The sequence below is a fragment of the Melospiza georgiana genome, chromosome 1, assembly GCF_028018845.1.
Source record: "Melospiza georgiana isolate bMelGeo1 chromosome 1, bMelGeo1.pri, whole genome shotgun sequence".
NCBI classification, from domain to species: Eukaryota; Metazoa; Chordata; class Aves; order Passeriformes; family Passerellidae; genus Melospiza; species Melospiza georgiana.
Genome location: NC_080430.1, coordinates 85,400,583 through 85,537,720, shown reverse-complemented (window position 1 = coordinate 85,537,720; position 137,138 = coordinate 85,400,583). Strand labels below are relative to the sequence as shown.

The 137,138-nt window shown below is 39.3% G+C and overlaps 1 protein-coding gene across 2 annotated transcripts; it reads right to left on the bottom strand.

Annotated features, from left to right (window-relative positions):
* Window positions 1-33,078: 33,078 nt before the first annotated feature.
* VWC2 (von Willebrand factor C domain containing 2) lies at window positions 33,079-89,099 on the bottom strand. 2 transcript variants are annotated; one of them, XM_058025689.1, is made up of 4 exons: window positions 89,030-89,099; window positions 87,132-87,913; window positions 80,276-80,405; window positions 33,079-34,547 (listed from the first exon to the last, which is right to left on the bottom strand). In XM_058025689.1, exons 2-4 carry the CDS (start codon window positions 87,843-87,845, stop codon window positions 34,396-34,398), a joined length of 996 nt encoding a protein of 331 aa, XP_057881672.1. In that variant the 5' UTR covers window positions 87,846-87,913; window positions 89,030-89,099; the 3' UTR covers window positions 33,079-34,395. The 2 variants fall into 2 exon arrangements, with proteins under 2 accessions (XP_057881672.1, XP_057881681.1); XM_058025698.1 differs by lacking the exon at window positions 89,030-89,099 and adding an exon at window positions 88,692-88,792.
* Window positions 89,100-137,138: the final 48,039 nt, after the last annotated feature.

Below are 137,138 nucleotides of genomic sequence, written 5' to 3'. Positions count from 1 at the left end.
AGAACTCTGTCTGATACATCCCATGTCCACTTTCCATCATAATTCTACATTTACCTGAGTGAAAAAAAAAACTTCCAAAATTTGACTTCTACTAGTAACAAGCCTTTAAATGCCATACTGGTGTCTATATTTACTGACTCTTAGCAATTTCCATATCAAATATTATTAGTTTCACACTAAAAATTACATTCAGTGGTGCAGATTGATTTTATCTTCCCCATCTTCTTACTTCCTCCTGGAAAGCTTTAGAAAGAGACAGCAGAAGAGGTAAAGACATCGGACCTAGGTAAGGCACAGAATGGTAGACATCACAAGGATGGCTCTTGTTTTGTTGCATTCATCTTGTAGAATGAAATGCAATTTAAGCTGTCTTGGATTTTATTGACAGGGATTCTATCCTATTTATCCTGGTAAGGGAATTTGCCAAGGAAGGCTGAATTACCTCTATTGTCAACATTGTGAAGTGATCCATGCCTAAAGAAGCACATGGATGAACTGGTTTTGTGTCCAAGGTAGTCCTCTCTGCTACATCTGCCTTTTACTTTGCTTCAGGATTCCTGTGGATTATTCTTGATTCTTTGATATAAAGAACTGCTTTCATTCTCTGGAAAAGTAACAATATACCAAATCTTCCACTAAAATGACATTTTTCTGTCAGACATTATTTGCTCCCCACAGAATTCCTTGTGTCTCTCCCCTCTTTTCCTTGCCTCCATCTTTCATAAAATTCCTTCTCTCCTGCAGCACAGATTCTAAACACGCAAATGCCACAGGAGAATGCAAATGCCCTTGGATTCCAGACATTTTAACTGTCTTTTTGTAGCAGTGCAATGAAGACAGAGCAGCAGAGCTATGGATGCCAACAACAATGTCTAGTTTAGCACTCTAGTTCTTTAGCTCTGCAGCCAGGACTTCCCTGTGTCCTAGGGAGACATTTGATGTTTGTATCCCCATTCATGTGTGTTCTGTTTATGCTGGATATTATGTTCTGTGCCTTCCAGACGGTCTCTGAGGAGTCAAAGTTTTGGTTTTTTATCAGCTGCTCTCCCACGGCTGGTGGGACACGCAGACGGGGCAGTACATAGTGCTACTTTTGCTTTTTGCTTTGCTCTTGCTCTTGCTTCTGCTTTGCTTCTGGTCATTAGTTAGTTTAGCTAAGCAGTCCAAATTTTTCCTGGACTGTTTCTCCTTTCCCTTTTTTGGACCTACTAGAACCTGCTCTGGACTGGTACCTGGGAACACCGAGGGTTTGCACCCTGTGGCTGCAGCAGCTGCCCCAGCGCCGGAGGGACTGAGAACAGAGTGACCACCCCCAAGAGAGACTTTCTGAATTTGTCATCTTTTTCAGAGCAGTGAAAGAGTGGTGTCATCTGGTATTGTTCATTTTGTGTGCTGGGGGGTGCTGTGCCTGTTAAATAAACAGGTTCCACTTCTCTCCAAGGAATCCTTCCCGAACTGGTTAGGGAGAGGGGCCGTGTGGGTTTGCTTTCTGAAGGGGCCCTCTTTTGGAGGTTTTCTCCCAAATTTGCCCTAAACCAGGACACCCTGGTTTATATTATTTTAAGAAAGAGCTGCCGGGAGCGCAGTTCCCCGTGCCCCTGGCCGGGAGCAGCCCGCGCCGCCGCAATCCTGGCTGCTCTAGAGGAGCTGTCCCTGGAGCGGGGACGGCTTGGGACAAGTTAACCAAACCCAGCTGCGGGACGATTTCGGATGGCACCGCGGCAGCAGCAGCAGATGTTTCCCTGGGCTTTGAGGATGTGAAAGCCTCTGCTCCGCTCCCCTCCCTTCCCTGCTTTCGCCAGAGGCGAGGGCAGAGCTGGCGCTGCGGCCGGGAAAGCCCGAGGGCCGCCCCCGCCCGGCCCTGCAGGGTAGGGAAGGACGGTGGGCCTGGCCTGAGGGGCCGGCCGGGGCGCGGGGCCGCCTCCGGCCCACCCCTGCTCCTTCACCTCCTCCTTCTCTTCCTCCTGCCCACCCTCCTGCCGGCAACCCACGCAACCTGTTCCAGCACCTGACGGCCCTTTCAGTGAAGGCATTTTTCCTGTCATCCCATCTGAACCTCCTCTGGTGCAGCTTGAGGCCATTTCCTCTGCTCCTGTCGCTGTTCCTTGGGAGCACCCCTTGGTAGCCTTGCAGTTTAAAGGCTTTACCCATCTACGCTCACGCAGGGGGTTTGAACTTCCTTTTCCTGTATGAATTTGCAGATGGATGCAGGTGTAGCCGTGATATTTTCTGAAAAATCCTTTCCTTAGGATTTTTTTCTCCTGAGAAGCTTAGAGGCCTCAGGAACAAAATGTAAACAATGGTTATCTGCTGCTGTGGGATGCAACAGGTGCATCTGAGATTGGTCTCATGTGGTTGTTTCTAATTAATGGCCAATCACAGTCAGCTGGCTCAGACTGTCTCGGTCAGTCACAAGCCTTTGTTATCATTTCTTTTTCTATTCTTAGCTAGCCTTCTGATGAAATCCTTGCTTCTATTCTTTTAGTATAGTTTTAGTATAATATATATAATAAAATAATAAATCAAGCCTTCTGAAACATGGAGTCAGATCCGCATCTCTTCCCTCATCCTCGGACCCCTGTGAACACTGTCATGTGCAGGAAAGCTAAAGGATTATTTAATTTGATTCCTTTCCCCTGCAAAAGTGAGCAAAGAGTGCTGGAGAGAGGGGTATTTCACCTTCCCATGTGCCAAAGAAGTTGCATGCCCGGGTGGGGGTAACAGTCTCTGCTTCCTAGTGAGGTTTGGAAATTCAAACACAGTAAATTGCTTAAGCTTTCTGGTAGTATTAAACTAGGTTATTTAGTTGGTGTACATATGTGCTGGATCTTATTCTATAGTCTGGTTGTGATCAAAGATGAAATTCAATGTTCTGCTTTCTGACAATAAAGGGAAACCCACAAGCAGCATTTTAGTACATAGTCACTAAAACATCAGAGGATTTATACTGTCTTTGGTTTGAGTAGGCATGAAAGACATTGACTGCTCCAGAAAAGACATTTCCATATTATTGCACCAAAGTGTTATTAGTACAATCTGAGTTTCAGACTAATGTAAAGAACATGAGACTTTTAATTTTAGTTTGTTTATTTGTTGGGGTTTTTGTTTGATTTTTTTGTTTGGTTTGTTTTGTTTTCCCCTATGGTTTTTTGTTTGTTTGTTTTGGGTTTTTTTTGTTGTTGTTTTGGTTTTTTTTTGGGGGGGGTTTTGGTTTTTTTTAACTTACTAATGTTGACAGTTTTGGCATTATATTTTACCCTAACAGAATAATTAAACTTCTTGAGGACAATGTAGAGTGTGTTTCTTCAAGTGTATTAATTACATTTGAGTTTTCTGAGACATCTAAAGGAAGTTTTGGTTTTACTGAACAGATTCTGCATTTTTAACTTTGGCATGCTATATGATAAAGAAGTTTCTTTTTGAACTTAGGAAACACATGAGTGGTGTATTTGTCAGAAGGAAAATATAGAGATCCACTTGCAAAATATAAAACAGCTTATATCTTGTAGGCTTTTTGTCTAAAGGGTTACACTTAGATGAGACCGATTAGAAACTGAAATTATTTCTCCTGTATGAGTTTAAAATGACAAGTAATAGTAATGGTAATATTTCTGCACAGCACTTAGCATGAATAGGCAATTTAGAAATGCCAGCTGTCATTAAAATACTTGGATCTAGAAAACCAATCTTGACTATTAGCATGATTGAGAAAAAGAATTTAAGTAAATAGAATTGTTATTAATACAATCTTTTGGTACAGAGATCTCTTTACTAAAACTATCTCAAAATATAATTACTTTAAAAAAAAAACTTTTGGCAGTTACCATGACTTAAATATTTTTCTATTACTTTATAGAATGTTAATTTATGAATACATGAATTAAAACAATGCCAGTTGAACACTATAATATAATAATACATGAATTTATTAATCAATAAATTGACTGTTTAATTATTTAAGTCTCATTCTAAACTGTTTCCTGCCAATGAAGGTTCAGATTAAATTTAATTTTCTGATAAATTATTGTGAATATACTTGATTTTGCAACTCTAATGCTGATTATAAGGTGGAAAGATTCAGAAAAAATATTTTATGTAATATTAGGCATAGGAATGATGTTAATTTGGTCTAATATATCCTGGTTCCTCCTTTGGACAAGAAGTAGGATGTACTTGATGTGAAACTCTAAGGGGGTGAATGGCATTTCCTTTCAACTCAATGGGCGTAGGAATAATGTTAATTTGGTCTAATATATCCTAATTCCTCCTTTGGACAAGAATTGGGAAGAGAGCCTTGTTTACCTGAAGCTGTTGTAACTTATTCCTCAGGGTGGAGCAGGAAGGTTTGTTTTCCTGTGTGGGAACAATCCACATACTATTTCTTATCTTGGATTGCGACTCCTCCAACATGCAAAACCCCTTAGAAATACAAGAGCTCAATTTCTCTGTTTCAGTAGTGTCTGTACTGCTGCCCAAGTAGATTTAAAATGCATTGAACAGGATGTTAGCATTTTTCACTTGAATTTAACTCACTGCAGGCTCTTTTGGCCTGTTTCCATGTCATAAATTGGTAGCAAAGCTGTTGAATTAACTCAGTCTGATTTTAAAGCTGAGCAAGGAATCCTCAAACAACAGGTACTTTATATGTCAAAAGTACCTTTTGAGGGCATGGTCATATAAATCTGGGAGGTTTGAACTGCCCTGGACTTGGGGTGAATTGCCCCAAACTTCTATGTGTCTGATCACTATGTAAACTGTTTTTCTTCATATATGTTCTTCTGCAAAAGGAACTGCTGTTCATACTTTCTATAATGCCCATAAAAAGCACAAGCCATTGAGGAATCAGACCCTATATATTTCTAGTGTATTTGGCTGATTAAAACACTTAATTAAGGAGTTAATTCAGAAATTCATTTGTTTTTTTTTATCGGAGAATACTGAAACAGAAGATTTTTCCTGCTGCTTGCTAAGGATGGGTTCAGACAGAAGAGATGGAATAATATATTTAATTACTTTAAAATGGGGTTAAAGCAGTTCCCTTGTGCTTCATTTTCTGTGGCTCTTCCTGTGGGACTTACTGAGTTCTTGATACTTTATTTTTTCCCTATGGAATGGGAGTCTTTAACCTGGGCATGTTCACTCTTTAAACAGAGAGAAGGAATGGGAAAATCATTTGTGCTAGACACTGCTGCAGCAAGTGCCATTTCAATTCCAAAGGAATTCCAGTAAGAAATCTAAATAAAAGTTTTTAAAAAAAATTTGAAAGACTGTCTCAAATGTGAGGAAAGGAGTGTTTGAGAGTTGGAATTCATTTGTGGACAGGAAGATTTGCAGAGTGAAATGACTGCTATGCGAGTGAAATGTGTGTGCACATGAAAGAGAATTTAAGCTGATTTTCTCACAATATAGCATGCAATGCCATTGAAGATGCAATCCAGAAGTTCTACAGTGTCTTCCTTGGGTAACTATATTGCTTTCACTTTTTCTGGTCCTTTTTAAATAAACAGTTCAAGAGCTCCATCTTTGGGTTTAAGGTGTTACTGTAAAAAAAGATTTCTTTTTGTATTAATTACTACCTAAACCTCCTACAAGTTATGTAATGTACATCTTCACATATCTTGTCAGTTTGCAGTGCTTAACATTTCTAGATACATTTATTCCATTGCAATTTGATAAACTTTGAACACTCTCTTTTTAACATTATTGTTTTCAGTTTTTCTTTCATTAACTCACTTGGTTTTGGTGGACTATTTTTTCCTTTTCAATTATGATACATAAATCAATTTGACATTTCATAAAATATTTATGGACCATGACAGAAAATAGTGGCAGATGGAATTTTAAAACAGGCTGTTTTTCAGGTAGGCTTTGTTATTTGTTAGGAATTAGTATGCTTTTATTAAAATGAGAACATATGCTGATTTTTGTCAATGAGGAATATGTTCAAGTTCTTTTGGGAGCAGAATTTTAATGAAACAATAATTTTGTTTCTGCCAGTGCAGTAGGGTTCTAAAAGACTTAAATATTACAGTGAAAAAAAATTTAATCAACTTTATTTTTCAATAAAAAGCCTCTAATATTCAATGAGGTCTTTGGGGAAAATCAAATTATTAGAAAATTAGAATTTTGCTCCTCAAACAAAGTTGTGAGACTGGTACAAAACAAAAACATATTGTGAAGTAAATTAAACTGTTAATCACAGAAATCCACCACCTGTGAGATACTCTTATCAGTATCTTCTGTCTTTTTTTTTTCCCTCTCAAGTGAAGATTTATTTCTTCCTACTTTCTAGCTATCTTCAGTGGCATACTTTGCTAACATTCTGACATGACAACTACAGGTAGTTCTTTTAACTTACCCTGTTTGTTTCATCCTTAGAGCCAGAGAATTTGCCTTGCTTCTGTTTTCCATAACAACACTATAGAGAAGTACAATTGCAATTTTTGTAATAGAAGGGGTGACTTGATGGTTACCCATTATTGCTTAAATTATTGTTTAAATCAAGATAAATCAAACCCAAGTTGTGATTTGACCTCATATTTCTTCTTGTCCCCAGCAAATATCTCAATCTATAACCAGTTCATGTGACTATTTATTGTTGCTATTAGTTTTTGACTACTGAATCTAAGTTAACAACAAGCACCAATCTGGTGTCACATAACTATTTACCCGCCTTCTTAAAATAATGGCAAATTTGTTCAGTATTTTATTGTTGCCTTTTATATTTGAGAGGTTCTCCTCCATTGTTATTTATTTTCTTTTCCAGATTTTTCCAAATGAATTAAAAATCACAATGCCTGAACTCCCTGTCACTGACATTCTTTCCAAGCAGAAGGTGGAGACAAAGAACACAAAATGCTGAGAGGCTGAAAGCTGTCCTTATCTTCCTGCTGGCTCCAGTTCTGTCCCTCAGAAAACTCTGTCAGAGAACCTCAGATCTGACCTGTACTGGAATGCTGCCTGAACAAAATGTCAGTTTTCTTCCAGAAACCTTGAGCATCTTGCAAATCCCTGCAATCTTTATGAACGTTTTTAATTCTATTTAAAATAAATGCAAATTTCGGCAGAAATAAAATACCTTATGTTTCATCTCCTGAAGAAATGAAGAAGGTCACAGTCATGACAGAACCCAAGTTGATTGCTTCATTGAGGGGTGGTGTATAAATGGATTGACTTGCTGCCGGAGGGTATTGGAACAAGGCAGCTGAATTTTATCCATGTTTTGGACAGTGCTTTTTCCCCTTTTCCTCATTATGAACAGTCTTAATTTAAAATGTGACAGGTCTTTCTTAAAACATGAATATATTTAAAACAAAATTTAATCTTAAGTGTTATTTAGAATAAGGGTGATTTTTTGATATTAGGCCTTTGGCATTGTTTTTTGTTGCTGCAATGAGCAAAATGGTTGCAAAGGTACTAAGCAGACATTACCTGAATTGAAGAAAACAACTATTAAAGAGTTTAGATTAACCTAAAGTATGCTGATCATTTTTTCTTATAAATTAGGTAGTTATATTATTGTCATTGTTCTCTCTTCCAAGTTCAACTCTTAAAGAGTTTCTAAGTGTGGCACCAAGACAAAACAGCTTAAAAATAGTGGGATAGGTTTTATTTCCACTGTTTTTCTTTAAATATAAAGTAACAAATTCAGTAAGAATATTTTTAAAAGAAAAGGCTCTTCTTTATCAAATCCCTTTTTACTGAGTGGTTTTAAATTATTTTAAGTGTTTTGATTAATTGCAATTCTGAACTGACTGATGTATGCTTATTAGGTCGTCCAACAGAATATAGCTATTTTTAAATATTTCTTTGGATTCATGCTCATAATTTTAATGAAACCAAGATAATTATTTTCTGTGATTGTTGTAACACTAACAACCTTCTCTCCACTCTTCCACTTGTCTGTAGGACTGCTTCAAAATACTGCTTTTTTCCTACAGTAGGTATTCTGACTTCATCTAACTTGTGATGTTCACAGAACCTGAAGCCTGAAGTTTATGTTATATTCTAAAATAAAAAAAAGGAAGAGTTAGGAATGTTTTGCTTTCTAAGTTGCATGTATCTAACTTCAGAATACAAAGTTACCACTTTATTTTTTCATTAAACAAAACAATTACTGGAAAATCTGACAGTTAATTTTTTCTTTAAAGGTGAAACAATTCTGGGAAATAACTTAAAGATTTCTTTTATTAATTTGTAATATTATTTAATGTTCAATAATGACTCTTAGTGGTGTAAAGGTTTGCCCTATTAGTGTATTTTTTGTCTCTTCTGACTTTAATACCTGTAAACATGACTACTACTTGAATGGCTCAGTGAAATTTGGAAGTTAAAAGGTAAGATGTAAATGTTTTATACCAACTCTGTTTCTAAACAATTTAGTATTAAGAAAGAATATTTTCACTATATCTGGAACGGACCATTGTGAGTATTCTAGGCTTGGCTCCAGTGTTCTTTTGAGATCCAGGGCAGCATCTTTATTTTACAGTGTTTTTTTCTTTTTCCCCCCCAAAATTTGGTTAAATACAATGCTGTGCTTTTTAAGTCCTCTAATTTAAAAATACCTGACATCAATGGTTTTTGTTTGGAACACTGTCTAATCTAAGATAAATATTTTTATTATGAAGAATATATGAATAAGTAAGAAAAATAGAAAAGAACTTTTAATTAAAGAGTAAGACTTTATTTTGAAAGGAAAAATAAAAGGTTGCAGTTATTTCTTTCAGCCTTCATTTTCTATCAGATGCCCTTCTGTATCCTATGAAACATGCTTACAAAACTGTCTTGGAAATTTACAGTGATGATAATGACATGATAATTTTGTTACTTATGGATACGTAGGGCTTTTTTCCCATTGCTCCAAGAGAGAACAAAGTGACTTTGAGGAAATAAAAAAATGTGAAGAGGGAAACGTGCAACATATAAAATTTTGCGCCAATAAACTAATAATAAACCTGCTGGTTGGTAAACTTTGAGAAAAAGTATTAATGATTTTTGCATTGGAAAATGACTAATCAGATTGGCAAATGCATTAACATGTGGAATTCCTAGTAGTTTTCATGCCTCAAGGTTAAAAATGGACATCTGTAAATGGCAGGTTTTTTCCATGATAAGGTATTGCACAGTTGGAAATGTATAGTATGCTGTTTTCTGCATTATAAGGAACAGTAAAAAATCTGAGTATTAGCTAGGATGGCCTCCTGATCTTAAGAATATCAAAATTCTTTTTCAGAAAGATGCCTCTAATGATGTCATTGTCTGAATAATCTAGTATGGCATGACAACCCCATGTCATTGTTTCTACATGGAATATGTTGGGTTACTTGACTATTTGTGGTATTTCTCAAAAAATAAGGAGATTGCTTAGAGATCATCACTGGCTCATCAACAATATCTTTTGAAGTCTGAGCAGGGAACCCAAGTTCTGCTTTTTTTTTTTTTTCCTTCTATGCATGTCTCAATTACCCTTTAGTGTAATTTCATTTCTTACAAAGAATAAGAAGAATGTTATGATTAAATTATAAGCCTGTTTAATCTCTTATTAATTTTACAATTTAGAATGTGAACCATTAATCCTTTTACAAGGCAAATCCTATCCTATTTGCTTTCCTCTTAGTCTATACTAGCATCTATCAGAACTCTGTCCTTGGTCTGATATTTTCCTATTACACAATCTGAAAAACCATCTATATCATAGTTGTTATTCATTCTTAATCCTCTACATGATGACCTCCATGGTAGAGCATCTCTCATTTACGTAATTTTTATCTAATACTGCGCTGTGTTTTTGCTCTCAATCTGATGATGGACTTTGTCTTCTGAATTTTTAGCATTCTTTCCTCAAAATGGTTTTGTTTATATTTAAGGCTGTGGGCAATGTCCTTGTAGTTGAAGCTGCCAATCTCCCTTTGGATGCACACACTCTGGTTTTCTGAGTGCCCTGCGCTGTGACTGAGATATTTTGATGCCCAGGCTGCGGTGCATGACAGACACAGCCAGGAGTGTTGTCATGTGTCTAAGTACTGAACCTTATCTGATCTGACAGAAGAAAACCTCTGATTCACAATTAACAAAAATTGCCCATTTCACTCCTCTGCCTTCTGTTTACTCAAACTGCAGTTTCATCTGTGTAGAACAGAAAACCATGGAGACCTCAGACTTCTTCCAGTTGACAGGGTTAAATCCCTTAGGGCAGATTGCTTGAGTAGTATCCCAAGTTGCTATGCCAACCTTTTTTTGCCAACCAGCAAAAAAAAACCTATGGTGGCAGGGATTCTTGGCTTTGTGGCAACTTCAGGTGTACTGCAGTCAGCAGCAGGAGGGCAAAAACCACTTCAGTAAGAGAAGAAAACTTATGATTCCCTGATTTAACTTTGCATGGGGATGAGTTAGGTTTGGGAAAAAGTATTTTTTAAAAATGCTAATCAAAGGACTTCATCTTCAGCCACCACGGCTTGGTAAATACCATGTAGACACTCCTTACTTTGGAGCTCTGATAGATTTTTTTTTTTAACTATTCAAAGAAAATATAAACAGACAAAAATATATTTAAACTTTCTAGGTCATTAAATGTTTGCTATGTAAAAAGAAGAATTTGATCATTTGGCCTCCTTTAACAATGGGTGTAATCCTCTACATAGTAAAAAGTATCTGGGTTTTTGTGTGACTGCTGAGACTTCTAATACCTGTCATAGCAAGTCTCCATTACAGTAAGAAATTAGGATTCATAAACTTTGCTTGATACATAATTTTATTTTCAGTGTGGTTGTAGGAAAGGAAAAATGGAAATGATGAATTATGAATCAAGTTTTAGGAAAGAGTAATAAAATACCTCTTCTTGGGATGCTTTAAAATAAATAAATGCAATTGTTTAAGCATAACATCAGCAGGAAGAGAGCCTATCCTTCCTTGCACTGTCAGAGTTAGAAAAATCAGCTTCTCTTTCACACACATTAGCTCTTGAAACATACACTCCCTAAGAAGGTGTTTTTTGCCCTAAAAGTCTGTCCAGCTACATGCATTCTAACATCATGACTACAACAAAAGCCCACAAAGTGCAATAAACACTTTCCTTTCAATAGCATTAAAACCCAGTTGTTTTTTGAACAAGCAGCTTTGTTCACATATTGTTCCAATCCTTGTATAGAGTTATGAAAAATTAAATACTGCAAGAAATTTAATTTAAAATCACTAAAACTTTAAAATTAGCAAGCCATTTTTCTTCAGCTGGCATAGTGGCTCTTTTGTACTGAGATTGGAAATTGTACTTTGAAGTTTTTGAGCAGCTGTTGGGCTTGCTGAGAATAAGAGGTTTTTAAAATATACTTTGAATGGAGGGAAAAAACTCTTCAAAATAATTGCTTCTTAAGTTCAGGATCTTAGAGTTTTACTGTATTAACCAGAATTTTTGATCTTCTAAGCAGCCCAAATAGAACAAAGAAAAAGATAATGTTTCAATTTTTTTTTCCAAATGCAAACATTGGAATAGGCCTGTTCCAATTGGGTGAAAATGAACATAGGAATTTAAATTTACAGGAAAGCGACTGCTTTTTATACACATCACCCCCTAATATATGCATGGAAGGAATATATGTGTGGCAAGATTGTGAATGTCCTTTCACACTGAAAAAAAAGAGCATCCTAGTATTTTTTTAAAACAAAGCAAATGAATAACTGAGAAATCAAACTCCTGCAGTCAGCCTCTCAAGTACAAGCTAAACCCCAGACATTCTAAAACCTTCTATTGCTAAACAAAACAGTTCTTCTGTAGATAGGATACAAAAGAGAATAAAAAAAAATATGAAACAGTTTACAGAAGATGGGTCTATCCTAATAAATTGTTCATGAGTTATTTCCTGATAAGACTGTCAGAGTCCTACAAAACAGAGTATTTCATCCCTAAGAAGCTTTTCAGTTAACTCAAGTTTATTATATATGTACACAAGTACATATATATATATATACACACACACACACACACATAAGTTTTATATATACATGTGTTACTATATATGCTACCTTTTGTTTCTGTACATGAATGATTAATCACTGAATTCAGACATCTTTATATATTATTTAAATTTGAGCATGCACAATAGTTTAATCTGAATTTATGGTTTGGATTGATAGCTGTTTCTAAATGTCTAAAAATTCTAATTCTGAAAAGCCCATCAGCGTGATTCTGTTGTCATTTAATTTTGTTCTTATTGTATAATTTCAAAATACAAAAGTTAATCTACCATAAAACTGGTCTGAATAAGAGATGGGGTGAAAAGATGGGGAGTAACTTCATTTTTTATCTGAAAGAACTGGAAGAAGAATCATTCTGTTGGCTTTAAATTGAGTAAACACACAAACTAAAAATAGGAACATTTTCTTCAAATAAAATTATACACATGAACCTTGCTTGATACATCATTCATACTTGTTCAGTGGGATTTAGAATCCATAACAGAGTTCTCACAGAAGCAGCTCTGCTTTGCATCCTTCTAATTCCAGAGGGTCCTGGGAAATGGTCTAGATCCCACTCTATCATTAATTTAAAAAAGAATTTCAGTTTTAAAACATGCCAATTTCCACCAGCTCCAGGGAATCTCTGAATTTGCATTTGGTCCATGGTGCATGTGAAAAGTGTCCTGTGTAGTACAGACATATTCACAGAATCACAGGGTCACAGAATCACCTCAGCTGGAAGGAAGCCACGAGGATCACTGAGTCCAGCTTCTGGCCCTGCACAGCACCATTCCCAGGAATGACACCATGTGCCTGAGAGCACTGTCCAAATATTTCCTGAGCTCTGTCATGCCTGATGCTGTGACCACTTCCCTGGGGAGCCTGTTCCAGTGCCTGACCATTCTCCAGGTAAAGAGCCTTTTCCTGACATCTACAGCAAATGAGAGGCTACATGTAATGCCAAAATCTGCAAGACAGTTTTACCTAAGAGAACTGCCAGAGGTCCATTTCTAGTTTTGTTTTTCTGTCTCTTACAGTGGCATATAAAGGATTGCTAGGGGGAAATGTAATAACAGACCAAAAATGAAATAAAATTTTCATGGTGTTGACTCTTGCTCTTGGCAGTCTGCAGTTTAGAGATACCCTGAACCAAAGTCAGTGACATTAGTTTCTGACATTACTTTTATAATTTTAACTGCTTTTAAAACAAAACTCCAACAAAAACAAAACCAAAAACCAACCAAACAAATCAACCTAATTATATAATAACAATAAAAAAAGAAACCAACAAAAGAAACTCCCTCACCATTCAAGTATGTATAATATTAAAAATCAGTGGGTTTGGTTTGCTTTAAACTTATTTTCAATGGGTACCCCTCTTTTCTGTACCACAACAGCACAAGTGCTGAAAAAATGTTTCCTTTACTCCCTTCCTCATTTAGTTTTACAGTTAACAGCATCACAGAATGAACTCAGTTGGAACTAACCCTCACGGGTCACCAAGTGCAACTCCTGGTTCTGCACAGCACCATCTCCAAGAGTCATGCCATGTTCCCAAGAGCATTGTCCAAACGCTTCTTGAACTCTCTCAGGCTGGGGCTGTGACCACTTCCCAACAGGGGAGCCTGTTCCAGTGCCCAACTATTCTCTGGGAGAAGAACTTTCCTCCAATATACAATCTAAACTTCCCCAGACTCAACCTCAGAACATTCCCTCAGGTCCTGTCACTGGTCACCACAATGCACTGCTGACTCATGTTCAACTTTAAATCAAACATATTGATCAATATTTAATCTATTTTCACATCACAAACCTGCTCATTTGTCCTACTGAACCTACTGCAGAGAAGTAACATGAAAAAAATGCTAAATTTTAGGGAAGGGTGGATACCTTAGTCACTTTAAAAAATTTGCTTTAAAAATAACTGAATGTGAACACAAATTCAGCAGAGTAGGCAGTATTCATTTAGATAATCCCATGGAATAAGGCATTTTTGATCTGGTTTCCTTTATAGAACTAGAGGGAAAAACCACATAAACCAACAATATAACAGGCTCATAATTACATGATACGAAAGGAGATCCCTTACACTCAGACATACCATTAAAATAATTAACGGTTCCCATGCAGAAATTCTATTTTTTTCTGTTATATGAAGCACTCGCTGTTCTAGGTAGGATAAAAATTCTACAATAAAGTCAGGGAATCAGTCCATCAGAAGAATAATTTACTTTTACATTGCTGCTGATGTGCATTGAAAAAATATTTCTGTTTTCTTCACTGGATTTCTAAGCTTTGTCTTTTGCAGACTTCTTGCCATTTCTGCAGTTCAGTGACATGTTATAAGTATAGCAAATCTGTCCTTGATACATCTTAAAGGTGTTCCAGCCATCAGTCAACTAACAGTATTCTTGCTTTTGGCCCACACAGGACAGTTGTGTATGTCAAAGATCAGAACTACATGTAGTTCTTAAATCTGCAGTTTTTCTGACAATGTGAATCTATCTCAGCTGTTGCAGCACACAAGAGAAAATGATGTCTAGCTCACAGGCTAAAAACCAAATCAGCATCCAAAAACTGAAGGACACTGCACCATTATTGTAAGAGCCTAGGCAAATATGGAATCCCAAACCATTCTTGCCAAATAACTTGCATTTTATTTTTAATAGTGCTCCTTTTTACTAACACTTCAATTTTTTTTTAAACACAGTCATATATATAAAAAAATAATTAAAAGCTTAGTTTCTTGTGGAACAAAATTGTTGTATATCCTCCTGCAAAGTACTTGAAGAGATGCATTCAATTGTGTTATTTTTATTCCTCAATATCTTTCTTAAAATCACAAACCAAGAGAACCAGCATGTGTCTACATGTTGTTTTGAATAGGAGTGTGACTTTGAAGTGAATTGCTTGATTGTACCCACTTACCACATTTTGTTTGGATCATTGTCTGGTTTCTTGAGTGCACAAACTGGAATCATTTAGGATGAAGCTTATTGAAAAGGTTTGCTTCAAAAATATGTGGTCAGCCGGTAAACCCAGATTAGGACTGGTCTGAAGTAAAAGCCCTAAGATATGTGTGATACACATATTTAATTGATTTTTTTTTCTCAGTCTAAAAATACACAGCTTTTGCACCACGCTAACTGTCTGAGCTTGTGTTGTCTACATAAAAGGTCTGAATTATTTAGATTGTTAAAACTCTTGGGAGGAGTTTGGTCTGAAAATGGAAACAAAATATTTTTTTCTCAAAATATTTTATGAAAGTGATAATTTTACCTTGAACTCTATTACAACTGAGTCCAATAAAATCTAATATAAGCTTTTTCAACAGCAAGATGGGCCGCATATCATTATTATTATACCTTTGTTACTGCCTGAAGACTTTTGAGGAAAGGATGCAACAAGTGTCATCAAGTGACCCACATGCACGGTCAGTGCTCAACCCAGACCTTTAACAGTGCTTCTCTTTCAAATTAAAAACTCAGTTAAGGAGCCATGCTCATGATCTGTCCTTTGAAGAAGAGCCTCTCTGCCTTGAGCTAGGGAGATGTGTTAAGACTTTGGCCTCCATGACAATGAATAGCTTTCCATTCAGAAGGATTATTTTACAATATTAAACACACTTCTTATTTTGGCATAGAAATACAATTTTTGAAAGTCCATTGTGCAGTATTTGCTAATATAAACTTCCTGTCTTCCTCACTTTGAGGTTTACTGCATGTTAAACACCAGCAGCTAGCTTGTAAAGCAGTTCTGAACACTGAAAGGTTGCTAGTCTGTTTTACTTTATGCTACAGATGTATAAAGGGATTATTTACACACTTTGTCCTTTATTCCAGTAATTTTTTTGAGTAGAGTCTGCATTTTTCCCATTATTTATAAACTGCAGTGAAACCTGATAGAACCCTCATAATAAACTACATGGCTTATATTGTGTTGTCAGTCTAGGTAAGTGGGATGGTCTTGCCTTGAAGAAGTTTTACTTTTTAAAATATGTCTTGCTAATTTAAAATAAATGGGCTTATTCAGAATTTAATATGCAGAGATAGGAACATTCTGTTTCTCTGGGAAATAGTTTTTAATATTAGTCACTACCAGGCAGTTCATTTAATGCCATTTACACAGCCTTAAGTGAAGCTCAGTGGCTGAGAAACTTATGATACAGCTCTTGACTAAAAAAAGAAAAAAACCCCATTAAATGTAACAAACTGAATAGGCAGTAATCCCTAATAACATTAAAATACCATAATTTTAACCAGTTACTCTTTAGGAGATTAATTTTAGCACAGCCACATGAATTCATTTCACACATGTTAATGCCTTGATTATTATCTGATTGTGTTTTTAAAGAACATATAATTTAATGATGTAATACTTGTAGCTTTTGTTTCCTGCTCTGATTAAATTTTCTTCTGTGGGCAGGTAAAAAAGTCTCTTATAAAATGAAATACTGTAAAGGCAACATGCTTTATTAATCACTAGCTCTTATTTTCCTCTTTAAAGGATATTGTATTCTTGGGGAGAGGTAGGGAAGAGCTCGTGTTGCCCTCAGCAGGAACTACATCTGTTCTTTAATTCACAATGCATACCAGTGCTCGTTTAGAAACACAGTACAGCCCAATAACTTCAGTTAACCTCTGAGGAAGTTTAAAATTTGGTCATGTAGCCTTCATTCAGAATAATCATGATTTTAGCATCTTGACAGAACAGGATAGGAAAAGGTTTATTTGAAGCAGTTTTGACAGAAATGTTACAGTTTACATATATACAAAAAAAATCTGAAATATGCAGCAGCATACTTCAGAGAGGGGTTCTAATAAGCTGCCTTAATTTGGTACTATGTTTTTAGTGTTCTGTTTCTCCTTTTAGCTGATTTGTTTTCTATTCCTTTTTTCCTTTACACCCCTTTTTATTTTTGTGACTGTATCCACACCATGGTACCTCTTCTTCATTTCCTTATTTCCTTATTTCTATTTAGCAATGTGTTGGTCTTCAGCTTTGGATAAGTAGAGTGGTTATAATGAAATAACTAGAAAAATGTACATGGTACATTGGATTATTTGTGAAAGATGCTCAGTATGCATTTAGCTTCACAGTAAATGTGAAATAGCCAATCAATCCATAAAAGCAAATTTCTTACCTATACAGAAACAGTTTCAGTTGCTCACAGAGAAGGAATTCCTGTTCATTTATTAGTTCATCTAGTAGTTAATCTTCTTGCTCTCTGGGAAAGAGGATTCAATTTTTGCACCTCTGAAAGTACTTTTGTGATAGTTGACTAAAAACATGTACTAAAACTGGCCAAAATATGTGAGATGAAATATTGTGCCACATACTAAAGTTTATTTTGCATGTTTCTTAACCTTAGAGTTCATATTCCTTATTCTCTTACTGTAATCTTCTGTTAGTTTAAAAACCATAAAAGAAAAATAACAATAATAAAGACTAAGACTTACTTATGGATGTAAACAAGAATGTTGAATTGTAAAAATCTCTTTAGCATTTCCAACTGGCCCAGCATATGCTATTTTATAATTTAAAATTCTGTATGTATTCAAAATAAGTTTAGTTTATACATTGAGGATTTAAACTGGAAATTTTATTTTCAAATATACAAATACTTTTCTTCTTTTGATTTTATATTTGTTCCTCATCATCTTCCACATATTTTCTTGAAGCTTATTCTGAGTCTAAAATTTACCATGAGTTCATAGCCTGGTATCAAACAGCCTTCTGCAGCAGTTCCCATAACACTTCTGAGGAAGTATTGCTTCTGATACTAAAGAAAGTAGTTTCTGAATGTTGTGAGTGGCCATTAATTAAAGTCAACTTGCCATCATATAAAAATGCAGAGAGGAGGTCTACAGCACCTTACATATTCAAGTCAAAATCTGCCTTACTTTAAAAACATGATTAGAATTATTAACAGTATTTACTGCTTACATGCAGAAAATACTGTGAAGATTTAATAATAAAGATATAACAAAAAAGTTTCTCGATTGTAAAAGTACATCCAAGTATTGAATGTGAAATTCATGTCAATTGCAAAAGGATAGTTGATCTAATCAAAAGTGCATATTTGACATTATTTCAAATAGCTTTAGAACTTCTTATAGCTGTGGATAGATGAAGATGTTTCTAATTTTGTATCATAGACCATTATAATGTCCCTTGTAACACAGGAAGGAAAGTGATACAGTGCATTCTTTAACTGCCCTGAGAGCCTTCATCCAGCCACGTACAGCAGGTGCATAAATCACTCCATGGATGCACCTTGGTCTTTATAAACAGCTTCCCAATGATAGACTAAGGCTGCATGTCTGATTTTCAAGAATTTAATTGACTTAAATGAACCTAAATAGTTTCCCCTCTTGAAGTGGCACCAGTCAAAGAGAGAGATGTTATAATTTTACATTTCTTTAAAACAAAGGGAGCTTAAAGAAGACTTGGATAAAACTGAGTTGTCAGAAATATTGAGTTGGCTTGATTTATGGCAAGTGATTAGGTGTCCTGGGAATATGTCCCCAAATTTCAGGATATTTAAGGATTCTTAATGAGTGTGATTGTGTATTCTAATAATTATAAAACTTTATATTTGATATCCAGGTATTTAGATGTTTGAGTTTATACATAAATGAAGACCCTTCAGTGTCTTAGTTATTAATTCGCCTTTGATAGTGTTGTTAAAAATACATTTTTGCTTCAACATGAATTTGCTTTTATAAAATACTTTCATTAACAGATTTTCACTGAAGGCTTTAAGTGTAGAAGTCAGAAATCTCAGTGCCATGTCAATCCAAAAGAGATTTTTTTCCCTGAGATTTTTTCTAAAACCCTTCATTCTAAACAATGAAGCCACATGAAAAAAAAAGAAAAAAGAAGTTTCATTTATGCTTTTAGTTCTGAAGGAACCTGTAACAGAGTTCCAATGTAAAATCAGTTCATTGAAGTGTTTGTTAGTAAAAGAGATATCTAAACCCCAGGGAGGTGCTACTTAAAATTGTTGAACTGAATGTACATTAGAACATCTGCAGTATTTTCTTGGACTTACTGTTTCTAATTATTTTGGTTCTAAAAAGGCCATTGTTTCCCTATATTGCATTAGATTAGTCACTATGTATCAAGGTTTGCAATTTGAAAAGATCTCTTTCTGAACAAAGTGCACCAATTATGCTTCACTTTTTTTTCATTAAAGCATTGAAATCTTTAGTCTGTTGTGTTTCTCTGAAAACTGTATTTGTAGTGATGTACTTGAAAAATCTGCTTCCTCTCATAGGTAGTTAGTTAATTCTAAGGCTTTTGAGACTACATAAATGAGATCTGGCCAATGTGCAGGCTTTACAGAATATTGGAATGTTAGTAGAAGAAAGTCTTCAGTGAGAGATTTTGATGAATGTGAACTTTGATATGAGCCAGTCATAAACCACATGGCCAGCTTCAAGTCTTAGGAAGTATTTCTTGATTTCTATTTAGCATTTGGTATTTCAGAATAACTTCTGTGACAGAGATAGGTAAAGCTTATAATACAGAGTTGAATTCAAATGCTAACAGTTTATCTCATTCTTAATATGGCAGCTTACTCTAATATCGGTCCTGGAGAGCAGTCCAGCAGCTTAGTTAATAATTCCCCAGGTCTTGACCACAACATGTTGGTACTAGCCAGCTGATAAGGAGTGTGGGGACATGAAATGGATTACTAAAATGTAATTATGCTTCTTCTTCAGTCTGTTCTTGAAATCTCCCTTTGTTCCTATGTGTCAGCGACATTCCAGGGAGAATATAAAGGGTTGAGTGCAGTAGGCTCAAGAACTGATATGTTTGTGTAGGGGGCTGGAGCAGTGAAAGTCTTTAAAAGCTCTAGATATTAACCTGATTGATTGCTCTTGAGGGAAAACTCGAGTCCATAACAGAAACAGCCAGGAGCTGGAACTGTTATGGTTCCTGTATGACTGCCTTATAGAGCTGAATCTTCATAAAACCACAACAGCAGGGAAGCTGAGAGGGAATAGTTTATTTTTTAAATCAATTCTGATTATATAAATCTGGGCAGAGGTCAAAATTATACAGTCCCTTGCCATTAGAATTTGCAAATAAATGACAGTTCCCATGAAATACTTAAGTATACTGAAAATTAGGTGTGGATGTGTGATATTTATTAGAGGGATAGATTTCCTAAATACTTGCATCAAAGCTGACTAGAATCTTAAACAAGTAAATAAAAAAAATTATTTCATTGACTTTGTTCTTCTATAATCAGATTATGTTTTGTTACAGTTGCCTCCTTAGACAGCGAAAAGAAATCAGCCTGTGTCAGCAGAGTGCTTGTGATGCACCTCAGAGACTAAGCAAGGTATTGTAGATGGAAGCATAAAACAGCACCTAACATAATAAGCCACTCTCACAATAAAGAAAAACAGCACTAAAAAAATGAAACTGCCTTTGTTTAGTAAATTAATAAATCGATAGAAAAGTCCTAGTGGATACAGAATTTTATCAGTTACAATTGCTAATATTCTATTGCCATTATGGGTAAGGCACATCACACTATCAATCTATATTAGGAGCATAAAAAGTGGCAAGCCAACCAGGAAACTTTGAACGTGGGCTACCTTATAAATAACCAACATGCTGTTCTGCAGTGGGAGTGTCTTTCCATCACTTCAAAGTGATTTTGTTATTGATTGGGCAGAATTTTAGCTGCTTGAGGGCATTTGGCTGTTACACTGAAGAAGCAGAAGCCAGAATCCTGCTTACCAAGTTAAGTGAAAATTCAAAGGTTCTTAAGAGGGGAAAGTACAAAGGGGAAGGGAAGTATGGGGGAATAGCAAGAAAGAAGTATACTTTTGTATACATATTGTGCTTTGGGATTCCAACAGAGGGGTGAGGGAGTCTAAAATAACATTGTAGGCATTAAGCAGCTTCCACCTTGCCCACTGAAAAAAGTCTAAAAAACTCTGGAAAGCTTGCGACCAAAGTGAAACTTTTCAATAAAAAGGGATGAAGTTAAGATAGCACGAATAAATTTGTGTTTGCCAATTTGTGTGTGTACTGAACCTTGTAAGCATTAAAAAGCTTTTTTTTTTTTTGCTTTTTCCTTTTAGCTTTCTCTCTACATAACTAGACGCTTTATACAAACAAAGCACTGTGTGGATTTGCAGCACCGACAAGTTTTAATGTCACTTTTTGTCATATTGATTTTTTTTTGTTCTGTATTCCATGTATTTTAGCCAGTTGGAAGTCATATCTTCAAATTTAACTGCTAGGACTTCAAACCTTTAATACTCAAATGTAAAATAGTGTATAAAAATAGTCCAAAATTCATAAGAAAGTAAAGCAATTTTAAAAACAAACATTGTTTTTGGCTAGGGAGATGGAATAGATGTGATGGAATAGAGCTCCTTTGCATTCTAACATTTATGTGATTCTGTGCTGCAGACCCTACTCTGGTTGAAATGAATGTTTTTCATATCTAGGATTGTATTTGTACAAATATTTTTTAATAAGAGCATTAGTCTTCCATGATTATATTTGATTAATTAATCTTTATCATCATCAACATCATCACCATCATCATCTTAATTTAACTTGGCTTCAAGAGACTTCTGGCATTTTTCTTTATTGAAAGAAATGTCTAATAAAGATGGAAAGTATTTCTGAAATATAAGTGGACATAAACAGTAGTATTTATGCAGATGGAAAGCTCCAAGTCTACCGAGGGTGGGCTCCAGCTCTCTAATATTGGCAAGGTTGCCTCAGATGAGCTTTGAAAGTTCTATTTGTATAATTCTGAACACTTTCAAAGACATTGAACTACTTGATCAAGGTTATCTAAATTAAACCAAACATATCCAAGAATATTACTTGTCCTGTTTCCATTTAGCCACAGCCCAAAGATTCAGTGGTAAATCCTTTACATCTTAATTCTAACTCATACCTAGATGGTTTTGTCTTTTCTTGTAAAGAAAATCAAAGATTTTAAAAAAGCAGTTTGCTTCAATTTAGGCAAAACACTGTACAGGGATGTTTTCATTGTGGAACTGCCTGAAGTCAGAAGAGAAATTCCTGATTTATTCCCTGCAATACACCACACTGAAGCTACCCTGCAAATGGCAGGAGTTGATTGCTACCCTCCCAGGAGTACCCAGGGGATATCCATGGAATGAATGTTTTAATACATCCATACTATTGTCTTAAGTGCCAAATTAATTTATCATTGGAAGTACTAAATGGTACAATGTTTTTTTTTTCCTCTGATTGGACTCAGTACTTTGATACTTAACTTCATAAGATTATTATGCCAGACTGTTTTGGGACAAGCCTGTCAAGGTAACAAGCGCTAGATCAGGTTAGAACTTAGCTAGAACTTTAATAAGACCTTGTTGATTTAGATTTCATGCCAGACCCTAAATTTCTATGTCCTGATTCTAATTAAAAGCAATCAGATTGAGTTCAGACCTCTAAGTAGCAATGATTTTTTTTTTTGTAATTAGGATATAAAATCTGTAATCTGAAAAGGTATGTTTCAAGGTCTCTTGTACAATGAGACAAGCAAGATAATTATTTTTGTTCTTGAATTTATAAAGGGGATCATGGTAATGCATTGCTTTCATCTAATTACAAATTCAAATGCCCCATCCCACATCTAAGTATAATAAGGATAATAGGTACCATAATTGCTCTGTATAAATTTGCAAAATAAATCTAAATTTGAAAATCAATCTTAGAAAAGCAGGGTTTTTTTAGGATCACTTGCTTTGCATGGACTGCACTGTTGTTTTGGGCTTTCCCTCAGAATATTTTACTCGAGACTAAGCTAATTTGCATTCTTTTTTTCTTCAAAACACAACTTTCATATTAGCTCTGGTGGCTGTTTAACATAAGTAGCAAAAAATAACACTGTTTTCTTAGCTTCCATGCTCCATTACCTCCTGCACTAGACAGAAACATCACACAGCCCTACCCCAGCATCACCCCAAGGAGCTGATTCCTGTTCAGCAGGGATTGCAGCAGACACAGCTTTGGCAGAGGTTTTGGCAAGCTTTCAGATTTGAAGAACCCTAGAATCTGAAACTGCCAGTCCTGAAACCTGAGTGCTGCTACTTCCTGTGGTTGACGATGTCCCATAGTCTGAGTGTCAGCATGCTCAAAAATACACCAGTTTCCTAGGCTGACGTCTTGGTAAAATCAGGAATTTCCTTCCCCAGAATCCAAATCACATTGCTTATCATCCTCTGCTTATCATTCTACCTCAAGACAAGATATGAGCTTCAGTTATATCTGAGAGATGTATCCTCCATAAGCTTTAAAAACCTCAGTAGGCTACACAGACTCCTAAGGAAAATAAAACTCTGTACTGCACATCCTCACCACTGGAAAGCAAACCTGTATCCTGCATGTCATGTTTGGTTTTAATATCCTCACACAGGGATCACTAGATTGTAACATGGTGTTTCATATGAGCTCTTACCAGTGCCTTTAGCATCATTAGTTCTTTTCTCTTGGTCTACGTGTCCCAGCACACACTTCCCCTTTCTATTGTGACTGTTTGTGCCCACAGTCCTCTTTAATCAAACAAATATACAGGCCACTCTCATTCTTCTGTTTCTTCCTGCCTATTTACACACTGTCTTTATTCATGGCTTCTCACACTTTTTTTGTCAGGACTGTCAATTGGGACTTTTTCTGATAATCGTGTTAGTGGAAATATTTAGTAAGCCTCTCTAAATGCAAGCTCCTGAGTAACCCATTTAGCAATTTCTCTCTCTCATTTCCCTTTTAGGATCATTCATTTTTAAAATTTCATTCTAAACATTGTCTTTTTTTGGTTAATTACATTTGCATGTGATGCCATATCAGGCGCCTTCAAATTAATTATACGTTTATCTTAATTTAAAAACCACATCAGATTGTATTTGCTTTACACTTACCTGCATGGTTTTCAGCAGTCATTCATGAAGTCTTTACATATTACATAGGTCTGATCAGCTGGTGTGTGATTTCGTATTTTCTTATTTTTCCCTATAATGAAACTTTTATAGTACATTTCTTATCAGTCATAGGCTATCACCACAGACACACTGAAAACCTCATATTATTATCTGTGGGTCAGTCCCACTTTGGAATATGCAAACAGATGTCACTCAAGAATTTCTGAAGTACCCTAAAGTTTGAGTAGAGCATCTTTTTCTAGTCTCCATGTCTTGATAAGGACCTGAGAGAAGGAAAGAGGTTATGGAGTAGGCCCAAGAGCATGGAAAAATTAAAAAACCTATCCATAGTCTCTGCAGGTTTCATAACCAAGGGTGTTCTATTTTTACTTCTTAATACAGCAAAATAGCTTGATGTTCAGTTACACCTGTTCTCTTTCCTCTATTATTTTTAGAATATCTCTTTCCACGTGGTGTTTCAGTAGTTCTGCTCCTGCATACTGTTGTGCAGTGCTCTGTTGTGCAATGCATCATTTATTTCACACTGCCATCACACAGTCTGTGCACTAAGCATGAACCCCTTTCACTTACTGCATCATCTGCCAATCCAAGTCTTTGTATCAGAACTTGCATTCATCTTCTTCTCCATGCATCAGCCTCGTGCTCCTCAGTATCAAACAATATCCTGATTTGTTTTTTCACCTCTACTTTTCTACTAACATGTCAGGAAACACTGAACTATTGTCTCAACTTCTGTTTTGTATTTTAAATCTCTTTCTGAATCAGTTAAATGTGTTACCCTGGTTAGCCATTGTGTGCTGTACCTATCCATTGAGAAATCTTTTTGGCAGAAAACAGAGGTGGTAAAACATATCAAAGTTTTGTTCATCCAGTACTAGATAAGCCTCAGGCCAAGCTTTTACTGAACAGTTTTGTAGATGCAAAGTCTTAAAGACATAGAGTTGATGATGATTAGTAATTCCATTTAGTGTTCTGCTTCTGTAAAGCACTCTTGAATAAACAGAATTGATAAGCACAAGCATCTGAGAAATTATTTAATATAATTTTGTATTAATTTTAATGTTTTTCTACTTTTAAAATCCTGTTTTATGTTAAATAAAGAATGTTATTTTAGAAAAAGTTAATTAAATATTTTGGCAACGTGTTTGATCCACCATTAAATTTTACATAAGATAAGCAATGGAGATGATGGATAACCTTTCATGTCATCAAAACTTTTAAATATAATTTGTATGCTTTATAAATATATATTATATATATAAAAATCATGTGCAGCTGTGAGATAAATACAGTACAAAATGTCATATGTTTCTTAGGTCTTCTCTGAGGAGAAAATTTGATATGAGATGCCATAGTAACTTAATGAAATATTTTTATTCTGCAGAGCTTGATTTCTGTGTTATTTTTAGTAGACCAGATACTGAATAGTCAGTTCTAATTTGGTTTTCTTCAGCTCTTGCTCACAGTATGGTGATTATTTTTATTGCAGACATATACTTTCCTTTTGAAAGTTCAAAAGGAAAAGCATTATTCAAAGAACATCGAAACAGTCCTAAAAATCAGAAGAAAGTGCAAAATACCATTTAGCTTTTAGGATACAAGAACAGATTAGGACATGTCCATTTTGGTTTGTGATGTGGCAAGTATGTAAAATATCCTGTAAAAAGTATTTTGTTAAGATTTTTTATGCTTTCAAAGTAAATATAGAGAAACAGGGGTTTTCCATTACTGAAAAGATTGACTCAATTTAACAGTTAGAGAAAGCTTCCAGTTGCTGGGTAAGCATGCTACTGGTTCTTACTTCTGATTCCTTTCTGTTTTTCATGTTTTCTGATAGATGACAAGCAGATGACACTTCTAAGAAATAAAGTTTTTTTCCCACTGTAGGAAAAGCCCACCTTCCTACATTTAAAGAAGTTGAAAATTCTGAAGGATTTGCTAGATATGTGCCTATAATCTTCAATAAAAAGACAAGAATTAATGCTCTGGTGCACATGATGGATTTTCCAGACAGAAAGGTTGGAAAATATCTTTAGCTACCTGCAAAGCTTTCTCTTTCATGAAGCCATCTCAGTCTGTCTGTACTAATGTACAGCAATGTTCTGACATCACCTGAAGAGGACTCCTTCTCTCTCACATTCCATAACCTCTAAAACCCCTTCCATCAACAGCAGTGGCAAAAAGTGCTTGGTGAGTTGGTAACAGCCCCTGGGGATCCAGGGAATCCTGCCAGCCTCAAAAAACAAAGATAAACTAAACCAAATACTGAAAATCCAGGTGGAGGTTCGTGCAGCAGTGACTGTGATGCCAACACCGAGGCAGAACGCAGTAACAAGGGAAATGCCAACACTGCAAAAGGGAAGAAGGCCCTAATTTTCTTTGCATACTGAATGCAAATGCTATTAGTTAAAGGTCCATCCCAAAGAAAGGCTTCCATTGCCAAATCAAGGTATGAATCAGGACAGTCATAACCAAGTAGTTCAAATCCTTATTTTTTCTGCCAAGAGCACAATGCTGCTGAGTTATTCTTCTGCAGTGAAGTCATTCTGTAGGTGACTGCACAGACTTTTTCAAATGGCATAACATGAGCCAAGAGAAGAAGATTTCATTCAAAACACTTGTTCTGCATCATACATTGATTTCTAATTTGATGTACTATTTTTGCACTACTTCTTAATAATTACCAGTGTAAATTTCAGCTTTTTTTTTGTCTTGTAGTACTTATACAAGGAGCTATAGAAGTGTATTTAAAATATTACTGCATATAGGCCATGTTAAAATGCAATTGATGGGCATATCCCCCAAAGGTAAATGGAGTAAAAAGTGAAGAAAATTATGGTTTAAGAAATGGATGACGTAGAAAATATATACAATTTTTTCACCATCAACTCAGAATGCTCAAGAAGCCTATTTCAAATAAAGATGGGCTGATGTAAGGAGTCTGTACTGTAGTTTTCAGCTCCCTGCCCATTCAGTGGTTGGTTTAGAGGATTAGAGTCAGCAGCTCATTGTGTACGTGAAAGGTCATGAATGATGCCATGTAGCCTCTGATGCAAAAACGTCCTAAAGTCTTTCTTTCAGGGTTAATTATACCACCACTCCTGACCCATTGGTAACTTCTTCCCAAAGGATGTAACATATCCACTTGGGTCAGCCATCTGTCCAGCTTTAAGAGACCATGTTGAACACAAGGCTTCTGCTCTTACTGGAAGAAAACAGCTACATGAAGTACGGTGATACTTTTCCTGACACTCATCTACTTTTGTAAGAGTGCTCAGAATTACTAAGTGGTTGACTCAATGCATTCCTTGTCATCATCATTCACTAAGTGCCTTGTTTAGGTTGGCATTCACTTGTGGATTCCTGTTTAAAATCCTATTTGTTTTGTATTTGCAAATTGCTTAGTTTTTAATAAGTATTAAAGAGTTTATAATCTTCCACTTCTTTTCCATGTAATTCATGTATAACAATCAGCTAGATGTGAAGGTCATTTGGGCTGGTTTTGGCTGGGGTAGAATTTATTTTCTTCACAGTGGCTGTTATGGGCCTCTGTTTTAGATTTGTGCTGAAGGTTGATTATAAAGAGATGTTATTGCTGAGCAGGGCAGTAACACAGAGCCAGGGACTCTTCTGCTTCTCACACTGCCTGCTGGTGAGAAAGTTGGGGATGCTTGGGAGGGTGGGAGGAGACACAGGCAGGACAGGTGACCCCAGCTGACCAAAGGGATGTTCCAGATCACCTGACATCATGCTCAGTATATAAAGATGGGGGAAAGAAGGAAGAAGTGGGAACATCTGGAGTGAGGGTGTTTGTCATCCCAAGTAGCCTCTATGTGTGATGGGACTCTGCTCTCCTGAAGATGGCTGAACATCTGCCTGGCCATGGGAAGCAGTGAATTAACTCCTTGTTTCACTTTGCTTGTGCATGTGGCTTTTGCTTTCCCTGTTAAACTGTCTTTATCTCAACCCATGTGGTTTCCAGCTTTTACGGTTCCAATTCTCTCCCTGATCCTGCTGGTGGGGCGGTGAGCAAACAGTTGCACAGAGCTTGGTTGCTGGCTGGGCTGAAACCATGACACCATTTTCATCTCTTTGTCATATCTGGAAAATGAGGTTTGCAGGTATTTGTTTCTTCAAGCACAAACATGGACCACAGAGGTAAATATGAGTCCTCAGAAACTCTACTCTGAAAAAAGGGACTAAAAAGAAATACTGTCCTACATCTAAGAAATAATTTCTCAATATGATGTATTATATCTTAAGATACTATACTATAAGATACCCACTAATATCCTGTTAACATGACAGAACCTGAAGCTCCAATTATATTGTATTTTGATTTGAAGGACGCCAAACTGAAAACAGTACATTTGAAAGTAACTACTGAGACTGAATTACTTGCCTTTTTTGGTTTGAATTAAGTATATATGAAGTTTTTTGTATAAAACCTAGACAGCTAAGGCCCTTGGAAGAAAATGGAAAGAATACATTTTCAGCATTCTATAGAGTTACACTGTTAACTGCTCAAACATTAGTATAAATGGCATAACTAGCAGAATATATAAAATAGCTCTTTTTATTAAATGCCATTTGAAAATAAATACCTGGGAAAGAACATTACGAAATGTTTGGCATTTAGGAAATTGAACTGTCTTTTACTGTAACCCTTGGAATGACTAAAGGCCACCTATTCCTTATTCCTCTTGTGATCACCAGAATTGAACAGACCACTGAGTTGTTACATTAGGCAGAAGCACTGCATGTCTGTGTTATCTCCATGATTTCTCACTCACAACAGCACTAAATTAGTTAGAATTCATTTGAATTAGCAGTGGCTAACAAGAGATCATCACATACAGTATTGCTTTTGTGAAAATACAGACTTTGGTTTTGTTAAACAGAACTCTAACAAGTAATACAGCACATGGACCTTACTGAGCTGTGGATAGCAAACCAAATTGAGAATTTTCCTCTGAAATGGATGTAACTATTTAAGGAAATAGCCATCTAGGTTAAGCAGCACCTTGACATTTTTATAATTTGCATTCCTTTTTATCAGAAATGGAAAGCTCTAGTTGGCAGATATTTTCATCAATTAAAGACATTCATAGATTTTCATCTATACTTTGAGAGAGAAAAATAAAATGGATGTATTTTTCACTGGAGTATTATACACACTGGAATACTGAATTTCTTCTCCATGCACGCATTTATGGATTTTCGCAGAGTATAGAGATAGTGGGAATTGGTCTTCCTGATAGGTGAAATTCACCTTCTTTCACAAGGTTTGCACAACCTTTAGGATGTACTGGAAAAAGCAAAGTAAATGGTTATCAATAAAGGCTTGTCTTTAATTCTGGCTACTATGAACAAAGGCACTTTACACCAGGATTTGTGAATGTTCCCTCTCATTCACCGACTGTAGTCAAGTACAGAGACTTTATTATTTCTACCTGTGGAAGAAATACTTATCTCAGTTTTAACAGTGTTTACCTGGGCGTCAGAAAAACTCTTGTTTTATGCTGATTTAGCTGAGAAAAGAATTTTTTCCTATTGCTGATAATTTAGTATTCTGTATCATTATTTCCACTTCTCTGTAACTACTGAGTGACACAATAGTTTGGAGTTTTCCTGTATTTCTTTTACAGGCATATTAAATAAATAAATAAAATGCTAGATTGTGCTTATTTTTTGCCTGCTATGGAAGACATTTCAAGAGACTACAACTTTTCATTTTCAGTGTGGCTGAGCCTAAATATATTTTCAAAGGAAAGAGAAATCTGGGAAGGAGTGGCCGTCAAAACTGAACAAGTTATGTACTTTCTAAAGCAGTACTTACCTTAACCAAAAAGTGATGAAAATTTTGAAATCTTGGATAGTGAGGAAAATAGTCTGTGATATTCCATGCTGTCTCCCAAGTTTGAGTTTGGTTTTTAATGCAGTAGGAAGTTGTATTTTTGCAAAGAGAAAACCCATGTTAACACAGGCTGTGAAGAAAACTCATTGCCTGATAAGAGGAATAAATGGAGCATTTAATTGGATTACATTAGATTCTTAAATAATGTGTGCCTTTAAAAGCCCTCTATGTATCACTGAGCTATGATAACTTTGGTATTAAAGTTATTGTCAAAAGTAACATCAAATACTTTACAAGCATGACAGTACAGTTCCCCATATGGAAACAGAACAGCTGTTTCCCAAAGTGAGGGAACCTTTCATCTTATCTTTTTCTTTCTTGTATGTATTAAAGACTTTAATTCAATGTCATTTGAAGCTGGTTTTTAATTTTGCACCTCTGGAGAGCATCCCATCCTCGCAGCATCCTCCAGTATTCATTCACCTTTACTGTGTGATTTTTTTTTTCATTGCCAAGTAGAATTTTTTGTATTTCAATTTGTGCCCAAATACTTTTCTCATTTACTTTTCTTATCATATTCTTTGAAAATGTATGGTTTTTTTTTTTTTTTTTTTTTTTTTTGTTGTTGTTGGACACTCCTATTGTACTGCCCAGCTCATCTGTCTTTCATACTTTTTTTCCCTTTTGCCTTTTAAATCTCACATAATATTTGAGTATCAGCTCTTCCATTTTTGGGGCTTAAATGAGTAGAATAGAGAATCCTACTGCACACTAACTGTGCAATTTTATAATTACCTGAAATAATCTAGAATTTAATCTCTTCAGGCACCTGCTTACACAGGTTGGAAGACAAATTCATGTATAATGCACTCCTACAGAAATGGATTGTCTTGATTTCAACTGGGAAATAAGCAGAAGCAAGTGAAGCAGAAGCAGAAATCTCATATTCATGCCAATGCACCTACACGAGAACATCTGAGAATATTCATTATCCAAGAAACAGACCTTCAAATACAAAATTATTCATGAGTTGTTAGTGTGTCTGGAAATACAGCTTTAATAGACACAACCCACCTGCAAAGCTGAAGAACTCCTCATGTGCAGGATGCATAATCCTGTTTGCACTGAAGCAAAAACCAGCCGAGTATCTAGGCTTCAGTAGGGAAGACAATATTCTCTGGAGTTTAGTTCACTGGAAATGATGCAGATGACTTTTCTCTTATTTTTTAAGGTTACACATGAACAGGTAGATTACATAACCAAAGCATAACATTTAGATTAGTACATGTGGCCACCACAGCAGTTCTGGGATTGTTATTTTATTGCCTTGAGATTAAATTAGTTTAAAGGCAAACGGTTCCCAAATGCATTCCATAATGGCTAACTTTAAATATTTTACTTTTCCTATTTTCATTATCAACTCCACTAACAAGAAAATTTTAAACGTGTCTGTGTGAAGTGACATTATACATCAGGCTGCAAATCTCAGCTCCCCAGCTTGGCTGCCAAAGGCCCACATGCTGCTTGGTGCTGTCACTGGTTGGAGTCTGGATTTTGGGGTCTTTTGGTATGTTTGCCTCTGTGCCTGTATGGAGTTGCTGGCAGAATCACCACAGGCTGGGATGGAATTACTCTCCCTAACAGGCAGTAGGATGCTGTGGTTTAGGCTTGTGACCAAAGCAACGCTGAAACACACGAATGTTTTGGCTATTGCTGAACAGGACATGCACAGTGCCAAGGTCTTCTCTGCTTCTCACTCATCCCCTGTGAGTAGAATGGGGTAGGTTAGGGCTTGGGAGGGCTCAAAACCAGCAGGTGATCTGAACTAAGTAACCAAAGAGATGTTTCATGCCCTATAGTGCTCTGATCAGCAGTGAAATGAAGAAGAATGAGGTTGAGGTTATCTTTTGCTCAGGCCACTGGCCTGCCCATGGGAGGTGGAGAGTGATTGCAATTGCCGTGCTTTTTTTGATGCTTTTTTGTTCTCTCTTTTCTCTTTTTATTTAGTTATTTTCACCTTGACCCATGAGTTTTCTTGCTTTTACTCTTCCTTTATTTTCCACCATTCCACATGGGTGGGCAGTTGGGGAGAGAGTGGCCATGTGGTGCTTAGCTCTCTATTGGGGTTCTCCCACACCACACTGTGTGACAACTGGGCAAGACTAGTGAGATCTGCCTAGAAAGAGTCACTCAGCCCATTTCCCCATCTCAGGAATAACCAAAGAGCCCTCATGTGGTAATACTACAGGCCAAAGCTGGATGTGGCCAGTGATGTAGGCATAAAGAATGTCAAAAACTCAGAATAACTTCTATATCACTCCATAAAAAGAAAAAAAGATCTAAAAATACCTGAAGTTTGCTTCTCAAAAACAAAAAAAAAATTATATAACTCAAAATATAACCTCTTTAAGCAACAACTCACAGTGCTGGATGTCAAGATAAACATGCCTGGGAAGTTTCACATGCAATCGAAAGGACCATCCTATTACTGCAGTAAAAATGACATTAATATGTTGGTACCAGGACTGAAAGACAGAAAAATATTTTTGAAAAAATGCACAATAGAAAACATTTATAAAAGCTACACTAGAAACTAAGCCTTTAACTTTATACTCACTACTTCAACAAAGAGAACTGCCTAAAAGAACAGAAATTCCCCTCGGAAATAGTCGAAGGCTTCACAAGAACCTTCAGTAAAGAAGCATTACTAGTCTGAAGTGAGAATTCCAAAAATTTACTCATTTTGGTCATACATTGAAAGACATAAACTGTGAGTTTCTCACAGTTCACTGAAAACACATATGTCTCTAAGAGTCACCACTTGGAAAGGCAATCCCACGCTGAGCTGCAAGTTCACCTTCTCTGCTCAAGTTTCATGGCTGCTTCCCAAATGGGTACTTCCACTTGAGAAGTCATTCATGGAAGACCACTGGCACTCATGGCACTCTCTCAGAGCTGTGCTGATATTTGATTTCAGCAAGCAGAAGCCCAATAGCCATGAGGCATGGGTCTGACTGGCTCAGGAGCTAGCTCTCTGTCATATGACTACTGACTCCTATGAAATGGACTGGTTGGTATACTTTATCACAAGTTTTAGACAAAACATACATCCTTTACTCCCAAATAACTCGCAGTGACAGAAATATGCTCAAAATAAGGACATGAGGTGGTAACTGGGATCCACTGAAGTCACTGGCAAAAGTTCCTCAGTGTTCAGAAGCAGCAGAAAGTCATACTTTGTATGGATGCAAAGTGCAACCAGGTTACACCATAGGAGAAGTGAGCAAAGAGTAAGTGGGAATTTAAGCAATAATCTTCTGGTTTCAGACATTTATTAATCAAATCTTCCCTCCAGCAAAAGCTTAAAAGTAAAAACATACTTCTTGAGTCACTGCCTTAACAGGTATCCAAAGCAGACATATTGTTGGATTTGGTGACAAACTAAACTAAAACTGAAATGAAATTAAGCAAAGGCTGTTGGTGGCTGAAGCAGGGAGATGTAACTCACCTCCCATGCAGGCAGGGTCAGATTATGTGCTAGAAATCCTCTGATGGATTCAAAGACAGAGTTTTAAACCTTTCACTTAAATACAGAGTGTGTACAGATTCTGTACACTCTGCCAAACAGAATATTGAACCAGGTTCCAACAAGGTGGCAAGAGCAGGGCTAGGGAATGGTGCAGCTCTCCTGTTTAAACTCAGCAATGTGGAGCCACATCAGTGAAGGCTTATGTGGCTGCTGTAGCCCTCCCAAGCTGCACTTCTCCATATCCATTATGCATCACATCAATGATGCTCTGCGATTACTTACCATCGCTTCCACCAGCTTGGTGATGCCGTATTATGTCACAGCCATATCTGTCCTACTGATAAATTTTATGTCTGAAATGAATATTAAGAACTGAATTCATCTGAATAAATTTTTAGCAGTAGCTATGAGAGACCAGTTTCACATTACCCACTGCTGCAAGTCATCTTGGCAGTGGATCAGAAGACAGGAGCACAAGTAAAAGTAAGATATGGAGCTGACTCACCTCTACATTACAACCCATTTATGTTCATAAATGAGCACATCTTCTCTGAAAGCCTATTCTTCTTCCTCTTTTTTCCAAAATGGAGCATGTCAAGGTTTTCTCATGTGCTATCTTTTGCCCCAATAAACTCAAAATAAGCAACATCAAAAAAAACCCCAAACCCAAAACAAAACCAAAAAACACACAATAAAATCTTCATATAGCGAAACTGGAACAGAAGTGTATAGTTTTAGCAATGGCGCATGTATACAAGAGGAGAGGCAATGCTACAGTACTTCAATCTGTATTGTCTATATAAAACATTTATTTTTAAGCTCTATAATGGTATTATAGAAATACATAGAATATTTTATAGTGTATTTAAGTGTACTCACTGTGAAAATAACACATTTAAGACAGGTATTCTTATGTCCAAATGCTTTAAATATATGCACTTCTTTGCCTTGCAGTATTATGTTACTTTGAAAAACAAAATATCAGTATTTTATTCCTTGCTCCTCGCCAGAATCTTCTCATATGGATTTCCCTGGGTCATCTCAGGTGCTCACTGCTGTGGGATATTTTATAAAAACCACGAAAAGTCTGTAGATTTGTAGATTTCCTATATTTGCTTGCATTCATGTCTAGTGCACATGGCTTGCCGTTCAATCCTCCACGTGCCTTCTTCGTAAGTACAGTGACATATAGTGCACTCGTCAGTCTTCACCTCCCGGCCTGCTGGAATCACCAGGGTTTCTGCAAAGCAGTTCGGGCCTGAAAGAAGGACAGAGTTCATTATGTGGCACCAACACACACTGCAACCCAGCCCAGCACAGTGCTGGTCCTGGGCACAGAAAGCCTAAAGCAATGTGAGTAATGCTGGGCACATGACACAAACATGGGCATTGTGCACAGGGCATAGGAGCAGCAAGGAAAACAAGGAGCTGCCTGCACAAGGGGCTGGATGTTTCTGGTATGGACTGTCCCTGCTCCCTGTGCAGGAAGATGCAATAAAACAGCTGTGACAGAGACCTGGGCACACCCTGATGGTGCAGATGAACACAGACTGAAGCTAGAGGAAATGCCAGCTGTTGATAATTCAACAGTGCTACTGTAAGCTATAGAGAGCCATTTATACATTTTATTACTTTTTTCCCACTGGAAGCAAGCATTTTACTTTCTGTAGTAATCATAGTATCACATTAGTTTATCTTCCCTTTCATGAGAAAATAGTTTATTTCCAGCAGAGTGGAATAGCTTCAGCCATTTCTGAATGAGGATACTTTTCATGTACAAAATGAAATATTCCATTTTATGTAAGTCAGTAAGTCTCCAAACACCTCTTTTCATAGTACACTGAAATAACTTCATTTCCAAGGATGAGGCAGGAAAAAAAATCCACCAGCACAAGGTTCAGGAGACCAATCTGGTTCTTTCAAAAAGCAGAAAGCTGTGAGAGCTGGATTATCTATACTTCTGTCAAAAAAGAAGTCTATTTCTGCCTTGAAAATCCACATGCACTTGCAGAGCAGCATTAAACCCTCCACCCATGCATCTATCCACTGTCATGCCCCCAGTGGAACCCGGCCTTTCCATTTAATGAGCACACACAGCAGCAGCTCAGGCACAGCCTGGCCACCTCACAGCACTTTGGCACCACTGTCATCAGGGCAGGATTTGTCAGAGGGGCCAGGATACACTGATCTGATACTGCTGAAATTCTTAAAGGCTATGGATGCACAAATTGTTGACTGCCAGCCTGTTTGTCATACAAATAAATATAACCCAGATGGGCTCAGCCTTCCATTGCTGAGAGTTTACTCCAAGACCTGCACCAAAGAGCAGGTCTTCTTTTTCTACAGAAATGTAGCCCACCTCCTGGGCTGCGCATTTTAAAGCACAAACCAAATACTTCACAAATCAATTTTAACAGTTACCTCATTGAGGCAGGTTATGTCTTTGTGTGCACACAACAGCCTGAGAACTAGATGCCAAATTGGCCATAAAAAAGCCTCTCCTCATGTAAGAGTTAAATCTAGATGAGACCTGCAAGAGCTCAGAAGTTTGTTTCCCTATGCTGTACTTCTTCTTAATGCCCTTAATATTTAAGCCCACACTTTGTTTCCATAGAATCACAGACTGTTGAACCATTAAGGCTGGAAAAGACCTCTAAGGTCACTGAGTCCAGCTGTTAATCCAGCACCACTGTGTTCCACACCAAACCACATCCCCAGGAGCCACATCCACATACCTTTCCCACACTTCCATGGACAGTGATTCCACCACTTCCCTGGGTAGCTTATCCTAGTTCTGGAACTGACTGTTGACAATTATCTCCAACATGTGGCTTCTTCCACAATTTTGGGTCACTTCCTGCCCATTTGGATGCAGAAAGTGCAGCAAAATACAGCACATCTCATTTAAAATCAGCTGCTTTACTATCCTAATGGTACTATGATACTTCTGTGTTTTCAGTCCCTACATCTGTACATGCAAAGTGTCACTGAGCTGGACACACTGGAAGAAGGACTTTTGGGATGGAAGCAATGCTCCTGGGTCCCCCTGCACACTGGGAGGTGCCCTGGGTTTCAACCAAGGTAAAGCAGAGTAAACTGTGATGTCCTTGGTGGAACATATTTGAATGCTGATCTGTACAATTCTGTTTCTCTAAAATACAGTATTCTTCTTGCAATTAATAAAGTTTCATCCCAAAATGAGTTCACCTGCACATTACGTAAAGATACTTAAATGTTTTTCATACTGGACTGTAACAGCCCCATGATTTACAAAGCCATGTGATATAAAGAGTTAAAATATTAAAAACAGAATCTACTTTTCATGGAGAATTTGTATGAAATCTACAAGACCACTTGAAATTTAAACACTACTCAAAAGGCACCATAGGAAAACAGTGATGTCAATCCCCTGTACAGGATTTATTTTATTCTGGAAAAGCAAATGTTATAGGTTATACTTGGTTATAAAACCAACTGGGGAATGAAGTAAAAACAGTGCAACACACCTAATATAATTCACCTGGATTCAGAATGTAAATGCCTCCAGTCACAATCAGCAACACTTTAATGTCATGTGTGATGAGTCCTTTTTACACCAGAAAGTTATTTAAGTAAAGATTCAACAAGTAAGACCTCAGCTCTTAAACTATTTTATATGGGGGTAAGTCATTGCTTTGGTAAATCTACAGAAGAACAGTAATCATTGACCTGAAAAGGGGACCTGAAAAAAATAAATGTTGTTTTAGTACCATGGAAGTTTTCCTTAGAAAATTGCCCATTTTCTGCCTCTGCATTTGCACCCATCATTACTGTAAGTGCAAATCTTACATCGTACTTAAGCTGACAACAGTCAGCTGGCACCCTTGCCCTCACCTTTTTCTCTGCAATATCACACACAACATTGTGGGTAATGTTACAGGAACGGTCATGAATGAACAGGCTGAGCTGACTGGATTACTGCAACATCATGCACATAAATGTCAGTGCAATACAGTGCCCAAACAAGGGAAAATAATTCCACAACTCTTCTTTTATCATTTCACCAAAGTCTCAGACTTCTAGGGAAAATAACTTTGAGCTTCACCCCTACCCTCATTCAATTTTGAAGCTGTATGAGCTTGTCCTGGCTCTTGGCTCCCTTTCCACCAGGCAGGGAATGCTCCTCCCTTTCCTCTTCCTCCAAGGAGCAGACACAGAACACAGACTTACACGGCTGGACTGATGAGAGCAGCCTGCAGTGATGGGGTGCACATGGACAGCACTGGTGGGACCCTTGGTGAAGGGCTGCTCTGGTACTCCTGTGCCTCCAGCAGCCCTTCCCTGCCCCTGCCTGTCACACAAGCACAGAATATTCTAAATTGGAAGAGACCCACAAGGATCATCAAGTCCAGTTAAAGGGACAGCGATGATGATGCCACTAAGGATTCTCTGCCTGTCTGAAAGGACAGTAGGGAAACTGAGGAACTGAAGATTTTGAACAGACAGTGGGAAGGCCTGGAGGCACAGCAGGCACACAAAGGTTGGTTTTAAAAGTGTAAGAGTGCCTTTTCCTCAGTCTCCCTTTCAAGAGGGAGGTCCTCCATATTCAGGGAGGACGAGCTGCCACAATGGCAAGGCACTCGCTGAAAGTACTGCTTTACTTAAAACTTAGCAGTTAATATTCATTTAGCAAGATTTTCAAAAGGTTATTTTGTTTTTTTTTTTTTAATTTTTGAGTTTTTAAGTTTCCAAAATTACCTGACTTAGCACACAAAAAGCATTTCCAAGTAAATTGGGGCTGTTCCAATCCCACAGCAGTGGTGGGCTTTCTCACTAAATTCTGCTGCTGCAGGAGCAGTGAATTTGTTCTCCTTGGTTTACAAAGGAGGTTGCCTGCTTTCTGAGCTCCTTTTTGGCTACACCACTACTCTGCACAACTTCAGCACCTGGTACTTGCTCAGTGCAGTGCTGGCTTGTTTGCTCTGCATTGTAAACCCCCTGGCCTCACCCCCAGCTGTGTACACTTATACAGCACTAAGGCAGTCAGTGGTGCTTCACTTCTTCATAGCAGATGAAGATCTTGCTGTATCACTCTTAAATCTGGCAGAAAATTCATTATGACATATTGTATCAATTCTGAGCGCAGCTTGAAATCTACCGCGACACTGTTTGTTTTCCTGAAGTGTACAAGTGGTGCTGTCAGACTCCTCTCGAGCCATGCCATGCTGGTATCAGCACAGATTTCTTTCCCAGGGCTAAGGCACAGTTGCTGCTACTGCAGCCATGTCTGAAAGCAGCAAGTTCAGTGCAAATCCTCAGTTCCCACACTGAGCACCAGAACGGCACGCAGCTCTTGGCTTCCCTGCCTCTGAAACAGTGAATCCTCCCTTCCAAAAGCAACATTTTTACTGAGATCTAGAAAAATAAAAAGCCAGATCTTGGTGGTTAATTCATTGAGTGATTATAAAGAGATCCTAATCTTGGAAACACTTAAAAACTAAGGAAGTTTCAAAATATTATTGGGGTAAATGCTGCTATTGTAATTTTTTTAATAATTTCACTGGTCCTGTGGAAAGTTTCCAACTGCTTATATGCTATGCTTCAGTGTTGAAAAAGGCAACAATCCAATTAAAATGCAAATTTTTTTATCTCAGATGGAAACAGCTGATGCCAGTTCTCAGCAGAGAATGCCCAAGCCACTCACCTACAGAAGTACCTGTAACCTTGACAACCTCAGAAGTGCCTCTCTGAAACTACTCCTCCCCTCCTTCCACAAAACCACAGCTGTATGTCACGGAGCTGTTCCTGTTTCCTCTTCCTCCTGTCCTTGCTGTTGCATGGGCACATGTTCCAATCAGTTACAAAATATGAGATACAGCAATTTGGTAAATCATGATTTAATCAACAGTTTTCATCATGCGTTAAACCCAATCATGGACAAAGAAATCTGTTCAACTGCAAGTTAATGTGCTTGCCTGGAGAATAAGTCATAGCAGATTTCTGCCAATTAAAACTACAGTGACAACCTCTCTGTAATACAACACTTCAATGTAAGACTGCCTTGGGCTCTGGTTTGTACTAAACTTCCTCACAGCTGCCTCTCTAATAGCTCCTTGCAGCAGTCAGGCCACTTCCAAGGCACCTGACGGCAGTCCCATCTACCCTGACAGCTCTCTGGCATTCATCACTGGCATCATTCATTCTGGCATCATGCATGTGGTATTAGAGCACTTTGCAAATTACATAACCTCAGTATTTAGCCTGCCCCCTTCATTTTATTTACTCTTTTTTTTTCATTTTTTCACAGAGACAGTTCCAATGGTTACAATGTGGAAAGGGAAGTCTTACACTTTGCCCTGGAAGTGTTGGGAACCATGACAGTACACAAGAACGAGCAGTGCTGGGTGGGATCAGAGGTCCACCTGCACGAGCAGGAGGCAGAAGGAGATGCATGGGGAAGTATACAGGGACAGAGCAAGCACACATGTCCAGCTTCCAGCACCGTCTGCATTGGATATTTGGTCAATGGCTACTCCTTACTGAGTTGGTGGAGTTAATGGATGGAGTTAACAGGTTACTTTATGATTAACCTCTCAAACATCCTGCCAAACCAAATTCCAATAAACAGAATTTGGTTGCAAGGAGGTCCACAGCTATATGCACAGGGTAGAACCATTTTCTTTTCTTATCCATCCACTACCTCAACTCGATATTTCGAAATCCTCATAGTGGAGGAGGTGGTAACAACCACCCCCATTTCTGTCATGCTGTCATGACCTGTATCATGCTTCCTTTCCATCCCATTACCTCACCTAAGGGTTGAAGACGCCAGCTCTGCACCATCACTGTCCTTCTGACCTCCCCAGACCTCCCCCAGTTCTGCTACCCCTTTGTGGGCCTGTGAGGATCAGACCTGTGTACCATACACAAATTGTACAGACACCATGGATCTGTACAGTAGCACAGTGATATTCCCTGCTCTGCTTCCTGTTTTCCTCCCATTTCCTGACATTTGCCTTTCTGTTGTGACCACTGATTAAAAAGTTGAGCTGACATTTTCATAAAGTTATAAATTTTACATCAGATAGAAATCTTACAGAAACAAGCATGTCATTGCACTCAAGTAAAATCTGCTGCTGCCTGTGTTATGTAAAAGTCTGGCTGTCCAGAAATGTTACTTGACAGTCTTCCATGTACAGCAGAAGTGGTTTTGTTGCTCAGTAGTTTCAGGAACATGCTGGAGAAAGCAAAGCCTGCCTCCCATCTCTCAGATATTTCTGATGTTTTGAGACTTTCTCCATTGCAGATACCAGGGAGACTAATGAAACACTGAGCTGGAAATTGTAGACAACCACCTGCCTGCATTTCAAGCTGTCTCCTGCTGCAGACGACCTGTGATGCCACAATACACAGCCAAGGACGTTTTGGAAGTTACACTGAGGAGCTAGGACAACTGAGGACCAAACCACAGGCAGATGCTGGCTATGCCTGCCTCCCAGGGCACAGGAACACAAAGTCCCTTCTCACCTGCTTAGCTGTTTGAGATGGGTTTTGAAACGTGCTAATGTGGCATGGTGAGACATTTAAATAAGGCTGCTGTGCCACAGAGAGATCTCTGAGACAGGGGCACTATCTCCCTCATCCCTCTCAAACCTAATCACTTTCCCCAGAGATGGTATCAGTACCTGCTTTGTGTCCTTCCAATCTCTAATCTCTTCTAAGGGGTTTGTATCTCCCTGACTTGATTTTGTTTCCCTCTCACGTGGATGTGTGTGTATATATAATACATCTGTCTCCTGTGAAATGTCAGCTCAGAAGATAAAGCACAAAAAGCAGCTGGCAAAAGGAGTCTGTGACCAGGATTACAGCAGACTCTCATCCTCTCACAAAAATAAGTTCATCACCCCTGCTACTGTCATGGTTCCGACTTCTCCCAGTTCACTGAAATCTTTTTGTGATACTTGCCTCAATATCTCTGGACACAACTGAACTAACCCAAAAGAGGGTTTTCAACAGAAGAAGGATTCAGATAAACCCAATTTTAAAAGCAATTTAAGACCCTGAAAAATCATGTACTATTTCCATAGTTTATCAATGCTTTAAGATAGTGGCAGCCAGAGAACCATGGCAGATATCCTAACAGACTTCCTGTAAATGTGTGTATATATTTATGTATGACAAGGAAAAGCATAATAAAAGTATATCCATTTTGTGATATTTCCTACCTGCTATGGGAAGTAACAAAAAGGCAGTGGGTGCAATATATAAGCTCCATGAAAGGATAATTTTTTTCATGCTAGACAGAGCTTTGGTGATTTTAACAATAATAAAATCCTTCCTTCCATTAGGGCCATATTTTGTTAGATGCATAGGGAAATGACAGATTGGAAGAAACAATTTAAAATAACATTTTGCCAACTAATTTAGAAGGATGTGTATAGAAGTATCTGCTGTGATTGGACAGATAGAAGAGAGCCCAAGGAAGCTCTTCTGCAACTAAACAGGGTGACCATGTCATCAGTGGCACTGCTGTGACAAAAGGTACCAAAGCTCTGGCACTTGCTGTAGCCTACGTGTGCCTGTGTGGGTGCATGGGCTTTAATCCAGAAGATAAAGCAGCTGTAATCTACTTAAGAGTTGGGTTTTAATGTTCTGCTGATGAGACTCACAAGCCCTGTTTATGACCACGTTTCATTGTTTTTCTTTTTCATTTATCACATGTGACAGCACCATTGATGAACGTTTTATGCTGGCTCCAGTTCTAGAAATTGCAGTAGTGTCCAAAAAGATCCACAGAACATGAAACAATGCCACCACAGCCACTGGACTGATCCTTTTGACCACTGCTTCTTCCAGCTCTGATTCTCCATCACCTTGAACTTGTTGGTGATGTTAACATCCCTGGAACGACAATGCCAAATACTACCAGAATCACTGACAATGTCAGTAGTACCACTGCCAAAAAGGGCTGCACAGTTTTGCACAGATAGAAATGGCTTTAGGAAGGGAACAGTCTGCAACCTGCCACTGCTGCTGTCACCTTAGATTTTCAGATGTATCCAGAGAGCAGCATTTCAGCTTTTTGTGTACTGAATACAAAGAAGCAAAGGAGCATCAAACACCACACAATCCAATACCACATGAGCAAAATAGTCCTGAAGCATAAAAGGGCCAAATTAAACATGAGGTTTGACTGCCATAAAAATATACTGCATCAAACAACTTCCTTTATCAGAGAAAATACAGAAAGACTCAAATGGGCTACTTAAAATTATTAAATTTCTTGTATAAAAGGATATTGTATTCCACCCAGGAACAGCACCAATTAGACATGAGCTGAACATTGTGAGTATCTCACAGAAAATTACATAAACACCTAGAAGCCAGCAAGCTGCATATCAATTTTAGGCTCAGCTTTCTTGCAGGTCTGTCATAACCCAGATGATCAGGAAATTAAAAACATCAGGCTTGAATGTATGGAGAAAAATCATGTCAGATACCTGAGATAACAAAAGAATCACAGAAACGCGTATGTTGGAAAAGATCTCTAAGCTCATTTGGTCCATGTGTTAACCAAGTGCTGCCAGGTCTACCACTAAACCACATCCCCAAGTGGCACATCCACATGCCTAATGAATGCTTTCAGGCATGGTGGCTCCACTCTTTCCTGGGCAGCCTGACCACCTTCTATAAAGAATTTTTTTAATATCCAGTCTAAATCTCCCATGACACAACTTGAGGCCACTTGCTGCTTGGGAGACATGACCTGCACCTGGCTGCAACCTCCTTCCAGGGAGTTTTAGAGAGCAATGAGGTCTCCCCTGAACCTCCTTTTCCACAGGCTAAACAACCCAGCTCCTTCAGCTGGTCTTCATGGGAAATGCAATCCCTACATCAGCTCCACTGCTCCTCTCTGATGCTCGTAAGTGCTCTCCAGCACCTCTGTGTCCTTGTAGGGAGGGACACAGAACTGGACACAGGACTCAAGGTGTGGCCCCAGTGCTGAGCCCTGGGAACACCAGGGTGACCAGCTGGATGTAGCTCCATTCACCACCACTTGCTGGGTCTGCTCATCCGCTCATCCAGGTTTTTTTACCAAGTGAAGCAGTGCAAGCCATGAGCAGCCCATTTCTGCAGGAGAATGCTGTGGCAGAAACAGGAGCTCTTGGGGGCTGGCACTCCTTACCCTGCTTACCATTGTCCTGCCTGCTGGGCCCAGGCACAGCTACAGAAAGCTGCCTGCCTGCCTGCACCCCTTGGCTCCCTCCCTGCTTCCCCCTGCACCACCCACACCAGCCTGTGAGCCAGCCTGGGCTGAAGCCAGCCGGGAAGAGAGGAGGGTGGCTTGGTTTGGGACATGAGCTGTGGTGCAGCACTCTGCAGAGATGCTGGCAATGGAGCAGAGCCCAGGGAGTGTGTGGGAGTAGCACTGGCCACTTGGAAATTGCTTCTGAAGCCCAGAGAGGGCACTCATGTCTAAGAAAACAAATGGAATCATCGCTAATTTTTCCCTCTGTTACATAAACTGCAGAAGCATTTGCAGGCACTGCAAGGACTGGCAGCAGTGATGGGGCAGTCTGTGGGCTGCAGTGGAGTAAAATGCCTGCCTGGCCCAGCACTTGTAGCATGGGAAGTTAAAAACCCTTCTGTTGAGGTTAACGGGGATAATCCTTCCCTTTCTTAAGCTGTTTATTCATTCCAGTGACCCTGCTGGGCTTGGCAGGATAACTGAGGGCCTGGTGAAAGATCTGCTCAGCACTAGGACATCTTCTTTGCACTGGGAAACATCAGCTCTTCAGATTAAGCAAGCCATGTGAAATGTCTTTGTTGAAAGATTCTCAACAGGTTGTCCTAAAAACTGTTATGCAAGTTTAAAATGATTCTCCTTTTCCAAAAGCACATGATACAGGCCTCACAGATTTGCTGCAAACACTGTAACAAAAAGCACATTTTAATTAGCCAAAACACTGCAGCACTGGGGGGCTGTAGTGTCTATCAGTTAGGCTAGTTAGGTCCTGAGAAGTGGTCAGTAACTTAGGCAAAAATGCACATACAGTCAGGATTTTATATGTCCTGAAAAACAGGCTAAATGCAGGATACTAATGAAGGATAAGATTTAGAGACGTATTTTGGGAAAACCTCTAAAGTTTGCAACTAAATCAAAAGCTAAAGTGGTACCAAAATATAGTATAATTCTGCTTTAGCAATGAAGCAGAATCCAAATCAGTGTATTTTTCCAGTCAGGCACTATAAATCACTGGGTATTGAGAATACAATATGTGAGGATGGCCACTGGCTACCTGCTACTACAAGGAATCATTCAATTGAACCAACAAAACATCATCAGTCAAGCATCAGCCATTTTTTTCACCACACTGCAGAATAAACACACTGAATACAGTTAAACCAGAGGTTATCTTTCTTACTGAGAATGATTTATATAAAAATCCTAAATGTATTATCATTCAAGTCCTGATAGACAGTCACAGCAGACAGTGACAACTCTCCCAATTACAAAGTCCCCTTGCAAGTTTAGGTATTTTATAAAGACTTGGTTTGACGTTTTGTTGTTATTTCGTGTTTAGTACGATCATTACTGATCCTTTGGGTTTTTATTTTTGTTTTAGTTATGAACTTAGGGGCTTGCATACACAGACAGATTTCTAGCCACTCTTCACTAGAGCTGATTTGTTCTGGTTGTAGGTTTACAGATCTCCCTACCATGCCTTTCTCTAGGTAATCTGCTGCTGAACTAACACACACCAATGAGAAAAAAGTGTTAACACTGAAGGAGCTGCACTTTGGGATCTCAGACACCTGTGTAACCCTCTCATACAGACAAGCTGCGAGCACAGCTGACAGCTGCAGAAAAAGGAAACAGAGGTTAAGGTTCTTAAAAGCAATACAGTTTCTGCAGTAACAGAAATAAGTGGTCTGTCACATCTGAACTGCTCAGCTTTGCACTTGAGGACTTTGGCCCTGTGGCATTTTCTTGATTGTATCTGTGATTTTGTGCTTATTTTATCCATGTCTTTTGAGTTACAAAAAGTAAGTACTTAACCGAGACCAGCACAAATGTTATTTAAAGCATTAAAAAAAATCAAACAGTTCCAAAAAGGATATTCTTCAATATATACTGAAGACTGAACACCTTTTTCCCCTCTTCTACCTTTCTCATTTAGAATGTTTCCAAAAATCTTCCTCCTAAAACCAGAAAAATAGTACCCCTTCTTACAGGAATAGAAATGTCAGGGATGTGTGCCAAAGAATGAACTACAACTGTCAGCATGCCATGCATCATTTTAAAATACAATGAATTCTAACAACGTCCTTTGCTGTGCATTGTTAGCTTCACTGACTGAAATAAAAAGCTGTCCTTGTGAAAAACAGGTGTAATGCATGGGAACCAGAAGAGGAAAATGAAGAACCTGTTTAGTCACAATATTAGCATATTAATTCTATAGGTGTGAAAATTTACAAAACGTACACTTGCAATTGCTAATTGTTTTAATGTCATACTATTACTGTGTGAATATACCTGTGAAAAACTGAGTTTTTCAGTTTTCCTAAGGAAAAAATTCCTTATCAGCTAGCTTTAAGATGCACCTAGGTTACTCCACAACTGAGAAAAATCACAGTATTTTAAGGAGCAAAAGAGAGGTTATGCTTTGCCCTCCATGCTACTCAATCAATAATTCCAGTTTTTTATCCCCTTTAACGATTTTCCCCTGGTGGTTATGAAACACAGCCCTGGCACAGCTTGCTTTGGAAAGACTGCATTTTGTACCTGTGGAGGAAGCCGAATTTACAATCACAGGAAAAAGTCTCTGTGAGAGCAGGCTGTTCCTGCCCCTGGTACCCCAGGCAGGGCTCCCTGAGCAGCCCTGCTCCCATGGCTGGCCAGGATGCAGTCTGGGGAAAGTGTGGCATCAATCCCTGCTCCAGCACACAACTTCTAGCCAGACACAGTTCTGGGCATAGGCACCCAGCTTTGCCCCCCAAAAACAAGGGACCTGGACCAAGCCAGCCACCCACGGACTGCATATACAGAGGGAAAGGAAGAGGCACCTCTGGGGACAAGTCCTTGTACATCCTGCAGACAGGTGCTGCCACAGCTGCGCACTAGTCTGGGCTGCAGGCTGAGCCCTGCACCAGCACACAGGCATCCTCCTCACATTTCAGCCCCATTTCTCACATGGGCTCTTGGATCACTCCCTTACCTCATCAAGGGCTTGCACAGAATACTGAGTGAGATGCTAAAAGAACACAATTTGAATGAAAGAAATGCTCAGGATAGAAAGGGGTGCATCAAATACTAGTTATTCTGTTGATCAGAAACTGTCAACAAATCAGAGCTGAAAATCTGAGACACCATGCCTGAGGAGAATTCACACACTCCACTTAGGACCACGTCTAAGGCAAACTTTTAAGAAATACAGCCAGGTATTATGCAAATCTAAAAATATGAAGTTGCAACATGAAAATCCATCACTACCTGAAGTTAATTTCCGCTAACTTCCATTTGCATCACTCTCACACAACTCATGAATCAAAAACTAGCTAACAGGGATGCTTTGGAGTAGGAAGAGTGGGAAACCAGAAGAGGGAAGGGTGATTCATTGCAAATGCAAGATATTAGGAAGCCATTGGTGTTGGAAGAACCCGAATTAGTGTGATTTAAAGCAGGAAGCAAAAAGGAAGAAGGCAGGCAGGGTGACTGGCAAAATTATTTTAAGAAATCACCTTTTTGCTGAGATGGAAGGACGTATGGTTTAAAGTGAGAGACATGAATCAGGAAAGATACGAGAACCATCTTTGTTAAATGCAAGGATTGCCTCTGTGAGTTATACAAACCCTTTCATCCAAGAGAAGTGCAGCAGCACAGAAATTTCCTGTTACTCACAGGGGCACACATAAAAGGATACACACTACCCAAAAAAAATCTTCTACATAACATCGCCCAACTTCTTCACTTTTAGAGTCTTAAACAGCATTTATTTTCCCACTTGCTGCAAAGCCAAGAGCACCATTTGATAGTGCAGTGCTCTTCTCCCATGACGATGTTAGTGCAGGCTCTTTTTTTCTATTACACAGGTGTGAGAAATTGGGCAGAGCCCAGCAGAGAGCAAAACCCACTGGGAGCAGACAGATCTCTGTCTTCCTGGACATATGCCAGCTGGGCCAGGGGCCAGTGAAAGAAACACAAGAGTGAGGATGACAAGCTCAATGTTCCCTTCAACATTCCTGTGGACTTGCTAAGGGGTATCAATGGATTGAATCTGCATGCTCAGCCACCAACACTAACATCACAGATGTTAGCTATTCTGGCTAGGAAAATTCAATATTTGATCCCAGTCACACAGCAGGATACAGACACCTCCAAAAAACACCAGGGCTCATGTACAGCCCTCTAGGTTTAGCCAATGCAAACTCACAGTCTAAGAAGCCAAAATTCATATAATGGAGACTGCAAAGATGTCTGCTCTTCTAAGGAGAGACAAGATATTCCCACAGTGAGGAGCTGAACTATTTAAATGCCCAACCACTAAGTCAAGGCACTAAGCCCAAGAGGAGGCAAGCACTACCAATATTACTGGGGCTCCTGTTCACAGAAGTAGCCATCAAGCTCCTGAAAAGATGCTTGGGGGAAAGAAAGAAATCAGATCAGGACTTTCATTAAATTAATAGCCCAGAAAACTCTGAAAAAAAATAAAATTGGATTCCAGAAATGGCCCCCAAGATGCCCAAGTTGGCACTGGGAAGCTGAGCTGCTTCCTAGAACTTTCTTTTCTTTCCCTAACATGTATGACCTCTGGAGCACTTACTGAGGCAAGAAAATCAGTCTTTGTATATACAGTAATAGAATTACTGTAAACCTATTCTTAAATATTTCCACATATTATATGCTTCTTCTTGTAAAATTACCTCCAAAGGCAATTATTATGGAAATAAAAGTTCTGGAGGAAAACAGCTGGTGCTTTTATGTTTATCTGAAAGCTATGTTTGTTTTTTCCTAGGCAAAACCAAAGCATTATGAAACTGTAAATGATTCCCAAGACATTTTGAACTGATTTTTTTGAAACTCAGATTAGTGCACTAGAAAAAGAGCAATAAAATAATACAAAAGTGGTAAAACTAAAAATTAAATTTTACTTTTCTAATGAAGTTATTACTCCAGAATGTCCTACAACCAACAATTAAACACTTGGTGTGTGATTACAGTGATAGTTACTCAGTCTGTCTTGGAGATATTCTTCTACTCTCTGGTGATAAAAATGATCACTGCTCACATCATAAGTGCACATACATCATAAGTGTAAAGAAGACTCGAGAAATTTGTCTGGAGTAGAAGTTATTATTTTCAAGAACCTCCCTAGAAAACAAAGCTAAATTAAAATGAGAAGCTCTTAATTACAGAGTAGATGGGAATGCCACAAAACGTGATTCAGAGGTGTGGAAAGGAGATGTTTCCTGCAGAAGAACTGATGTCCTAGCAAAGGGGGGGATATCAGCCCAAGTGGAAGAAAGCAGCAGATCTTCTAATCTGCTCCCTTTTGCAAGGCAATGCTCCAGGGTTTAATTTGCAATTACTCCCTTTGCGCTTGATACCATACCCATTAATAGCACGATATGTACTTGTAAAGTCTACAACCATTACTGGATTAGTAATTTATTTTCTCATTCTTTATTCCAAGTCTATACGTAATTTATGCATGTGCAATTGAAATCCATGTATTAACATGCATAAAAAATGAATTCTGTAAGTAATCTTTGTGGAACAAAAGCTTAGGAGGGGAGAGAAAATTGGTCAGAACAGGAGGTAAATCAGCAAAGAAATCCAAACCAAAACCAAAATTCTGCAACAGTTTTTAAGGGAAATCTTGACCACAATACTGTGAATAAGACCATGTAAATGCTCCAAAATAGACTAAAACACTACAGAATATGTATCATTCCAGGCACATTACAACAAGGAATAGAATGCATCAAGGAGTCTCCTACCTCAGGCATGATTGTCATCTGATTTCTGCTGTATTAGGAACACTGCTCCAGATAAAAACATCTAGCAGCAAGGCAAAATAATACAGCTGCAAACATGAGATTTCATGAGGGAATCACACAAACAGATCTCCTTCAAACATCTCTTCAAATGCCAGCAATAAAACCCATGGTTAAATACATCTTCATCTTTGGCTAGTGCTGCAAACACCAGAACTGTAAAAGGATTCTGAAACTAAGTCAAAATACTCTTATCATGGTTAAATAATTGGATTGGTAAATTTATATTTCAGATTTTAAGCCTTCTTGGCACATTAAGTAATTTTTATCCACTGGGCACAACGTCTTATCAAATGAAACACCTCTATACCTGTAGTTATGAGACTGATATTTCAGCTAATTATGGCATATTCATTCTTAATAATAAAAACAAAATAATCATGTTGTCAAGTAATGACTGAATACAGATGTTGACAAGCCAGAAAGGGGAAAACTCTTAAAACAGGATAAAATGGCAGCTATAATGGAAGGCAGGATGATAAACTTTGCTTTTTCGTACTTCCCCTCGTTAGTTTTCACTTCTGTTCAAAGTAGAACTCCTAAAAGCTGCACTTAGTCACTTATTTTTCCCCAATAACTAATCTGTTGTGGGTTCTTCCTGCAGATGGCAGTGCTTTTAAAAGATAATTTCTAACACAGGTTTCTGGTTAAAATACAGATTCCACTCCCAGGCTGTTAAAAGTGAGAAAAAATGTCTAAAGGAAAGGGCCAGCCTGCGTAGCCATATCTGACCACCTTTGACTCCCATCACAGACAGAACACCTTTGGCTTTGCTTCTCATTCATTTGCTTAGTGTTTAGAGAAAGATTTCAAGAAAAGCTTCAACCCTCACCACATCTATTTTTCCCCCTTAAGGTACAGTCCTGCCCTGTGTTGTTTCCATATGTGAGCTGTGTGAAAGGATTGTAGGAACACTGTACAGGGCATTTAAGCATAAGACTTAGGAGAAGAGAGCACTTGGCCATACTGCAGTAGAGAGTAATAGGGAAGGATTAAAAAAAAATAGTGGAAAAATAAGAAAGTAAGGAAATGAAATAAACTGCAAGGTTCCCATGCAGAAATGTGCAAGTCTACATGTTAAGGAAACCAGGCCCAAGGCCCTAAAAAGATTCCAAAAGAGGTCATGCAATATAAATGAAACTTAAAAGCACTTTCTCTTCCTCCAGCTATCATGGCATGAGAACATCACATCTAAACTAGTTTTCTCAAGTGTACCCACTGCCAAGTCTTTATGTGCTGCAGCCCCCAGCATCACCCTTAGCACACTACTTTTCTTGCTACCTAAGGCCCTCACCTGCCACGAACACACAAGTACAGTCTGTAAGCAATTTTCTTACCTTTCAAAAAATTTAAAGGTTGATAAAATCAAATTATGGTAAGCAAAGATCTCCAAGTTCTCATTCCATTTATGTTTGCATCTTCACCTCTAGTCTTTTTATCCCCTTCTGCTCCAGTCAGATTTACTTTGCTTCCTTTCTTGCCCTTAACTCCTCCTGATTTCTGAGACAGCTGCAGGACCCCATAATGTGCTGTGCAGCAGCACCTCTTCATGCTGCCTGTTCAGGTACAAACAGCAGACCTGACCAGAAAGGTGCCCAGCATCACATTCCCACAGACAGGCACCACAAGTATTCCCAGCTGTACATTCACCTCAGGAATTCCACACCCTGGTGAGCGATTTGCTTTCTCCTCATGAATGCTACAGGTTTTATTACAGAAGTGCATGTTGCATGAATTCACCCCTGTATCTCCTGCAGAACATGGATAAAAAAGCTGGTCCTGACATCTTGGTTGTCACTAACATTCTGAGGTATATTCAAGGCTGATCAAAAATACTGCACCACTTTGGTGATTTTGAACAGCTGCTCTAAGTTTACATCTCTCAGAGAGGCATTTTTTTTCCCAGCAGAAATCAAAGAGCCTTATTAAGATCCCAGCAGAAATCTAGAAAAATAATTGCTTCTTTTGTTTTGTTTTGTTTTGTTTTGTTTTGTTTTTTTTTTTTTTTTTTTTTTTTTAATGACAGGTTCAGGTTCTTGAAAATTTCCATGTTTCTGATACAGGCTAGTCATTGACTTAAATTTATAGCACTGGGGTAATACAGAGCTTCTTCATATAATTTCTCTTCAATCAGTAACATTTTCTTTTGAAGATTTTTCCAATATGTAGCACACTGAATACCTTAATAAAGTTTAAATTGTTTTTTTTCCTCCATGCAATATGCTATGTCACTTCACAGTTGTGGGGGGTCCCTTACTGTATGACTTTTTGCCCTGTAGTCATTACATAGATTGAGCTGCTAATTTAGGCATGGAATGTTGCTGACCATCTATATTTTTGCTCATTTTTTTCCTCTGCCTTTTGATAGACTTTTCTAAACCATCCAAAACCTAAAGATTCCCTACAGGTTTTAAGAAAAAAAGCATTGCACATGCAACTCCAACCCAAAACTCTGATGTTTTTGGGAAACTGCTGGAAACTGCTGTCTTCATGCACCTGTGCACACACTCATATAAACTATTAACTCCAAAGTAGTTCAGTGACTTGAGGAAGACTCAAATCTCCTTTCACCAAAAGAATGAAACTGTGAGACACAGTGAATAATTATGGGCACTTGAGCACTTATAACCTCAGCTTTTAGTATATTATAGATATACTTATTTTGATCCCTAATTCATGCTTCTAGAATAATGGTACTTGCAGAAATCACAGGCCAAGCACACTGCAAAGCAGCACCTTTCAGAGCATTAACAACAGCCTGTGAACTTTCAAGGAGGGGACAGACACGTGTCATCTTCTAATAGAGATACCTCAAGGCTGTTTTGATACAGATTTAATGCACATAAGAAATCAAAATATATGATCAGTCAGAGCCCCAGGACCACGTGGCTAAAGCAGCCTGTCCCCCTGCAGAGCCCTGGTGCAGCATGGGCAGTGCTGATCATTCCAAGGACCAAACAAGATGCCAGAATTAGAACTAATCTACACATTCAGCCAAATAAGACCCAGGACAAATGGAGGGAAAGTGTTTCTTTTAAAGAGCTTGGGTAGAAGGATAGAACAGAACAAACTGGCTTCCCAAACTCACGGCATGAAAATTTCTGTACTTCACTAAAATGTTATATATGGCTAAGATAGTTTGAAACCTGATCAATTTCAAATAGGAACACACACTGGTGCTTGTTATGGTAATTTCCTTATGCATTTGAAACTTTAATTTACAAAGAATATATCAAGTCAATAAAATTCTACCAAGGCTTTGTAAAGTAAGAATATATTGGAGTCACAATTAAAAGTGGCACTTTGCAAAAAGACTGCTCTCCTCCCTCCCAACATCTGTTCAATAAATAGATTAGTCTTCGATCATACACATAACTTCTGTTGTTGATTCTGTGTTTGGTTGGCACACACAGAGACACACACACTCGAATTTCTATGAAATTTAGTATTACCTGTCTGTGCAATATGAAATGAAGCACCTATGCACATACACATAAACAGAGGAGAAGCATGGAAGGCAACTGAAGAGCAAGAACAATTGCTTAAATGAAAATTACATAGAATAGTAATATTTATTGCTCCAGCAGAGAGCTTAATCATGATACAATGCACTACTGTATAATAAAACTTGTTCTGCTATAATTCACATTCAAGCAAGAAAAAACACAGATGAGCCAAGAGAGATTTTCATTCTCATAATTTTAAACATAAGAAAGTTCTAAATTCTTTTTTTCATGGTCATGAGGAAACTCTGTGGCAAAGCAAAGGTTTCTATGAATATGTTTAGTGGTGTTCACAGCATGTGAAAAATGAGCCAGATCCATGGCTGTTATACACCAGATTAGCTCCATGGGCTTGGAAGTGTGAGCTTGAATGATCTGTATTGACAGGGCCCTGCTGACAGGGCAGAGCAGTGCTACTTTGCTGCAAAGTATTTAACTATATGATCATCAATGAGGGGTGAGAATTTAAGCGTTTTCTTTTGAAGGCAAGACATGTTTCAGCATCTGGCCAACACCTTTGCAAATGGAAATGAAGCAGAGCTGTGTCCAGCCTGAGGGAGATAAACCTACTAGGCGCAGTGATGCCTAACTGGTACAGGGAGTGCAGGACAAACACACAGCCTGGCACAGCGGGAAATGCCTCAGTTGTATTAGAAAAAAATTGTTTCTCTTGGGGAGAAACAATTGTTCTCTTGGGGAGAACAACTGGATGAGCCTTTGAACCGGATCAGGGTAAGACACGTGGTGGCCTTGTCTGTGATTTAAAGCATTTCCGGAATATCTTCTGAAACTGACTCAAACATGAGTCTGCCCCAGACCCAGCTTGCAAGCTCTTCAGAGACCCAGGTGTGCCAGGAATGTCCTCCAGTCCTTCCCAGTGACCAGCACTCCCGAAAGGGGAGAGCCAGAGTGGGACTCATGGCAGGCAAACAGCTGGAGGAATCTGAACTACAGCAGGGAACCATGCAGGGGCCTCAGAGAGCTCCCTCAGGGCAAAGGGGGCTTGATGACACAGAGACTACACAACAGACCAGCTTCTGCACCCTATCATCTTTCTGCACAGCCCAGAAGAAGAGGGCAGGATAAGCACCAAGCCTTCCAAACCACCCTAGTGTTGGGGAAGCATTTGGACAATTTGGAACACCCACAGAAACAAGCATGGCTTGAGGCTGACTGACCTCAGCTCTGTCCCCAGCACCTGCAGACAGGATTTTCAGATAATTCTATCATCTACAGCTGACAATTCTCATCTGAGATTTTTTTCTCACTAGTATATGTTGAATTTTGAATATGTTGAATATTGCTATATGTTTCAAAATAGCAAACCTCCAGTGTCATGGTTTTATTATTAGAATAATTTTCTGCAGACCTCCCCAAACATGTACCATTTGATTTTTAAAGAAACTCCCCCACAAATTATTCCCCTCCCCCCATCAGAGCTTTACACTGCCTGCAGAAATTACATTAATTCTACAAAGACAAAAGTTTAGTGGAAAAGCAGTCATCATTCAGAACTCATCACTGCTAGACTAGCATTTCCCTCTCAGCTCCTGCTCCCTTGATAGCTGATGCAAAAAGCCACAGATGCCAAATCATTTTAGCGGCTGACTATAAACAAAAAAAGGCCTTTGAAAATATGTATGTGTGAAGGATTAAAAGAGAAAAGTTATTTTAAGGATTAGAAGACAAATAGTAGGAAGTCTGAAACAGTGTCAAATACCTTAAGCTGCATAAATTCAGGTACTGGCCAGGGACTTTTAAAACTTGTGGGAAATTTTACCCAGCTAGAGGTGTAATTAAATACAGCTGGAGAGCACACTTAAAAAGTGCCTTAAGGACTCCTATTGGATATATGAGCTTTGCCCATCTTGCTCACAACATGGAACTTGTCCAAACACTTTCAGGAAAACACAACCAGGGATCACTCTGCTCCTCAGGCCCAGCTGGCACTCTTTGGTCTCACAATGTGCCAGCTTGTAACTCCTCAAATTGCTGCTCTGTGCTGATCACGCTCTCACAAAAACAACGGACAAAATGAAGTTCCTTGCAATGGAAAAAACATGTGCTGAGAGCCAGTGTCCTTCAGACTCATGCTCTTCTACCAATAGCTAGGGACTTGGCCAAAAAAGAAAGATTTTGTGTCATAAAATAAAAAAGAAAAAAAGCTGCTAGAAGTGTGTCACACATTATTGCACAGCTACATTCTCAACAAGGTTTTCCAAACGTGGGACACTACATAGTCACATTATAGAAGACCCAAGTTTCAGCTCATCACAGGACATAAGTTAATGGAATATTCTTAAATAATTTGCACAGATCTGTATTCAAAGTGCAATTTCAGTTTCTGACACTACTTTGAATTAAGGTGAGATACTATTGAATAAGAATGCTGATATCACTTTGGGAATTTACACAGATATACATACCACAGACTTTTAGCTGTCAACTTGTCAAAGACAGCTGTGGGACATGTACTGAACAATCCCAGGGCACAGATGTATGTTGGGCCTATATTTAATACCTGAGAAGATCTGAGATATTGATTTTCATTACTATTATTATTTCTTATTATTATTTTATACTTTATTTCAGTTATTAAACTCTTTTAATCTCAACCTATAGGTTTTACCTTTTTTCTGATTCTCCTCCCCATCCCACTGGGGGCAGGGAGGGAAGGAAGTCAGTGAGCAGCTGCATGGTACTTACTTACTACCAGCTGGGGTTAAACCACAACAGAAGCAAACAGCTGCAGCTTACAGTAATAGAGGTCAAAAACGATCATCTCATCAACATTTGAAGGCTCATGAACCTGTGGGTCAAGGAAAGTTAGCTCAACTTATCTAACCACACAAAGGAGCTGCAAAACAAGTTTCTCCATGTCTTTGATGAGTTCTTCCAGCTAACCAAGGACAAAAAATCCTTCTCAAAACCCCTCTATACATACCACAAATTACTTTGTCTGTGCTTCACCCTACACCTAGCAGACCCAGTTCAGTCCCCGTATTAGCACACACAGTGCCTGGGCTTTTGGTAATCTAACATGTCCAGAACAGCAGTAATTTGGAACATGCAACACAAATTAACCATAAATTAATCATGTTGCTAATACACAGGCTCAAAATCCTCACAGCACTAACAGATCAAAATGCCTTTTTGGTGTGATAATCAATTAGTGCACTTGCAGGCAAAGAAAACTGGGAAATCTACACAGCTGGACAAATATTTATTGGGGAATATACTCCTTTCTGTATTTGTGAGAAGTTCCTGTTCATGAACAGTGCTTCCACTGTTTTCTTGAAGGAACCAGCAATTCATGTGCCACCTCCACATCCCTAAGAGCACAATGCCTGTTACCAATTAACACTGCTGCAAACTCCCCTGCCTAAAGGAAACCTGATTTACTATCTACTGGACCAGCAGATATGAGAACGAAGTTGCAGCTGGAGACAGCTCCTACAAGGCAAAAACCTCCTGACAGGATCAAGAAGTACATGGATGGAGCCCAGGGCCTTTGACATTCATTTCCATCCTTTTTTACCAAATCAGTCACAGGAATCATTTAGCTCCCCTGTGGTATTTCATTGCTATCAACAGATACTTATATTAAACCTTTTCCTTTTTCTTACAATTAATTTAAGCAAGCTTGTCTCTAGCAAGCATATATATATGCTCTCTCTCTCTCTATATATACATATAGATGTAAGCCATCAATAAGAATGTATTTATTACTCCTAGGCTACCATTGAGAGGTAGTCATCAGGGCCAAATCAGAATCTACAAACAGGCACAATTCAAAAGAAAATCCCAAAATTTATCACACTAGGCTGTAACAAGTTGAAATTTCTCAGTGAAGCTCAATTACTAAAACAGACTGGGGGAGACACCTGCTCTCTTAAAAGCATGGACTGAATTATATTTTCCATGTATTATGGCAGCCTTTCAGTGGCGTTTTCTGTTTAGGGGAGCTAGCAGAGAGACCAATTAAAGCAATTACAGAATATGTACCAAGGGAAATTTACTAATGGGACTAAGCTGTGATCCTGCCATTAACTTATTGTAAGCAGATGATTTTATACACAACTTACACTCTCTCCTAGTCAATGAGATGCTGTAATTACACCTAAACCCACTACCCCTGCAGAAGTAGGGTTTTCAAAATAAAGAATATGTCGGTGCACATATACACCTCTGTCTACACGTACATATAACTAATATACTGAGTGTATTAAATAGTAAATTATTGTAGAATGTATTGTAGATACAATTATTATATACTACACCATCTGTATGCATTGTATAAAGTGTAAAAGGAAAGACAGTATTCTACTTAGTATTATAAATCAGGGGAAAAAACCTGCATGTATTTGGTTAAATATTCAAATATAGCTGTAAACACGAGCCTGTCAGTGACAATATTTTCTTCTTTTGTAAGATCTGGATTTCCTGTACCATGCTGCTTTAGAAACAATGAAATTTTATTTCTAACACTAAAGCAGGATACAAGTTGCAGGGATAAACACACTCTAGCTGTCTGCTAACCAGCTCCAGAAGAGGAACACCAAACTCTGTGGGAAGTGTGTTGAGGCTACTGGCTCAGCATCATTCATTTAAAGCTGTTACTGAAGAGAGTTCAGCTCTGCCAGTGCTCACCTGCCCACAGTGCAAGATGAATACTTGATCCTGGGAGTAAACAGCTTTGGTTCATCTGGCATGAAAACTCAGAGCAAAGGAAAGCACAAAAAGAATGACAAAGTCTTTGTTCTGCAAAATGAAATTTGAAACTATAGGCTTAATTGTGAATCATTGTTTGTTTATTAAAACCAAGAGTATGCTATCCAAAAAGCATGAAAACAGAGCTCAGCCTCCCTTACCAAATAAAATAAATGAGTGCACAAGCACAGATTTCTTTCTCCACACAGCTAGCACACTCTTCTCTCATCCACAGTCTGAGAGGTGTCTCTGTTTTGACAGTGCTGTGCTGGAACAAAAAACAACTGCACACAAGAAACAGGAGGAAAATTCAGATGAACTCTTTAAGTCTTTAGCCACTTCTCTTGAATCTTTGCCTAAAGGAGACTGCAACTGCTTTGAGAATCCTGTTCAAGAGAATAACTTAAAGGTTTGACCAAGGCTCAGAACTTGGGCTGTTGTGCCAGGAAGCCAAGGACAGCAGTGGAGTCTGATCCCCACAATGCATTCAGATGGATTCTCCACAAAGCTCAGAAACAGGGATAAACTACTTCAGAGTATTTTTACTATTAGGCATGTTATTATGGGCAATTATTACAGAGGTGATATCTGTAGTATCACCTGTCCAGAATCACTGTCATCCCCAAAAGATAATTAGAAGAGTCTGTGTTCATCATCCACTAATTATATTATATCCATTTTAATTCTCTCCTCCACTTTAAAGGAAGTATTTAAAAACTCTAATAATAAAATTAAGGAAAACAAAAAATTGTACAAGTGTGACAGCATCCTGTATAGGAAAACACCAGTTTGTGGGTCCTCACCTCTGAAAGACTCAAACTATTTACTGCTGTTGGAAACACCTCAACCACAACCTCCATGTGGGGTTTGAACATAATAATGCCATTCCAAGAAAGCAGCAAGTAAAGAAATTATCACTTACAGGATTCTAATTTTGATTTATGTTTGTAATGCACCAGGAATAGGGTATGATTTAAGGGTGCCTTGCTAATGGAATTTCATATGGCGTGCATATTTCTTACCATAGTTTTTACCAAGTTGTAAAACTGAAATAATTATTTTAAACCCTTAAAATATTGACATGATGTATTTACAACCAAGTCTTAAAAATAATTGGATCATTATCATTAAAAGCTTCTTAACTGTCTGCAACTTGAAAGCACTTGCAATGGTGGAGATATGATGTATAAAATGAGCATGTTTTTAATCTTGTTTTTAATCTCATTTTAATGCTATGTGATCTAAACAACCAAGACATCAAAGACTAGCATTTTCTAATAGTTTTTTGGGTTTTTTTTAGTTAAATGACATCCAGTTTTCCTCTGCACTTTCCTCTTTGTCTCATGCCTTTCAATTTTCCCATTTATTTAAAATCACATTACACCTACAGCAAAGAACAGATGTGCAATCCTAAATGCCTGGGTACCTGATTCTCAGAGTGGCAACCCCCAGTTGAGAGCAGCCAGCACCACCTCTCTCAGAGGTCACTTGATTTCAAATAAACATCAGCTTCACAGCACAGGCAAATGAGCCAACACATCCTCTAATTATCAGTAATCCAAAGATGACTTGAAGAGATAATGAATGACAACTCTGATGCTCCAACTCTCTGCTGCTGCTTATGTCCTGATTTCCACTGCTTAACAGAGCTGTCCCTGACCTTGTGAGGGCACACCTGACTAGGACACTGCCACATACTAATGTTTATTCTTTAAATCCCAAGGTGGCTTAGAGATGATTTGCTTCTACCCTGCTCTGTGTGAAAGCAGCTTCCTGGTGCCACAGAGGCTCCTTGGCAAGCACTGCTGGCTGGCTCAGCTTTCATTCCTTCAGCTCCAGCCATACATGCAAACTCCCTGTGCAGTCACATCAGAAAATCTCTTGGTTTCTCCACTGCCAGTTGTTTGATGCTACATGAGCTCCAGAGACTGAGGTTCAACCCTGTTTTGCTTGCTGGGACACCTGGAAGCCAGAAGAAGAGGTAGAAGCAATCCACATTGCTGCAGTGTGTTGCAATTTCCTGTTTTAAACTTCCCAGCCCCTTCCCAGCTTTGCCAATACCTCTCTCCCTTTCCCCTTGTCCCCTTCCTGAGTGAGTCCTGTCAATCAGGCTTAACATTCCAGCAAGGCCTCGTGTGGTTGGTCAAGTTCAAAGGATGCAATCCAGGCCTGGGGTCACTGGCCTGTCTAGGTGTCCCTTGTCCCCAGAGACCCTCCTCCTCCCACCTGGTTGGTGCTCACCTGTCCCTTCCCCTCCCCCTGTCCCTGGGCTTAAATTGAGCCTGGACCGTGTGCTTGGGATTCTGTAGGAGCTGCAACCTAAGATTCAGATGTCAAACTCTGGATATAAACCCTCCGCCAGAATCCGTCTCCTTTCTCTTCATCTCGCCTAAGGACCTTCACCAGAGGTAAAACCGAGCCTTCTACAAGCCTGGGCTTGGTTTCTAGTGCCTAGCTGCGATTCCCAGACGGCCAGAGGTGTCTCTGTGTAAAACACCACAGCAGTCACCTCCAGCCAAGAAGCTAAGGCCCAAAACAGCCCAGGCACGTTCCACCTGGAAATATTGGGATCATATTCCAATACCACATGAGAAGAGCTGAGGGGGAAAGGGTTCCTGCCCCTTTGTGTGTGAGCAGGAACTTGAAAAGTGAAGAAAACTGCTGGCCAAAGATAGGAAAAACAGAGAGGCCTAAATGTCTTGGGGAAAACTAAGCAGCACTGCAGGTAATCAAGGTAAGGAAACCTTGATTGAAGGAAGAGTGGAGAGACCTCTCCTCAGCCAAACCTTTCCAAGCCACCCACATCACAGCCTGGGAGACACAGGAATGCTGTGGACAATCTCCTATGGTTGGACACAGTCCACGTTACCCATTGACACAGAGTTCAACAGCTCAGGAGAGAGTTACACTCACAGGCTGCAGAGGGGAAAAGAGATGTGAATAGTTCAGCACCTTGAACACTTTCAGCACTGAGAAGTATTGGGTAACAGAGCATCTTCCCACACCATGACAATGTGTGCACAAACTCACCCTCTTCTTTCTCCCGTTCTCCTTATGCTTGCACAATTATTTATTTAAGATGTGAGCTGTTCAGAGGAAGGACCGTCTGCTTTCTCACCTCACAGCTGCTCTTCCATTATCAAAAAACATAAAATAACCAAACCCCGTCTTTACTGTGAAGCACATGGAATATAGATACATTGGTCACTTCATGGTGGGTTTTTTCTGTGGTGTTTTTTGTCCTGTGGTGTTTATTACATGTAGCAACAAAAGACCTTGTCCTAGATCAGGATCGTGTTGAAGTGCTGTTGTCTTGTTATTTTCTTCTTTGGTTTTTCAGTTTTGTTTATTTGTTTGTTTCCTTTTCTCCAGAAGTAAGGTTAGAGCACAGTGTATCCTAGTTTCTGCCTATTAGGACTGCATAACCACAACTGTGCAACACAGCCAAATCAAACTGGGTAACCCAAAGTGCTCAGCTGCTGTATCTAAATTTCTATAACCAGGACAAGACACTCACTTTCTTGCAGTTCTGCTAAATAAAATCTGTAAAATTGTTGCAATGGCAATCTGAATTCTCCTGTTCTGCATAACTGCAAACAGCAGAAGCCCATGGGAAACATTTATAAGAGTGCACACAAATCAACACCTGCACTGTCTATTCTGAAAGCACTATAAATAGACAATGACCTGAATGTTACCTGGCTATGGCCCCAACCAGTCAGTCTGAAAGTTGGCAATTAAAACTATACCAACCCAAGAAAACTACCTGAGAAACACTACACCTCCATTCAGATATAAGTCCTTATGCAAGAATGACTCTTATACTATTTTTTTCCAAAGGAACTGGGCAATGTGGCAATATTGATGGCACTAATAAATGCCTGAGTACACATATTCTTAATAAATGGTTTGAACATGGAAGTGGAAAGTTTCCCATGTACACCTTCTTTGTGGTTTAATAAAAACAATTAAAGAAACTGAAGTCAAGGTTAAACAAACAAGTTTATTAAACTGGAACAATCATGTTTACAAGTAATAATTATTTTTAAAGGAGTCCTGAAGATTTTTTGCTTCCTTCACTGGCCAAGCTTCAAGATAAATGATTGACATCATTCTCTATTTTCTCAATACTTTCAAACCTTACGTTGGCACAGGATTATCAGTATAATGTACTAAATTGTTCTGGTCATGAGTAATAAAAACGATTGGATTTTTTTCCCTCCATACTTGATACACATCCTTCAGTGCTATCCAAATCCCCTATGTTTTATGGCTATAAAAGATGACATATCAGACTGAGAACACAACCCTGTGCAAAGGATAGGCAATTGATAGTTGAAGTAATGATAAGTGTGGGGAGTATGACATTAGGAACTATATTAATGAAAATAACATACTCCTTATAAGAAACGTGCATTTAGACTGTATACTGGTTAAAGCAGGGATTTTGTTTTTATTCTCCATTCAAATGCTCATGGATTTAGAAACTGTGGTGCTATTGCCAATACAAGCCAATTACAAATATAGTGAAAGTCTCCCCAAGACTAGAAGTGTCTCTGAGCAAGAGACATTTCTGACAGCGTGGTGTGAGGAAGGAGGCATTGAGATGCTGAGATACATTGCTTGAGGTCGAGAAATCTGTGCTAGAAATCCTTTCTGAGTTATGCAAGTAAACATAAAACCACTCAAAAGCAGCTGAGAGGGAGTAATTTTATCCAAGCAATGAATTCATTACCATTGCCAAAAAAGTCACATGAGCTACAGGTGCCACCAGACATCAGAAATGCTCATTTCAGAACTTCCTGTTTGAAATGCGTGGCATGTCCTTAAAATGAAAGAGGAAGAAAAAGCAAACAATTCCCCAAACCTGAAATAATTTTTTTTAGCCAATGCCAGCTTTGATGGCTACAAACAGAACTGGGCATCGTGGACTCCCCTCAACCAACATAGCATAGGGATATCATGGACTCATACTGCATGCGATGCCCTTGGGGACCCATTCTGAGTTTTTCATGTTCAGGATGCTTGCCCAAGACACTGAAAATCTGGGAGTCCCTAAAATACCTAACAAAGGATATGATATTGACCTTAGAACAAAGGGATATTTCTCCTCTTTGCCACACTCTCTTTAAAAACCCAAAACAATTTACTTGTAAATTTTGTACTTGCATATTGACCTTAGAACAAAGGGATATTTATCCTCTTTGCCACACTCTCTTTAAAAACCCAAAACAATTTACTTGTAATTTTTGTACTTGCAAAAGATGAAATGCAGCATGGAAACCTGCAGCATGGAAAATCTGCCCACAAAGAAAATCATGTCTGTTCACCCAGAAAAAAACAACTCAGAAGTGAAATCATTCAATCTTTCCTTAAGTTCCTCTGTTGTTCACAATTCGTTTTAAGGTCATGATAAATCTATTATGACCAAAGGCAATAACTAATTAAAAAAATCAAATTACCAACAAAAAACCCCAATCAATTTTCTTGAATACCCCAGTGCCTCTATTGACTACAGATCTCTATCACCACATTCCCTTTTTAAAATAAACATTTAGCTGTGCAAAAGTCCTGCTATGTTTCATACATAAAAAATAATAATAATTAAAAAATCTCCAGCCAAAGTAACAGAACTGTGGTTTGATGAAAGCCACGTTGTCAGACTTACAAAATCTCAATAATCTCATTGGTATAATGGCTGCTTAGCTCTTATGATGCTGGGAGGAAAGTTTTAAGATGGTGATGGATGACTTTGTTGAAGATGATTAAAACAATTTAATAAATCTGGGGCTGGTGCAGGAGAGATTCAGGGAAGACAGAGACACATGCACCACACAGTTTGTGCCCATCTGCCTTGCAGGGTTATGGTCAGCAAGCAGATGCAGGCTGGGTGTGTGTAGAATATATGGCCACCACAGCTCTGCTTTCCATGCCTCCCACTCCCTAATTCTTTACTGGACAAACGTTTTGACCCTGAGTATTTTCTTCTCCTCCAAAGATAATAAGATAAATCAGACTACAATAAAAGCACTTCTTGCCTACATCACTGTGGGGATAAAATCTTTTTCTTAAGTGTGTGTCTTTAATTTATCTTCTCCCATCTTCTTCGACTCCTTCTCTCTTTCTTCCCCTTCATCCTTCCCTCTCATTTTTAACTCATTCCCATACCTTCCATCTCCTTTCCTTAAATCACTGAAGTAATATTTGAACTGAGATGCTGGCAGAATTAAAGACCAGCTTAGATGACCAAGAAATATCCACACCAGACAGGTGCACCAGAACAAATTTATCAGGAAAGGAAAAAATACCACTTTGTTTCTGAGGCTTTTTCTGAGCTTTATTCCGAACAAATGAACAAAATGCTTTTTTTGTTTAAATATTTCACATTTCAATGATGATATCAGAGAAAGTGCCCACATTTTCACTGCAACACCAGAAGAAAGGAGTTTAGTCTCTTTACAAGTCTGCACGTGTAAAAGGACATAACAAGGGCTAGCACAATCTTGTTTGAAATTGTTCTAGACAGAGGTGGGGAAAAGAAAAAAAAGAAAGCAAGTTTTCCCTTCCTTATTTCATATTTTCAAATCTCCTCATATCAGCATGTTCTCCTCATATCAGTGTGGGTTTTTTATCCTTTTCTCATTCCTGTGCATATAATCTTTATCACAGTTTGGCACAGCTTTGCTCTGTGCCTCTGCAAATAGGTATAGCTCATTCCAGTGGGAAAATGGCCAGTGACAGAATTGAAGCTGCAAACCTCATGGCTACAGACCTATCTCAATCCCACCAGCAATCTCTAAGCTGACAGAGAAAATACACAGACTGCACACTGGTTTCTGGTTAAACAAAGAAAATTGGATTTTTATCAGTTTCACTGTCACCTTCTACATAGCACTGTTTTGTCAAGAGCCACTAATGAAAGAGATTAGCAGCAGATGAAGAATACACAGTTTTTACTGAATTCATAGATTTATCTAAAACATTTTCCAGCCAGAATTATATTACATTATTTTCAGAGCTAAAATAGGATTACAAAGCATGGAAATGAATGTCTTAAAATATATATCCGTATTATTGCCTATGACTGAGAAGCTTCATTAATAAAGATGTCTCTACAGATTTCAGGTTTGTGCATAGTCTTGCTGAAGGCTTAAATAAAGTGACAGTACATGCCAGCAATCTGTATTCCTTTCAGCTGGCATTTTGAATGGATGCCCCAGGAAAGAACAGAGGGATTCAGTAGCTCATAGGCTAAGACATAACCCAGGAGTTAACATGCAATTTCCTTTTCCATCCATGTCTCATGTGCACATGACCAATGGCGTGGTACTTGGCCCACCAAAATTTTCCTCCAAACTAGTTCTGTGTGTTACAGAGGCACTGTGTGGCTGAACTGCACTGGAGATGGCTGGGGTGACTACATACTGTGCTTGTGGAGGTCTTCACAAACACTCAAAATAGACAATGGTAGCTGTAAGATGATGCAGCTGGAGGACATGGAGGTCTTTCTGAAACGCCCACCTAATCGCTCAGTGGTGCAAGAAGAAAGGAAGAAACTTCTGAAAAACTGAAGAGAAATTCTGAACCAACACACAGCTTTTAACTGTGACCAATAAAAGAATGTGTTAAAAAATATAAATTATGGGATGAAAACACAAATCCCAATAGCAGAGCAGTAGAGCAAACTCTCCCCATAAAACTGGAGAGGGAAACTCTTTTCCACAGTCACATGTAAGGCTACCCCAGGCAAGGCAGCTCCCAGCAGACACCTTCCCATGCATCCAAGGATTCAGAGCTGACTAAATAACGAGGTAACCACATCATTTCTTTGTGCACACAAACTGCAGGAAATTTGTGTGCCTCAAGCGTACTCACCAGATGGGATAATTAGGCTCAGACAGATCACTGACCTTGCTAATAAAAATAACCCAGAAATAGAGGCTGACTGAAGAAATCTGTGTCATGTTACCAAACTCCTAAACAGTCCATGGAAAGCCATCTATACTGACTCACCCAGTACCTTGGTGTTCCCACAGGTGCATCTTGTGAGGGCACAAATCACTTGGTTTGGGGCATTCTGAAGTATTCCTTGAATTTTCTTTACAGAAAACAGGCACTGAGATTTCACTACTCAGTTGTCCTTCTATGAAAATGATGTAAGCACATATATATGCATTTATGCTAAGCTATTCTCTCTATAATTATCACTGAAGCTGGTTTCTCACACTAAAACAATTTCGGAGAACTGAAGTCTTTCAAACATCACAAAATGCAAATGCTATTTAACCTTCCATAAATGGAAGGCTAGCACCCATTTAAATAACATCATTTTATCTGGAATTAGAAATGTAAATATTATCAAATAATCTGATGCTAGAAAATAAATTCATTATTTTAGAGTTTCAAAGGCCATATGAGACGCCATGCTCTCCCTGAAATCAGGGAGGTTTCCATCCTTTCCCCATCAATTCTGTTTTTCCATCCCTGATGTGTACCACAAGCCATGTTGATGAATAACCACATTCACACAAGGCTACTCTGTTATTTTCCAGGCATTGTCACGTCATGTAATTCTCTTCCATGTCCTAAACCAGAAAGGATTAGACACAGTGCCAATTATTGCTAAGCACAATCTGCTACGAACAAAGCACACACCGCAATCCCAAAGACAAGCAACTCTGCAAGTTCACAGGCAGAAGATAACTGCAATTCCTCAAGAGGCTCCTCACTCCCATGGAGATTAGGCCTGGCTCAGTGAGCTGCAGCAACTGGCAGCATCTTTTCTTGTACATCCATGGCCTGACATTCTCAGGCAGCCAAAAATTTAATGTATCCAGAAGCTTTCTATGAACACAGCCAGGCAGCTCCACTTGGCCAGGCACTGGATGCCCTGGCACAGATGGATCCATATTGCTATTTGAGACTTAGATCTATGTGATTTCCACAAGGAAAAACTAGGCATCAAGGGCTAGTCCTCATTTTATTAAAACACATATATTCCAAAAACCAAACTAACGAAATATTCTAATTCAACTCAGAGCAATACCTGCCTTTTACAAACAGGGCTTCTTTAGGTGGAGTATTCAGAGGAGATTGAAGGAACCTACACTAAAGTTTAGAGGCAGGGCTTTGGTGAGACAGTTTTAGGTCTCTGATTTCACACAAGATGCACTCATACACATGGACATCACTTCCTATATATCCTTCTTTATAGGAGCAACCTGTGTAATGCAAAAAACTGAATCGCAACAGCATCGTAACAGTATCTATACATTTAACTTCTGATCCCAACCCCTGACTGAAAATTATGTTAACAGCTATTCAATTCAAACTCTGCTAAAAAACTAACCCACACATTTGAAAAGGAACACAGATATTTAATTATAAAGTAGGCAGGTAAGCAGGGAGAGGAAAAGAGAAGATAGTAAGTCAAATAATCTTGTTACTTACCTCAAAAGCAGCAGTCACTCCATCATAACAAGAGATAACAAGAATATATGAAATTACTCAACCCAACTATTTAAGCTCCCTATTTTATTCATTTCATTCAAGTCCCACCTGTGTCACAACCACTCACAGCTCGAATCTACAGACAATTCACTATGTGCTAAGAATAGATTTGATCTTAAAATTAATGCTGACCTCTAGTGACAACTGATGGGAATTTACCTTTCTATGGGCCTGCCCATTTGGGAATACATCTTTGGGCTTCTCTGTAATTACAGAGCTTGCTCCAACTCACAGCTACACCCACTGCAAGGAATGTGCAGCCAAGGAGAAACCCTGAACTCACATTTATTACAGTCTCAGGTGAATTAAAGGTGATTCACCACAGTCTGTAGAAATGCTATGATTAAATCCAAACCTCTGATTTCACTTATTAAAAAGAGGAAGCGGCAACAAAATACAAACACTAGATTTTGAGCCTCGCAGCTGTAACAAATGCATTATGGAATCAGCTGCACACAACTAATGACAGATAACTGCCCACATCTTCAGGCAGACAAGCAAAATGTCATCTTTCATCTCTAGGACCATAATAACAAGGCAACCTCTTGTCCTCTAGAACTCTACAGCAAAAGCATCCCTGCAGCTTAAGCAATACTCCTGCAGCTTTCTCTGCAAAACAAGGGCATGATGGGCCCCTGGGGCAGGCATTTCCCCTGCACACCCACTGCAACATAGTCCAGATAGATGGGTACTCAGATTACAGCAAGTCACCAACCACCTGATCTCATGAAAGCAGGGAGGAAATGACAGCAGCCACTCCAGAATACAGCCTGGAGTGAATGAATGCTTCCAGTGATGCAGCATCAACAACATCAGCATGATAAAAAATTATTCTTTATATCAAGTCTAAATCTATCTTCTAGTTTAAAACCATTACCCCTCGTCCTATCACAAGAGACCCAACCAGAAAGTTTGCCCCAGTGTCTGGGAGGCAAAGTAAAAGGGTGATGCCCGTGCACCACTGTAAGCAACTAGCTTGAGAGGGCTTCCAAAGTGGGAAATGTTTCCATCAAGTATGGTGACTGATGACCCTTGTACCATGTGTTTGTGTGTATATACACATCTGTGTACACACACACACACACAGAAAGAATGTACTTAGCCAGGAGGCTGGAAATCTGCCAGCTGGACCTCAGGCAGTGAGAACCACCTTTGGAGGTGATCCTAGCTTAGGGTAAATTTAAGTGGGTTTTTGTTATCTGAATCTATAATGTTCCCTTTTGCATTGTCCAGATGTTGTAACTCATGTATATACCATTTACATGGACATGACTGGCATCAGGGGGGATTTTCACATTCTGTCAACCGTCCACCCCAGATATTTGTCTCTGGCAGAGTCCTCAAAACCAGAGTAAAGAAATCTTCTGCCATCCTAAAAGCTTGCTTAAAGGACAGTTAAAGTTTCCAGACTGTGCCTGCACTTAGCTGATAACACAGGGATTTTTATGGAAGCAGCTTCTGGTGCACAGCCATAGCCAGGTGACAGCACAGACAGCAGCACAGCCAGGGAGAGAGCCCCAGGGCCCTGAGGAAGCGTGCACCACAACAGAGCGTGGAGCCAAAGACTAATCAGTCATACCTAGGCACAAACCCATGTATATTAAGATAATTGACTTGACTCTTCAGTCACTCTGACTGGAAAGAATCAGCTGTCACAACAAACTTAACTTCAGAAGACTGGAGATTAAACACTCAGCTGATGTGAAATTTAAAAGTCCACTCATACTGACAAATACATCACCTTCTCATAATGAAGACTGCACAATGGTTAAAACATCTCTGCTGAACAAGCTGTGGGCAAGAAAATCCAAGGAAGTGTTTATTTTTCAGCACCACAGGCATATAAACTGTACACTTGACATACACCTGCTTGCCAGCAAGCCAGGCAGCCTTTGCCAGCAAACCTGGATCTTCCTTTCCCCAGCACTTGGACTTGGTGATTCTTCCAATGTCTTAACAGCTTATCTAGTCACAGCAAAACACAACAGTCATGTGGGAAGGAAAGCAAACCTTATTTAAACACACTGAAATCAAACTCCAGCTTGCAGATTTAATGTCTAGGCTACAAAGTAGGTAAATGAAGCTTTCTCATGTATGCCAGTCGCATGTAGGAGTGCTTAAGGATGTACATATATAATTAGACTTAATTATCTAAGAGAGTTCGCAGGGAAGAGTGGAGGGGAGAGAGAAAGAGGGGGCAGGGGCTTAATAATGGATACAGAATTACCTCTAAGTTGTCATAATCATCACCTAGCTTAGACATCAGCACAAAGTGGTCTTAATCATTCACTCATGTTAGTGGCTGTCAAAGCTCCATCTAATCCATTCATTAACAAAATATCAGGTTAGCAACTGCTGTGGCCAGAAGATAATTAGTTTTCATTGTGGGGTGGCACATTCTGGATCACACTGATATAATAACTTCATAAACTGCTATAATTTATTTGCTTCTGAGACCATTTTTTCCCATTAGTTCTTCAGCAGATTGTATTAAACACGCAGTAACTATAAATACAGAGTCCTGTGACCAATCTCAAAAGTCTTAGCCTGGACAGCTATTACACAAGCAGTTCATGGGTGAGTTGCCTTTAGGTCATTCAAAGAAAGGCTGATAGAATAACTGAGAGCAGACCATGCCACAAAGGCATCCTCATTAGGTCCCATCTCCATCAGCTACAAGTACTGAGTAAGGTGCTATTGTGGCCCAGCACACAACACAAGGATTGTTCAATGGTTGGGCAGGAAAAGGACTGCTGCTGTTTTAATTTCTCCTCATTAGCTCTGTGCTCTGCCTTCACAAGGAAGTACCCATCCAACATGGGGTTGGCTGGGCTAAAGTCAAGATAGCCCAACTCTTTTTCTGCAAAGTAACTTAAAAACAAAAAAAGGCAGTTCAAAAAGGAAATAATGAGATGTGGACAGTAGAAAACAGTGTTATATTTCTGTTCAAGTGAAAATGAAAAGGTTTCTGGGAGGCTCTACAGCACGCCACCCCAGCCAGTTTTATGGTAGCTAGGCTAAGGTATTTTATTCCTTCTATCAAAGACATGATCTTTATTCTAATTCTAGGAAACTGTGTTTCAGCACTATCTTCTGCAGTGAGTTTATGGGTTAATTACATGGTGCTTGAAAGACCTCATGTACAATGTCTTTCTGTTTTCTTGCTTCTCCCTTGACTTGTGAGCACAGGGAAGATTTTCATTGGTACTGTCCCTCTCCCCTGGTACCACACTTTATCACATGATTTTTAATTAATGCGCTATCACTACTAGAGGCCTCATCTGTTCTCACAGGGGAATATTCAGGGGAATTTCTTGCTGCTCTTCTCTACTTCTGCAACCTCTTCTTGCTGAGTGCTCAGAAAACATGGAAGATTATACAAAGCAGGTGGGGGGAACCAGTCTTCAAATAATAGTGTACTTCTAATACATGCAAGCTTTCTTAATAAAGCCTGACAGATGCTTACGTACAATATTTCCCACTGATATGTAAATAAAACCACTTCGCAGAAATCTTAACAAAAGGTCATCAAAATACTCAAGCAATTTCTCTCACTCCTTAACATAGGGTTTTGCTGAATTTCATTTACCACTGTGCTGCCTTGCTGTTTGGCTTCATGAGGTATTATTAGTGGTCACTACTCCGACTAGTCCTAGACTTGTCATTTGTGTATCTCCCCCAAAACTGTCCAGCTAAACCAGTCATCTCCCTTTTGAATTCAGAATGTTCGAGAAGGTATTAGCAGGAAGAAAAGGAATGGGAACCATTTTGGAGCACAACAAGCTACTTTTTCTGGAAAAAGCAATTAACATCACACTTCAAACTACCTCTGAGAAAGGAAAGAACACTACAAGTATTTTAAACACAGGAGGCCCAAATGCAGTTGTTTGGATAGGGATCTTCTTTATTCAGTGCTATTCACCAAATAGTATTTTGAATCCTGCTACAATGCAGTGCTTGTTCTCTTCTTCTTGCCACTGTTCCATCTGATCAACTCCACTTGAAAAGAAAAAAAAAATTAAAATTAAATTACATGTTGAGTAAGCACACAGTGAAGACATCTTTTCCATGGGTAATAAAGAGTGTGTAACTTGCTACTCCCAAGTATTTCAAAGAAAGTTGGTCAGCAACCAGTGTGCAATAGTGAGAAGAAATGATGCAGGAGAAAAAGCACTTAATGCCTACAAGACTGTAAGGTAAGTAGAATTTATGCATGCGGTTCTTTAATGGGCCCCTATCCAAGGGCTAGCAGCACAGAAGTAACCAAACAGAGCTGAAGACTCAGCAAAAGAACAGGGCATTTAGGAGAAAGTGATGTTTACCAGTAGGAAGTCATTCCTCTAATGAAAATTTAACAAGCACTAGTGTAGGCAGAAAAAAAAAAAATTACTGTTTCCCTAAACGAAAATAGCAATCAAAGTTTTTGATTGCTTATCAGCTTTGAAATGCTAATCATTATGATAAATGTGTTGGTGAAGGTAAGGAATTACTTAAAGTGTGCTATTTTCTTTTTTTATTTTTTTTTTTTAATCACTGCTGCTCTACAGCTGCACATGCTCAAGGAAACAAAACTGTATGGATAATTACCCCTATGGAAGCAATCTAAAGGTTCATGAAGTAAAAGCTCCTTCCACCTTAAAGATCAAGGCTTTAAATTAGAAAAGTACTTAAGTCTCTAGCTGACAAAGGTGTTTGACCTGCTGGGCAAAGGTAATCGCCAGGGCCTTAATTCAGGACTCCCAGAGCACACAACACGGGGGAGATCCCCACTGAAGTACTTTGAAACAGTAAGAGGCTACTTAGAGCAACAAGAAAAACAAGCACTGCAATTTTACAAATATTAATAAAAAATAAGATAAGCTTTTAGCCTTTTCCCTAAGAACTCCTGATTCCTTTTCCTTCAGCACCCTTTTTCAAACACTGGCAGAAGTGTCTCAGTTAGCCCCTGGTCAAGCTCATGTCAGGAAAGGAAACAAGTTTTCCTGTTGATCAGATCTTGACTTCATTTACAAATACAGTTTCATCAGGATTAGAAGAAAACTTCTGAGACTTCTGTCATGCCATGGTAAGATCTTCAACAAACCCAAAAGAAAGAGGAGTTATGTCGAGTTAAGACAAACCTGGCATTAGCAACCCTGCACTGTGTGGAAAGCTCACAATTGCAAAGCTCACAATTGCAAAGCTCAACCACAGAAAAGCAAAGTGGTAAGGAAATAAAATCTAATGAAATCAGATAATTCCCTGTTTCCGTCAACCAGTAAGTCACTTGGATCAATTCACATCTGTCTTAATGCCTAAATCTCAACCTTCTATGAAAAAATAAGCACAGAAAATGACATTGCACTTAGAACTATAGGAGACTTTGATTATATCGTTAATCATCAGAGGGCAAGTGTTATATGAGAGAGATATACCAACATACCACAGCACTTTAATGTAAGCCTCCTTTTCTCCTCAAAGCCAAGCAAACTCTTGGACGCCTTATTGAACATAATGAAATACCAATGAAAAAAATGCAAAACAACATAAAGCAAAATGTACAAGGTGTGTATTTTTCTTCACTGCTCGTTTTGATCGCATCACAAAATACTAATCAGCCCTGTAGACCTATTACTGTAGCACCTGGCTAGCTAACAGCTTCTATTTATGAACAGGATTATCTGCAGGAACACAACTCAGAGCTCACATGGGTGGTACGGTGGCTCAGCTGACCCTGGATAATGAATTAACCTGTGGTCAACTCCATCTGGATTAAGACAGGGTTTCAGAATCTAAGAGCTCACAATTAAATCAAATAGTGTAGTGTTCTATTCATAGGGAATATTACCCCAAGGATGTTGCATACAGCAAGATGCACACAAGTGTTTCAGACCTTGGAGGCCTACATGCCCCCCAAATGTTTGCCACAATTTCAGTTAATGACACATACAAAATAAAAATAGACGTCCAATAGCAGAATGGGGGAGCAAAATTAGCAGTGGGAATATTTTCTCTACTGAAAAGAATATAAAGAAATACTGGATGTAGGAGACAAGGCAACTCCATTAATGTTTGTTTTCTTTGAACAGCAAAGAACTAATGCTGGGGGCAGTGTATGGAGCAACGGGAGCCCACAATGTGAGATCTGGGATCTATTTTCTCTTTTTACACCTTACCTATCTCCAGGTGTGTGGAAATAAAGCTGCAATATAAACTCAGAAAATTCTTACCTGAATAACTTAAAAATACAAAACAAACAAGCAAATAAAACCCCAAAGCAATCGATGACTTTATTTTGGGGAGCATGGGCTAGCTGTTCTGCTAGAAACCAAGCAAATGCCCAAATGTGGCTCAATGTACCAGAAAAAGTGTCAGGAAACACAAATCAAGCAGGAGCACACTGTTTACTCCAATGCTCTGATGGGTACTGGCGCAAAGGCACTTTCCTGTCTGAACCCTAACCAGCATCCAGAACTACACAGGATAGCAGCTATGTGAAATTGCTATGACAAGCACTGTAAACGACATCAGATACATGAAAATCTCTAGAAAATGTTCTCCTCCCATCCCAGGATTACAGTGTATGTTCTTTTTCTATCAGCACAGTAAGCATGTTCATTTTTCTGGTCCTGAGGCTGGCACAAAACACACTTTCAGAAGCCAGGCCAGCTGTGACACATGGAAGTTCTGAGCACCATGGGGAACTTGCAGCTTGTTTCCCACACTCACGTGGGATCACCACCACTAAACAACAGTTTGGGGCATATTATCATTGGCTTTAGCTTCAACTTACAGTAAAATGACAATCCCAGCAAGCAGATGTCACAAAAGTGGACTGATACAGCAGAATTTAGCTTTGATATATGACTTAAACCTGCAGTATCAAGTAAGAGGAAAAAAAAAACTGAATGCTTTTCAGGCTCACTGTAACAGCCTGTAAAGAAAAAATATTGCAAAGTAAGTTCTGAAAACTTTATGGGATACGCTGCTTTTATAGTTTAATAGGCTCTTCTACATCCTTCTCCTTAAGTATAAAGTACCACATTAAATACCAAGGTTAGTATAAATTTCTGATTGTCCTCATGTATCTGAGCAAAATGATGGGATATGATATACTCAGGGGAGTTACAGCTGCCTCTTGACAGCAGAACTGCCAACTGAGAGCATTCTGGCCTCTGGAAGGGAAAAAAATGCACAGAATATTTATTTGCAATAAATACATACAGACTATATAAACTTATTTATCCTTGTAACTGATCTAGGTTCAGTATTTGGATACTTATGCCATATCTTCAGACAGACCCTTTTCATGGTCTGATGAGTTTCTATACTTAGGAAAACATGTATACCCTGGAAGTCAACACAACTTGTACACTAAATGAACACCCATGGAGGCAGAAATAACACAGCTACCACTCCTTAGCCAGCTGAACACGCGAGCAATGTCAACAATGGATCCTATGTCCACGTGCACATGGATGTGAGCTGGAAACAACAAGGCCTCTGGGTTTTGGCATAAGGTTTTGCTCAGCCCGCTTTGCAGTCCTCATCCACGTGCATTTAAACACATGCTTTGGATCTAAAATATGGCACAAGAATGAAATTCTGTGATTTCTGCACAGGAAGCACACATGGCCTATGCAGCCACCCGCTTTCCCAACAGTAGAGAGAGAGAGTGGAGAGATGAAATTAGTTTAAAGGAATTCCTTGAATTAAGACAACACAGACCAAATCTCCTCCTCTCAACTTCATCAACAGCAGAAACTGAGAATAAAAACTACTGCAACTAGTTTACCAACTTCACCTACCAGATTTGGAAGCCACTTTAAACACCCAATGCAGACTAAAAGAAGCAACACTGTTGTTTTCAATACATGGCTGCCAAAATATCTGCTACAGTTTTTCAACCTACCTGCATAATCTCTGGGCAATTTTAATCAGATACAGCTGTTCATGCAACTTAAATAGTGTTTTTCTCCCTGAAACATTCATTCCCCCAGAACATGAATATTTCTTGGTTAGGAGTCCCATATTATAAATCATTTTCTGAAATATGCTCTATTAAAGTGGAGAGTCCATGCAGAAGTTTTTGCTAAGCAATTTATGCATACAGAAACATGGAGCAAATGTAACCCTGCATACACAAGCATTCAAACGCATCAAGTTAGAAGGGAACAAATCACATTGGTGCATACTGTCTGGGTGGAACTGGGATTAGTTTAAAATGATTTCTTGTTCATTAGGTTATTACTTTTAACATACATCCCATTTAAAAAAAAATACTGTTTCAGTATTATCAACTAGAACTTACAATCACTTTATGGTACCTATATCTTACATCTAGAAGAGGCCACCATAACCACCTGATTTGATCCCCTCCTTATAATGTAGACTGAAGAAACCACTCTCAGGCGTTAAAACTTCTGGATCTCATTTGCTATATATAAATTAGTTGCCAAAGCATGACTGAAAAAGGTATTTAAAGTAAAAATAGAAAAAGGAAGAGAGGACAATCAAAAGCATGGATTACTTAAATTTTACAGGCAGTTACATTCCTGATTTTTGCAATAGTCCTGCCTTGACCCCTACTTGGACACCGGCATGATGATACTTTCTTCATTGCTGAAATTAGGGCATTTATAGTCAAGGTCATATCATATTTTATTTAAACACACTGCAGAAGGACATTAAATTTTACAGGTCAGATTCACCATGGTCCATGAGCAAAGCTGGGGCTGCAGGGCAGAGCAAACAGCCAGCTCCCGTGAGAGCTGCCAAGGTGCAACTTCCCTTCATGGGCCCAGAATAAACATCCTCCTCTTTCTTATGGCCAGAGAGGTCTCTCAGGCCAATGCAGCCTCTCTCCACCTGGATCTCAGAGGGATGACATCAGTACTGCATCAACCAGCACCATTGTTTAACAGACCTGAGTCCTGAGGTGAGACAAAGCCCTGTTTTACCAACAGTAGCAAAAGGAGACAGCAGCTCTGCCAGCTGTTACCAGGATTTTGCTGCCTGAGAGCTCCTTCTCTCAGATGGAGGTCCCCACTTGCCATTCAACCACTTTTAAGTCACCTTGGGCCTAAACACTGCAATTGTATGGAAAGGTACTAAAGTTTCAGTGAGTCAGCCTCAGCACAGGGATACAAAACCATCACCACACACCCTCCCTGGCCACACTAGCAGCACCTCACTAGCAGCAATCATTTCAACCAAATGATGCATGTATTTCACCCATAACTATGAACACAAAAAATCAATTAGGTCCTGAAATGACCTAAGGCCACCTGAAAGGACTGCAATCAGTGAAGCCTCCCTATTGCACAGTCCAGTAAGAATAGACATCTCCTGCAAATGTTACAGCCCTGAGAACACACTTGACCCTCCAGGCATCAATGTTTTCATTTTTGACTGTACAGCTATGAGCCTTTGCCAAAAGGAGAAGCTCAGCTCTCCCTGCTGTAGACAGAGAAACAACACTGAAACACAGATAGATGAATGCTAGGAGGGCAACAGGATCCACTTCATTTTATCTGGGGCAATCTTTCAGCCATATAATGAAATAAAAATCTCTTGGGGACCTTAGATCAAAATGTTTTTGGTCTAGCAACCACGATTCCCCCTCAGGCACCATGTGGGTTATGGGTTTAATCTCATCTTCCTGCAAGCACACCATCAGGAGCAGGGCCACCCTTGACTCCATCAGCTGCTCTTTGGCTGCAGGCTTAGGCCAAGCAGAATTCAGCTGTGCATGTCTACTAGGGCTCTAATGCTGGGAATACAAGTGGAACACACAACCAGGGTAATCTAGAGAAAGATAATTCACCACAGTACACCCCCCGCCCCCCCTCCCCCCCACCCAATGCATCAGTGACAAGTACTCAGACTTTTCCCAATGGAAGAGTGACTGTATGCCCATTATCTTTACCCTTAACTCTGCACAAACTGTAGAAATTTCTGTACCTGAATCTAAGGTTATTGATATCACTGTGAACAGAGATGTCTTCCACAAAAGTAACCACAATGCTAATACTGTATAGCCGGATGGAGATCTGAACTGGGCACCTGTTACTTAATGTAACTTTCTGAAGTCGGATTTAACTTTCTGGATATTTTTTCTTGTGGCTGGTGCTGATGGTTACGAAAAGCATAAAGCTTAACATGTAATCCACATGAGAAGGAAGCCTCTCCTCCATCCCTCACACTGTCCTCACACTGTTTCCTTGCAGGGAATTTATATAAGATAAACACAAAACAGCTCCCTCAGTTGCAGTGACTTGAGACACAGAAAGCAGGAAAATTCCCTAATCCAAAGATCTCACAGAGGTGTTATCATTTGTCTCTCCTATATACTACTTTTCAGAGCAAATGTTCTTTTAAAGCACTCCCTGTCCCTGCCCACAAAGAAGATACTATCTTCAGCTATGAAAGTATCCAGGTTTCTTTTTGAAAGTCAGGATGTGATATAGAATATTATTAAATACTACACATACAACTACTCTTAATTCCACAAGTTTTCCATTCACCACTGCTTGCACCCAAAGCAAGTCTGTAGCTCCACATGTGCAGTTGTGTAAGCCCAATGTGCAGTTACACATATGCCTCTCCTTATAAGGGCTGCCAGCAAATTTGTGAAAATAGAGAAGCCAACTACATATCTGCCTTCCTACAAGAGAAGGCACAGGGTCTCACACCTGTCAATGTACTGAATTCAATAATTTCTAATAACCACAGGCTTTCACTGGATCTCCTCCACACTTCTAATTGGGCATTTTGGGCATTCTTACCAGTGACAGAGGCAGTCACTCAGCTCTCACTGTTGGGTCACTGCCAGCAATCTTCCACCAGGCAAGCTGGGAAGGTGTTATATGTTAAGAAGTGGCAGGAAAGGCAGGGAAATCAGTTTGACTGTGTTCATTTCAACACATCAATGCTAGTAAATGTAAAGGATCCAAATGCTAGTAAAGCATTTACCAGTGCTAGTAAAGTAGAGAATCCAAACTTCACCTCCCACCCCTTCTTGTTCACTGCACATCCTGATGGCAGATACTTCACTTGGATGCTTTCTATGGCTCCACCTTTCCCACCATTCAGGTTAAAGGCTAGCTCCGTGTACATCACCCCGAGCTCTTTTGTGTCACTAACACGATGTCATTGATGTCATCGCTGTAACAATCAACCCTGAAGCACAACACAATGATTGTTTCTCCAACCCACATTCACAGCACATTTGTTCCACCAGGCTTGAAAATGAGAGGATGAGGCAGGCTAGGCTTTCCTGCTCAGTAGGTTTTTGCTCCAATCTAATTAAAAACATTGAGCAATTCACTGAAGTTCCTAGAGAACTGCACGTGTACCACACTTTAAGCTCGAAAAGCAAACAGTCCTTTTTTTTTTAAATGCACTCCCCCAGTGGAGAGGGTTCCTCAGAAGTTTCTTTGTGATATTATACTGAAACTGCTGATCCAGAAAAGCTGAGCTGCTTCTGAGCTATCTTGGTCTTGTTGTTATTGCTAATGGTTTTCTTCTTCATCTGAAAGCTAACAAGGAAAGCCGCTGCTGGTTCTCTGACATGCAGAGAAGTGACAGTACAGCTGACTAGAAACAGGCAGCTGTGGTCACCTTGGTCTGAAACTGGGTCAGAGATGCCAGCTCACAGTTATATGGGAGAAATACTCATGTAATATTGGGGATTCAGAGGCTGAGGACAAGATCAGCCTTTTCTTGCTGGTAGAACTCAGGTAATACAGCTTTACCAGCTCTGAAAAGGCAGCTTCCTCACAACAAAAGGCATCTTTCATGTATAGTTTCAATAACTTTTCCTCATTTCTGGGAAAAGTGTCAGGGAACTGTGTGAACAGCCAAGCCAAATCCTGCACTGCTACACTACCTTAATCCAAAAGAGAGCCATCAATGGGCGATTGCCGCTACTGTGCATTATGTTGCTGCTTGTGAGAGAATGTGTGCTGATGGAAGGTCAGCCCAGCTCCAAACACTGTTAAGGCCACTGGACAAGCTCAATGAGAAAGACTACAGAGTCTAAACATACTCTGCTTGTAACTCCATCCCTGATACTGAAAACAGACCTTGTGCCAGCTAAAGTCACTTTGACCTGGGGAACTGCAGCAGAGCATGTCACGCACAATGTCAGTGACATTCATGCCATCAAACAAGTGCTAAAGGATCCTTCAGACTAGCTGGCTATGACATCACCAGCTTCCAAACTCAGACTTTCTCAGGAACTGTCCCTAAATGCCTTGAAAAATGCCTGTCCTCATCTCCAAAAAGAAGACTGCCCTTAAGCTGTACAGCCGAGAATAAATTCCTTCAGGGTTGTAACAACCTATTAAGGGATATGAAGCAATTACTTTTATATCCATACAAATGAAACTCCTCCAATGCAATTAACAATCTCTTATCATCTACTGTTGAATTTGTGGAAACCATATGCTGTACACTCTCTCCTCCCCCAACTTTCCCACAATTTTAAGCAGTTTGTTTTAGCAAATGTAATGAAACCTACCTATTCAAGAGAAATAATAGATGTGTGAACATTATCTGAGTATTTTTAAATGTCCTTTTTAATTTTAAATATAATTTCATTTGAGATTTTGCAGCTTTCATTTCTATTAATAAATTATCATTCCTTCTTTATAAGTGATGAGCTAGTATGTCATGTAATTTCTTTCATCTAAATAGACTAAGACTTTGATCTAATACAAGCTCTTGCTGGGAATAGAGAGACTTTCTGTCCAATTTAGTTACAAAAAAATATTCAATTAAACTTGGGAGTTTAATTCATTTAGGTATGAAAATTAGATGAACTCAATAAGGTACGTTTGATTTGCCTTAAGGAAAGAAAAATGAAAAAAAGGAGAAGAATATCTGAAAGGGAAACAAATATGAATGGAGAACAAAAGCAGCTATTCCTGCTCATGTTGCAAGGTGGATAATATGAAGAGTCTGAGTTCCATTTTGTGTGCCTAGATAAAACAAAACCACAACGAGTTCGTGCAAATTATATACACAAGAGATACACCAACAGCTGGCATTAACATCCATGTAGGTGATAACTGAGTCCACCACAATCAAGGGAGGTCTGATTCCTCACAACAGGATTACACCATCCACACACAACTCCATCTCCATTCAAGGAAAAAGACAAGTATCTGACTCATTTTTCAAAGGCAGAACAGGGCACCACGGATCTTCTCTCTGGCAGAGGAGCTTTGCAGGCACCACTCACCATTTTTGCAGATGGGGCAGCACTGGTCAGGCTCGTAGACGGGATCCACGCACTCGGTCTGGGGACAGGCTGACACCGTGCACAGCACTTCGCCATTGGCCTCACAGCGACACCTCTCGCACGGAGAAACCTGAAACACAAACCCAGGCACCCTCAGCTCCGCCACTTAATGCTCTCCTGGAGTGTGCAGTGCTCCCCTCCCATCTGCAATGTTCCTTCCTTCATGCCTTTCTCCCTCTCCACTCTAAAACAAATGGGTTTTGTGGCCTAAATAATGCAGAGAGCAAGACTGGGCTCCTGCAATGTTATAGAACCACAGCAGGAAAAGGTTCCAAAACATAACAGGTTCTTGTCTGAATCTACACACAAAATGGGAAAGTCAAGAGGGATGTTGAAAACAACAACAGTCAAGACTTTTAATACAAATTAAACCAAAATTACCTCACTGAACTTCTAATGAAGATGAAGTCTGCCTGAACTATGAAAATGAACTTCGTGAAAATTAAGTTCATAATCTCGTTTAGTTCTATTAGAGGTTCAAAAATAATTTGGAGAAAAAAAATGTATTTTAAGAAGAAAAGTTGCTAAATGAAGTTTGAAAATTCTTTTAACAGAAATCCTTACTGTAATTTTTTCAGGTTTGAAAGTATTTTGGTAGCAGAAAGTTAACGTTTTATTGAAATTTGTATTTTTCAAAGAGAAGTCAAGAAAAAACCCCATCCTTTTGAATTCAGGTATTTCCCATAGGTTAATTGGTTTTTGACAATTCTTCTAATAATTGTAACTTTCTGAAAGAAAGTTGAAATTCAAAGAAAGGGGTGAAGGAAAATACAGGTAATCCTTTATACCTAGCAAAATGTTACTGAGTTTGAAGAACTCTTACAGAATAGGAATACCCTGAGATAGTTACTTGAAAGACCTACTTCAAAGAAATTAATTCCCAACAAAAGAGTAGCAAGACTCTCTTTAGTAAAAAATGGACTTTGAAATGTCTGCATCTGCCACATGTACAATTCCAGCTGTCCTCCTCACCATTCCTGACCAGGCACATCTCACCTGCACTGCTGATATCCTCATACCACACAAGATGGAGGGAAGCAAGGATGTGAAGAGCAATAAATGCTATACTGCAAATCTCATTGCTGCACTCCAAAAAACCACATGGGTACCCATGATGATGAAAATGCAGCTGAACGTTATTATTAGTGAGCCTCTAAATCTAAAAACTGTGCAGATTACTGATTTACTTAAGGAGGACATTGTTCTTTTTATGGAATGTTTTTCATTCCAGATTCCAGCTGATGCAGACAATCCCTCATTTCACTTCTCCAATAAGAGAAGAAAAAACGAAAATCTAAAGAAGAAAATAATTATTCGCATTGAAGAATCACCCAGATGTCTAACTTGCAGATCATCTGCTTCTTCTCCCTATTTTTCAGGCAGCCTATCACATTTTTTTCCTGAAATCCATTCTCTGCTTGCTTGCCTCTCACATTCTTCTCACTTCCAAAGTTCAAACATGCTGATGCGTGCAAAGCATCATCTCCAACTAAATGCTCATTCATGCTTTGCTACTTCCCTTCCCACCTGCCAAGGCTGTTATTCGCTTATGCACTCAGATATCTCTCACGCCCTTCCCTCTGCTTAGAAAGCCTAAATAGGGTCTCCTGCTGTGTTGCTTTCTGCTTTTATTATTATTATTTATTTCAGGTTTCCTTTGCTGGCTACTCACTTTTAATTTTCTCTTTGCTTTACACTCTACCAACGACAACACCATGCATATGTTTAGGAAATCCCACACGGAGGCTGACAGTCCAGTGCAGAAGATCTTTATTGCAGATTTGGGACAACTTTGTCCTGTAATTGTTTTTACATTCATTTCCAGAGGTGGAGTGTCAGCACATGAGGAGGCTTCTGATCCAATGCTCAGAGTTAAAAGGCTCAGGTATTTCAAGTAATCACTTGAACCACATGTGAAGTTTTGAGTGTCAGCAAACCCGAGCTCCTAGGTATTAAGTCAATAAGAAGAATCCCTCCTTCTAGAGTTATACCTAGAAACAACACTTACTAAATTATAAAAACATGGCTTTTAAGGAGGATTGATTTTTAAAATATTATTTTTAATATAAAAATTTTATACAATATAATAATCCTACAATACAATAATCCTACTTGAAAAAATATCAGCACTCAGTTCCAAAGATCAGGATGAACAAGGCAAATCTACAGCTTTAAATCAAATTTTACACTTTTTGCCATGACTTGGAAAAGATGCAAATTTGCCAGCTATCAAAGCTGAATGAGAGCAGTAGTTACTGCAACAGGCATTCATTAGTCCAGGACACTGCTTAGTAGCTGTGTCATTCAATATTGGAAGTGGTATAAAAAATAGAGTATCTGATGACAGTCAGGAAACAAGGCAAGAAGTTATTTGTAAAAACTCTCCTCTGTAAAATTTAAGCATATTCTAATTATATAGGTTTACTAGATTTCCAAATTTGACAAAGGCTGAAATTCTCAGAATAATAAGTCATGTACTATTGGTTGAGAAACAAAACTGATCCAATTCTTATTCTTTTTCTTATTCTAATAATGATGATTCCTGATACACATTTCTGTCCTATACAGCACACACACATGAAGACTACATCTTTTGTCAACAAAGTGTACTGTTAATGTGATACTGCAGTAATGAAGACACTTCTAGTGTAATAGATCATAGGATTTCAGGGTAATATTTACAGTACACCCTTGGTAAGTACTGACATCTGTACAACCCACCAACCTGAGTAATGGCAGCAGGAAGGAGGGTATCCACGAGGTTATTTCTACAAAGCTCTTTTCAGGCATGCAAGTAAACCACAGTGGCTGCTAAAATGGTATCAGTGTCAGCCATTGTCTGTTCATCCTTGGACTAAACAATAGCACATTGCTTTTTACTGATCATCAGGATACAGCAGGAACTGTAGAAATCCCCCACTTTCTGCACCTTAATGGCAGCTTAATACTTGGAGACATAATTATCACTAGAGAGAGAGACAATAAGACAGTCTCTGTATGTAACAGCAGCTAAATAAATCAGAATGAAAGGCCACATTTGGTCCTTCATTTCCCTTCTGTACTCATGCAGCGCAAGCACATTCCCTGCAGCGCAGTTCCCAGTGGCAGTCATTGCAAGGAGCATCCCTCTTGTTCCTGTGGGGAATGACCAGCCCAGCAGCACTCACACTCACCACTTCTGACATAACCAGGCTGGACTGGAAATAATATCAATCTCTCTCTGATAACTAATGATACCACATCTCCATGGTCTACAGATGAAGCTGTTAACTCTGTAGCAGCAGCAGTTCTACCTATGAAAAAACTGCAGGAAGACAACAAGAGGCAATAGAAGTCTTGTGTATTCACCAGGCAGCCATAAAACCTGCAGAAAATAGACTACAGATGGCAAAAAACCCTAGCTCTTTAGAATTGTTTAAAGGGAAGTTTATGAGCAGAGGTATAGGAGTTGCAGGCACTGTAAAAGAGCAAATGCACTACTGTGTAAACTGCTTGTAAATTGTTACGTTTTCCACTGGTAGGGTGTGAAGAAAGCTGTAGCTTAATAAGGGTAGTAGGTCTATCCAGAAGCTTAAGGTAAATTGTCATAATTAAGAAGTGACAAATCATTTGTAGTCCAAAGTTATTTGAGCTTCCCCTACCAAATGTCCAACTTTATTACAAACCAAATAGATATCAAAACAAAACCAACATAAAGCTGGATTAATAACAGATATACAATCTACATTTGGTTCCTTAAGCCTTGAAAACACCTAAATTTAAAAAAAGAAAGAAAACCAGTCATAATCCCAAATTTCTTTTCTTTTGTGCTGGAATTTTTACTAATATTTTCTTGCCACTGACATAACCCAGGAGAACATGAATGGGGTTACACTGACAATAATAAACATACCAGCCATGCTTTTACTCCTCTGTGCCTTCAAAATACCACTGCTCTTTCAAAACTTATTTGAGTTTGTTGACTTCCAGATTTCCAAGTAACTTACCCACAAAACAAATACCACTTGTGGTAGCAAGGAAATTGTAAAAGACACAAAGCAACAGGTTTCAAAATTATAGGTCTTTTCCAAAACATTGCACTTCTGAAGATAGTTCCTCATTCTCTTAAGACTTTATACATCAGCCTTCATTTTCAAATTTTACTTGGAAGATTTCATTTTCAAATTTTACTTGGACCACGTGTTTTAGAAATCTTCAGCTTCAGAGCACAACTTTAAGAGCCATTACATTTCACCAAATAAAGATTTTGCTACCAGTTCCACTAATATGGATGTTGTGATCACACTGCTATTCTGCCCCACAGTACCCACAGGTGACCAGAGTGGTGCTGATGGAAACATCTTTATGAGACTCCATCCTTTCCCTACACTCAAGCTGTGTGTTGTGCTGACATCCATGTCCTTTTTGAAAACACAAAAATGCATGCATACATGCACACGCAAGCAAAGCCTGAAGGATGGACTGCAAATCAAAGAAGAAACACATGAAACCTCAAATTCCCTGGCACACTCAGCTGCTGGCTCCAGTCAGGGCAATTCTTTGCCATGCCAAACCATATAGGAGTTTTATATAGCAGACTCACAAACTTGCATGCATAATTACACATCTATACATAAATGTTTGTAAGAAAAATGTCACTTAAATGTTAGGAGGTCACCTTTTTCTTCCTTCAGTGATGTCTGGTACTCTTTGCCACAAATAGTAGGAGCAGACGCAGAGAAAAATCACATCACTATCCATTTATAACTCCTTCCCTGACCTTAATCAAGAGATTGCATGGTCAGCCTAAGACCATCAAGTTTAAACTCACAAAATCACCTTTGAAACTGCTGCTTGCATTTTGCAATTGCTTCCACTGAGCAGCAGCAACCTGACTACATCTGCACCTTGTGTTGCCAGACAACTCCATTGATTGCAGTGGCCTGGGCAAACAGCTGCACTTACAGCTTGCGCTCACAATCTTGGAGCCAACACTGAATCTCAACTAAAAAACAAGGTTCTAACATAGGAAAATAATCAGGCTGCACTTCCACTGCCTAATTGCATCCATAGCTTTCCTTGCTTGTACTGAGCAGACATCCCTTCTCACTTGTGTTTCCATAGCCAGGTAAAACAAAGCAGAAGTGTTTCTTTAGAGGAAGATATGAAGCCAAGGGCTAAAAGCTGAATCAAATTAAAAAGCTGAAAACCAAATTCTTTTCAGGGCATTTCTATAAATGTCTCTGTTCAATATTTTTTTTTTTTACCAAGGCTGTCAGTCATATTCAAATGTGCAAGGGAACATTGAGGTTCTACACTTACTACACATTTAACACAGTATTTTAGGCTTGCTTTACAGCCATTACTACCACACCACTACAGAAAAAGGCTAAGAAATGGAACTCTGCAGAAGAGAGTGAATGAAAAGCAGGGAGAAGCCTTTAAAACACAGACCTATGGAGTAGGTGTGGAGAAGCTTCATCTTTTGGCCACTCCTCAAGAATTAAGTTTGCTGGGAAAGAAAGGATCTCAAAAGCCCTCTCTGAAAAGGTCACACCAACTAGCTGCTGTTAAGGTAGCTGCTCCCTCTGAAGTAGAAAACTTCAACCTGAAGTTGAATGTAACCTTTGAGGATTACATGGAAATAGGGAGGATGTTACAATGTTTTCTGCCATACCTCGCAATTCACCAGTGCTCTGCCCATTATTGCCTAAGGAGAGCAAATGACAATGCTCTTTCTTATTATGGAGAAAGTAGCTCTGCTCTTTTATTTTCTCTTAAACTGAAGAACATGGAAATACATTATGAAGCAAAGCTAAGTTTTCAGGAATGTGCAAACACCAGAGAGCAAAGGTGACAGCTTACTTTCAGCCTTTAAAAATTCACTTTCTATTTCTCCACCCTGAGAGGGCCTCAGCTTCCAGAACCTTGAATTATGTTTCATACTCCCCTAAATACATTCAGCATGAAATTCTCCAGTGTATTCAGAAATGGGTTTTGGAACAGCCCTGTATCTAACAGTCACTCACAGGAAATTTCACAAACCAATCTCAGAGCCTGCTCACAGGTCACAACCACAATAAAATACTAAATGGAAAAAGACAAGGTAAACAACCAGAAAACTGCCCCCAACTCCAAAACTTTGGAGTGCATTGTAACATCCTGCATTTTCAATGATAACAACCTTGCATAATAATGCTAAAAAGACCCCAGTCTGAAAGGATTTCCCTGAACATGAAGCTTTTCAAGTCCTTTCTTTAGGTATCACTGCAATCAAGACTGCAAACTATGCTGTTATTAAAAAGAAGACCTATAGTCATTCACAGAAAGCCAACATTAGGCAATCTTGGCAGCACTGCCTAAATAGTTAATAAGGAAAAAGAAATGACTGTTAAAAAAGAAGGGATCATCACAAACTGATTACTAGGAATAGAGGTCAGCCCACAAAACCCTGCTTGATCCTGCAAGACAGAAGTTTAACAGTTAATAGCTAAATAAAGAAACAAACATATTGCTGAAAATTTTCACAAAATCCATAACACCACGGAGCAGCATCCTTCCAAGTAGCATTTTTTACTGTAAATACCAAAGGAATTAATAAAGATCAGCACCTTCACTTAAAAATGTTAGAGTACCATAGAGCAAGAAAGGTCATGTTTAAGGGGAATATTTTACAGGACTGCAGAAGTAATATTAACACAAAAATGTGAAGAGGAGGGGGAGACACAGAACACTCCCTGAGAAAACAGTTAAAGACCATAACACCACTTTGAACAAGAGAAAAACCCACAAAAAGACTTTTGGCTTCATTCCTTACCATGAACTCCTCTAGGGTCTGGTAGGTTTTCCCTCGGAACTCGCAGTAGTTCTTCCTCTCCTTGCACTGCGGGCAGCACTGCGTGGTGTCCACATGGATGCAGCGAGGGTGGAGCCTGGGGCACTCGGGCTGGATACATAGCGGGCCCTCCTCGGTGCAGAGGCAGGGGCAGGCCGAGGGGCCCGGCGCGAACTTCTCGCCGATGGCGTAGACGAAGCCGCTCTCGTCCACGCAGCCCTTGCCGCGGTAGTCCGGGTACGCGTACTCCTCCGGGGGCTCGGCAGTGGCGCTCGCAACAGAGGCTGGCAGGGAGGAATCTTCAGCCACCTGAGGTTCCTCGGGAGCAGCATCCCTCTGCTCTTGCACTTGAATGCTCCCCGATTTACTGCTTGTCCCCTGGCTGCTCCAAGCCTGCTTTTGCTTAGTCCAAGACTCCTTGTTCGAGTAGTTCCTGTTTCCTTTGCTCTTCCAGTCCCTGCCACCCTCCTCCCTCCCGCTCCTGCCGATCTCATTCATTTTCCCTGGACCCGTCTGGCTGTCCCTTGCAGACGTGTGATCTCTCTTTTCCTGGCTCGCCTTTATCTCCTGTTTGTCTTGAGCCTTGGCCAGTTTTTGTACGGGAACGGTGGAGCTACAGAGGGCAACCATGAGGCAGCAGGTTACGAGAAGAGAACTAGAGAAAGCTCCAATTGCCATTGCAGTAGAGCTGGGCATCACCTACTGCATCCCACAGGGGACACTGCATTCACATCGGAGGGAAGCGCTTCGTAAAGCCACAGTCCCTAGGAAAAGAAGGATTAGGAATACTTCAGCTTCTGCACTTCTTCCCCCCCGCACCCCGCCTCGCCTCCACCGATGCAACATCTCAAACAATATGCAACCTGCCTCGGTAGTTTATGCAAAAGGCAAACAGCCTGCTGCTGCATCCCTCCTCCTCCTCCCCCGCTCTGCCAACTCTTATAAATAGCAGGGCTCTGGACACGGACCGGGCGTCTTCGGCTCCGAGAGAGCACCGCGCACAACTCCGGGAATCCGCGCCGGCAAAGGCAGGGGCAGGCAAAACTCAGAGCGCTTGGGGGGTTATTTTTAACTTTCAAATGACAACATGTGAAGAGGATGGACGCCCGACGGATTAAATGGAACTCCCCAAAGTCCAGCAGGGTCCGGAATAGAAATTACCCGGCTCAGTGCTATTCACTGTCTGCACACACGATGATTTTTATTAACATCTTATTCAGTCCGAAGTACGCTGGTTTGGGTTCTGTTTAAATACCTACCAGCGAGCACGTTTCTGTAACAGACAACTAAAACCAAGCACACCAAAGCGAGCAAAGACAAACTACCTCCTTTCCGAACTACCCGAACCAGCACACAACACCACCTCTTCCTCGCCCGTGTTCGAAAGATAAGGTAGAACCGCTCCGAGTTTCCGCAGCCAAGGCTCATTTAAGCCACATCCTCCAGGAGTTAGGCAGCGCTCCCGGCTCCTCTCCCTGAAACACTGCACGCCAAATCGGGGGGAAAAAAAACCAACCAAAAACCCCAAACCAAAATACGTACACTATTCCGGCCACGACAAGCAGTGCCGGTGCAGCCTCCCGGCACGACCCCACCTCCGCGGTACCGCTCCCCAAAGCCATTTAGAAGCCTCTCTCTCTCTCTCTAGCCGCCCGCCTGGCCGGCCCTCGGCGATGGCATCGCGGGCACCGCGCTCCGCCCGCCCGACACCGCTGCAGGGGAGCCGGGGCTCCGCACCGCCCGCCCAAACTTTCCGGAGGGCCGGGCAGCGCCGCCCGACCCCTCCCGGTGCAGCTGTGAGGGAGCCGGGCCAGCCCCTTCCCCAGCCCGTCCGCTCCCCCGCGGCCCGGCGCCTCCGTGCCCCCCTCCCTCGCCCGTACCTGCGCTGGCGCCGCGCTCAGCCCCGGCGGCGGCTCGGCCCGGCTCGGCTCTGCCCGCGCCCGGCTCCCATGGCGGGGCCGCGGGCGGGCGGGCGGCCGGGGCGGCTTGTTGCTGCCCGCTTGGCTCCGCAGAGCTGCCGAGCCCGCAGCGCGGCGCGGCGGCCGCAGGCGGTGCGGCCCCGCCGCCCCGGGGACGGGCTCCGCCGCGGGCCCGCCGCTCTCACATGGCGGCCGGGCGCCCCGGGGCCGGCGGGCAGGACGGGCGCTCCCTGCCGCGCTCCTGCCGCTCTCCGCGCCGCGGGTGCGGGCGGGCGCAGGGCGGGGACGCGGAGCCCGCCGGGGGGCGGCAGAGCAGCGGCCCTGCCCGGCCCTGCCGCTGCCGGGGTGTGCGGGGCGGGGGCAGCCCCAGCCCGCTGCGCCGCAGGGCCGCGCTCCGGGAGGGAGAGCGGGGCAAGGCGGGCACGCTGGGGGCCGCCCCCCGAAACTTTCGGCGGTGTTGGGGGCGTCGGTTCGGGAGGCGAGCTGCGCGCTGCCGCCCCGTGCGGCTTTGGGCGCTCTCCCCGCCGTGAGCGGGACGCGGCCCCGCTGCCGGACACACCTGCGGACCCGCCCCGGGCACGGGCCCCGTTTATTCAGTGTGCCCGCCTGATGCTGCCCGCACCGCGGCATCGCGCACTGCTGTGCCTCAGCGCTCCCCTGCCAGCCTGCCCTAGCAGCGAAGTGGTCGGTGGTTTACTAGTTGAAATGCCTACTTGTGCTTTTGCATGGCTGACGGACGGTTCTGAAGTTAAATATAGATGCGTTTTTCTCCTTTATACTTCTTTGATACAAAAAGAAAAAAAGGACAGCGTGGTCTGTTATGAAATGACTGCTGCAGGAGTGTTGGGATAGAAATACACAAGAAAAGCTAGAGTTATTTTGTTCAGGATCTAAGCAAGGGCTTGGAGTCCAAAAGGTTATTTATTTATGTAGTTATTTATTTTTAAGCTGCATTAGATGACATATCAGTATAATCTTCTTTTCTGAATTTTGCTTTACAGATGTTCCAGAGCAGTCCCAGCTGCACTAACCCTCTGCCACAGTAGCACTTCAACATCACTACTCCTGACCAAGGCTGGATTTTGCAACATATTTGGCACTGTATCTGAAATTTTTAGGCTAGGTATAATTTTCAGGTTTGTTTTGTTTTGGTTGGTTTTTTTCCCCATTGAAATGGTATTACTGCAATATCGGTACTCAAGAGGGCAATGAAAATCTGCTGGGTACTAATGTTTCATAGTTAAATACCTTCACGAGCACCTGTTAATTGTGAGAACCCAAATACTTAAATTGCTCCCCAGGAGGATGCAGGTGCTAAACTCTTTTGGCTGCTGGGTTGTTGCTATTAAAAAGTATTGACTCCTGTCTAATTTTAAAAAATATTTCTCTTGAAATCGCATCATGTCTTCCAGTCAGATGTTCACCAACTAAATAATTCTCAGAAACTTTAAAATACAAGACATAAGTTTTGAAGGATATCAAGGAGTTAAGTTTTTCCATAGTTTGCGCTAATAAAATGAAATTCCATATTGCTAGGGGATTTCTAGACAAATTCCTAAGGAGTTAAGATTGACTTTTCTCATTAACTGACTGCTAATAATCGAGTACTTCCTTTCAAACTACCACTGAGTAAAGAATTTAATCTTTGCCATGTCTAAACCTAAAATATTTTATGCCTTATGTAGTTTAAACCCTGACTCGGGGTGAGCAAACAGTACACTCCATTGCTGATGACAGAAGAGCAACTTAAAATGATGGACCTACCTTTGAGTTCAAAAGTTGTGAGCACTGCTGTTCAGCAGCAGCTGCTTGTGGCTAGAGCAAGGCAGAAGAAAATAAGGGCCTTGGGAAGGCAATGTTATGTCTGTGGTAAAGAGCAGAGAGAAGCCAATTTATGGTTCTGACATTTTCATGTGTTCCCAGGTGAAACTCTGGAACAAAATCTGAGATCTTCAGCATGCAGGGCTCTCCTTGTAGGAGCTCTCCCTCTCCCACCTCTGGTTACATAGAACAAGGATCATCAGCTGGAGCTGATGGTTCAAGACACTGCTCTGCAGCAAGAAGGGCAAAGCCTCAGAGCACTTTTGTAACAGCAAACTGCAGCTCATCCTGCCTACTGGGCAAAGTAAGAAGTAAACACCCTCCTTTATTCTTTGAAAGGATTTCTCATTGGACTTCAGTCTCTATTTAGACAGATTTTTAGGTATATTAAGTGATTAGTTGTATCTGACATTATGACCCTTGCAGAATTGACACCTGACCACTTCATTAATGTCACAGAATCAAATTGCAATATGTTACAATCCAAATGTAGATAGCAGATATGTAAGAAATGTTTGGTGTTTTCTTCAGTGAAGTGAAGTCTGAACTAGGAGAGAGAATAATGAAAATCTGTCATCTGAAGGCTGCTTCTAACAATATTTTTAATGAGATATTTTATATTGTGTGCTGTACCATGTAAGGTCCTGGAGACTGAAATTCTGTTTATTCACAGAAAAAATTCAGCATAAAAATACAGCTCCAAGTTTCTCTCCTCTGATCCCCCCCCATGTCAACTGTAGCAAGGACAACTGTATCTGGATGAGGATCAAATTCTGCTTCATATTCAAGAATTTTCTCTGGGTCTTGTCTGCATGATGAAAACTTTCTATTAGCTTATTATTTAAATAAGAGCTGTCAGGTGCACAAAACAGTTCTCTCTGTTTTAGCTTAGTTTTACTAAGAATTAGCCTAATTTTATAGGATGTAGTTTAATGGAAAGAAAAAGGGAAGTTGGAAGTTGAAATAATAATTGTCCTGGCAAGGAATAAGCTGACCATCTCCATTAGACCAGAGTCAAGACAATGAAAGTGGACATCCATGCTGAAGATAGATGGCTATTAGTCAAAAATACTTAATTAAACATCTACTCATACAGGTTAGGGGGACTGAAATTTTTGATTAATTTTTTTAAAGAGTGACCTTTGCATGAACAACAAGAATTGAAGTGTTGGATCTTTTGCCAAGTTAAAATTTGTTCTCTGACTGGGTAATTACAACATAAACTCTAAACCTCGCAGCTAGGCAGGCATGATCTAGACATCTAAGAGCACTGAGGGCAACCACTTTTAGCCTAATATATGGATAAAATCTGGGATGTGCACACTGAGGTCAGTGTAGACATGCAACCCTGCACTCCAGGGGCTCACCTGAAGCATCCAAGTCCCTGTGTTTTCCCACAGGGACTATTTTATTGAAGGAAGTGTCACCTGCCTCCAGTGAGGAGACAGGGAGAGAAAAGAGGAGGAAGCTCCATGGGACCCTGGAAACTGGGCAGGGGGAGTAGAAAAGGAACCCCGGTGCAATTGGGAGTGGGTGTGGGTGTTGGAAAACCCCACAGAACAGCGAGGTTGGCTTTGGGGACAGCTGTGGGGCAGGACAGGCCGTGCTGTGCTGGGGGGAGCAGTGCTGCAGCAGCTGTGTGTTACAGTGCCCGTGTCGGTGCAGCAGCTCTGAAACTCTGGAAAGTGGGAGGGGAGGAGATGTCCCCAGAGCCTGACTCTTCTGGGAAAAGGGATGGTTGTGCCTTTTTATTTTGCTTTGTTTCATTATTCTTCCTAAAAGGAAGAGAGTTGTTATACAGAAAGGTATTTTTTATTGTGGTGCTAAAGTGGCAGTTGTTCAGGCAGGTTGAAATCACAGCCTTGAAAAGGTGGCAATTTGTGCAATAGCATTAGTCCAGCCATATAAAATAAGGCCTTCAAATAGCAGTCAATCTGAAGACAGAAAGAGAGCGAGACAAAGCTGAAGTACATATTACTCTAACAAATCATGTGTATTTGAAAGGCTCAATTATAAATAAGCAGTTTAAACAACTCTTAAAAAATAAATAAAGAAAAGCAAGCTTTCATAACTATCTTTAAAGTAGGTTAGCTTTCATCTTTTCATTTTTATTTATTGTTTTCTTTATGCCACTTGTCAAAGTACTCCAGACACATTCCTGTTCATTCTTTTTTTCACTTTTCTGATGCTTCTTTAGTTCTGATAAGTAATTATTGAAGTAGTATTACACAGTATTGCACAAGTTGTATTAAAATTGTCTTCATTAATTTTTTCACAAATATTGTGATATGTTATAATATTCTTTTTTCTGCTTTGTGTTCATCAAAACTTAACCCCCTCCTTGTCATTTAGAGTGTAGGATTTTCAATTCCCTCCTACACTTCTGCAAGTCACAGTTTGCATGCTAGGAAATAAATAATGAATTTTTTGTTTAAGTTTTACTTATACCTGTAATACCAAAAAAAAAAAAAAAAAAGCTCTGTAGACCAAGGGGAGATATGAACTTTAGAAGTCATAGGTTTAGAAAACATATTTTAAACAAGATTTTTGCTGCTACTGGTTTATGTTCTATGAACTCCCCTTTAGCTTATGATTTATCTCATTGTTAGGAAAAATATAAATCTAATGCTGTGCTGGTTTTGACTGGGGTGAAGTTAATTTGCTTCACAGTAGGTGGTTTTGATTTCTACTGAAAACTGTTGATAGTTCAGGGAAGTTTTCATTGTAGCTGGGCAGTGCTTGCCCAGAGCCAAGACCTTTTCTGGCTCTCACCCCACCCCACCAGCAAGGAGGCCGGGAGGGGACACAGCCTGATCAGCTGATCCCAGCTGACCCCATACCCTGCTAAATGGCATCATGGCTAGGGTGGAAAGCTGGGGGAAGAATAATGAAGAGTGATGAAGAATAAATCGGGGGTGATGGTGTTTGTCTTCCCAAGTCAGGGCTACATGTGGTGGAGCCATGCTTCCACGGGGGTGGCTGAACACCTGCCTGCCCATGGGAAGGGGTGAATGAATTCCTTGTTTTGCTTTGCTTATGTGTGCTGCTTTTGCTTTGCCTATTGAACTGTCTTTGTCTCAGCCCATGAATTCTATCACTTTTCAAATTCTCCTCACCACCCCACCAGTGAGTGAAGAAGCGACTGCGTGGGGCCGAGATTACATCTGGAGTTAAGCCATGACAATTAGAAATAAAAACTTAATGTAAAATATCCTAATGAAAGTTATCTATAATGGAAGCTTGTTTCAAAATGTTGGAAAGAAGACTGGTTTTGTTTAAAAAAATCTCTAAAAATCTATCTTTGAAAATACCAATTTCTCTGCCCTGCAAGCTGTGCAGAGATTTTGATGCACGTATTTTGCCTTAGAGGGAAATAGAGGTTGCCTTTTTGTATATGAGATGTCTACAAGTTCCACTACTTTTAATAATCTATTTTCACATGACTGTTGCATCTCTAATAGAGATTTTGGCAATATAGACTTGAGAAAAGTGTTATTACCATGTTAATCATAATAGTTATGTAATATTTAAAATTGCATAGTGAAACCTTTGGAGAGCAAGGAGGATTCAATTCTGGACTTGTGCATATGGGCTAATTCTGAGGAAAAAATAATTTTCTATTTAACATGCAGTGTTTTGTGCTTGTAATTACAGGACATAAGAAACATTGCTGAATGCATTTTGATGTCCCTATTTTCACCATCATTTCAGTAGCCTAGGGTAAATGGACGTTAATCATGGCTCAGAAGATTTTTTTTTGTATTTATGTGTTCTTGCTCAAAGAGGGATAGAATATTTTTGCATGTCTGTACACATAGGCATGCACAAAGTAATATGAAACATTTAAATACACAATATTTTGTATAAATAAATCTTAATACTTTGCCTTGTTCTTCTATTTTGCAAAGCCAAAGGATGGACTACCATTGTTTTTAGTTTTTACATTGTCATTGTTTTGGAAAAGTGAGCAAAGTGTTTCTTAGGCTTGTGTATAGGTTTCTTCACAGATAATCTAAAATTTAGCTAAAATTACAGAGCATTCTTACTTTCCCCTTTATTATTTATGATTAAATTATTGGTTTATTTATTTTTAATATTTAAGTTTCTCTAGACATTTTTGTTCACAGTAAAGTTCTTCAATAAAGGCAATATCAGCTTTTAAAAGGTTTATAAAAAAAATTGATTCCTGTATTGTTCCACATTTTAAGTTAATAGATGTCATCCTTCCATTGTTCTCTAGTATTATTGGAGAAAAAACAACCCCCTAAAACCAAAAACCCAGCTTTGTTCTCTCTCCAGTTCTCTCAGGATTTCTTGACTTTTATTGTATTAAACATTGACCTAAATTTAATGAACAAATGGAATTGGAAAAAAAAAAAACCAAAACCCCAACTTATGTACCTTGCAGGAAGATAGGGCAAAATAGAAGTTATTATTGGCAAAATTGATTTAGCATTGTAACTCACACTAATATTTATTTCCATTCTCTAACTTTATTTGGAACTTCTGTAACATAAATGTTACTGTTTAGTAATTGTTTTCTGTTGAACTATTTGAAAAATAACATAGGTGTTTTCTGAAATATGTATGTAAGTAAAATAAAAATGTGTTCAATCAAATTGTTCTTATTTAAATACTCTGTTAATATTGTTAGTGTAGAGTAAAACCATCTATTATAGGGTTGTTAGTTATAAACTATTGTCTCCTACCAAGACAAATCCTTAAAAATAATGAAATTGTTTCCTATATCAAAAACTGGAAAGATAAGGAAGTCACAGTATCTATGCAAAAGCCTCCTTTCTCTCCACAGTTTGTAGAATTAGAATGCAACCTACAGGCACTTGATCCTGTAGTATTAAAAAAAAAAAAAAAATCCAAAACAGTCTGCAGACTCAGAGAACCATCATGGAGCTTGATATTCTCCAAAATTTACCAAGCATAAACCCCTACACACAAAGGCCTCAGCGATATGCTTTCCAGAGGTCATCTTCAAAATTTTCCTATTCTTTGCCCTCTTGTTTTCTCATTATTGCTATCCAGTTTGTAAAAATTGAAGCTTTTGCAATGACACTTGATGCATAATGCATACACATGTTATCCTACTGCCCTGTCACAGACATCTTTTCATGAAAAATCCTTCTTTAGGATTTTTCCTTCTGAGGAGCTGAGAGGCCTCAGAAACAAAATGTAAACAATGGTTATCTGCTGCTGTGGAATGCATCAGGTGGATTTTTGATTGGCACATCTTGGATGTTTATAATTAATGACCAATCAAGGCCCAGCTGTCTCAGACACAGTCTGAGACAGCTGCCTTTTGTTATCATTCCTGTCTATTCTATTCTTAGCCGAGCTAGCCTTCTGAGATGAAACTTTTCCTTCTATTCTTTTCAGTATATTTTAGCATAATGTATATCATAAAATAATGAATCAAGCCTTCTGAACATGGAGTCAACATTCTCGTCGCTTCCCTCACCTGAAAACCCCTGTGAACACCATCACAATGCTCTCTTTTTTTTTTGAACCTGCTTTCTAAGCTCAACCAAACTTGAAGAAGGAATTGCATTCTCAAAGTTTCAGCAAAAGAGGTAAATTGATACTAAAGAGCAACATTACACTGATTGTTCCCAAAGATGTGCATTGTTAGGCCCACCAGTGACAGGAGATGATACCCATGGAAGTGCCCAGGACACATTAGGCATGCTGAGTTTGCACCTTGGATGCTGGAGTTAATGGATTTAAAGTTACCAAACTATAACAAAATTCTGCTAATTGCTGTCTTCAAATGCTTTTGCTTTCCTGTCATTATCCTTCTCTACATTACTATAGAAGTCCCTGTGTCCCTTGGCAAGTTGCTGTGATATGGCACCAGGTGAGCAATGGTTTATTTTGTTGCTCTTCTTAAATTACAGGCCCAATGAGGCCTTTAAATTAATACATACACATTTGATAATGTCAGCATTTTAAAAACTGGGTAAATTATGATTTGTAACATATTGAAAGTTTCATGAATTGCAGATTCCCAAGTGTTCTGTCCTTAGATCTAATTACTGGAGATGATTACATTCAGGACCTTCTGAAATCACAGGGGCTGGTGATACAGTTTTCTCTCTAATGAGAGAAGTTACATGGCTCAAAATGCATGATTTAGGCTTCAAGCTGACAGAGCAGAGCAAAAAAAAGTCAGAGAAGACAATGTTTGGTCTAGAACTTGAATTTGGAAAGAGACAAACAGAAGAAATATTAATTGCTGTTTGCACAAAGGACTGAGACACTCCAGATGGAAACTGAGTGTCCATATATAGGCACTGCACAAATTCTAAAAAAATTGGGTGGGATCCCTAGAACTGTACATCCTATAGTTACCAAGAAGGAAGGAAAAAGACCGAAATAAATGGCCTGAAGTCATACAGCAGGTATGGGCTGAGAAGTTTATATAGGCTCCTGCTTCTCTCTCATCTTCTCTTTCTATTTCACCTTTACCAGTCCATGTTGCCTCTCTTCCCTAGTAGAATATTGACTGTACTGCTGCACAGCTGGTGAACTACATCCCTTATATATGTACAAAAGTTTAGCTCCTTTGTGCAAAAAACTTGGTGCTTTGTTTGGTTGTTACCACCAGGCCTTGATGTACTGATGTCCTTAGGTCAAGTGTAGCAAGGAGGGTGCTCCAGCACTGGTTATTAACATTAATATTAAATTAATGGAGGTATTCTGTAATTGCAATAATGATTGCAACCTTTTCGTGCTGGTTGAATTTACTGTTTGTTGGAAGAAGATAACAGGGAAAAACATAATGTCCCTTGCTACTTACAGTACTGCTTGAAAGTTTTTACAGATAGGACTTGGTAAGTGACTGACTTTTCAGATTAGGTCCTTGCCAATCAGTAAAGACACTGACAGTCTAGATGCTTACAAAAACTCCCCTGTGACACACTAGTGACAGTGAATCAGGCACCAAACACCAGATGGAACCACAAGTTTCTTCCATCCCTCACCTGAGGCTATTTAACCCCACAGTCCTACCTTCCCTAACCACTAGGCTGCTATCAATTAATTACTCACTTAATACTGCTCTGCTTTAAATAGTTTGCTGGAGGAAGACTGACCAAGACTCAGTCATCCCCACTGTCAAGGCAACCAACTTCAGCATGAAAAGGTGAGCAAACCTCATTTAATGCCCATCTGCAGCTCTGCTCAGACTTTAGATAGTTTCAACATGTGATCCTAGAGCTCTTTTCCAAACTTAGTATTTCTGTGATTCTTTGTGTTTTCTTCTAATAATTCTTACCCTAATCAGAAAATATTCTGTAGGCATGACCCAAATAAATTTTCATGTGAACAGGCCTTGTGCTCTAATTTGTCACTCCCTTTGGTGTTGCTTGTTCTTCAGCTTGGTTTTGGAGCAGAAGCCACAGACCAAGAACTGACAAAAAAATTTGGCTAAAAAAAATGTTGAATCTTGCTCTAGGGTTAAAATGGTTGTTGGAGAAATATAAGGATATTAAATCAGCCATGAATTGATTTGCCTGAATCAACCGTCCGTAACTTGGTAATCCTCACAGTGTTAAACTCTTGCCTTCAAAGGCTTTCAAAATGCATTCTTCCTTCCTCCATTATTAAAATTCATGCAGATTTAACACTGTTACTGATTTCTAAAGCAGATTCAGACTGCTGACCCAATGCAGTAATTCCATACAAAGCTATACCTCAGCTTCTGCCTAAGATCAGCAGCAGCAGCAACAGAAGAGAAGGAAGATCAATGTATGTGGTACCTTCAGGACTCAGGAAGGATTTGACTGGCTAGGACTTTTGTCAGGCCAAGCAAATAGCTACCAAATCAAGGAGCCTGATTGTCAAAGATCCTCAGCCTGCTAGCAGCAGCCTGCTCTGAAGAATCATGGAAACAAAGAACAGCCTCACCTTGGAAGGGACCTTAAAGATCATCTAGTTCCAACACCCCTGCTGGGATGTGTTGTGTTCCAACACTCTGAGCAGGGACATCTGTCCCAGAGAAAACAAAACAATAAAATATCACAGTTTTATTTTATTTCACTGTAAGCTAAAAATAATTTTGCCATTCCTACATTTAAAAATAATCTCAAAAGTCCATGTAAAAAATACTTCCAAAACATTTTTGCTTAATAGTAGTCTAACTGATATCATATGCTAATTTTGCAAGTAGTCCAGGTGTATAACTTGGCACGTGACAGAAAAAACACTCAAGATAAAAATAGTGGAAAAAAATATGTCCATACCCTCTTGAGAAATCAGAAGTAGTGTGGCAATTAGTTTTACAGAAGAAACAAAAAAGTGCCCAGGACTTCTGAAAATCGACTCTTTGGCATACCCTATAAGCACTGCCTTGTTTGTTAACTCAGTTTCTAGCCACCGTTGAGCCCCCATCATTGTTGTCCCCAAAAAAGCTATCTGCTGAGAAAGTAATCTAGGTGTTGACATTGAGATAAACTTTGTTTTGCTAGCTGTTTGATTTCTGAAACTTAGGTTCATTTTGCTTCATGACATCTTTTGCCTTTCTTTTCTTCCACTTAAGTTCCTTTTCCCAGATAGATTCAAGAACAGGTGTTTATGTGCACATATACAATTTTCTTTCACTGCTGGAATTAATTCTATGTATTTAATTTTAAAAAGTAATTTTTGTTTGACACCAGTAACTACTACATAAAGATCATACAAGGAACTAGGAGCCGAGGTTATTCCTGAGTGCTAAAGCTGTCATACTATTCGTATTACGCCTGACAGTCCATTGGAGTTCTCATTTCCCTCTTGTATCTTTTGAAATCAATCACTTCCAGTTGTGAGGTGGTTTTGTTTTGGGGTTTATTTGATTGGTTGGTTGGTTTTTTTTAAATTAAGGAGAGCAACAATCGATATGAGTTGAAGCCACAAAAGGAGATGCTTTTGCCATTTCTCCATCAAACTCTAGCTCGGGCCTTTGGAGAGATCCTTACATAGCAGCTTGCAGCCACCCCAAGCAGTCATATTTCTCCCTGTAAATTAAATTTCTTTAAAAAGTCTCATTTTATCCTGAGGCTGAAATTCTGTTCCAGTAAATTCTGATCTACAGAGACATCTACTTCCCATTGAAGTTGATGAGAGCTGCAGGTGACCAGTGCCTCTATAGCTCAGACCCTTAGGCTGGATTTCTCCCAGAGTACGAATATGTTATTAATAAGAGCTAGCTATCTTTGGCTGAAAGCCTGGTGAAAAACACTTTTGTGCTTTAAACAGGAGTGAGATGGTTGATTATGGCACAAACTCTCAACGCTCCTGGAAAGTTTTTGCCTGAGTTTATTTTAAAACAATTTTTTTTTTCAAGCCAAGCCTTAAATGAGAGGTAAACATAAGAGCAGGCTCCCAGAACTTTTCTACTTTTTGGTTAAACAGAACAGAATGAGATAAATGGGAAAAAAGCAACCTTCTTCTATTGCCAATGCTTTTTTTTTTCATTTGGGATTAATTTTTCTTTAGAAAGATAGAGGTTATAACTGATTTTGGAAAAAGAAAATATCAAGCACACCTGAGGTTTTAAACAAACAGTTCTTGCTGTTAAACAAATCCACAGTGATTTGTAGATAGAAGAAAAATCCCCGAAGCAGAGGCAAAAAATCCAGTAGTAGTTCACTGGATCTGTATCTAGGCTCTTGCTTTGGTACTAATGGGATTTCTTTGATATGTTGACTCAGGCTTTTGATAGAGGCAAGATTTAGTGTGAAAATGTTCACAGCTTCCTTTGCTGCCTTAGTTCATATGTTTGGTTTCCAAGTTTGGTGTTTACATTGCTTTTTAGAGTCTGCCTTGCTCAGCTCACATCTGTAATTTAATTTCTCTGGTTTTTTGGGCTGCAGTGCTCAGAGAAAAAGAGAAAAGAGAAAATGACTCTGTTTTGCTATGTATCTGACAGAGATGAATTTGCCAGTAAGTCGGGTTCAAATTAAAGAATAACTTTTTTCCCTTATTCTTAGCAACTCAAGATTGCTGAACACCCCATATGATGAAAGAAAATGCATGGGTAGCTGTTAGTCTTTTCACTTGCTAGCTGGCATCTGGACAATCAAGGGCTCTTGAATTGTTAGAAATGTTTTGTTGTTTGTTTGTTGATGGTACATGGGTCCCCCAATTCTCCTTCTTCTTAAAAAGAGGTTTCAGTAGGTGATTTGGGGAGAAACCTGCTTCAGATTATGCACTAAGTTCTTGCCGAGGGGGGAGAAATTGAGTGTTGTGCTGGTGTGGGGTACCCTCAATCCCCAGGGTTAATTGATACAACTGCTGGAAAGGGTTGTCAAAGGCAAACAGTCAATTACATCTAGCCTGCAGGAGCCTGATGACAAGCCTCAGGTCAGATCTCTCAGCACAGATACATGCCACATTTTGTCAGTTGCATTGACACTGCATCATGGTGGGAAAGAAGCAGTAATAAAGGCAAAGCTGGAACATCACAACTTGGACTATTTTGTACTCAGAATAGAACTAGTAAAAAGAAATAATTAATTATTTTACCTCAAGTCATCTAAGAGGAGTTTGAAAAACAGACCTGAAAATGTCATCCCAGAATTGTATACTTGAAGCATTAAAACTAAACAAAATCCCACAAGCCCCAAAAAAACCAAAACAAAAAATCCTCTGCCTTCCTCTGATCTTTTCTCTCCCTGGACAGGAAAATAAAGGATGTCTCAACTCAGCCTGTAGGATTGCTCTGGCAATGCAGCAAGTGGCCTGCCTGAAAGAAAGGCAGGGAAGTGAGAAGAGAGCAGAGGACCAGAGGCCAGGCTGAACTGGGAGGGTTGGGCTGGAACATCATCACACTCTATTTGAAAAATCCTTTGATTTTTGACAAGTTTGTGAATTCAGATAAAAGTATGGTTAGAAAGTTTAATGAAGTAGCCCAATCTTCTGGTTTATTGTGTCTATTTAAAGTTTTCTTTGAGACCATCACACCGTGAAAGGCAGAATATGGAAGGAGATGTTCAGGAGGGAGAATACATCTGAGAATAATTTCTGTGGTGTTTCTGGATGGCTGATGTATAAAAAATAAAGTGATTTTGAATTCTTTTTAAGAAGTAGGAACTTGGATTGTGATCAAATTAAATAATTCATATTAAATTTTGTTTGATGGTGAAGAACTACATAGCATTCCAGAATATCTGGTTTTCATTCTCAAAAGCCACAATTCAGTAACACTCTCAGTGCTGCATTTTCATACTGTCCAAACCTATGATTTATAGATATCAACATTCTCTCTCCCTATCAAGGATTATTTACTTAAGTGTGGAGAGAGAAATTTATTAATAAAAGTTCACCTAATGGGACTGACTCACTTGCAACTTGTGTGGACAGTAAAGAATAAACATGAAGATTTCGTGCATCGTGTGCAATTGCCATAACCCTTGAGTGAAAGTTATTTTAGCACCACCCAAATACCTTCTGATGAAAATCCCAGTGAAGCAGCTACAATTCCATGGTTGCATTCAGTCTGACTCAATCAATCAGAACCATTTGACAAAATATCTCATTAAAAACTCTTCATCGAGCAGAATGCAGAACTCTATTGCAAGACTATCATTTGTGGCAGAAAAGAATTTCCTCATTTTCTTGCTCAAGATAGACTTTTTCTCCTTCACTGGGTGTTTGAGTGTAATTCTGTAATTCTGATTTTATTCAACTGCTTCACCAGATCTACTCCTGTGTGTATATAAAGTAAGAATAGAATGAAACTTCTCATCTTTCCCATTTTATGCCATACACCCTTCTCCTGCACAGTGTCCCAAATGTAGGTACAACCCAAGAGTGCATGCATGCTCTTGGTACTGACCATAACAGGGTAGCCCCACTAGTATATTGTATTCCTTGATTCCCCTCACTCAAAAATAATATATTTTAGTTTTGCAGTGGAAATGGAAGCCTAGGCATCTTTTGAAACAAACTGCATCAGAAGCTCTTGGAGGAAATGAGGCCATAACAGAGAAGCTAATTTAATTTTTTTTGTGTGTGTTCACTGTGAAAGAAATTTTTTTACAGGGGCCCATCAGAGGTTGTATCTCAAACAAATCCTTGTTTCAGAACAAAGTTGATATGAAGTACAGCAACCATTTTTCATTCAGCCACGAGTTTTAGCCTAATACTGAACTTTAACAGCAATGTGCAGTTTCTCACATCAGCCTTCATATCAGAAGACTGTAATGCTAACTCTAAGGGTTGCATGGAGTCCCAGGGATATCACTTACCAGAAAAGCCTGACATGATGTGAAAATCTGCAGAAGAAAATCTGAATAATGTACTGGCTAAACCAATACTGAAGAACAAAAATAGTAGACATATAAGAAAAATAATACACTATGGCAGTCAAGCAAGATCTTTATGCCTCACAAATCTGTTGGCATTGTTTGAGGAAGCTGAGAAGGGAGTAGATGAATATGATACTAATCTACAGGGGTGAAGGCTTTAAAAGTCTTTTCCAAAAGACTTGAATTGACATGGGTAAAAAGGAAGGCATTCTCATGAACTAGTAATGGACTAAAACACAGGACAAAAATAAAAAGAAGGCAGAAATAAAGCATTAGTTTTCAAAACGGAAAGAAATAGATATTTATGCTGGGGTATCTTCACTCTAGTGCATTCAAAAGTGATCTAGAAAGTGATTGGATACAAACAAAGAGGTGTGAAGGATAAAAAGAGAAGCTGATTGAAAATCATTGCAGAGGGTTCCTTATAATAAAAAGGATTACCAATAAAGAACAGAATAAATTCTGTTTTAGTAAAGGAAGGCAATGAGGAGAAAAAAATTCCAGAAGATCCCTAATGATGAGCTGTAAAGCAGCTGCTACCACTCAGGGAAAGGATTTTGGAGTTATAATTGATAGATCTAAGGCAATATCAGGTTGATGCTAATCAAACAGGGACTAGGGTGTTAGACATCCTCTTGAAAAGTGTAGAGAACTTCCAAACAGGCAGTTTTGATTCTCATCATCTCCTAGTGAATGTTGGTGACTGAGAAAAGGAGAAGAAAAATGTGACAAGCAGGAACCTTCTGCTTGACCAACAAGGAGAAGCTCTACATACCAACACTCCTCAACTTATAAAAGACACAACTCTATGAAAACATGATAGTCAGGAAAGACATAAAGAAGTTGAATATAGAAGGGTGATTCAATTTTTTCATAATATCAGAGTTAGAAAGAAGCAAATGAACATATATTTTGACCATACTTTCCATATTGAACAGTGACATTGATTGTCAAAAGATCTTGCTGATGGAAATGGGTTCAGGAAACAAACTCTCTTGGACAGATGCACAACTATGAAGTGTGCTGGCTCTACTGTACCCTTGTTGCTAACTGCTGTCCCCTTTCAGAGGGAAAATACCCAACTTTGGAGTTTTAATCTAGCACACAACAGCTGGTCTTGAAAGTTTTTAATGCACTGTCCAGGAGTTGTGCATCTTCATCTCCTTAATGAAGGAGATCAAAAAGCTCAATAATTATATCTCCTTCAGAATATCAAGAATTATTCTACATGTTTTGAACTTTTTACTGCAAAAGTACCTGTTTCCTCTGAAGTTAATCTTATGTTCAGAGTGATGGGAGACGTGTGGTTTCAATCAAATTTCTGGCAAAATGCAGTACTTCACCTCCAATTTTCTTCAATATATGGTCTTATCATATTTCCTATGATCAATGATTTTAGGATTGTCTCAGACAGGCTTACAGTGTTCAGCCATGTAGTAATGTCTGTCATTGTGCTGAGAGAAAAGGGTGAAAACTGAAAGATTTGTCAAGGAGCAGAGAATAGTTTCATTCAAAGCGACCTTGTAGCTGGGAAGACTAAAAATATCAGCATGGGAAAACTCCATTTATTATGCCTGGTGTTTTCTGGTTTTAGAAGAAGAATTCCCATGGAGAGATAACAACAACACACTCTCAGACATGCCCAAAGCCTTTTGTTCCAGTGAGGCAGGCAGTGAACCCCCCAGCGTTGTTGGTGAGGTCACCAGATAAATCTACTCTTTGCATTTCAGCTGTGGTTTGGGGGTTGCCCTTGGTTACCTGGATGTGTCCATTCACACATTTTGCAATTTTTCTAACCATTTTTGAAAGCTAGACTACTGCTTCTGACCAACTTTGGCCTAGCTAAATCTGGATAGATGTCCCAGAAGAAGAATGATATGCCTTTTAGGACTGGTTTTCCTAAATATAGGAAATAAAAACTCCCAAAGTGGAATGGAACAAAATAATAGAGTTAAAATATTAAAGTCAGGAGACTTTGATAATACAGAGTCATTGCATATTAAAATTCCATACTGAGATGCAATCAATATATATTAAATGTGTTACATAAGTTATAATTGGCCACTCAATCAGGACAATGATAAAGACTGTGTAGTGCTGAAAACAATTACATATACTCTAAGTATAGAATATTCAATGGTAATAGAACTCACTTATTGTCATTGGTAATTATTTGGATATATTTTAAAAGAAAAAGTGATGAAGATAATTAAATTTTTGATGTTACAAGGGTTTTATGTTAGACTATTTGTTGGAACAATAAGAATTTACAAAGGCAAAATTTAATCCCAAGCAACAAAGAACCTGGTAAATTTGTATCTGACAATGATCCACCCTGTTACCATAGTTAAAAAACCAAAATATTCCCTACATAACATTTAGATTCAAAGAAGGGAACTACATAAAAAGCTATGAAACAGGAAAGGATAAAATAATTTTTGCTGTCAGAGATAAAATAATTTTTGCTCTAACTGTTTAGAGACCCCTTTTTGATGGGCCAGACTAAGTCAAGATTACCTCTCAAGAGGAAATTGTCCTCTAGAAGGACAAGAAAAAGATGGTATGCTTTTAATAGCAAGGTAAAGGAGGTTAACAGAATTAGTAAATTCTTCAATGTCTGAAAATGTGTTCAAATTGAGAGAATATGAAACTGATGGTATAAATATAGAACTTCAATAAAATATGAAATAAATTCTGTGCAACACAGAATGTTTTATAGGGATATATTAACAAAATATATTTATACAATATACATACACAGAGGTGTTGCAAAATATGAAAATTCAAAACCATCATGTTAAATGTAAACCTTGAACAGGACAGGCCAAAAAAGGATTTTTGAAGAACACTTGAGAAAACAATTCAAATTTCCAAGGATGTTTTTCAAAACATTAGAAAAAAGAAAACTATTAAAATGCCAAACAGAAAATGAGATACAATGGCAGTAGTTAGGGGGCAAATGACCTTAGGTAGATTTCTGTGCCAGAATCCTTCTTTACAGGATGCTAATTTGTGAAACCATCGCCCAAACTGAAGCATCAGCAAAACAGCCTTTGAAACAAATATCTAAAATTCTTTAAAAGAATTAATTCAGAACAGAGTCCTAAGAATTCCAATTCCATGAATTCTAAAAGAATTTAAATGTGAAATTGCTAGAAGTTAAGTACTGTGTTCATGTACCACTTATGTTTGTCTTGCTGTCAGAGAAATAGGAGATATTTTAGAATGCCAGTTACATATTTTTTAAAAGGTATCCAAAAGTACTTATGGATCATCCCTTTTGTTATTTAAATTATGTGAGGTCTTAATGCATGTATGGATATTTGCAAGCAGTTATGTTCTAATGAGGAATAAATCATGCTTCACAAATTTCTTAAAATAAAAAAAAAATCATGGAAATATTGTAAAGAACAATCTAGCTAGTGAAGTAGACTAAATTTCAGTTTTCCATAAAAACTTAGACAAATTTCTTTACCAGAAGGTGTTAAAAAATAAAGCGTGGTGCAGGAGAAATATCTGCTTGTGTAGAGGAAATTAACTAAAAGGCAGGGAGCAACTTAGATAGACAGGAGTGGAAGCATTCCCTAGGGCCAACTAATTTCTCTTTTTCATCATAATATGAGACATTTGGAGAAGAGGTGAAAAAAGAAGTGACAAAATTTCATTTAATGTGACAAGCAACATTAAAACAAAAAGCAAACAACTGATGGACTCATTTTGGGGTATATTATCACATAAGAAAGACTCCTGTGGCACTATTGGTAGGTATTCAAAATCTACTCTACAAATCTCATTGGCAGTGAAAAGAAAAAAAAAGAGAAATATTAGGAACTGTTAGGAAGAAAGAGAAAACAAAGAGACACCATCATTATGACATAGCATAAATTCATACCTCAAATGTCATTATGGTACAAGAAGTGCCTATAAAGATAAACATAAGAGCAAGAATATTTTTAGAGTTATTGAATTCTTTATATTTCTGATAAAATAAATACCAAAGGCCACAACAGTTTAACATAGAAATTACTTTTGGGCACAGGGAGCAAGAGGAAGGAGAAATCTGTTGGATAATCTAGGCAAATCAGAGGACTGGGCAATCAGCAACCAGATTTAATAAGGGTAAATGTGAATTCTGCACCTGGCATGGGACAACCCTGGATGAATGTACAGGCTGGGGAATGAGACACTGGGAAGCAGTGCCATGGAAAGGGACCTGGGGGTCCTGGTTGATGAAATGTTGAACATGAGCCAGCAGTGCCCTGGCAGCCAGGAGAGCCAGGAGTGTCCTGGGGTGCATCAGGGACAGCATCACAGCCAGGCAAGGGAGGGGATTGTCCTGCTCTGCTCTGAGCTGGGGCGGCCTCACCTCGAGTGCTGGGGGCAGGTTTGGGTGCCACAATATAAAAAAGGCATTAAACTGTCGGAGAATGTCCAAAGGAGGGCTATGAGAACGGTGAAAGGCCTGGAGAGGAAGATGAGTGAGGAGTGGCTGAGGTCACTTGGTCTGTTCAGCCTCGAGAGAAGGAGATTGAGGGGAGACCCCACTGAACTCTACCTTGTGAGGGGAAGAGGAGGGGCAGGCACTGATCTCTTCTCTGTGGTGACCAGTGACAGCACCTGAGGGAATGGCCTGAAGCTGTGCCAGGGGAGGTTAAGGTTGGATGTTAGACAAATTTTCTTCACTTGGAATATGGCTGGACACTGGATCAGGCTCCCAGGGGAAGTGGTCACAGCTTGAAAGAGTTCAAGAAGCATTTGAACAGCACACTCAGGCACCTGGAGTGATTATTGGGGCGTCCTGTGCAGGGCCAGGAGTTGGCCTTCAATCATCCTTTCAACTCATCTTATTCTGTGATTTTGTGATTCTGTGATTCTGTGATTCTGTGATTCTGTGGTTCTGTGATTCTGTGTATCTGTGAACTGCAAAAATAACTAAGGAAGGAGTTAGGGGAATAATTTTTCAGTAATTGTTGTGCTATAGGAAGTAGGGATACCAAATGAAAAGTAAACAAGTTTAAAGCAAAAACAAACCCACTGATTTTTAATATTATACATACTTAAATTATGGTTTTCTGTTTTGCTTTAATTTTTTTTTTATCAGAGTATTGTCTTTAAAGAACAGTTAAAAATTATAGAAGTAATGTCAGAGACTATTAAATAGGGTAGTCCTGATGCAACCTCTGATTCAGGGTGTCTCTAAACTGCAGACTGCCAAGAGCAAGAGTCAACACCATGAAAACTTTATTCCATTTTTGGCCTGTTTTTACATTTTCCCCCTAGCAATCCTTTATATGCTACTCTGAGAGATAGAAAAACAAAACTAGAAATGGACCTCTGGCAGTTCTCTTAGGTAAACCTGTCTTGCAGATTTTGGGATTACATGTAGCCTCTCATTTGCTGCAGAGATTTGTTTTTAAATGTTATTTATAAGACGTATTCTTCAGTTTTCATGGATTCAATGCAGCTGGCTGCCAGTTTATTTTAAAATAAAAAAAAGAACAACAGAAGTATCTTGATATTTCTTCCTTCTCACAACTTTGAATTTCTGGATTTTACTCATGTTTTTATTACAAAATGATAGCTCTAGACTATTGTTCCCTAAAAGGACACTGGCAACTTGTATTAAATAGTTTTAATTCCCTCTAACTACTCCCCATAGCCCAAACCATTTTCTGAGATCCTAGGAAACATCATTTCTTTCCTCATTGATTTTTTCTTTACTATAAAACAAAGCATTGATTTTCTTCCTTCTGTCTTGTGTTTCTAATGGTACGTAAATTAACAGGGTTCATTTGTATGCCACCTTACCAGGACTCCTTGTCAGACCAGCATCACCAATAATAGAATGTAGGACCCTCCACTTAATCAGCAACCTGATAAATGCTGCACCAGTTGACAAGAACAATGGTTGGATTTGGTCTTCCTCTATGCCCTTGAGCAAGACACTTAATCCAGCCTGCCCTTTAATTCTATGTGTACAGCATAGGGAAACTCTTTATTTATGCCATAAATGTTTGAAGACGATTCAGACCCATCAGTGAATGTTACATGGGTTTAAATACCTCTCACAGAGGCAGAACACACCATCCCATTATTTGGATTCAGAAGGATGAACATATCACAGTTTCACCTGTACAACCTCTCTCGTCGCTGCAGTAATCAATACGTTCTTGAAGCTGTACTATTCATCCTCTCTTGCTGAAAAGTCTTCTACTTGCAGGTGCTATTCAGCATCACTAAATAAAATTTGATTTTACAGAATAGGCAGGATTCTTAAACTCAAAAAGAATTTGTTGCCACTTTCTCTGATTCTTATTAATTTCTTGCTGTTTCCTTGCTGTGTAACAGCTGCTAAACAGACCAAAATTGCCATTTTGCCTTATTAGATATACTCATGTTTTATTATATAATCATGGCCTCTTTGCTTAACATTTCTGTGACTCCCCAGTACAAACCAATGCTTAACTAGGCTTCATTTATTTGCTCCGTTATCTTTATCTTGAGCATGCTGGGGGGTTTTGAAGAGTTTTTTGTTTGTTTTGGTTTGGCGCCTTTTTTTGTCCCCTTCCTTAATTTACAGTAACACTGATGTATCCAGATGCAGAGAAAGCCAAAAGGACACAAACGTGAAGGGTTTTGAAACAGTTGTGAAGACTACCCATGGCTCAGGCATTTGGCAATAAAATAAGGGTGTTTTATATCTCAGGACAGTGTTCCTCAAACAAACAAGTCAGAACTGAGAGGTGGAAGAAACATTTCCAATAAACAAACTTCTGTTCCTGCCAATGCACAACCTGCCAAAAGAAAACATCTGCAGAACTGGATTTGCCCCCAGCCAGTGCTTAGAATCTGAATGAAGACCTAGTGTTATAGCATTCATTCATTCAGCACAACTCAAAGCCACATGGGAAGTGCATGAAGAAATGAAATCTGTTGACCGTGGCATTGGAGCTCTCCCCTTTAAAAGAGTAGTTTCTGTGCTGAGGGAAGACCGGTGTAGAACTACACGGTCTAGTTATAACAGCACTTGGAAATACATTGGCAAACAGGACTTCTGTCAAGCACCACTGGCCTGAAAATGTTCCTAAGCAAAATGCCAGGACCAGATTTTACAGACAAGTCTCCAGTAAATAACTTAAAATTATCTGTTCTTAGAGTTAAATGTTTCTAGAGCTGCATTTTCCTTATGCTTATGTTGTGCAATACTGCTAAGGCTGAAGTTCCTAAGCCTAAGAGTGAGAAGAGACTCCTATTCCTATGGATGAGATGTGAAGATAATTAAATACTCTATGAGATAGAAGAAAGCTTATTATTATTTTTCTGTCAATAAATTATGTATCAATTCAAAATTAAAATGTTAAAGTGAATATACGTAAAGTAAACCACATAGAAGAAATCAATGCTAAAAGTAAACTGAACCATTCAGGCAAATTTGCAACACGATGACTAGCTTGTTTTAAAGACAACTTTGCCAGTAAAACTGAGCATCAGGAGAAGTGAGTACTACACAGCAGAGAAATACAGTGTAAGTGAATCACTCATACTTGTCAGAATTTGCTGATTCTCTGAATGTCTTCTGAGCCTGAAATGTGTTCTTAAAGAAATGAAAAGAAGTCTTCAAAGCTGCACTCTGATTGACAGACAGAACATTATCTTTTTTTTCCAAGCAATAAACAAAAGACTTAGAGCTCACTAGCCACAAGTACTTATTAAACAGCTTATTAAAAAAGGCAGGCCTAAAAGTGAAAGAATCTCACACACAAATGTTCCAGAGAGATGTGTGATCTTCAGCAGTACCTGCCAAAGGAGGTGGGCAGCATGGAGTAAAATTCTTTTCAGAATGAGAACAATTCCATTGGAAAACTATTTATTTATTCAATTGCTTATGCTTGATACTGAACAGGGAAACTTTTACAGACATCTTAATTTGTCAAGAGTTGATTCAAGCAGATGAAAAAACCCTACTGATAAATTGTTGTGAAAGAGGTTGGTGATTTCCCTCATAGTAATTAAAATTAAATAAACCACCATTCACATGAACTATCACTGACATTAACTGGCATCCCTAATTATATTGCTAGTAAAGCCAGTAGGAATCCAAATGGCACTAAAAGCTGAAAAATGTTCCCATTTTGTGTACCTCAGCCAGTAGAACAGGAGGAGAGCCATGTAGGCATGTTGATCTGTTATGCAGTTTGAAAGGATTTTTCCATATTAGTCTGAAATGTTGTACAAAGATTAAATTCCTAGCAATATTTAATTAAAGGGAAGCCATATATGACAGCTTTGTTAATGGTTCATGAAGCACCTCTTACAAATGGCTCTGCCGTGTGTAAGCCTGAGGTTTCCAAGTGTTTGTAGCTACACAGAAAGAAGCTGTGTTGATGAAAATCTCTCAGCTATGACTAGTGAAGCTGTTTGAAAACATACCACCTTGTGCCCACAATGAACAAAGATTTTTACCTGCTCACTGCAGCAAATGAAACACATTGCAGGATAGCAGAGTACAATCTACATAGATAGCTGGGGATGTAATATTAAAATAACAGAGGAAAAAAAGCAGATGAGTGAAGAAAGGTATATTCAACAGGTCAGCAAGCTTACCTAAGGAAGTCTCAGTCCTGGGAGTGGAGACAGTTCAGACTAAATAATCTCCTCTGATCTCTCCCCAGCAAGAAGAGTTTTCCCCCTTTCATTTATATGGATAAACAACGCACAATCACAACTTCAGTCTGGTTAAAATTGAAAACAGTCAATTCATGTGAAATGAATGAAGTCTACTTGCAACAAACTTCCTGGGCTAAAGGAAGAGAATGATGTAACAGAGAGAAAGGATCAGATTAACATGGTAGAACTTTGTAATAAAAGCAAAGAAGCTAGCAGCTGGAGAGCCAGGCTGTGAAAAAGGGAAGGATCAACACTTTCTCATCTGAAGAGAAAAAAAAAAAAGGAAAAGAAAAAAAAAGAGGTTACATAACACACTGCAGCAGCTTTGATTTTTTCCTCTTCCTGGCCAGAAAATATCTATGGGGAGGAAAAAAAAATCATAGTGAGCTTCATCCTGCTGTCCACAGGTAGGCAGAACAACAGGGCTCTGAAATTGAGATCAGGTCATTAAAATAGGGCATGAAGACTTGTGCATTTCTCTCTGCCTTGGAGGCTGCACAACTCAGAGAGCACTAGGAATGTTTAAACTCCAGTCATCTCCCTAGAGGTGTCCCATGTAAAACAGATTCACTCTAAAACTCTGTAGTCTTTGATACCTGTCTCTCAGGTCCTACAATTAACATTTCCAAATTTAAGTTTGCGTGAAATACTCAAACAACAACTCCGTGACTGCTGTCTGCTGGGCATGGTCAGAATTGCTCCCCTGTTGTTATTGGCAGGGATATTTGAACATCTTCATACCTTTACCGCTTTGATTTTGTGTAAAGGGGTCAAAGCAAAGCTGTGGATTAGCATGGGAGCTCTAACAGAATGGTGTCTCCTTGAATTAGGTGGAGTGCATGTATTTGCATTAATGTTCAGTATAAAAGGCACATGTCTTGCTATGTGAATGTGTTTGCAAAATCAAATAATTTCCATCTGACTGACAAACTCTATCCCAAAGAAAGTGCTCTGAATAATCCATTACATAAAAGGAAACAAAAGTGCAGCATAAAAAAAGTGATGTATTTAAACCTTATTCATTTAAGAGACATTGCAACGAGAGCAGACGTCTAACACTCTAGCTTTATACCTAGTCAAAGGCATTTGTGCTTTACTGGCAGTAAACAATTCCAGGATGCTTTTGAAATGTCATTGATCTTGCTTTGTACTCCTCAGAACTGCAGCTGTCTTTTACTGCCTAGCTGGTGCTGGGTGCTTGACTTCATTCACTGACATTTTCATTTCAGGTGCCCACCTTGTGAGTTCACTGGGTAGGAACTGTGCAGATATCATGCATGGAACAGCAAGTTGGAGCCATTCACCAGCAAGTCGTGAAGCAGATTAACACAATACTATTTTCCTTCAGTACTCAGACTAAAAAATTACATAATGGAGGGGTGAATCCTTTATTGAGCTTTAGTTTATCAACAATAGATTTTACAATACAGTGCTTCCTGCTTCTGATAGCCTTAGAAGTCTCTGGGGAAATGCTTTTACCCTGATGTTTGTAATGTGTCCTCAGTCAGGAAGTTCAGAAGAAAAGAAGCAATTAAATAATTACCAAAGTTAATGAAACTAGACAATAATTTTATTCTTTATAATTATTTGCAGGCTTCTACTCACTTAATAAAGTATGCAACATCTTAGGGCTGTTTTGGGGATTAGGCTAGGGATTTTTAATTGATGGCCTGATCTGGACCTGTCACAGCAAACAGCAAAGCTGCCCTTCATTCACTTTTTCAGTGCATAAAGACACTAAATAATATCCTTTTCTTTACTTGCTAAAATTTCCAGCTATCAAGTAGAAAATCCCTAGAGTTTGAATAATTTATCTATACTTCTTGCATTCTTAAGGCCAAAAATCCACAATTTCAGTAACTGGTGGGCAAAAGGCGGACGAGGAAGTATTTTCTTTTGATAAAAAAAAAAAAAAAAAGCTCTTTTTGAGCAGCATCACAGACAAATCATGGCTTGAAGCCCAACCCTCATAAAGGTGAACATTTTTATTTTTGCAGAAGACCAATTTTTGACTTGAGAATTAGGGTTTTGTGAGAATTGCTTGCTAATGGTGCGCAACAGATCAATACAGACCCTTCTGCGGCATGTTTTGAAAGCATATGGCTTCCAAAAAGATGACGACAGAGTTTAGTACCCAAATCCAAGTGCTGTCTTCCCCAATGAAATATCCAACTCCTTCAGCTTTCTTTGAAGGTACCCTTCCTGTGCTAGACACATATGTGTGACTTGCCTGTGTTTAGTGCTTCTCCTCTCCTCGTTACAGCTGACACAGCCCCAGACTCAGAGGGGGTTGTTCCAAAGCCGTATGCTCGTTTCCTGAAAACTCAGTGAAATGCAGGAATCGGGGATTGTGTGTGTGAATCAAAACATTGTTGTTCTTCTCCCCATGCCCCCAAAAATCCCAAACAGCCCAGCACTTCAGGCTATATGCAGCATTTGAGTTGGCACCATAATCGTATTTGGCAAGATTCCTATGGATGCTACTTAAAATAAAATTGGAAAAAAAGCACAACCTCAGCAGGCAAAGTTTTACACACAGCCTGGTTGCACAATCTGCCATAGAGGAACATGTACCCTGAAGAAATTTTTATATATTTATTCACTTTCAAATTGTCTTCCTTTCTGAAATAGATATTAACCCTGCATAATCTTGTTCTCTACAGAGAAGTGAATCTAGATTTCTTTTACATCAAAAGCCCCCAAATTTGCCACACAAATCTTGCAGAAAGAGGCCAAAGGGGGCCTTGCTTTGTGGAAAAAATTGCTCTCTAATGTCTAGCCAAAGGTTTGTTAAGCGGAAGCACTGACAAATTATTTTCCTTGTCACCAGGGCTCGGAAGTCATTAAGGGAGAAGCGGTTTCTACCTTTTCTTTCTCTGCTGGGCAGAGGGCAGACAGGAAGCTGTGCTTCCTTCATCAGTACTGCTCTGTGGTGTAGTTAACACAGCTTTTGGTAGAGACTGCATCTCCCTTTCTCTGCACTTGCAGGACAGCCTGGCTGCAGTGTGAGCCAGAGGCATAAATCTCTCCTCTGGTGCCATTAGAGCAAGTTTATCAGATTTGCTCTTCCAGGAATCCCAGTTTGTCTTTATATTTTTAGTCTGTCTGTGGTAGCTAAAACCAAGCAGACTGGTCAGCATCTCCTTGATGTGAGGAGTGGGAGGGTGCGAGGGATATCCTTGTGTGGCTTGTGGACTTGGACTAGAGGAGCAGAAAAAAGCACTGCTTAGCTCCTGGCTCCCAGCACAGCAAAGAGTGTGCACGAGGAAACCAGAGGACATCCATTTCCATGAATACATGCAAAAATCCCTGTGTCCAGTAAACAAAAAGCACTGTGAAAAGCAGAGTCTTGACTTTTTGATATAAGGAAAGGAAAAATATAATTAATCTTTAAAATTGTGTGTGTATGTATATATATATGTGTCTCTAATGCATGTGTTCATAATATTTTTGTATATAGACATCTCTATTACATGTGCAGATTTTAATGGAAATATTAACAATCTGCACATATAAAAGATATTTCTAAATACATAAATATTATGAACACATGCATTACAGACATATATACACATATATATGTGTGTATATATATATATACAATTTTATATATACACACAATTTTAAAGATTAATTATGAAGATGTTTCATTTCTTTAGACATACTAATCCTTCTTTCTCTAATGAGTACTTCTGTGCAGGGGAAAGTTTTAAATAATGCAAATGGATAAATATGTCCCAATTCCAAACAAACACAAGACTTGGAAATTATTCTATTCAAAGCTAGGCATGTTGTAGCTGCATTTATGTATGTAGATTGGCATCTGTGTAATCTCTTTTAGAAAAAATTGACTGTGATTGTTCCTATATTCCATCATCTATTACAAGAACAGTGAGATGACATTTTAGGTGGTGAAAGAAAGCACAGTACAGTTACATTTATCCACTGATAAAATGTATGTTAGCAAATATCTTTCAGAACTTCCCAGTCATGATTTCACTAAAATCCAGAAGCTTGTTTAAATTTCCTAGAGATGACTGAGCTCCTCTGGTTCTTCAGCCTGTGCTCTCAGACTTTGCAGGGAATTAGAATAAAGGATTTCTGTCTCAGCAGCTGCAAGCTCAGAGCAGACGTGTATATATCCCAACTTTGTTCAGCAGTGTTCAGTGCATGAATCACAGAACCACGGAACCATTAAGGTTGAGAAAGACCTCTAAGATCACTGAGTCCAATTATTAACCCAGCACTGCTGTGTTCACTACTAAACCCTGTTGCCAAGTGTCACATCCACAAGTGTTTTGAACACTATTCCAGTGCATGACAACCCTTTCAGGGGACAAATTTTTCCTTCTATCTAATCAAAACCTCCTTTAGTGTAACTCGAGGCCATGTCCTAAACCTTGACCACAGCATTCCTTTGGCTTTCCCTGCCTTTCCCCTTCCACAGATTCTCACAGCTTCTCTAATGATTCCCAGTCAACAAGGAGTCTTAGCTCTGCATCCATGGAAGAAAGTTTCCCCTCATGGGACTTTTCTACCTAGGAAACATGGCTACCTGATATTTCTAGAAATGGCTTCACATCAGACAGCCCACAGCGTAGAATATGTCACTGCAGAGGTGTGTACCATGGGACTAAGGGAGGTCTAAGTTGAGACTTTAAAATGCTGATCATTTAGCTAGTCCTGCCTGGTGACAGCAGGGCAGCAATTTTGTAAGTGTTCAAAAAATGAAGAAAAGGACATTTGTGGATGTTTGGTCCATAACTGTCTCTGGGGCGATCTGGCAAGGAACACAGAGCTATCAGTTATATTTACCTTGTTTCTTCATTTTGTGATTGAAATTTTATGAACAAATGGTTGATTCTGATTAGCAACTGTCTGTAATAAAAAAAGATACCAGTGTTAATTGAGGGCACTGCTCTGCTAGATCACCTGGAAGAACCTGTTTAGAGCTCATCATACCTATGGCAGTAATCAGTAGTCATTAGATAGTCTCTAATGACTATTGACAGAATGAATACAAAGAGGAGACAAATTCAAGCACAATAACCTATTAATTTTCAAGGGCTGCAGTATTATCAAGACCTTTAAGTGAATGACAATAAATAGGTCTAACTGATAACTCCAAATATATCACACTTTATTTATTTAGAGGCTGAGGTGCTTTATATGCGGACGCTCAAAGGGAAACTCAACACTACAGAGCAAACCCAAGGTGATGAGTTGCTGCAGAATGCAGTGCCTAAGGCTGCCAGGGCTGGGTCATTCTGATCTTTGTGCACAAGCCTCAGCTCTTGGGCTGTGCAGCTTGGATGCTCTGAGCTGCACGAGCTCTTGCTCTACCATCCCTATCCTTCTTCAAATAACCCCACCTTGTCCCCTCTCTTTTCACTCCTCCTGAACTGGAAGTGAGCTGCACCACACTGTACCAATACCATAGCAGAGATAAATTCCTTCACTTGGGCGTAGCCTGCAAGGAATGAGGGAAGGAAGGAGATTTTATCCTGATGATCTGTGAACCAGGGAAGCAAGCCAAGGTTTAGAGCAACAGCTGTCATAGCTGACCTGCCAGCCCAGAGCAGCCATCTGTGACTGACCAGCTGCCACATGCCCTGAGAACATGATCACAAAAACATGCTTCCCTACTTTTTCTGTACTGTATCTTTTGCTATTGTGTCTGTTTTGTCAAATGTGAGAAAATTATCTCTGTTCTCACAGCATTCAACTTGAAAAGTCAATAACACAGCCTTCTTTCTAGCTTTATTTTAAAGCCTAGGAGACTGTCTGGCAGTCTCTTTGGGCCAAAGGGGCTTGCATAAGCACCAGCAGCTGGTCTTGCATTACTACTCAGCTCCAGTTTCAGAATTAATTGTGACTTGATTTTGGTTTTGCCTTTCTTGTGTGTGTACTTTAAATAGTTCCAAAAGGCAATGTGTGTTTTATAGCCTCTTCTGGTAGGAAAAGTAAATTGAAAAAAATTATACTCAAAGGCCGAACCTTGTTGATTAATATTTTAGGAAAAAACAAGATTTCACAATTTTAGCTCCTTACATCTTGTTTCTTCTTTTAAATTAATTCCTGATTAGTTTCTACAGTATCAAGGAATTGTCTGTTATGGGAGATGAAGTTTCTACTTGCAGAAACACAGGAAATAGTTATATGAAAAATAAACACTACCACTTACCAGAAAAACTTTAGCAGCCATTAATGCCTTCTTCCCTCTTTGCAGTTTGGGTTTCAGGAGGTAAACATCTACTTGCCATACCATTTTCCTTTTGTCTTGTCTGATGATATCTGCTATCATGTCTCCACCAACAGGTAATTCCTGCATAGCTGCTCAGGAAAGGAGATTTGCTCTACAAAGCTCACTGCACTGGAATAAAGCAGATGCAAATCCATGGTATATCCTGTGTGTGGATAAGAAAGGTATGAGATCAAGCACATAAAGAGAGGTCCATAGAGAGCTACTGATGAAAGGCAGAGAGCTTTTCCTGCTTACCTTTAGGCAAATTAATCAGTGCATTCAGCTGGCCTCTTTGTGTTCTCCAGGACCTCAATAGTTTGGCCCCCAGGTCTCAGGTGCCTTCAGGTCAAACTGCCTCCAGCCCCTAGGCTAGTCCAAAACTCATTGTTCCTTCATTCTTTAGTAGCCAGTTAGGGAACACTGTCCTTGAATATTGGGACAAAAGGACAGTGGTGTTGCACGTTATTGCACAGAGGTGTCAGCTTTATGTGGGTTCTCATTTAGGGATAGAAGAACCAGTGCAGGAGATACTGCTGGGAGTGTATTTCCTGCCAAAAATGGGATCCTTGTTTTGCACATCTTGTATATACCCAACTGTCATGGGAGGAATTGTGGGTAGAAACCTCAGGCAAATGAAATTTTTTTCTTTACACTCAGCATTTCCCTTTCCAGTATCAGAGAATGCTGTGATGCCTTGTCTTTGGAGAGTCAGTTTTTCTGGAGTTTTAGGTGAGTTCTGGACCCACACAGGGGGATTTGCTGAAGCTCCATAGCACATCACTTTATTTAATGGATTTTCTTTCCTACCCCTCCCTTTTTTCTTAATAAGCAAACATAGCTTATAAAATGTGAAGGACTAATATTAATGTAAGCTATGGGGATTAATACAACTACAGTTCATGAAAATTCCTTTCAGTTTTTCTTGTTAATGGGTACATATTCAGTGCTTGTGTGGTCCTATGAAGAAAACGTTCTATGCAAGCAAAAGAAAATGGAAGGGACTTGGCAGATGCCCTGCTCCTCTCCAAATGGTGCCAGCCCCTCTCCTGCTGCTGGTGGACATGCTCACAAGGCAGTGCCATGGCACACAGAGGGGATGGCAGATGTGGCAGACATGAGCATCATTCCTCACCCTCAGAGGGGCTGCCCTGTACAGTCTCATCCTCATTTGTCTCCACTGAGCTCCTTTACTCCATCAACCAATGCTAGATGTTTAAGAAGTCAAAGGCCTGCAGTATTATCAATATGGAAAAGCCCATAGCACTTTCACAAGAGTTCTTCTTGCCTGGAGAAATGTTTTATGGCTAACAGAGGCCAGAGACTGGATTCCTTACAAATGTAGCCCTCTTGCAGTAAGACTGCTGCAGATTTTATGTTTTGCAATCATAGTTAAATGGAAATAGAGATCCAGACAGAATCTATATCTGAAACTTTTATTTGCTCTAATATAATTATAGTCTCCTTTTACCCCCAATATTTTCATACTGCCTGTAGCAAACCAATGAAATAGCTATAAAATTACAGCATTTTACCATATGCTCTGGTATGTTTGTCAGATAGGAGATCAAACCCATCCTAATCTGGTTTTAAGATCTGGTTTTTAGATCTTTTGAACTAGAGTTGCCCCAGAAGAGTGTTTCCCATACTGACATCTGAAAACAGCTCCACTAACAGGAGTTCACCTGTCAGTTATGTCATGTCAATTTTGGTCCAAGCAGATTTGGCTGATCCTGATTAGTTTTTATTATAGGATTCATTAGTTACTTGATAATAATTTTCACAACAAGGAAAAAAAGTTAGTGTATTAATTCCATTATTAATGAAGGTTTTGACCCAAGCTTTAGGAGAATTCATTAGTCATTATTTATGTTGCGTATCTTTTCCTGTTTATTGTAAATAAAGTATTTCTAGAGGAGCGTGGTGACTCAGAGAGGTCCTGCTTCTGGTTCATCTTAATTGTCATTCTTCCATAATCCCATGTGTTTTCTCTGACATACCTTAAACGAAGCAGTTTGCACTTTGCACCACAAAGTCACCAGAGAGTCTAGTCAGGCTATTTTTCAAACTCCAATGTTTATGCATTTCAAAAGAGAGTGAATTAAAATAAAAATAAAAATAATTATTTTGATAAAGCCTTAATAGAAAGCTAAAAAAATGCAAAACAAATGAGATGTGTTAGAAATGAATTATTAAACCTCTCAAGCTGAAAAGTTAGTCAGATAGGATGTGGGGGACATGGTTTCAAATAACTGCTTATTTCATTCTCCTAGTGACTGTTCATATTAAAGCAGTAATAGAAATGGCACTGGAGGTTGATTAATAAGACATCTGAGAGGGTGAAAGCTCACATTCAAGTCCCTATTTTTAAACTATAAATTGCTTTTTCCTTTTGTTCCATAGATTTAATTAAAACAAAACTATTTCCTATAAGTTGGAATTGTTATTTGGAATTTTTACTCCAAATTAACTGAAAATATTGAAATAGGTAGCCTATAGCTCCATCTTTTTTACAATGTGTGTCTGAGCATTTGGATTGTTTATTGTACATATTTTTAACATGTATAACTGTATCTGGCCCCAATATCAGTGCTGGCTCCACCAATGTAGGAGGGCCATAACCAATTTCTTTTCTCTTGCAGTTTTGATACAAACTTAATAATTTTAAAGTTCTGGGAAAACTGAGGACAAAAGACACTGTATTATATTTACAGTAATTGCATTGCAAGTGTTTGCTGAAAATCCGAGAATTCAGCACATCACCAAGGTAGAATATATAAGGAAAAAATATGGTCACAATAATCTAGATAATAAAATAAATGTGTTCTGACAAGAGGAATGGCCCATGGCACTATGCTTGTTAGAAATACCAGCTAAAGGATGACCCAGCTAAAGCCATTTGCAAAGCCTCTGAATACAAGTAATCGAATCGTTGAAAAGTGAAAATAGAAATATGCCTGGAAGTGTGCTTAGCATTTTTATAGGATTTAATCAAGGTATAAACATTTAACAGAGAAGGTTTCTTCATAAATACTGCATAATACTCTCATACAAATATTATGCTATTTTCTCAGATATCATGTTCTACATATTTTATCTTCACAGCCTTCAGTAGCTACTGTTATTCCAAATCATACTGTTTTCCTCTGTGGGAATGCACTAATACGATTTTCTTCTTCTTGCCTGAGAGTCATGATTGTAACACTGGTAATTTCAGGAAACTGTGAATACACTTTATGCACTAAAATTAGATGTGTGTTTATGTAATAACCAAGACATACTATTTTATCACTGCACAAAATCACAGTCTTCACTCAATATTACAGTCTGAGGATTCTGTCAAACTGAATATATATGCATTTCTGTAATTTTCTTTTGATATAAATTCAGGCCTGTACTCTTCTGACAACAATTTCCAGATGCATACAAATTTTAGAAGAAGTCCATAGCTATAGAAGAATATGAGAACCCTAAGGAAGACCTAGACATGTATTAAAATGAGATGAACATGTTCCAGCATATATACTATTTATTAGGCAGCTGTATAGCAAAGGCTTTAATTGATCTGTTCAGAAAAAACATTTATAGAATGTGAGAGTGAGCTGGGACACTTGTCTCTCTGGCTCAGGTACAAGGCTTCATTTAAATTTTATTTAATGCAGAGGCATTCTCTTGTAGCTTCATAAATAACCCGTATTACACATATTCTTTCCCTCCTTTGTTAATTATTACAGTTTTGAGGCTGCCTTCTGTGCCTGAAGTTTTTCGCTTTGGAGTTCACGGCGCCCCTATTCCCTTGTGCTGGGATTATGCTGTTTCACTGTGCAGCTGTGATGAACAGAACTATTAATAGCTGTCTCCCTCATGCTGCACTTGCTGGGAACTTGTGAGCAGCCAGAAGAGATGCAGCGCTACGTGTCCTTCTGCTACGGCCTTTTATCTTCCCTCTGTACTCAGCAGACTTGATTACACACACTGCAAAGCACATTTACTCTGCTCTTCCACATGCCTGGTGGGCCCTCACAAGAAGAGGCATGTCATTCAGAAGAGCACCTGTGAGAATTCAAAGCTCTGGCCGCATGTTTAGTTGCCATGCCTAGTGGTATCAAACTGCTTTGTTTACAAAAGAATTATTTGCTTTTTCTTGCTTGCAACCAGGGCTGCTTCCAAGCACATTCAGAGCTGGCAGCAAGCTCTCAGAAGTGGCTAAATGTGCAGGATCTTCTTCTCCACAGTGGTCATGCACCCTACAAAGCGGGAGTGACTGCTGCTTTGCTCAGATAAGGGACAGAAGCAGGATGGGGAATAAGATGGCAGCCTCACTCCAGAGCTTCCCAGCAGCAATCACAACCTGTCTCCTACTCTCATGCTGTCAGGAAACACAGAAGGCTCATCTGCTCTGGAGTTACCCCAAACCTGATTGTCCTGAGCAGTCTTGGCCTGCTGCCATAGGAGCCACCCAACCTTGGCCATCCCACCCAGCCCACGCTCTTCCCGCTCAGGTTATGGCTGAATCTGTTCTGCAGATAGAACCCCATGTGCCTACCTGCCTAAAAACACCTGAACCATATCTGCTGCTGACTGAGAACCCTCTGGGTCTTCCCTCTTGGTTGTGCCAACTCTGACTTCACAGGCCAATGTGCACACATAGAGAAACTTGCGGAAATCCACCTTTTTTTTCAGCCGTTTTTTTCAAAGAATAAGGATGTGGTTAAGCTCTTGCTAATTAACCTACTGGGAGTATCAGAATTCAGTTAACCATCCATTCCTCTCAAGATCTTTTTGTTGCAAAGCAGAAATTCGACTATAGGTCACCTGATAGGAGAACAGGTGATTTTTGAAAATGGTACTGAGGGATGGGTGACCTTTATCTTGCTCTCAGTAGGAGAGATACCTCCCTTTTGCTGCATAACAGGGAAATGGATTCACCAGTTTGCCTCCTAAAGTGGGGGAATTACATGGAAAAAGTTGCTAAAGGCTGTATAATCCTGGAGGTAGGACAAACAGCAGGAGCAGAATGTGGAGATGGCCCTCCCTTAATGGGGTATAGCAGGCCTAAACTGGAGAGGGGGAAAACCTCTGGTTTTCTCAACATGCTGAGCTGGTGCATTGAAGGAAGGAATAACTTTGCAAGATTATTTTCATGAGCATTTGAATAACAAAGCCCTCTTTGAAATAGAAGAGAAAATAAATCCATGATGACATAGAGACCGAAAAACAAAGATGTAGAGAGAAGAGTTTCCCTTCAGCCATTTTAAGTCCTTCCCATGGTTATCTGTCAGCTGTGATTCCCTTGTTTTTCATATGTCCTCACCACCCATTTTACTATTTATTTATTTATTTATTTGGTTTGTTTGCAAAGAGGTAGGGAGCATCCTGAAACTCAGGAAACACTTAGCTGAGGAATGCCAGGGAACAAGACACCAAACCCTCAGTATTCTAGGAAAGTATGCCATGCTTTGAAGAAGCCAGGTGTGCATAGCAGCCCCATTCAGCAGCCTCATTGACATGCTTCTCTTTTTTTTCCTCCTTTTTTTCACAGACAAGGCAGACAAGTTCCACATTCAATAGCTGACTTTAAAGCTCTGGGTTTTTTATGCTTCATTCTCTAAGGGATGCAGCAAGAGCACCTGAGGAGTGACTTTTGATGAGCAAGTAGGGAACGTGAGCTTTGACAGTAGCCATCATGGTCAGGGTAAGGACTTGGCAGACAAAGTCTTTCATCTGTCTCAAGCCAAAACATCACTTCCCACACACATTGAGACCTGAAGTACAAGTTTTTTGTCCTTTCTCAAGTGAACCTGAGCATGCAGCCTGCTGCTGCTATAGCAGGAATAATGGTGCCAGGAAAGAGAGTTTACAAATCATCTTTTGAAAAATTCAAAGTCCCACACCATGCACCAAGACATGGACAGAAATTGTTAAACCCAGGTCTCAATGCAGGCAGTAAATGATTCCTTGTTTTTGACTCATAAATATGAAAAACGAGGCACCAGTGAATCTAACCTAACCAGACACCTTTTATAACTTATTTTGAATTAATATCTTTCTATCCTTCCCCTCCTCTTCAAGTTAGATTCTTACTGCAATTCATTTACAAGTTTCAGTGTATGATAAATGTGATTAGCTTCAGGGAAAGAGCTGATGCTTCTCAATGAAGACTATACTTCACTTTGGGGAGAAAATGGGAGTTTGTATGTGGGATTGTGGTGGAATATTCAGGGATGGTTTCAAGACTGTTAATAAGTTTTTTCCACTTCTTATTCAAAGCTTTTCTTTTCACAGGGGTAATATTCAATTAGGAAACTCCTATGGAGCAGAGGGGGAAACCAGCAGGCAAGGAGTCAAAATCTTTGCAATCAGCACTGATAAAGGGCTGTTATTTTGACAAATGGGATAAAAATAAAAAGCATAAAAGGCTGCAGCAGGAGGCCTGAAACAGACGCTGAGCACTCTCCTTACTCAGCGAGGATGTGTTTGCCATGGTAAGCCATGCATGATTGTTGGAGGCGATATTCTTTGATTTGTTACTGCCTTTTATCTTATTAGCAGTTTCTGTAGTTTGAAATGTGTTAAGCAGAGCAGTGCTCTGTGCATGTAATGCTTTCAAGGGTTTGACTGCAGCATTCTGTATCATTTCACAGGCCTTCTATGTTGAAAGAGTGACAAATGGCTCAGTGGTTTGTGTTTTGATGTCTGCTCTGGTCTAAAAGAGCATAAAAACCGGGTACAGGAGGCTCAGTTCAGCACATATTGACCGATGTTTCCTGGGTCACATCTTTATTTACAAAGCATCATATCTGACATTTGGCTCTCTACTCTTTACCACATTTCAGAGCCTCTAGGATGGCCAGCAGGTTGCCCAAAGCAGTTTCTTGTGGCTCCTTGAAGTGTGGTGACTGGGGAAGCACACCTCTGGAATGTTACAAGTCTAGCACTATCACTTTGCAGCACTGGCCTGCAACATGCAAACCTAGCACCATTTGCCACAGAAGAGGAATTGTACGTGCCCTAGGAGCCTTTATAAGGCAGCCCAAACCAGCACTGCATACACACAGAGAGCAGTGGAGAAAAGCCAGGAGGGTGGACGTAGTGAGCTACATCTGAGACACTTGCAGCTACTAGTATGCTGAAATAAAGTTCATTAATTTTGCAGCCACAAGTTCTCAAAAGTTGAGTCTGGACAATTAGATAAAATGCAGATGCGTCCTTATCCAGATTTGCTAGGAAAGCTGTATACTTCTAATGGTTAGGACATCAGAGTGTCCTATAGCTTCATTTCTTGCTTCACTTGTCCTGTGCTGCAATGTCTGATAAACCTGTTCAGCTCTCATTGTTGAGGCTTTTTATCTGTAAAGCAGGATTAAAATACTTTACTACCATCCCCTGAAGGACATGATGGATGCATGCACCTCAGGATGGAGACAATGATGAATTGTCTTTGTGAGCCAATTTAGAACTGAAACAGCTTTCCATGGACTTACTATGTCCAGTAATATCACACACAATCAAAGACTGGCCTAATCTACAGAATCAAATAGTTTGGAAAACACTGAATTTTTCCACCCAGTGTGAATGCCTTTTTAAACTTTTCACATATATTTTAATCCTAAAGAAGTAGTAGCATGTTGATACTAGTCTACTTAGCAGACTGTGATATAATATTCATTACAAAGTGATCAAAACCAATCATACAGATATAATCTACTGAGGAGACAAAAGCTCTGAAAAAAGTAAGAGATTAGCAGCTCTGCTATATATGGAGTATGATGATGACAAAAGCCAGCTAATTATTGCAGTTATGCCTCAATAATTTATAAAGTCAGCCATTTCCCCAAAAGATCTATAGGTCTCTTTTGACTCCTCAAAGGAAGAATAAATGTATCACAAATAAAAGTCTAGGTTTTCCACAAAGGGGTTCGAATGCATGGTTAATGCTGATCTCCTGTCCTTTGAGAGAGTAAAATTTACTGCAAATTTGCATGGCTGTTTGAATGAGCATCCTGAATTTGGGGCTATGTGTCTGGTCTCCAAAAAGGCTGACCATGGAAAACAGAAAGTTTTGTGTCCCAGAATAGTTACAAAAATGTTAATATCCTAATATTATACCCATAAAAATAGGTCCTAAATTTTTCAGAACAGTTTACTGTTTAAATATCCAGATATCAAGGTTTAACCTTTCAGAAGGTTATAACCCTTTGCTCCCGAAGAACTTCTGTCCTTATCTGGTATCTGCAGTTCTTCATATGAAGCTATAAAATTATTCCTAACATCTTTTTCCTTTTTTCTCTCTCTCTCTTTTTTTTTTTTTTTTTTTTTCTAAAAGAAATCACAGCCTAATTTGAAGGGTAATATAAAGATAAGCCAGTCTATGAAGTCTCAAGGTTTAATATGGGTGCACAATTTCATTTCATACTAATCAGTCATCTTTGCTATCTTGGAACACAGGTAAGAGAGTTCACTGAGCAGTTACCTGCTTCAGCTTTTAGGAGAATATTGAAACAATTAAAATCATATACCATTGAAATGGGTGTGCAGACATTCAGGTGAATGTGGGTTAGGAAATTAAAGTGTTATAAAACCCCAAGAGACAAAGGCATTAATTTTCAACAGTGTTTATAACAGAGTTGCCTCCAGGCTCCACCTGGTGCCAGATTAGGCCTTTTGTGTCCAATGCCACTTGTGCGCAGTGGGCTGATATCTGTACACGTGTGTGATGCTCCAAAAAGGTCTCAGGAATGCCAAGACTGAGAATTTAGATAATTTTCTATGTGCAGGTAAGGCTGCCTTGCAGCAGTGTGTGGTTTATTGCGATGCTTCCTTCCTCTCTCCCATCACTGCACTTCAGGGTGATAAGGAAAGTCCTCTCAGGCCACGTTACACTTCTCTTCACCCTAAAGGGATCACAGGTTCATGTTGGAAAAAACCTTCAAGATCTCTGAGTCCAACTGTTGATTTCCAAGTCCACCACTAAACCACGTACCCCGCTACTACATCTGCAAGTCTGACACCACCACTTCCCTGGGCAGCCTGTTCCAATTTTTAGACAATCCTTTCAGTGAAGAAATTTTTCTAAATGTCACATCTAAATATCATCATTACAGCTTATTCACCACTGGAAAGGGATTTATTAGGTTTGGATAAAGAAAATTTCTTCAAAGCCAAGGCTGAAATGTCACTGATCTTGTTGAAAGACCCCACCACTTTGGAGTCATATAATTGTGGAACACTATCAGTTTCAAATGGCCCCTTTCCAGCTAAAATGTCCCTTAATAGATGGTATTTAGGAATTGTACTTCCAAATTTAGCATTCCCACTGAATCTACTGTGAACCTCAGGCCACTGTCTCACTCCGTGCCTCCTCCTCCCCGACCCCTGCAGTGGGCTAGAGAGGAGAACTGGGTGAAGAGCAAAAGGTGCACAAGGGGTGAAGACCACAAGGATTGATATAAGAACAATTTACTGGAAACAGCAATGAGATAAGGAAAGAAACAGTGACAGCCACATACAAATGACAGAGGGCACAAGAAAAGAATTATGATTGCTCACCACAGAACCCCCTGAAACAAACACCCAACTGCAGCCACACTCTCCCGACAGCTCCCTGTGGTTTGGGACCAGCACCACGCAAGCAAGCCCTTCTTCCCAGAAGAGAGCCCTTTCCCTCCCCTCCTCCCATTCCTCTGCCCACCTCCCCTCCTGGCAGTGATGTGAGGTTGTACCAAAAACTTCTGGGTCCTTGTCAGGGCCCCCCCACAGCTACTGCAAAAATTAACCCTGCCCTGGCTAGATCCTCTTGTGGAATCCTACTCTTCCTTTCTGACAGCAGGGAGCAAGAATTCAATTTCCTCTTTCAATGGTTGCAGCTAAGAAGTTACAATAAATTATCATGTTTTATTCAGTATTCGAGGAATACTCTATTAACTTGAGAGAAAATAAGACTTATAATTGTAGCTCTAGTTTCATACAATGTCTAAGAGCATGTACATTATTGTTTGCTCAAAGAATTCAAGTTACAAAAAAAATTGTCATGATGGCTATGAGGTAGAATAGAAACAAATAAAATATGTGTGATGAGTGGCGAAATATAGACATGAAGGCATGAAGGCAGACAGCATGAAAATTCAAAATTCTTAGCAAATGCAGCAATACATCCTATTAGCAACAGAACTCACTAGGAGAAGGACTTCAGGTTGTGGAAAGCACCCTCAGGTGAAATGAGCATCCACAGATTTCCCTTTTTTCAGCTCTGCTATAGCTCTCCTTTGATAATTTATTCCCACCCAGTCTCCAGCACATTGTGCCCAGTCATCCATAGAAACATAAAGCAAACAAAAACCTTTAATAAATTAATCACACCATTTCTCCTGTCTCCAAGGAAGAAGAAAGGGGACTAGCTGTTATCTCTATTTCAAAACACTTGGGTGACAGCCACATAAGTGTTTTAAGGTAAATAAGTGAAGAGCAGCTTCATTAAAGGAAGGAAAGTCTATTGAAATGCACAGGTGCAGTCCAGAGCTTTGACTGCACACTAGGAAGAGTTTTATTCCAAGTTTGCTATCAGGAGCTTTTGCAGAGCTAGCACAGGCATGCTTACACATTACTTCTCTTCTGTCACATTCAGCTGTCTCCTTCCCACCGAGCACCATTAATCGCACTGATGTTCCACCAGTAAATAAAAGAGGGTAAGTTGCTGGTCTCTAAGGATGCCACAACATCCCATAGCTTGAAAATCAGCCTGAAGAAGCAGAAAATGCAATCAGCACAAAATAATTTATGTTTTTGGCTTTATTATGCTGCAAAAAATCCAAGCATCCAAACCAAAAACCTCAAAAACCTCAAAAAGAGCCCCAGAAAACAACCAGCAAGGAAGGGAGATATAAAAGGCTCCAAATAATATTTTTCCCAAACTTTCAACTGAGCAAATTTTTCCTCGTGGCACTAATGAGAAGACAAGTTCAGTCAGGGTTGTGTCTTCACCTTGTTCTCAGGCATACAAAAGCTTGTCTGTTTTATGACTGCAGCCTGCTTAGCCCCTGCAGAGGGAGCAGGAACACCTCATTATCAGAGATGGGAGATTTGCAAGCAGGAATCTTGGATGAGATGCACCTAATTAGACAAGTCTCTTCCTCCTGTCATCAGAAAATGAGAATGGACTCAAGGATTTTTACCATTGGCAATGTGTTCTGAATGAAAAGGGCCTAATGTGTATTTTATTGTAGCATATTCTGTAGGAAATGCATATGAAAGCCATTGCTGGCAGCCAGTCCTGCCTGTGCAGACATTGCATAATCAAGGCCAGAAGCCCTAGGGGCCTGACAGCCAGTCGCTTTAAAAAAATCCCGCTGTTTCACTGCACTTTAGAGAAGATTTTTGTAACTTTTGCTTTGATTACTTTCCTAAGGAAAATCCCCTATAATTTTCCATTGTTCCTGATCTTGCTGGGTTTTTTTTCCACTGAACAGGGTTTCGAAAGCAGACAGTCATTTTAAATAATTCAATTACTCCTACTGCGGCGCGGTTTGCCTTAAACTCCATTTCTATGCCCAGAGCTATGCTCAGGGCAAGAGAAAACTTCTAATTATTTGGACAGTTTTGCTCTTTAATTATAGAAGATCTTTGGCTAGAATGACATTTTCAAGAAACGAGGAGAGTCTTGTTGAAGAAAGATAACAAAAGAACCCACAAAACCCAAAAGGCTGAAATCTTTATGTATTCCTTGTTTTGATATGCTACCCATTATGATAGTGTTGAAGCAGGTTTAAAGCCCGGGGTGTTGGAGGGAGAATAGATAACATGGTGTGTTGGAGACTGTGAGAAGTACTGCTACTGTCAACACTGATTTTTCTATTCTCTGAGCTCAATGCTAGCATATCCTAAGAACTGTTCCCAGTTTGTTTAATGTGCTTGCAGGTTTGGCTAAATCCTGAAAAAAATAGAATGATAGAGATCTGTGGAAATGCGATGGTGACACATTTTATGTCTCTTATTTCTCATGCAAGGGGCTTTTATTTCCTGGGAAGATTCCCTGCTGACTTACACTCTCCATCTAAGTAGTGTTTGGGCATCCTTCCCTTCTTCTTCCTCCTCACTCTCTTCAGTTTAACTCCCAGTTGCCTGTCATTGTCCATACTGCTCCACCTTTCCTTACACCTGCCTGCTGTAACTTTTTCTATATTGTGTCCATTCCAGGTTCTTTGCTCTTCCTCAGTTTGCTTCACAGGATGACATCACCGTGCCTAAAAAAAAAATGGCTCATTCCTTTTTGAATACAGATGCAGGAAGTGCTTCCAACCTAAGCTCAGCACTTCCAGAATCACATCATCTTCCTACTTCTTGAACTGAAGATAGCACTGGAGAGGGAAACTCATCCTATGAAACAATGAATTATCTCATCAACTTCAGAATGAGTCAGCTCTACTGGAAATACTCACTCCAGATTGCAGCTTGCAGCAGTTACTCCCCACAAGTTAACTGTGAGCTGCTGGGAAAGTGGCAGCAGTTCCTGGCACTTGGAAAGGCTTTCAGACAGAAGCAGTATCATGCAGACACACACAGGTGTTATGTGGAAGCTTCCAAGCCAGAGCAGCTTTGGCACTGATCCTGATGCTACTTTTCATGACACTGTAGGCACTAGAAAAGGACCGAGGTTCATGGAGCACATATCTCTGAAAAGTTAACACATGATGATACCTGATGTGAAAGGATTACCAAGCTCAGGCACCGCAAAAATATGGGCATATTCTGCCACAAAACATGTTCACATAAGGAAAAAAATATTCCACTCACTGAATTAAGTAGACTGCAATTGAATATTGCCAGATTGTATCAGTTGCTAAGTGTTTAACATTCTCCAAGTACTTACGCACGCAGAATTGAAGCCTACCTTGTAACACATAGTGCCATCTCTAAAGACAATATTAAAACAGCTGCACAGCTTTGGAGTTATTACCTCCAAGAGCTCAATAATTTCTTACTGTGTAGCATTTTGTGCAGGTTTGTGAGAAGCAGGTCTGTTAGCGAGTCCAGCAGCTCACTGCACTCAGTCCAGCTGCTGTCAGCATTGTGCTACTGCATCCGCTTCTGAGATGGTCCTGGGAGGGATGTGTCTGCCTGCAGGCTCTGGAGAGGATGATGCTAACTACAGCTACTGCCTAGGACATGCAATCACCCCATGCTGTCTGTGCTTTGGGGTTTTGCTTGCCATCTCTTTTGGCTGGTATTTATCAAGTTATAATCTCTGCCCCACTAAATCAAAGACTGTCATCAGTTTAGAGAGTCTGTAACTTCTCTTCCTCCACAGACATATCCTTTTCTCATCCATAAACTTTTCCCACACATCTTGCACACTTACTTTCTCAATCTTGCTGACTTTATTGTCTATACCCAGGGACTATGCTGAACCCCAAATATACCACTTTGCTGACCTTAAGCACAGATGGATTTTTTCCCAAATACATGTCATGGACCCTTTACTGGTATTTTTGCCACAGCATATGCTACCAGCTGATTATGTTAAACATGGGCAACCACCAAACAAGTAGAGTAGAGGCAGTAGTTCTGCAGAGGCTGCCTTCTGAGTCTTCATCTGAGTGCTAAATTCCAAGAGTAAATAATAATTAAATGAAAGTAATTAATGTAATAAAACTGCTGCAAAAGGTACAATTTAATATCTGTGTAAGCATCCCATGCTTGATCTGGCATTCCCCTCTTGATACACTGAGGGATACGTAGCCCCAAGATCAAAGCATCTATATTTTCTTCTGGTTTCAAGCTTCAATTTTGAAGGAAAAGTTTTAAAATTTTTCTTTTGCAATTTAAAAAATTAACACAAATAATTACCTTTAGCTAGAACCAAGAAAAGTTGACATCATACATGAAACTATAAATGTAGCCAAACAAGTTGTCTTCTCACACCACACTTAGCTCAGGAATTTAGTTCTTAACTTAACAGAAGGTCACATCTTTCCTCAGGTTTTTCTGCTGAGATTCTGAAGCTTTTAAATATAAGATAATCTTCTAAGCAGAGACTAAGAAAAATAATAAGGAATGGGATGCAGTAAGGCAATTATGCAGAGATTCAGGATTAAAGAGGCTTTATTACCATTTCTCTCCTACATCCTCCCCCTCATCATCAGGTGGATAAAGGGCTGTAAAAGATGTGTGCAAGGAAAGAAGAGAAGGAAGAAGATAGTTTCTTTGCTCCTCCAGCCAAATCAGTACTTGTTAGTACACTCCTTGGGGATTACAACTGGATCAACTTCTCTGTTGCTTATTTTAGAGTCAGCTTTTGCCAGACTGCTGTGCTGCTTTCCCATTTCACTGTTCTCCATAAAATCTTTGCATTTTCCTTCCTCAGAGAACTGCTTCTGAAAAATCATGACTCAGCCAAAATGCTTTAGAAAATTAAAAATTAAGGTCTTTGGAGTATTTTTACTAAGCCAAATGGGCCATTATGGAGCACCCTGCCCCAGCATGGTAGACCCCCTGCTCCCCCTCTTCTCTTCCCTCCATCCCTCATTTTAGTGCCATTCACAGACTTGCAAAATTAGAGAGGTTATTGGTAAAGAAATTCAACAATCCTGACCTCGCTATTTGTCCCTGTGGGATGTCACTTATTACAGGGCACCAGCTGAGTTTTGGGACATTAATGAACACTGTTTGAGCCTGATGGTTCAGCCAATTTTCCATCCACATCATTGTTCACTTATCCAGACAAGAATTCATTACTTGGGCTACAGTGACCCCATGAAAGACCACAGCTTTCCTAAAGTCAAGTTATACAATATCCAGGCAACTTTTTATATTGCTCCTTGTAGTCTGCCCTGTCTTTCCCCCTTCTATATACTTTCATTTTGCATAAGAATTCAGCAAGGTGTTCCCTTTTTCAAACCATAAAGTTTCTGGTTGAGAAAGGATGATTTAACCACATAACAAAGAGATTAAATTAGTCTCATAAGCATGGCAGAAGCACTCATACATTTCTCATGGGGTTAAAGGTACTGCAGTTCCATTTGCAGAACTGCAAATAAGCCAATGCCTCTTGAACTACTGGAAGAGTAAATGGTCTGTGAGACTTGAATTTCAACACTTGGCATGGATGTTTTGTTGCAGAATGGCTGTATACTGATTTTGTGTATCATAGGAGTTTATTTATCATATCTAGGTCTGGATGTCAAGCTACTTTTAGGGAGTATGACTTCCTTTTAAAATATCCTTTCAGTTTTGTCTGCTTTGCTTCCGGCCTCTGGTATCAGCCCAACTTGGCTGGTGCATGACAGATCTGCTAACCAGACCATTCACCCAGCTTATGAGGATCTGGAGCAAGAAGGGGCAGAGACAGAGCCCCAGAAGCCTCACAGTTTGGGAGCACAAGGCAACAGGTGGAAGAATGAGTCTCCTGCTTAAAACCCAAGGCACAGCATGTTGTGCTCGGGAGTTCAAGACTCCTGCTGCACCCAGCAAAGAGAAAACCTCAAAAACTGGAGCCACTGCAATAGCAGCAGACCACAGGTATTTGGAGAGAGTTGATCTACAAATAGAAGGGATGGTGAAAGGTAAAAAAGAATCTAAAAGTGGACTGTGACAGATGGAAGATAAGATCTACCTGTTCATTAAGAAAACTCATGTGAGATGATTAAGACTCTACTAAATTCCTTAGAGAACATCTGCATGAGAGCATGGTTTTCCATTAAATTATTTCTGTAGAAGAGTTCAGCAGACCACAGAACACCAAAACAAGAGAACTTTCTTGTCAGCTTCAGAGGTGACTAAATGTAGGAGAGGGCTTTCTATTGGAAGCTAATGAACTTGGACTGTGAAATACCCACATGAATGAAAAGTGGAAGAGACCAACTCACTTTTTATAGTTTTTATGCAATATTGTTCCTTGTTGCCAACCATGAGGGGTCTGAACCTGCAACTGCATGTCAAGGTAAGTCACAATAATGTGAAGTTTTCCTACTGTTTTTTACAAGGATATGGAGCTTCCTTATAGATATGTCACTCATTTTTACAGAATAAGAGAAAGGCTCATAAGCGCATGAGGAACCTGAGAGCTTACAGAGGTTAATGAGATTAAATCAGTGCTGTTGCTCAGATCCTCTTTTGATTTCCTTTTGACTTTCCCAGCGGTCTCTGGTTCTATAAAGGCCAGCCTGTCTTTGAGAGATATAAAACTATAAACAAGGTCAGGTGCAGGGAAGTACAATATATTTATTTTGTTATGCCCTAAAATACATATGGGATTGATTCTGTTTCACCTCAAATATTTTAGCAGTGCTAATGTAAAACACAAAATCATTCAATCATATCCAGAGAGACTTAAGAAAGAGCATGACTTGCTGGAAGGAGTTAATCCACTGTAATCATAACTGTGGGGTCAGAATTTAAGACTCCACATTTTCCATTTTCAAGAAGTAAGTTTTCGTATTAAAAAACCTGTGCATTCAATTACTAAAGATCCAGTGATCCTTAAATGTCATCTTGACTCACTGTTAAGTTTTACCCACTAATATGATTCTTTCATGGGTCTGATGGGATAGCCCTGAAATAGACAAATAGAGTACTGCCAGTTCTTGCAGGAACTCAGGACCGAAGCTCATTATGTCTGTCTTGGGGGAAGATTTCTTAACCTGTGTGTAGCTTTGTTTTACTTGTTTTAGCTCTGACAATACTTTCTTTTTTCATGGACCAGGTGTTTCTGGCTAATTTGGTTTACTTTTGTTTTTCTTTCTCTGTTATAGCCATCGTTATACTTAGGTAGCAGTAAGAAGCAGTTACTCTATGCAGAATGGGATATTTATAATTCTGCAGTGGAATTCCCTTGCTCAGTTTACATCCATTCCAGGTGATTACTTCATCATGCATGGATCCTTGGGATTCTTGGTTAACAACAACATCTGCTATAAAGGCTTTTAAAAGCCTTGTTTTTCTGAATATAAAATCTCTATCTCAAGCATGTGGAGGAGGAAGGAATTTTTTTATTGTTGAAAAGAAAATTTTAATTATAATAATATATTCTGTCTATAATCCTGAAGCAAAGGACCCAATTCAGAATCTTGAATGTTTATACAGAGGCTCTACTAAATTCCTTAGAGAACATTTGCATGAGAGCATGGTTTTCCATTAAATTAATATTGATCATGTTCACAGTCTGGAATTAAGTGGATAATTCTTTTCCATGCTTTCCACAACTCCCATCTGTAGAAGAAAATTTGATAACTGTATTCAAAGAATGAAAGTAAATAATACATGTAATCAGTATGAGATCAAATCAAGGTTCAGCTATGGGCACTCCATTCCATCTCCCAATCTGTAGTGTTTCAAATGAGGAGGGTGGGTGGAAGTGGATTCCACTCTGAGCTCTTGTCTTAATAGCATCATCAATGATGATAATACCAATGACCATCTTGTAATCACTGCACTTTGAACGGTTCAGTTTATATGATTGGTACATGAAATCTCTACTTAGCTTCATTCATGCTCTAAGGACTACATTTCAGATCACTTCTACTAGACTAAAGGTGTCTGCAAACTGACATAGAAATAAAGTGTACATATAGGTAACTATATATGCCTTTGTGAGAAGAATCACTGATTAAAACTGTTTGATAATTGAAGATTTGCTAGTTTGTTTTGATCCAGCCTCACACCTTTCAAGTATCAATGATTCTGTATGCATTTACTGTGCTATTTGCTCTACTTTTCAGTGTGGCTGTATTAAAACGAAGAAAAATGTGCAGTGCCATAGAGACAGTATAGCATGCTAACTTTTGAAGACAAACCATAGATATCACTTTCACAATTTCTACAAGATAAGTGGAAAACTATTTACTGTCATTGGTTTCATGCTATAATGTAATTGACTATGAGAAAGTGAAACACCTGTATACATATGTATATAAAGAAAATCAGGAACATTAAAAATGGTGTAATGTGTCGCAAATAAAGAATTAAAATTATGAAAATACAGTTAAGACGTTACCACTGTGGTTTTGCAGAAACAATATCAAAAATAATGGTTAGACTCTATTGTCTTAGAGGCATTTTCCAACCTAAATGATTCTACGATTCTGTGAAAGGCTGTCCCATAGCTAACAAAAGAAACACACAGAATGCTAGAGAAGAACTGCATTTTTATGCTAGAGCCATCAGCAGGCCTGTAATGACAGTAAGAGTGAGCTGGGAGACTACGGCATAGAAGAAAACTCTGCACTTTTCACCCTCTATGACCATACACAAAATGTAGCTTAAAAAATTCATGCTGACAGCACCTTCACTGTAAGCACAGAAAGAAGTATGTTCTCCCTGCAGGATTAAAAAAAAATTCTTTGGTTGCAATAGTGGCCCCAGAAACCTACAGATTTACTTCTGTGTGTCACAATATGTTGTGTTGCCATCAGTTACTGTCATAAGGTAATGGGTCTTATTACACATAAGATTAAATACTGACCATGTAGCACATGCAATCCATAATGAGGCTTTCTTAGGTTGTTTGGGTTTTGGAAATAGCTTGTTAAATCTCGTGTGTGTATTTCCATCCATGCATCATAGACCATAAATCACTCAAACACAGCATTATAACTGGAAAAATTTAATTCAATGGGGATTTTCATGTGTAGCGAACAGACAGGACTTTTTGTTCTTATATAGCTCCAAAGTAGAAGAGAAAGCAAGTACATTTTAATGTATGGAATGAGTGCATGAAGTTTTATACTACTATAGGGTGCTTGAAATATGTTTTTCTAAAGTGATGGAACCAAAACAACTCAAAAGCTGGGGAGACGAATGGGATTATGATTTAGAAAGTGAATAGATATTCAAATCCCTAAAAAGCTTTTCAAAGGAAGAATGCTTGTAATTTGCAAAGAATTTAGAACTAAAATTCAGTTATACTCATTTTGAGAAGAATAAACATAGTGGGCAGAGACAGTGTTATCTCAAAATAGATTTCCAAATACACAAGAATATACAATCTTCATTTTTGTAATGAAATTTCACAGTAGTGTTAGCTGTACTTCTGTAGACCCTTTCTTTA

What these genes read in the sequence shown, in the direction of transcription:
- VWC2 (XM_058025689.1), bottom strand. Translation starts at nt 87,845, where the DNA reads ATGCCCAGCTCTACTGCAATGGCAATTGGAGCTTTCTCTAGTTCTCTT. An exon ending in AGACCCTAGAGGAGTTCATG is followed by an intron (nt 80,406 to 87,131) that starts GTAAGGAATGAA and finishes TTTGTGTTTCAG; the next exon opens with GTTTCTCCGTGCGAGAGGTG. An exon ending in CTGCCCCATCTGCAAAAATG is followed by an intron (nt 34,548 to 80,275) that starts GTGAGTGGTGCC and finishes TCCTTCTTTCAG; the next exon opens with GCCCGAACTGCTTTGCAGAA.